Raw genomic sequence first — 144179 nt, 5'->3', positions numbered from 1 at the left:
TGCCTTTAGGGTGATTAAAATGCAAATGTGAACGCTGAGCGGACCAGGACTAAATTTAGGTTTTTTTGGTCCAGACCAAATGAACCAAGCAAACCGAACTACAAGTGTGAACGCAGCCTTATAAACCGTATGTAGCTCCGCCCCTTTTCAGCGCTGGGCTCGTTGTGTTCTGTCTTCCGGTTTGTATTAACACAGCATGAAGGTAAAATCTATCTGATTTATGAATGAAAGGCTTGTTCTTCCCGCTCTACTGACATTTGTTACAACATCTGCTTCAACCAATCCGCTTTTAACTCTCTAATAAGTAAATCCACTTCACCAGCTAATTACTCTTCGTCAGCGATGCCATAGAAATATACAAGTTCAAACACAATATTTGGACCCACTTTATATTAGGTGGCCTTAACTACTATGTACTAACATTTTAATTAATCATTTGATACAATGCACTTATTGTGTACATACATGTTTTTACATTGTACTTACATTTTAAAAAATACCTGCATGTAATTACGTCTGTAATTAATTTCTGTAGTTACATTTGTAATTACACAGTTGACCCTTCCCTTACACCTAACCCTACCCTTAAACTTACCCATATCACCACACCTGTCCCTAACCCTACCCGTATCCCACCTCAATATCAGCAAAAGTGTTTTGCAATACAATTTGAACACAGTAAGTACATTGTACTTATTTTTTGATGTAAGTGCATAGTACTTAAGGCCACCTAATATAAAGTGGGGCCCAATATTAAAAAAATGGCAGTGCTTGTTTCTTTGGCGCATAAGGTCTATTCAGTGATGCAACTAATCTGTGGGGGTTTTTTCACTCAACGGTGCAATTTTTTTGACCCAGTTCGACTAATATATTCATTCATATATTCATATCGCACTATTTTCTTCAGTAGTTATTGTTGTTTTTACGCTTGTTAGTGTTCCATTGTTAGCTTTTCAATAACATTGAAGTCTACTGTCAGATGCCTAAACAATATGCATGGCCAAAAATATGAACCGCATAGTACAAGAGTCTGTACAGTCGGCTAATGATATTGTCTATGGATGACAATGCAGGCGGATGTTATGACAGAGCAAGCGACATGTCGTTAAACTCTCGCTGTAGTTCTCATTGGTCTCTGATGATCTCCACCAACCACCCAGCCAAAACAATAATGCCATTCATCATCATTATAAAGGTGAGAAGGCACATTGAAGTGGCAATTATACCATATTTGGCCTGACGACACGTCATCCGCAGAACTTCCTAACCCCTTGAGTGTTGCATTCCTCTGGATTTATATCCACACACGCAGGATCCTTAATCCTTGCCCTAAATATGGCTTTCTCTGCATCGCACCTGTGATACCACAAGCCGTGTGGCAATTTGTCACCAGCACACCAGGCAGATTGGGCCTATTGTATAAGCATCTATTGTTGTGTGATGCCCTCAGTCCCCGCGGTTAAAGCATCCGACACGGTCCCAGCAGGGGACAATGAATAGATCATCCTAGACCTTTATACACATACAGCACGATGGCCTCATAGCCTCGTTGAGCACGCGGGTCAAAGGCTTGTTCATATTAAACTGGTTTATATATCCATCCAAACAAAGTCCTCGAGCTCCTCTGATGCTGGTTACTTGTTCAAAAGTCTGTTTTGGAGGTTAAAGGATCTGATTGTTTATCTGACAGCAAATCAATGTTTAATCTGTTCTCCTAATCCCTTAAAAATCACCGGTTTTAGGTTCTACTCAACAGGCAGGGCTTACACTTGAACATGTTTGTTTGTTTTATGGTTCTTTTTGGAATCTGAAGTCATTATGGATAATGATTAGAAAGTGTGTGAAGAATTGCAATGGTTTATATCTTTGATTTATAACTCAAAACGTCTTTCTTTTTCTCTCACAGGATGATGAAGGACAGACAGCACTTCACTATGGTAAGAACGCAACTATGCTAATGCAAGCAAAACCTTTATTGTTAAAATTCAAATGTAAGTCATCTATGGTAAAGGAAAGTTTTGGGTTTAATGCATCTTTCACAGAAATGTGCATTTAAAGGATACCAGAGACTGAAAATATTACATGAAAATCCATCCACAGGAATTTCAACAATAACGAATGAATAAATAGACCAGTTTATACCGCAAATAACTCATTTTTATACCGAAGAATTAATATAGTTTTATAGCTACTTTTAACAAAACCAAATATTAAATTATTATTGTTTACTGATTTTAAACCCTCTATAATGTCTTGTCCCATAGACTTCCATGATTATTGTGAACACACTTTTTGCTTGTTTTTCCAAAGTGAGGGAAGAATTCTATGAGTGATTTTTTTTTTTTTTTTTACTATGGTTCAAATGGTCGGTGCCAATAGCCCAGTGATTAGCGTGCCGACAAATAGTGCAACTGCACCTCCAGCGACCCGAATTCGATTCCCAGCTCAAGGTCCTTTGCCGATCCCATTCCCGCCTCTCTCCCCCCATGCTTTCCTGTCAAAATCCCAACTATCCCATCCAATAAAAGGCACAAAAAAGGCCAAAAACATAACTTAAAAAAAAAAAACTATGGTTCAAATGTTTGGGGTCGGTAAGATTTTTAAAGTCTCTTAAGCTCATAAAGGCTGCATTTATTTGATCAAAAATTCAATAAAACATTGCAAGTAATAACGTGACATATTTTTACAATTTAAAATAATTGTTTTCTATGTTAATATAGTTTTAAATTATTCCTGTGATGCAAAGCTGAATTTTCAGCATCATTACTCGAGTCTTTAGTGTCACATGATCCTTCAGAAATCATTCTAATATGCTGATTTGCTGCTCAAGAAACATTTATTATTATTATCAATGTTGAAAACAGTTGTGCTGCTCTTAATATTTTTTTTCTGAATTTTTTGATAAATAGAAATCTTTAACATTATAAATGTCTTATAACTATCTACTATCTAATAACTGTCACTATTCAGAAATATTTACTCTTTTTGATTGAAATCTCTGATTTCGGAATTATCCACCTCAGCTCACGTTACAGGAGAAATGTGTATTTGTGTGTGAGTGTGGGTGCATTTGTCCCCACAGCCACACGTGTGGTAAACAGGACCTGTAATAATCACCAGTTGTCCCAGAGGAAATCAACAGTGTTCCTCTGTCATGTGACACTACACATGGGCGGCCTCCAGGCCCTTGTTCTCTATGTGTGTGTGTTTGCCATCTGTCCTCAAGTTGGGCGCGTGGCAGGGTAGATGCCTGAAGACGAGCACCCCTTAGGGAGGGGGAGCAGAAAAATGATGGGGGGATGGGATATAAAAAAGTGACTAATAAACATAAGCGATGAACTCAGAGAGACGAATAGCACAGAATGAAAATTCATTTCCACCTCTCCCTGTGTGGGGCCATGCGGCTGACACATGATTAATTGAGGGGTTTACAGCACGCTGTAAATTGTTCTTCTTCTCTACGGCTCCCCAGAGGCGCGAGGGGCTTTACGGCCCAAGGACCCGCACGCGCGCCGAAAATAAAATACAGTAACAAAAAAAAAATGAACAAGAGGAAAAAATCTGATTTTTTTTTTTTTTTGCTTCCTACTTAAAGTGACAGTTCACCCAAAAATAAAAAACTGTCATCATTTACTCACCCTCAGGTTGTTTTAGACCTGTATGACTTTCTTTCTTGCATGCAATTCAAAAGAGATATTTCATACTGTGGAAGTAAATGGGGATCAAATGGGGATCTTGGACATTCTGTAACTACTTTTGTGTTACACCCAAGAAAAAAAGGGTTTTGGAACCAAATGGAGGTGAGTAAATGATGACTTGCACTTACATTTACATTTAATCATTTAGCTAACACTTTTAAGTGCAGCCTTGGATGAGCATAAGAGACTTCTTTTTAAAACATTTAAAAATCCTACCGACCCCAAACATTTGAACGATAGTGTACATTGAAGGGGGAACTTGAGCCATTTATAGAGATCAGATATCCTTGATCCTTTTGAGGTGCAAGGCTCTCTTGACTTGGGCCAGTAAACATCCGCTTAGCAATGGCCTAGCAACATGCACACTCTTGAAGAACATTCTATTCATTGTACATGCCTTCTCTTTCTCCCTCTCCTTCTTTCTCTTCCCTCATTCTCTCCTGGTCGGGGGTCTGAGGTTAAAAGCCACTCTTGTCACTCAGGTTTTTCCTGCTGAAATCAGCCACTCACCTAAGAGTAAGAATAAGGAGAGCATTTCCCTCCTTTTAAAAAGAAGGCAGTAGTTGACACAGACGTGAAAAAGCACTCAAGCTTAGAGGATTGTCCCTGCATCAGCGTGGCAGGCAACACTAACAGGGTTACAGAAGTGCTGCCCCTGCCTCCTAATGGGCCGCAAACTGCCAATGGGGCACAAATGCAAGCGTGCTGCTCAACTACAGGTGCAGTCTTCATATGTACTGTAACAATTACTTTAAGTGTACGGGTGAGAAGACTGGACTGGATTAAGTTCTTTTGAAAGTGTCATGGGGGTGTTACCTAAGAACTGGTAGCATTTTAGTAGTTTGATACTATTATAGATTTTATTCATATTTTGAATTAGTTTTTCATTTGAAGTTTTAGTCATTTTGTCATTTGCATAATTTTTTTAATAGTTTTTTTATTTCAGTTTTGGTTTTAGTTATATTAAACTAAATGAAAGTTATTATCATAGTTTCAGTTATATAATAATGGTAGTTTTTTAGCGATGTGGTGCAAGTGAATTTAGATATATGTAAGTGTGTATATATATATATAATGACAGATGAAGTGAATAACACTGATTATCTCTTCATCACTGCACCTGTTGGGTGGGATATGTTAGGCAGTAAGTGAACATTTTGTCCTCATAGTTGATGTGTTAGAAGCAGGAAAAATGGGCAGGCATAAGGATTTGAGCGAGTTTGACAAGGGCCAAATTGTGATAGCTAGACGACTGGGTCAGAGCATCTCCAAAACTGCGGCTCTTGTGGGGTGTTCCCAGTCTGCAGTGGTCAGTCTCTATCAAAAGTGCTCCAAGGCAGGAACAGTGGTGAACCGGCGACAGAGTCATGGGCGGTCATGTTTTCTTTTACATCATGTGGCTAGCCGGGTGCGTGTACGTTGCTTACAGAGACAGTGTGTTGCTTTGGGCAATGTTCTGCTGGGAAACCTTGAGTCTTGCCATCCATGTGGATGTTACTTTGACACGTACCACCTACCTAAGCATTATTGCAGACCATGTGCACCCTTTCATAGAAACGGTATTCCCTGGTGGCTGTGGCTCTTTAAGCAGGATAATGCGCTCTGCCACAAAGCAAAAATGGTTCAGGAATGGTTTGAGGAGCACAACAACGAATTTGAGGTGTTGTCTTGGCCCCCTAATTCCCCAGATCTCAATCCAATCGAGCAACTGTGGGATGTGCTGAACAAACAAGTCCGATCCATGGAGGTCCCACCTCACAACTTACAGGACTTAAAAGATCTTCTGCTAACATCTTGGTGCCAGATACCACTGCACACCTTCAGGGGTCTAGTGGAGCCCATGCCTTGACGGGTCAGGGTTGTTTTGGCAGCAAAATGGGGACAAACACAATATTAGGTCATAATGTTATGCCTGATCGGTGTGTGTGTTATATATACACAAACTTTTATATTAGATGCGATTAATCACGATTAATCGATTTGACAATAGAAAAAAATGTATTTAAAAAGATTACATTTGTCCTATTCATAATTTGATTAATTTTTTTTTTCCATTTAAATAGTCATGCATGTTGCTTGTTATTACAATGATAATTTTATCATATCTGCTAAGCATCATTTCAACAGTGCACTGTTCAAAAAAATACATTTTGTAGTTAGAGAAAAAAAATTTATTTTATGAGAATTAAAATAATGTTAAACTCTCTCAATTTTATTTGAATAAAAGGCATATAATTTGATATGAAAATAAGGTAAAAACATTTGCCTCTAATGCATGCTACAAATGTGCAATTTCGGCACTCCTATAAGATCATTACAAATCACACTACAACATAGATCTAATAAACTTGGGTATGACGTGTATGTAGAGTAGACTGTACGATGATGACACCTATTGAATCGTAGGCTATGATGCAAGTTAGTATAGAAGAATAAAACGTCATCAGCATGTGCTAGTGGTAAACAAACAGAGCAAGTAGTGGATTTTATATGTGCTCAAAAGATGAGTATATGGACATGGTCATAGCTAGGGAAAAGAAGCCAACTTGGCATGCCGATTTTGTAAGTGGGCCTTGGAGGCAAGAAGTTTTACGTTTTAGCGCCATGTCGCATTGATAATAAGCTATTTTGTTGCATTTTTATTGGCTAGTCAGTTGACGTAGGTCGTAGCAGCAAACGAACTGAGATGAGATGATCATGCTACATTTTTGACACTGTCAGAACATTATCGCACGCTATGTTTGGTAGCAAGACCGTTACAACGGCCGTCATAGTGACGACCACAGAAATCGCCATGATTGGTCATAATCATAATCATGATAAAGTGCTGCTCTAGCAGTATGTGTGAGACTGACTCCCTTGCACAAAATACAAATATATAACAGTATGTGAATGCTTCTTTCTTGTGTTCCTTCTGTCTCTAGCCTCAGCTTGTGAGTTTGCAGAAATCGTCGAGTTACTCCTGAAGGCCGGAGCTGACCCGTCAATCAAAGATCAAGAAGGCTCCCTTCCAGAGGAGGTGACAGAATCTACTGCCATCTCCTCTCTCCTGCGCCAGTACACTGCTCCTAAAGGCTAAATCTCACTCTCTGAAACCCAAAAATCAAACCCAACCCACATGATCACCATCCTGTTTTAAGTTTATACAAACTGTGCTCCTTATCTAGATGGAACATGCTGTCAAACCAACAATAGTTCCCGAAATGAACTCGATCGGCTCAGCATTCTAGAATTATTCTAGTTCATTCTCTTTGGCTGTGAAGCACAGATGTTATACTTTCAAACAGTTAAATTCAGACAACCTGTCCTCCCTGTCCTAGAATGGTACATTCCAATGAATGTGTTACTGTTGTTGCTATTAAAAACATGGAATCTTAACATGGCGTCTCCTTCTCACTTGTTTTCTAGAGTTTTTCTGACATATGCACTGTTCTTTAATTATAGCATTTCCAGAATCCGCAAATATTTCTTTAGGAAGTAATTTCAAATGGTTTTATTTTTGCATGAAGGTCAATGTTTTCCAACTGCAATATACAGCAAGTTTGACAATAAAATGTACAGTAGTGCTTCAGGATCATGGTAGATGTCAAGCAATGTGCCGTTTATTATATACAAGCGGGGACTCATTGAGACATAGAGCACAAGAATTGATAAGCTACCTGATTTGATGGATGGTAGAACCTCTTTTTGATTCTCAGTGAATCCAATATTAAATGTAGCTCTATTATATAGCTACTGTATTAGTTAGTCTCTGAAGAGTTAACAGCATGAAGTACACTATATTGCCAAAAGTCATGTTGGAACAGGAAGGGGCCATCCACAAACTGTTCCCACAAAGTTGGGAGCCTGAAATTGCAGTTCCTTTCACTGGAACTAAGGGGCAAAGCCAAACCCCTGAAAAACAACCCCCACACCATAATCCCCCCTCCACCAAACTTTACACTTGGCACAATGCAGTCAGGCAAGTACCGTTCTCCTGGCAACTGCTAAACCCAGACTCATCAACAGAGAAGCATGATTGGTCACTCCAGAGAACATGTCACTAATCTAGAGTCCAGTGGCGGCGTGCTTTATACCACTGCATCCGACTCTTTGCATTGCACTTGGTGATGTAAGGCTTGGATGCCGCTGCTCGGCCATGGAAACCCATTCCATGAAGCTCTCTACACACTGTTCTTGAGCTAATCTGAAGGCCATACAAAGTTTGGAGGTCTGTAGCTATTTTACGTGGCCAACCACTTCGTGGCTGAGTTGCTGTTGTTCCCAAATGCTTCCATTTTGTTATAACACCACTAACAGTTGACCGTGGAATATTTAGTAGTGAGGAAATTTCACGAATGAACTTATTGCACAGATGGCAACCTATCGCAGTACCACGCTTGAATTCACTAAGCTCCTGAGAGCATTCTTTCACAAATGTTTGTAGAAGCGTCTGCATGCCTAGGTGCTTGATTTTACACACCTGTGACCATGGAAGTGATTGGAACACCTGAATTCAATGATTTGATACCTCTGATCAATGTCTTCAAGTTGTTGTTATCATTGAATTTTTGGCTATTTGAATCTTCATGCTTCAAGAACACAAATATACTGGGTGACTTAGTGTTTTTGAACATTTTACAAACAACCAATACATAGGGATCCTTAAACTTTGTTTTAACCAAAGCTCTACAGTTGATACACATTTGTTCAAAAAACAATGAGAATCCCCCTTTCTCCAAATGTGCGGTCATATTTAGCATTGTTCTGTGAAATTTTGTGGGCGAAATCCAGTCATTTCAGGAGATTCACATAAGGTAGAAAAAATTCTCCATGCAGATTTCCCTTGTTGTTCAGTTTGGTCACAGAGTTTGGTCATGGAGTTCTCCACGCTGACCAACAGAAAAATGCTTGTTTTGAAAGTGACTTCTGTGTGAGCAGTGCTCCATACTGTACATTGCTGTTTTTAACAAAAAAAAAAAAAAAATTGTGCTAATGTGACTGCACCTTAAATCGTCCTATGACTTATTGAATAAAAAGGGGGCTCAAGTGGAGGAGTGAGAAACAATAGCCCTGGTTTGGGCCTGCACAGCAGCATCCCTCCTCGAGAGCAAGATCCTCTGCCCGTCTCTTTAGTTATTCTACAGACAGGCAGGAATTACGGTATTGGTTTGTTTGTAAAGGCTGTTTGTCCCTTATTCCGGTAATTTCCATAAATCCGCTGGAGTTGGGGGAGGGTCAATGCCGCTGACGGCATCCTCTGTGGGCTTGTCTGCACGACAGTGACACTAAGCCCATTATGTTTCCATTATGTCTCTCAATTTCCCCCTGAGCTCTTCACTTTTGACACGGACTCCTCTAAAATCATGTCCCATATTGCTCAGCTTTCTTTACTTAACGTTTATGCATTTTTACAAGTCGCCTCTCTGGATGCTTTCCTAACACCATTAGTGCCAGATGGTGGAGGTTTGTTACTCTCACTCTTTCTCTCTCTCGCTGTCTGTCCCTTTCACTTTCTCTCTTTTTGTCTATCTCTTTCTCCGGCTATTCAGCTGCTTGTCCAGCTTAAATGGAATGACATGTACTAGAATACTCTTAATGCAATGCTTTACTCCAGCCTTGCTTAGAATTTGCCAGCCAGCAAAATATGTTGAAAAATATCCCACTAATATCTCCAAAAACGTCAGACAAACACTGCAACAATGTAATTTTAAAGTAATTTTAAGTCATTTTAAAACTGAAAATGGGGCCAGTTCCTGGTTTCTTCAACAAAAAAAACAATAAGATTTTTCCATTGTTTTTGGATTATTGCAGAAAATAAGCTATGTGACCAGCAAATGTTTATGATTTGTGAATGTTTTGTTCATGATAATCTTCACAACACAACTTTTAAAAACTAAAAACAATTGCTAAATGTATAAACAAACTACACTAGGATCTCACGACTTCAATGTTGCCATCACTAAGTCTAACCGATCTAACTCGTCTAGGTCTAACTCGACTCGTCTAACTCGACTCGCTCTGAGCAGGATTCGAACCGGGGACTCCGGTAATTCTAATTGAAGGCAACATGACTGTTTTTTCATGTTCAAGTCTCTACTTTTCTAACACAGAACAACCTCCTGGATAACAACCAGTCAGATTTCAAAAGTGCCCACTAAACTGAGACTGCCCTGCTCTCGGTTACTGAAGCTCTGAGACTGGCAAGAGCAGCCTCCAAATCATCAGTACTCAACGTATGGATATCATCTTGTCTGCTCCTTAACCACCAGTTAACCACCAGATCATCCTGTCAACCCTCATGACAAAGGGCATCTCAGAAACCTCACTCCAGTGGCTCAAGTCTTACCTCTCCTTCAGGGTGTTGTGGAGGATTGAGGTGTCTAAGTCGCAACATCTAGCTACTGGTGTGCCCCAGGGCTCAGTCCTTGGACCACTTCTCTTCTCCATCTGCATGTCATCACTAAGATCTGTCATTCAGAAACATGCTTTTTGTTTCATTGCTATGCTGATGACACAACTCTACCTCTCATTCCAGCCAGATGTTCCGACGGTAACTGCTTGCATCTCAGCTTGCCTGACAAACATTTCTTGCTGGATGAAGGACTTCAAGAGAGTCCGCACACTCAAACTAATGCCAAGCTTACAATGATTGTACAAAGAGAGATTGTAAGCTTGGCATTTACAAATGTCACATGTGACTGAAACGTTTGCCTCTCAGTAAAGCATTGTTTTTATTTCACAACTGATGACTTCTTCTTTGGTAGAGTGTGCCGTGCAGACTCTCTTGAAGTGTTTCACTGTTTGGAATTTTCTGTCTACGCACCTCATACGGACTAATTTGAAGGCGCAGTGAGTTCCTGACTACTCTTCAGTTGCTGGATGAAGGTCCACCACCTTCAACTCAACGTTGCAAAGACAGAACTGCTTGTGGTCTCAGCTAAATTCTCCATTCAGCTAGGTTCCTCAACCATAACTCCATCCAGGACAGCCAGGAACCTTGGAGTTGGGATTAATGATCAGTTAAACTTCACAGACCACATTGCTAGAACTGCCCGATCCTGCAGATTTGCCTTATACAACATTAGTAAGAGCAGGCCCTGCATGTTACACAATTCCAAGCTCTTGTTCTATCCAGACTGGACAATTGAAATGCTCTCTTGGCAGGCCTTCCAGCATGCACTATCAAACCTCAGCAACTGGTCCAGAATGCTGCAGCAAGAGTGGTCTTTAACGAGCCACAGAGAGTGCACGTCACACTTTATTCATCAATTTGCACTGGTTGCCAATTGCTGGTCGCATCAAATCCAAGGCACTGATGTTTGCCTACAGAGCAACCACTGGCTTTGCACCCCTACCTAAACTCACTACTTTAGATTATGTGTCTAGAAGCATACTGCAAGTGAACAGCGCCATATGGTGCCACCACAAAGAGGCACAAAATCACTTTCACTGACCTTTACCATGACTGGTCCATGCTTGTGGAATGACCTGCAATAATACAGGGAATAGTCACAGCACTTACATACTGTTGCCCTATTGTTGGTTTGATTGCTTCTATTGTTCTCCTCATTTGTAAGTCACTTTGGATAAAAGCGTCTGCTAAATGATTAAATGTAAACTTGACTTTACTTGACTGGACTGTCGAATTGCAGAGTTCATGCAAACATCCATAGCTATTACCAGATGATTTCTTGAAGGATTAGTTCATTTTAAAATGAAAATTACACCCTGATTTACTCACCCTCGAGCCATTCTAGGTGTTACATGACTTTCTTCTTTCTAATGAACACAATCAGAGTTATATTAATAAATATCCTGACGCTTCAAAGCTTTATAATGGCAGTGAACAGGAGTTTGAAGCTCAAAAAAGTGCATCCATCTTTACAAACGTATTCCACAAGGGGGTTAATAAAGGCCTTCTGAAGTGAATCAATGGGTTGTTGGAAAGATATCGATGTTTAAAACTTTGTAAAGTAAAATATCAAGCTTCAGCTTACCGCCTTCCGTATTCAACTTACGAAAAAAGCAAAACTGACGTATAACTAGGGCGTAGCGTAAGCATTTTGAACGGCGAGAGGCATTACACTTTCTTTGTGACATTTTAAATATGGATATTTTTCTTACAAAAACCCATCAATTTGTTTCAGATGGCCTTTATTAACCCCCCGGAGCCGTGTGGAGTACGTTTATGATGATGGATGGACTTTTTTTTTTAGCTTCAAACTCATGACCCCCGTTCACTGCCATTATAAAGCTTGGAAGCATCAATATATGTATTATTATTATTACTCTGATTGTGTCCATTAGAAAGAAGAAAGTCATATACACCTAGGATGGCTTGAGGGTGAGTGAATCATGGGGTAATTTTCATTTTAAAGTGAACTAATCCTTTAACTGCTGTCTTCTCACTGTTTTTTATTTTTGTTGTGTGTTCATTTTGTTATTGAGAGGAAAGAGAGCAGCACATATTTACATATTCATCTAAACGTCGCTCTCAGCAGAGTAGGCGTCGTCTGGATGTCCGCTAAAGCAGTATAGGTAAAGGTACCTTTGCACTTGCTACAAAGGTATTTCAAACTTCTTTTTACTCCGAAGCGAAGAACGAAAAAGAACTTGAGAGTAAATCGGGACCTTGAGTGTTCAGATTTCAGACTGCTAAATGGTGATTCAAGTGGGCTAGCTATTCCAGAGAGAGCCGAGTAATAAACACGAGTTCCAGTCCATCAAAGGCAGAGGCCATTCTAGTGCTTATAGAGAGCTGGCTTCTTTATTACATCAAATGCAAATGAAAACGCTGCCCATTACACCTCTACAGTTATACTATGTGACCATTCGTCCTTGCAAAATGACCCTTTCTTTATTTGTATGGCTGTTGAATTAAAATGCCAAACAAGATGTCAGTGGATAAATACCCCGTATATGCAGCCCAGATTAAATTTAGGCTGAATAACTATTTGCATGTTAATTTATTCCTTCTCACCCGGGAGGCTGGTGAATCGTTGGCTTCAGGAAGTTCGTAATAAAAGCTCGCAGATCGATGATAATGGCATTTGCGCTTGTGTTTGTCATCTTTGCTAAAGCAACAGTGCAGGAATTTGCTCAGATTTATATGTATACTAGTGCTGTAAGTGGCGTGTAAATTATCCCAACTGTCTTTGTCGCTGTTTATCTTTGTAAGACTGAACTATTAAAGGCTGTACATTAATGGCCGCGGCAGCCCCAATCAATGGCTGAGTGAAATCAGCTTGTTTGTGGCGTGTTTCTCTGCAAAGAGTGACTGTTTTGCTATTAAAGCCCTTCTTTTTCGGTTTATTCCATAAATATTGCTTTCATGCAAGGAAATCGATAGTGTTTCCAGCTAAACGAAAGCTGAAAACACAATCTTAAGATATTAATTATGTCTTTCTATTTAGCCTTCGTACGTTTTTACAAATTCGGATGTATCGGTAGTTAAGGACGTGGTTTTGAGATGCTATAGTGCTATAGTGTTTGTGTCCATGTGATTATTTTACTCACAGTTGACTGTTTTCTGGCCGTTGAGAACATCAGGCAGCCTACTTGTCCTCATTTCACGGAGCAGTTTACAATTAGGTAACATTTTAGGGGATTAGGGAAGGTTTGACTAAACGGCAATCTGCTACAGTCTGTGGAAGCAGAAGGATGAGCGCGTGGAGCCGGCGAACAGATGTGCGTCTGAAAGTTCCACATGTTTGTGTGTGTTTCTCTGTGCGTGGCGGGATTTGCAGAAAAAAAATATTGTTCCATTGTTCTTTATGTAACCACAATGTATGGACACTTATATATGTTTTTGTAGTTCAAAACATTAATACCGAAAATTAAGTAAATGCTGACGTGCACAATGCCACTAATTAAAAAATGGAAGAAAAAAAAATCTGTTCGTATAAAATGTGAAGAATTCAAATACGCATATGGTATTTATTAAGCTAATTAAGCTAGAGCCCCTCATAAACACTTTAAAACCCAGCTTGGTCAGTTCTTTTATATTTTACAAGCAAATTTAATTTAGATGACATCAATAAACATGGTGACATGAGTTTAATGACACAAAGTTAAGGTGGTGAGGTTATACATTTTGTTTAGGCCTATATATATATACATATAAATCTTAGGGCATTATCTATAGAGCATTTTTTGCATTATGTGCAATGTATTTGTTTATTTAAATGAGAATCAAATAAGTGATTTACTATTAAAAACAACTGTTATAGCTGGTGAAGCTGTTATAATCATGGTTAATAAAAGGGTATGAAGTAAAAAAAAAAAAAAAAACATTTAATAAAAAAAAGCATCGCAATAACCCAAAGACAATTCAGCTTTATTTCTCCATATAGATTTGACTGTACACAACTCATACCATTGGACAGAAGGCATATAGGACTAAATTCAGTGCTCTTTTTTTTCAAAGATCCATAGCAATAAATAGTGCTCATGAAACAAGACTGTCGACACTTTTTGAGACTTTACAAAATTTACAGCCGTTAAGACTCAACAAAAACATTTCTGAATGGTTCTTTTTCTTTTTTCATGTTGCTCTTTGTTAGCTTATGTTCACTCTTTCAGCATAGCGCCATCTTTACTGTCACCATTATGTGGGTCCAAATTTTGCAATAACAAAATGAAAATTATTTCCCTCTTGTTTACAATTGTGTCACCAGTTTTATAGTTTTACATCAACATGTACTCTTTCCCATAATCCAACTCTTCATAAATACTGACATTGGTATAGGAATAAATAACACAAAATCCTCATAGTTGTTGCTAAATGTGTTAAATAAGAAATGTAAGTTTTCCCTTTCACAAGTTTTGCTTGATGATAATAATTGGCCAATCACATATTCCGAAAAGAAAAAAAAAATCCACAGTTGTCATCTGCTCTGAAATAAATGACATTCTAATGCATGTAGGATATCTATTTTTGCTCATGGAGCAATGAGAAACAAAAGTATTTTCATGGTAATACCAACCTTATAAATATCAAATATATTAAATAGTGCCGGAAATAAATATGAACCTTTATTTTAAACTTGTTTTGTTTCATTGCTTATCCAGGATGCCTGGGTTTAACGGAAAAAAGTGTTGAACGGACAGGGACCATTTTGAAAACTCAGAGCAGTGCATGCGGACTCATCCTTATTAAAAAATAATCTTTATCTATTCTTCAGACCTAACGTGAAGGGCCACCTCTAGAAGAGCCGTTTAGAAAGTTTCAACCATTAAAATCCCAAACCCTTGTAAGTAGGAAAGATACACTTGTGCCACTTGTTTAAATATCTCTCCTTGCTCGGTGCACTCCTCTCTTCCCCGTATTCAGCCTGCCGTGTGCAGTCGAGGAGGAACATAAAGTGCGTCGTGGACGGTTCTCTTCCTCATTCGGAAACATGCACGGACCCTCTTGTTCTCAGAAACGTGGTGGATCGTGATTGTTTTTCCAGGGGGTGGTGAACGCCATTTTCAACTGCACGCCATTTCATGCTGGAAATCGTCCAATCCAGTTTTGAGAACAATGAAAAAATATGAGTTACAAAATGATGATACAGCGCAGACATTCCACGACGGGTTGCTCGTATCAGCACCCCATTCAGCAAGGTTGAAGTGGGTGCCATTTTAGGCGTACCAAATACCCTCGCCACACAAACACTTCGCCACGGTTCTGGGAAAGATGTCTATAAAATCTTCAAACGTCCATAGTACCGCACTTATGACCTTTGACCTCAGAACTGGGAGTGGTCCATTTCATCGAGCCAGGAGGCAGGGCTGGTGGGGAAGTCTGGGTAGCCCGTGCTACTTCCTGTCGACAGGTCAGAGGTGGGTCCTCCTGCCATTGCTCTCAGAGCTTGACCTACATTGGGCTGACCGCCCTGACCCATGATGCCGTCCATGCTGAAGCCTAAGTTGTTAAGCAGCGGGGTGTGGCCTGGGAGGGAAGTGATGGATGAGGGGGACTGTGGCAGGCCGTAGGGACTTCCTGCCCGCAGGTCATGGTAAGGCTGCCCGCCCCCCTCCAGGGAGAAGCTCCCGTTGAGCATGTTGCCGTTCGAGACGTCTCCCACGCTTCCGTACAAGCCGTTAGCATGACCCAGGTCTGACAGGATCTGGTCTTCTGTTAGAGAGAGCACACAACATCACTTTCGAGATTGTTCTTTCAAAATACACATACACTATTGTTCAAAAGTTTGGTGTCAGTAGAAATGAATATTCAGCAAGGATGCATTCAATTGATCAAAAGTGTTACAAAACATTTCTATTTCAAATAAATGCTGTTCTTTTGAACGTTCTATTCTTCAAAGAATCCTGGAAAACAAAAGGTATTACAAAATTAGCCACCCTAGGTGTATATGACATTCTTCTTTCAGACAAATGCTGCGTCCCAATTCGCCTACTTAAAAGTATGTGCTCTTTTTGTGAAGAAAAAGTACATACTTGTGAGTGTGTAGCAGAAGAGTATGCAAGCTTTGGGACATACTACTTCGTCATCTTTAACGGACTCTGTCGCTTGGTTACGTGCATCCCGTCACCGTTTAAACTGCCCTGTCAATCATCGATACAGTTCAAATCCTCCACATTCAATTTCATTTCCTACCGTATCGGAGAGAAGCGTAGTCGCACATTGATCTGCCATTCGCGGGTCTTTAATGCAGAGACTCCTCTCATGTGTTTGCAGTTTAAATATAATGATGCATTTAAAGGTCCTGTTCTTCGTGATCCCATTTTCAAACTTTAGTTAGTGTGTAATGTTGCTGTTAGAGCATATATAATACCTGTAAAATTATAAAGCTCAAAGTTCAATGCCAAGCGAGATATTTTATTTAACAGAAGTTCCCTTTCAAAGCCTACAGCGAACGGCCGGTTTGGACTACATCCCTGTACTTCCTGCTTTAATTACGTCAGTAGAACAGTTTGTTGACAAACCTCCGCCCACAAGAATACGCAAAAAAAGGGGGCGTGGTCTTGTTGCTCTCCCATGTGGAGAAGAGGAAGTGTTGCGTTTGTATAGTTTGTTTGTCGCCATGTCGTCGAGACGCTGTTATTTTCATCCCGGAGTCAAATCACCTTTGTTTGGCTTTCCCAGGGACGCTGTACTTAGAGATCATTGAGCGCATTATGGTAAGAGGCGGGACCTTTCCGGGCATCGTGCGCTAAGCTGCTGTCGAATCACAACACGGGAACCGCTGGCACAATCAGAACTCGTCACGTATTTCTGAAGGAGGGACTTCATTGAACAGGGAAATTCTCAGGCCGTTTTGAGGACAGTGAAAACAGCGGTAAACAGATTAGTAAATTGTGTGAAAAATACTGTGTTTTTTTTACACGTGAAACATGAACACGTGTTATATTGCACACTGTAAACACAATCAAAGCTTCAAAAAAACACGAAAAACGGGACCTTTAAAAGTTAATGGCCAAAGGTATCATTACAAAAGCTCTCAATGCTGCTGCAGGGGAAATATAATGTGGATAATATTGAATAAATATCTTTTCGTCAGGTTAAATACTGATAATTGCTCACTCAAACCCCTTTATCTAACCCTCTCTACTTAACCGTCGGACTCGCATAACCGTCATGTTTGTAGTTTTTTAACACTTTTTATCTGTGTTTGTAGTTCTAATCATATCCTCATCCATCTCACAATGGGTTGTGGGCAATATCAGCCGTTAGTGCGCATCGATCAGCACTTGAAAATTGTAGACCATCCGGGAATCTTTGGAATACTCTTTTCAACATACTACGATTTGGGACATGCTAATTCTTTTTTCGAATACTATTTAGTATGGATAGTATGCGAATTGGGACGCAGCGAACGAGTTTTATTAAAAAATGTCCTGGCTAATCCCAGCTTTATAATGGTAGCGAATGGGAGCCCAAATATGAAGCCCAAAAAAGTGCATCCATCCATTATAAAAGTAATCTACATGGCTCCAGGGGGTTAATAAAGGCCTTCCCAAGCAAAGCGATGGGTTTGTGTAAGAAAAATATCCATGTTATATTTATAACGTTATAACACTATAAAGCTTGGATTAGCCAGAACATTTTAACTCTGATTATATTCGTCTGAAAGAAGAATGTCATATACACCGGATAGCTCGAGGGTGAGTACATTTTCATTTTTGGGTGAACTATCCCTTGAAGCTGAAAATTCAACTTTGTCATCACAGGAATAATATTACTGTATTTTTCATCATATTTGATGAAAGCAATGACATCTTACTGAACCCAAGCTTTTGAATGGTACAAATGCTGGGTTGTTTTAACCAAAATGTGGGCAAATATGGCCAAACCCAATCGTTGGGGTAAAAATCCAATACAAAAATGTAACCCAATGACTGGGTTTGACCATATTTGACCCAAATTTGGGTCGAAACAACCCAACATTTTTAGAGTGTAGTGTATAGAAACTCTTACACATAGAAGAAGAGGAATTGCAGCTATGAGAAAGACAATAAATATCCCATTAAAAAGGAGATTACATGCTTCTGGAAGTATCTGAGACGCGGTGAGCATTTGTGATGTACTCTCTGAACGCACAGGAGCGCAAACCCGGCTCTGTTCTTTCAACAACAACAAAGGCCCTGTGTGCTTCCTCTCTAATTGACTAAAAGCTTCACCAATTTTATAGAGTTTGTGCATCGCTGCTCTCATTTCTCGTAAACACAGCCTCCTTTTGAAACACTTTTATGAGTTCTCAAAACTGGCTGGCAAAAATGAAATAATCATAAAAAAAAGCACGTAGCAGAACCAAAAACCTCATTTGAATATTCCAAACAATCCATCAAGTGGCATATTTAAAAAATAAAAGGAAATGAATGCAGGAATGGATGTTGTTTGAAAAGAATACGGAGAGAAAGAGGCGTCGTGGGAGATGGAAATAGACTCACCTCTGAAACTGAGCTCACTATCGCTGAGTCCTGCGTCATCGGCTGAGCTCTCCTTCTCCGTCTTATTGGACCCTCGGTTGCGTTTGACACTTTTGTAGAACTGACCCCAGCGGTGCCGACCAGCGTCTTTCTTCAGCCGTTTCTCTTTTGCCCGTCTGTTTTGAAACCACACCTGTGGACAAAACAAGCCTCAGTCAGGACTCTTGAAGCCACACTTTGAAGCCTAATTTGACTTCCAGTCTCACCTGCACCACTCTCATGTCCAGGCCCGTTTCTGAGGAGAGCTGCTCGCGCACATGCCGTGCTGGCTTAGGCGAGTTCTTGTAGGCGCTTTTGAGTGTCTCCAGCTGTTTGGCTGTGATGGTGGTCCGTGGACGTTTTGCTCCCGTCTCTGAATCATCTGTAACACACACATTTTAAAAATAGGTTAAAAGTGTGTCACTTCTGTGCCACTAAACAGAACTGTACTTCCATTGTCTGGTTGAACAGATTCGAGCCTCTTATACTTATCTTTGCATATCAGGATGAGGTAGAAAGTCTTTTAACATGGACAAAGTTGCACATAAAATATACACATATATACAGCACTGTTCAAAAGTTTGAGGTCGGTAAGATTGATGTTTCTTATGCTCACCAAGGCTGCACTTATTTGATCAAAAGTACTGTAACTAATATTGTGAATTATTACAATTTAAAATGACTATTTTCGTTATATTTTAATATATGATGTAATGTAATTTATTCCTGTTGTCAGCATCATTACTCCAGTCTTCAGAGTCACATGATCCTTCAGAAATCATTCTAATATGCTGATGCTCAGGAAACATTTATGAGGATTATCAATGTTGAAAACAGCTGTGCTGCTTAATATTTTTAGTGTAAATGTTGTCTATTTTGATTAATAGAAAGGTCAAAAGAATAGCATTTATTTCAAATATAAGTATTTAGTAAAAAATTATACATGTCTTTAAACAATAAAACTGTAAAGTGTGTTCTAAGAATTTTTGATATTTTTACTAAATGACATAATAACCCATGTTTAAGTGAACTGAAATAATTGCCGTAATGAAAACATGTAAAGGTTATTTTGAAATCGACATGAGCAGGTCTGAACTCAAAAAAGTGAATCGAATAATATTTCAATTCAACTGAACTGGTTCCCAGTTCTCAAACTTCTCAAGCATCTACAAAAACCATCATGCAAAATGTCAGTAGCTCATCTACTGTGGGATACAAGTACAGAAGAGTTTGTGGGATGCTTTGAGTGGAAGTGCTCACACATGGCCAGTCGATACTCCCCTGAAACTGTCACACTGTGGCGGAAAAGGGAATAAATCTCTCCGGAGAATGGCATGCCAGTGCGAGTTATTGGGGCCCTACCGTAAAAGTGCATTGCATCACTTAATATAATCAATCAACAGCCCACAGAAATCTCCATAAATACAGCGTGAGGGGCTTTCAGAGGCAGATCCATGAGAGGTCAGATCACCGAGAGACTTAATATGCCAGACACTGGACCCTACTAGACTGTAGTTAATGGTGATTTTGTCTCCTTAGTACCATCCTGTTGCCTCCTCTGATCTCTCAGTGTCTCTCTATGATTGTAAAAGAAGAAGTTAATTACGCCATCTCCACTCCTGAACTTTGCTGTCAGAATGATTTCCAATTGAGACAGAAAATCCAGTGAGGCGGGCCGAGCCTGAGGCAATGCATTTACAGTAGAAAGCGCAGCAGGCGGTTTAAAAGCATATCATGTGCCAGTTCAGCAACACTAAAAAATGCTGGGTTGTTTCAACCCGTGTTTCAGTCAAAAATGGACAAACCCAACTGTGGGCTTACAAATTTAATTACAAAATGTAAACCAGTGGTTGGGTTTGTCCATATTTGACCCAAACACGGGTTGAAACAACCCAGCATTTTTTTTAGAGAGAACTACCTACAATTTTGATGGGTCTGTAGTAATAGGCATAACTCATAAATATATATAATCATATTAAAAATAATAAATGTTATTATAACACATGTTATTTTATATTATTTATTTTAAATAAATGCATATGAAGTAATCTCATGCATACATTTTGAGATTTTAATGTTTTAAATATTCATGTTTATTTTATATATATATATATATATAGCATATTTATGAGCATATTTATACGTAAATATAGTCATATGTAATACCCCATGAATGTTTTAATTGTTTTAATTTTCACTTTCCATGCTGTTTATTTATATTTGATATAATGTATTATATATAATATATCTCTACATTTTCACAAATATACACACTAAAAAATGCTGGGTTAAAAATAACCCAAGTTGGGTTGAAAATGGACTAACCCAGTGATTGGTTTGTTTTAACCCAGCAGTTGGGTTAAATGTTTGCTTAAAACAACCCAATTGCTGAGTTAAAACAACCTAATTGCTGGGTTAGTCCATTTTCAACCCAATTTGGGTTATTTTTAACCCAGCATTTGTTAGAGTGTACATATACATGTACATATATATATATATATATATATATATATATATATATATATATATATATATATATATATATATATATATATATATATATATATATATATATATATATATATATAAATACACACACACACATCACAGAACTGTGACATTATTTCACTTCCTTGAGGATGATGTCATTGACATGATCATCACATGTGACTACAAAACAAAACAAAAAATTAATTATATATATATCCTCCAGGAAGTGACATAATGTCACAGTTCTGTGATGTTTTGTATAGTGTTAGTTGATTTGCCCTGCTTTATAGCATTCAATCATGTGTTATACAATTACATAAATTAATATTATTTAAAAAAAAATGGTTTTAAAATATTCAAAATATGGTTTAAAATAAAACAAAATCCTCAAAACCCTCATGCAAGCTAACACTCAGTCCCTTAGTGAACAATGGTTAAGATTAGAACTTTATTTCTATCCCTATCTTGTCATTGTGTAACAAAAAATAAAATAAAAAATCAAGTATATTTAATACATTTTCTGAGCATGTTTCTGAAATTCTAATAGTCATCTGATTCTTCAATACAAGCATATTCTTTTTTTTTTTTTTTTTATTTAAACAGTTTAAAATGTACAGCATAACAGGAGCAACCAATTGATGGTTCAAGAAGGCATGATTTGCACTGATCTGAAGACAACAGCTCACCATTTTGTTTGGCTGTTTCGTAGTCCTCCTTGCACACGAGCCTCCCGTCCTCCATGAGGTAGAACTCATCCCCAGTGGCCAGCTGCCTGCTGCACATTACACAGGCGAAGCAGTGAAGGTGGTACACAAAGTCCTGAGCTTTCCGGACCACCTGTGTCGGGGGAATCCCCTGCTGGCACGATGCACATTTTGTCCCGAAACGCCTGCAGGTATACAAACAGATACAAATTCAGTCAGGTGACACTTTACAATAAGGTCCAGTTAACATAAACTAACAATGAGCAATATGTTCTGCAGCATTTATTATTCGTCGTTAATGTTATAAAAATATAACTGTCCATTGTTCACAGTTAACCCTCAATTCTCAGTTTTTAATCATTTTAACCATTCAGGGTGTGATTTGACATCCAAACCATCATAGGCGATTACTTTTGGCCCTTTCCCATAATCCTACTGTATATGTCTGTCCTGTTTATATTTTATTGTGCATTTTCCCAGCAGTGTTTGGTTATATTAGTACCTTTAGTTTTTGGTTATAAAAAATAATACCTAAAAAGAATGTTCCACAAATGTTACGATTTGGTTCTAAAAGAAAAAACCAAAGGGAAAGCAAAAATAAAAAGATAGCATTGGGAATTATGTATTATTGTTTTGAATTAAAAAGATCAGTTTTACATGCATCATTTTAGTAATGTTAACAGATTTGAAAAAATGCCTATATTTGAAGAATTTAAAACTGACATTAAAATGTATTTAGAAACAATATCTAAAAGTAAGAAATTAAAACTGCAATTGTTTCAGAGGTACAATCCTGTTATACTGTATCGTGTTTGTACAATATGCTTAGTTCTAAACAATTTAAAAAGGTTAACTTTTGATTTAATTTTTTTTAATTAAATGCTGAAATGCTGGCATTATAATTCTGACAAATGAAACACTTATTTTAAACACTCTAAAAAATGCTAGGTTAAAAACAGCCCAAGTTGGGTTGATAATGGACAAACCCAGCAATAGGGTTGTTTTAACCCAGCGGTTGGGTTAAATGTTTGCTTAAAACAACCCAATCGGTGGGTTAAAACAACCCAATTGCAGGGTTTGTTCAGGGTTTGTTTGTTTCAACCCAACTTGGGTTGTTTTTAACCCAGCATTTTTTAGAGTGAAGTGTTACCAAAATGAATTGTATCATTTAGGCATCATTACATCTTGTATTCTTATTTGTTTTTAAACTGTGGCTATTTTTATGAGCAATCTTTTCATAACTGCAAAGTTACAAACGCTCAGAATACTATAGCATCTTTGTTTGTGCTTGTCATGTCCCTGGAGTTGACAAATGGTCTTGATCAATGTAGCAGAGGCAGAGAGAGAGAGAGAGAGAGAGAGAGAGAGAGAGAGAGAGAGAGAGAGAGAGAGAGAGAGAGAGAGAGAGAGAGAGAGAGAGAGAGAGAGGCCACTCTAAACTCTTGCACAGACCAGCTCATAAAGCACTGAGTCAGAATAGGCTGTAAATCACAGTGTGAATACTGCTAAATAAACCCTCCTTTTACTTAACCAAGGTGAAGTTTTTGCAACATTAACGGGAAGGCGAGCCCCCCGCCCCCCTCGCCTGTGAACCGCCAGCATTTCCTCCTCCATCCCCCTCTCTCCGTCCTCCTCCTCAGCAGCACCACGGCGGTCTTAACATTAAAATCCCTTCTTTTGTCCCCACGGGCCTGCTAATAAAGTTAGCCTCCACTCTGAGTCTTGCTAGCGTTTTAGGTCTCATTGAAGCCTGTGACATTAAAACCTCTCAAACATGATTTGGTAAAAGCCACTACTGATCCTGTTTTGGATAAAAGTCAAACTTAATTTCCTTCCTTAAAGCCAAGGGGAAAATCCAATCGCGAAACAGAAGAAAAGAAGAAAGAAAAGGAAGGGAACACGGAGGGATGTAGAGTAAAAAATGCAAACTTGCTTTCTTAAGTTCTAATATAGCATTAGGAATTGAATTTGGGAACACGCAGTCTTTGCAGCTGAGTTCCAGCACACTGTGCTTCCTTAACCTGACACAAGAAAAATGAAACACAGCACTTTATTAACAATGACAGAGAATCTATGTGCCAGCCTTTACTTGAACATAGACCCACACCCACACACACACACACACACACACACGCCAGTGCCAAACTGCACTAAAGAGCATAAAGCATCTGACGTGAAGCGATATGACAACACTGTTACAGTCTGGAACTGTCATGATAATTCATGCAGCCAATATAGTGACTGAAACAACAGAAATTAAATAACATTTCTCTTCATATATAATCTCATAATATATAATGATGTACAGCTAGACGCTTAAATATGCTACAGTAACCACTTAAATTATGCATTTATTTCATTGGATAAATAAAGGTTCACTGTTTTCGATGGATGGATGGATGGATGGATGGATGGATGGATGGATGGATGGATGGATGGATGGATGGATGGATGGATGGATGGATGGATGGATGGATGGATGGATGGATGGATGGATGGATGGATGGATGGATGGATGGATGGATGGATGGATGGATGGATGGATGGATGGATGGATAGATAGATAGATAGATAGATAGATAGATAGATAGATAGATAGATAGATAGATAGATAGATAGATAGATAGATAGATAGATAGATAGATAGATAGATAGATAGATAGATAGATAGATAGATAGATAGATAGATAGATAGATGTACTCACTTAAAGAAATCCTCTTTGCAGTAGACATTCCCAGCGCGAGAGAAACACTTGTCTGCCAGGAGCGCGTGACAGTCGGCGCACTTGAGACATTTGGAGTGCCAATGCCGATCCAGCACCTTCAGAATAAACTTATCCAGGATGTGTTGACTGCAGCCTGCGCACTGGGGGATCTCTGGAGGGACGCACAAGGGATTTGGGTGAAATATGCATACAGGAATGTTGGTTTTAACACTAATTCTAAATTTAAAAAAGGGGTAACATATCATGATGATTTTTAAAAGTTTCAATGTTAATGTTGGACATAACGAAAAATGACGTGAATTTATGGTTAATACTTTTTTAGTATATTCATATAATTGAAAACGCTACTGATCTGTAATGATCTGGCGTATAGAATAATGATCAAAATAATGGGCGTTTTTAAAGTGACATAAAAAAGATTTAGAATTGGTAGATCTTTTATGTGAAATCTAGTTTTGACACAAGGGTCCAATATGCTAATGATCTCAGCCTGTGCATGTTCGATTGCATTATTTAGAAAATTATAACCTTCTGTTGTGGAAAATAATATAAAACATTAATGACGGTGGATTTTTTAAATGTCATTAATATTTACTATTTTTTGAAAATGCAAGGAAAAATCAATAAAAACGCGACAAAAATGACAACAACACTGACAATTACAACAATATATCCTAATAAATTCAAACAATAATAGCCTATAAATATCGTTCAAATGGAATTACTAGCCTATAATAAATAAGACTTGTAAATAAATTGATTGAACTGATATTAATAAAATGTGAATTATTAGCCCTTAAGTGATTAACGTACGTGACAGCAAATTTAGAAAACCTTCCACGAGACAACCTATGGGACCGGTAAATGGTGGACAGGTGAGGAAAGATGTCCATTTGTTTGGTAAATAATCAATATCTCAGAAGAAAACAGGCGAGGACATGAGGACATGAGGACATTGAGATTGAAATCATATAACTGCTTCATTGATTCTTTAACAGAGTCTGTCACTTCAATTACCGATGCTCGAGAACAAGTGATCGAACAAAACAAACACAAAACACTGACATTTCAAACCGAACATGAAGTAAAAGTAATGCAGCTGATCTTATTTGGCTAGAGATAAAACATAATTTCTTCAAATCATAATATCATGACATTTAATATTTGACCTTTGATCCTGTTTTCGTTCTGTCTGCAAGTTCTCACACGTGCTAAAACGGATTCAACAAGGCAGGATATTCTGAAATGATGACGCATGAGGGTATAGTAGTTTTATTAACATAAATGAAAGAATTTTGATTGCGTAATCGTGTGAATAGTGCTTTATGCGTCATTCAAACGCACAGCAAAAGTCTCAAAGTTCATCAAAATTGACCTCCAGAGCAAGCGTAGCCAATAATATCACACACACATCACACACAAAACACCCTCAGTAACGCGTGACAATAAAATAATGCCGCGAACGTTAAATAATAACAGATATAGTAAATAGTCACAAAAAAATGTTTTAATACAAACAAATGTCATTATTTGCTGAAATTCTGTGAATGTCGCTTTCCATAAATTAACAGTCGTTAGATGCTACCTTTATGTCTTTTCTTTACTTTTTTTTATTTATTGTTAAATATTTAACAATATTTTTCCGACACAGTGTAGGCTATTGTCTTGTTAAATAAACTGTATATATATTTTCCACTGTAAATTATAGGCTAAGGTCATTTATACTTTTAACTTCCATACAGTAGAATTACAAATAGGCCAATTGTATTATAAAACAAAATAATTAGTCGTTTCTGGTAAGGTCGTTTACCGTTTTTACTGTACATTTTGCGTTGAAATGTTTGACAGTGGTGTGTGTGTGGTCGTGGTGCTGAAGGAACAGCGCCCGCCCGGCGCAGCTTCACTCACTCGCCCGCCCGCCCGCTTCAGCTTTTAACGCTCGTTTAGTCGAAGGATGTATTTGATTAGCCATTCAATTAAAAGATGGCTGCCATGGCAGGCCTTCCTTTAACATCAAAGTGTGCATCTGAAATATCCCAATTAACTCACTCGTTTCGTCTGATATCACTGTTTTAAAACCTTTTTTTTTTCATTCAATGCATCCTCTTTTAGATCTCGTTTTCTGTTTTAATTACCCATATGCTGTTTTAAAAGCACCTTATCCATTATTAGAATAATATTTAGATCCATACCGCGAGAACAGATTATTCTTAAAATAATCCTCACTTAATCCATCCTTTATTCGCTAAGGGGGGCTGAGTAGCAGTATCTTTTAATCTACTATCATTTAATGAAATTAAGCATTCGCCACTGACAGACCTATATATTGCCTACTTAACCTTTTGGCCATTCTTTTAAAAAAGCTAAGTGGTTCGTTTTCCAGCGTTTTTTTTCACGCACGGATCTGTGGTTTTCTCTTCTTTACAACAGTCTGGTCCAAAAAGATGAGGTCCATCTGTACATTTCTGAAGCTCGCCTGTGAATAATTAGGTCAGCAATTTATCCAATTCAAACTCCATCTTGGTTGTGAGATCAGATTATATAGGCCTAACGCAGATTAATTCGCGACTGATAAGGACCAGATGCGAAGATAATATGAAATGCCATCTTTAATATAGAATTTTCGAATCTAGATGGTCTTATGATCTCTGTTTTATTGAGACAAATAACACGAAATGCACTCTGCTCCCTCTAACAACTGCATTATAGAGATATCGGATTAAATGATTTCTCTACCCGACTCATTGTTTCGTTCCTTGCACCTTTTAAACCGCTGTCCCCAACCACAACCCACAACAACTTAATAAGAGGTGCAATATGTGTCTAATATTCTAGCCAACTGTGCGAGCTAACATTTGCCTGACAGACATGCAATCTGGCTGGGATTATTTTTTTCTTTTATATTGTGAGATTATAAAGCGTTGCATTTACACCACACACGTTGTGTGATGCTATAGCAAATTGTTGCAGAGCTCATGACCAGATTCAACAGCTATCATCATAAAATAATATTTGGGATCTAATGCACGAGATTAAATCAGAATGCATTATTACAGCTAAAGCTATTTACACTAAGAAAAAAAACGCTCTATTCGTCTGATTTAATTTGACCACCCATATAGTCCCGGTGGCTCAGGCTCATATGATTCCCCAGTGGAGTTTAATTAAAAGCTACATGTTATCCCACAGAGGTGGCCTGCAGACGCCCGGAGGAGGCCTGCCAATTCTCTGATTAACTAATCAATATAAGCAGAAGAAAAATCCCTTACGTTGCAGTGGCACTCCGAGGATGTCCGGCAGACCCTTCACCGCGCTCTCGCCGGGCAACACAGCCGCACTTTGCATCATTTTCATCCAGTCTGACAAAACGCGCACATGCACACGCTCGCGGAGGTCTGAGAATCTCAGATGTGCATCAAATAACTGTTTTTTTTCTCTCCCCGGATAGTGTCCTTTTACAGTCCTCGCGCCTGTGGTTATCCTCGTGAAACAGTCGGGCGCTCGCGCGTGAGTTCGGGCTCGTGCGTTCTTTCGCTGTGTGTCACACAAACCGCTTGATTCATTCACACTGCAGGGGCGGCCCTGACGTCACTCCCCCGGGGGGCCAATGGGAGGCGTGGACGAGCGCAAGAGAGGCGGGACCTTGTGCGGCCTGCGCGAGCTCAGGTAAGTAGAAAAAGCGATAAGGAAGTGGCCGAGACGTCAGAATCTGAAGTGTTTTTAAACCCTTTTGGGACCTGTCAGGGGTGAGTCAAGCACGTAACGTAAATATTAGACCTACGTGAATATTTCAAACGTACTTTATTTCACGGTTGCTCTTTAGGCCCATGCAAACGCCTCGAGTAGGTGTATGGGGATCTTCTGTAATGCGTTTTTAGACGTAGCTAGACTTTAAATAATATTCATAATAAAATGCCATAGTAAACCCTGATTAATGACAATTTTGACACCCTTTTTATCTGTGTAGTCTAGGCTATATGAAATGGTAACGTTTAAGTAGGCTACCCTTAAAAGGACATATTTGTACATTTTTACTTTAAAAGGTGCATATTAGTAGAGTAATACGTCCTTAAGGTACTACTATGAACTTTTTTGTGATAACAAAGGTACAAAGATGTCCTTTTATGAGTAGCCTACTGCCCCAGCGGCAAACTGTTTTACCCCTAAAGGTACAATTTTGACACCCGTTTTCTCTGTGTGTAGCATAGGCTATATATATTTAATTAAAGTTTTAAATTATTTTAAAAGATAATTTTTTTTTACTGATATAGCCTATTGTAAAAAGAAAAGAAAAGAAAAGAAAAAAGTATGAATTACCTTATAAATTAGGGGTTTCTCTCTACGTTCTGAGAAAATGCCAACAAAGCAATATGTAGGCTAACATATATATATATATATATATATATATATATATATATATATATATATATATATATATATATATATATATATATATATATATATATATATATATATATATATATATATATATATATATATTACTTAAAATAAAAATATAGCATATTTCATACGCGGACTATTAGCCTACATTAGTTTACATTTTATTTAAAAGTTGTTTTCTTCTTAATCTGTCCTTTATGACCTTCAAAATGGCTCAAATTAGCTCGCATTATTTTGTCCTGTTGACCTGAACAGTTCACAGGACAAAAACACTCGACAGTGCCTGGAAAACGTTTAGCTAAAAAATACAAACTCGAGAGAGCTTTTGCGTTGTTTATCAGCTGCCTCGACACAGTCGATCCTGACAGGACTCATTTCATTCGAGCTTTTCTTCCTCCGGAGAGAGCGGAGTTCAAGCGAGATGAACTCAATCTTCACTTCCAATTCTCTTCATGGACACTATAATGCGCCGCGTGCGCGCTCGCGAGCTCTGACCATGAAAACGAGCTTCAGAATGGAGCAGTCAGTCTCATCATCGTCAGTCTTTTTTTCACGTACTGCCTGTATCACGTAGCTTATGTCTTTGTGTGTCTCTTCCAACGCTGTCTCTTCTCTTATACCTTGCCCTCATCCTTACAAATACGTAAAAAGCATTTTTTTTTGTATATCCAGCTGCAATATATGTGCTGGAAGCTCTGTGAGATGCGTAGAACACACACGGCTGAACAAACTCTGTGAATACAATGCGAACTGTAGCGAAATACACAACAGTTTAATTACAGGCATAATGTTATTTATAAATATTAAATCTGAACATAATTATTGAAAAGAAAGGTGAAGAATCATTTAGCTAATTTCACTGTTCTATTCTATTGCAATGCATTATGTAATTCCACTTACCTCCCCACATCACACAACGCTTAAATGACTGATAAATCTCTCAGTTTACTGGACAGTCTCGTTGAAACCAGTTAATGTCCAATTTCAGAACACTAATAATAAAATCAATATCAATCTAAATTGCTCAACTTCAGACTGGAGACATCCTACACGGATCAAATCCTCTCGTTTGGATACACACACAGCGTAGGCTATGCAATCCCTAATTGTCTTGCCTGGTGTAAAAATACAGCAAAATGATATAACTCATGGGCAGCTAGATATGTAAATAGGACGTGGATGTCATCAAAGTCAGATTATTTCAGGTTTGAAACAACGCAACCCCGTCCACAGTCTTGCTTAATGGCTCCAGTGTAATTTAGTTAAATGAAAGTGATCATCAAGCTGATTAAATGGTGGCAAACAGTGCAGGAGCCTCAAGCTTCACCAGATTCCCTCTTCGTGGGCCAATGGTGGACATGGGAATTATCCCCGGGCCGCGCTTTTGATTTTCATTTTGATTATGCGTGGAGTTATTATGCAGATTATTCAATTAGGCTGATGGTCAAGTGAAATGGGAATTTAGCCTTATTTAAACAGAACAGGGGAGCAAATGCTCTTAAAGCGCCAGTGTTTTACCACACGATTAAATCCGCGTGGAGTGCACGCGCGCGGTTATTTTGCACCTCAAAGTCCGTTTAAGTCACTCTAAAAACGCAGTAAAGGGCACCTGTCCGAACAACGCGAGACCTGTGCACTATAATTCAGCGAAAGGGTGCGACTCCCGCTGACCCCGAGCACCTCTAATTACTGCCAGTATTTCACAGCATCCGCATTCTGACACCAGGAGCTGCTGCTCCATCATATTAGTGAAATGCAGGTCTCCGCACGCGAACTGTAATAGATCAGATTTCAGCCTCTCAGTCTTCTCCACATGGACAAATTAAGGTTACACTTTATTTTACAGTGTCCTTGTTTGTTACATGTTGTTACTGTAGTAATAACAGTCAATTATGTAAAATTACATGAACTAACCCTAAACAAAATCCTAATCCTACCATAACCCTATAGCAATTACATGTAGCCTAGTTAATTATTATTACTCAGTACTTAAATATATAACTACACTATAACAATGACACTTTAAAATAAAGTGTTACACAAATTAAAATGGTGTTTATCACAGAAATTCAGATGTAAATAATTAACGATTTACATCATTATAATCAAATAAAGCGTTTAGATGCGACTAGTGCTATATATAGGCTATATATATATGAAAGTATATACGCATATAGCCTATATACAGAGAGAGAGAGAAAGAAAGAGAAAATAAAATAAAATATTTTATTACGTTTATAATGTGATTTGTGAATCAGCAGGTTCATTTGATATATAACAACACATATATTGAGCAGACGATATATAGATAAATATTGCATAAAATGTGAGTGTACAAATAAAATCTGTTTTAGCTTTTGAATCAAAATATTTAGAATGAAATGACTTAATGAATGACATAATTATTTTGAACAAGTAAATCAAATAACACAATGAATTCATGCACAACACGACATTTAAAATGTCTAGTGTTACAACCCGACAACAGCACTGTTTGTATTTGACTGTAATTCACAACGTTTTGGGAGAATTTGTCAATCTCATATCATGTCAAAGTATATAATATATCAGAGAGTAGGCTATATAGCGTGAAAAACAAACAAATACTTCTCCGTCTCCCTGCTGACTAATAGCCGCCTGACAAATGCTGTATTTGTTGTCAGTCTTCCTCCATTTGTTAATTTAAAAACACTTTCAAAAACCGTCATAGACATACATGTGTTAAACAAATACGAAGATGTTTGCGCGCTAAAAGAAGCACATCACGTCGCAGAGAGCGTCATGCAAACCTACCGACAGTCGCGTGCCATGTCAATTTCAGCACTTCAGCTGGACAGCGCTCGAGCACACAGGAAGTCGCTGGAGAGTTCTCGCGAATACAAACAAATACTGCAAAGACAGAAACGTTTTACCTGTCTACATCAGTCTGGTGGTTTCTATTCCGCGTAAAGAGTAAATAAAGGCTGGAACATCAATGTCAGAAGCCGTTCCCCCCATTTTCCCTGCAAAGGAAAGACAGAAAGAGACGAAGAGACCTCAAGAGAGGGCAACAGAGAAAATTAAATTGCACTTGGGGGCAAATTCTATTAGGGAATAGTTATTGTCTCTTGACAGGTCCTGTCCATTTACGTAATTAGTTGAAGTACGAGGTTCGGCATTGTTTAATCAGAATCTGAATTCAGGTTGAGCAAGTTACACTTAGGAGACATTTACCTGGGTGGGCTACTATGCCAAATACAAAATATATACATCCAGTATTCAATATACAATACCATATAATATACAATAAAATAAAAATGCATGTTTAACGGTCTAATTGCGAAACTTTCTCTTAAAAAGTGAACCATACGACACAGTGATGGCTGACCACTGCAGACCAGGTCAGGAATAAATTGTCTAATACATTCTAATTGGCTAAGGGGGTAGATCCTGCTTAGGTTAGAAATTCAATTAAAGGCGACGGTGTTTCACCTTAAGCTTACCATTAAACAATGAAGAATCCCCTGTAATGTTTTTACTCGCTTCAGCAATCGATACCTTTATTTATGTGTATTTAAGCGGGCTCCCATGAAGCATAATGATTCTGATCTTATGCATGATTTTTATTGTGTTATTCAATACTTGAAATTAAAGTGCACATCTAATAGTGTAATTAGATCAGCGCTGAATAATACTAATGCACTTCTGTGCGGGCCTAATTGTTTGTTTGTTTTTTGATAGCATGAATACACCTTGTAATTGTTATTGTAATCACTTACATGGAGCCTAATATGTGTTACATGACACTGTAATGTTAAGTACATGCAACACATTTGGAGTTTATACTAACAAAAATTATTTATAAAATCTTGAGTGGACATGTCTAGTCTAAGACAGATCGGGGTAAAAGAGAGGGGCATTTAGCTTGTAATATGCGATTGCTTAAAACGACACTGATGAACATCTTTGAGGCATCTTCATGGAAATTACATTTCCGGTGTTTGCTGACAAGGCCGTTCATTCTGCTTCATTAACGCATGTTGATGGACATTCTTGGGAAGGCGTCCAAACTCATCTTATTGACATCATCTGGCCTGTCCTATGAGAAGAATGGGCTTTCAGGAGAGAGCTTGGCCTTATGCTGATCTCAGACGACCTTCACCACCCTATTCTGCAGTCGGTATATGAAGGGCGGGTCAGCAGAGATCCACAGACCTAGTCTGCAGTTTACAGCTGCATGCCAAGAAGCTGTGCATAGAAAAAATATCTCACTTTCAACTGCCTTCTTTCCAGCAAGTTTCCTAACATGTGTAAATATTTGTATGAACATAAAAAGATTCAACAACTGAGACATAAACTGACATTTCATTGATAGTGGCTCAGTGGTTCACGTAGGTTGTCTACAAACGGGAAGGTTGGTGGTTCAATCCCCGGTTCCACGAGCTGGATGGTTCCTTGCATGGCTGACCCCACCGTCGGTGTATGAATGGGTGAATGTGAGGCAATATGTAAAGCGCTTTGGATGGCCATGGGTCTGTTGAAAGCGCTATATAAATGCAGTCCATTTACCATGATATTTACAAACAGAAATGGAATAATGAGTATCTAAAAAAGAGGTGGTGGTAGTCAGTATGTGGTGTGTCTATCAGCTGCTTGTCAATCATTGTATCCCTTAAAATTCATCTTTAATAAGGTCATTCTTAAACATTTCTTCCTGCCTTAAAATAGCTTGAATGTAACTCTTGCTTCATTTAGTATACGCAGAGCCATGAATATGCAAATTATCCCCGCCTCCACTCACTCACACCAGCTCAGAGATCCACTCACTCAACTTTACTGTAGTAAACACTGCACAATGGTATCGCTCTTTACAATGTTGGACACAGCCTTTTGCTTGACTATGTTGTCAAACAGCTAATAATAATAATGTGTTGCTAATGTCACACAAACCTAGCCTGGATGCCATCCGAACTTAGCCCCGCCCACAACATTTGAGCTCAGGCAGTTCAGTCTGGACTTGATCCGTAGAGTAATTATGCCCGAACAGAAACTGTTCGGACCGAAGAACGGGCTTTAGATGATGATGGACAGATGATCAACAGTAACGTAATCATTCATCATCAAAGGTGCTTGGGTTGAATTTGTTCTAATCCTAAACGGAGAACTTGTTTGTATATGCATTCACCTTTACTATTTCTCTCAAAAATGATATTGTGTTGGTAAGTCCTCTGTGTATCCTTAAATTCTTTTTTACAACACCGGCAAAGATCGTTTACGCTCATCTTTTTTTTCTAACGTTACTTATTCCAGCGTGCGTGCAGACAGGGTTGCCAAGTTTTTACAACAAAAACTGCCAAATTGCTACTCAAAACTAGCCAAAAACAAGCCCAATAGCTTTCCGGGGGGGTTCTCCGGAAAAAAATGGCATTTGGGGGGTAAAATGTGTGTTATTTTGGCAGGGATGCCTGCTCAAATTCCATTCCTGGGTCTGTATATCACATAATTGGGGCCGCTTCAACCTGCGGACTTGGCAACACAGTGCAGTTGAGTTCTGTTGACATTTGACAACTAACGTTATGCGTCGCTCCGTTGCTCTGATTGGTTGTAGGTCTATCCAATTGAGGTCTTTCCTGGTTCGGTTGAAACGCCCCATAATCACAGCCCAACGGAGCAGTATCAGACTCATACTCTGACTAGAATTGAGTATGACGACGTCAGGCTAACACAAACCATGTTCCCGTTCGCTATCTCAGTCTGCATTCTAAAAATCAGTAAACGCTTTGAACACCATAGAACATCAGGCATATAGTTCATCATATACATAATTCACCTGCTATGTTGCTAAATGTACCCGATTTTTCATATCAACAGAAAATATACCATCAGGATAACCTGGCTTCTCTTGAGACTCCCCTGCTTCAGTAGCCTGGTCCTTCCAGATTCGTACATTTCATTTGTACAGAGAGTCTGGCCACTCTCCATTGACCATAAACTTCCTTGAAGGTGGGTACTCTGTTGAAGTTTAAAACTATTGGATCTGCCCAGAGCCACTCTGGATCTGCCATAACCAATCGCTAACGTTTTGTCATCTCAAACTAGCGCACAACATCATCGTTCTCAGCCACTCCCTCCGTTCTCTGATTGGACCGGTTAAAATTTGACCGGAGAAAACCAGAGAATTTACCGCAATTCCAGACGGAGTACTGAAGGAAATGAAAATTGAGCGGAAGTTAAAGTTCTGCATAATTAAGGGCGTGGCCAATTGAGTGACAGGTGGATTGCCGCTTCTGCCATTTGTCTTCTGTCTGTTAGTCCATCCACGTTCCATCTCTTTGCCCATTTTCGGTTATCCGGGAATGACGCACGTTGACGCGCTGCCAAAATGGCGACGGCCAGCTCTGCCACTTTTGGCCTTCAAAAATGCTCTTCAGAAACCAAAGTGTGACGTCACGGACACTACGTCCATATTTTTTTTACAGTCTATGGTTCTTGCTGTGAGATGTTACTCTTCCACCAAGGCACTTGCAAGTTCTCAAACATGTCTGTGGACATATGGCACTGTCTTAGGCGTCTTACATTACGGACATTGTCGTTTATTGCTCTGTTCGCATCTGCAGTCCTCATGTCTCCATGCAGCAGGACTATGGCATGTTCACACAGGTGATCAGGGACCCTGGCTATCTGTGTTTTTCAGGGTCAGTAGAAAAATCTTTTTAGTGTCCAAGTTATAGGAACTGTGACTTTAATTGTCTCTTAATGACTGTTCCATAGGTGTATGTGCAAAAATTGTTTATGGTTCACTGAACAGGTATGAAAAACCCTTTCCAATAAAGTTCTGTAACCCTGATTTTACAAAATCATCCTGAAAAAGGGACATTTCTTTTTTTTTGCTGAGTTTATATACATGCTTTCATATGGCATCGGATCAAAGGACAATAATATAGTATATCTAAATGGAGCGTACCCAGCACGGTGTCCCTGTTCGGAAAGCAAGGTTCATAAAGAAATGATTTACTGAGCGAAACTTGACTGACCTTCACAAAGACCAGAGCTGAAACCCTTGGGGATGAATTGAAACGATGAATGTGAGCCAGACCCCATCACCTAACATCACTGCCTGACCTGACTGATGTTACAATGTCTGAATGAGACCACAGGCCTGCATCCATGATCCAAAGCCATCATAAGAGAGCAGAAGCAGACCACATTACTGTGTGCTTTTGAAATCAAATGTCCACATATCTTTGTTTGTGTCGTATGTAGGGAACTTGCTCTTGTTCGGTTCAAAATAAACACTACCAAAACAAAAGGAGATAGGAGATATTAAGAACCTTTAAAAAATAATTTAACCTTAAAAGCCTAGACAATACAATGTAATCTCTTTTACCTTTCAACCAGATTTGGGGGGCTTATATCAAAAATCTCATCACATGGATTCAGTATAAAGAGTTCAGATTCATGTCCTTTATAACTCATAGTTAATGGGAAAAAAGTAAACACACACGCACACGCATATACACATATACATACACACACATATACATACACGCACACACACACACACACACACACACACACACACACACACACACACACACACACACACACACACACACACACACACACACACACACACACACACACACACACACACACACACACACACACACACACACACACACACACACACACACACACACACACATACATACTGTTTTCATATATACTGGTTTAGCATGTCTTGCCACCTCTCGCCTGTCAGCAGTCCATCCGTCCGTTCTGACTGACCGCATTAAAGCTACGAATGAGGGCTGCATCTCGAAATATGCATTATGGGCAAGGGGAGGAATGACGGTAGTAAAATGAGATTAATCTGACCTGTTTGGCTCCAGCTTTAGGGCTAAATGTAACATTCAGGGGTCAGAGTATAAATGAGCTACAATAACAAAACCATATATTAACCCTTTTCCTCTCGTCTCAGAATTAATTCACTCTCAGTGTGCATCCACACTCACACACCCATGTGTACGCCTATGGCAGAAGCTTTATTGTATTATTAAAATCAGAGTGGTATGACAGCAGAGATATCAAACCTGTCCAGCATTTTAATACCAGTATGCGATAGACCATAAACACGCAAAGTACATGTTGGAGGGCCTCAGCAATAAAACCCAGCATTGTCTAATTTATGGAACACAACACCAGCAACACAAGGTGATGTTTTACCCTTGCTTTCTGCCGCTTTTGGTTGGGGGCTGGGGAGATATCTTTTGTCCCATTGTTCGCATAGCATACAAACAGGTTCCTTAAGTCTGACAGGGAACAGGAAGCACATCATAACGTGTCTTCACGGTTATACAGTCTGATCAGAGCATAGAGACGCAAGCAAGATTGGATAGAAAATCCATGAGTGTTTACTATTTACCAACATGCTGACAAGTTGCTGGGATGTGTATAGATCAGCCAGTTCTGCCAATTAAAAACAGTTAGCCATTGTATATATATATATATACATCAAATTAATAATTAAAAAAAACATTTAAATGGTCTGATTAAGTACAAATTACATTCATTTTAAATGTAATAAATGTCATGGTGACTAAAAACCAATCCATCATAACCTGTGCAAAACTCGCTTCCACAATGCCAGGATGTTTCTATGTGGTTTCTAATGTGTATACGTGTTTTTTAGAGTGTTGCTTACTGACCCAAGTCAAAAGAGTCCATCCCCAAGTCTGATCTTTATATGTCAGGGGTCTGTCCTTCAATGTCCATCTGGGTGTTTGAATCTCCTAGGCAAAAATTAGAACTCCAATCACCTAGAAAAAGTAATAGCACACCTCTCGTAAAGAAGTCTTAAAGGGATAGTTCACCCAAAAATGAAAATTCTGTCAAAATTACTCACCCTCAAGTTGTTCCAAACCTGAATGAGTTTCTTTGTTCAGCTGAACACAAAAGAATATATTTTGAAGAATGTTTGTAATAAAGCAGATAGAGCAACCATTGACTACCATAGTAGGGGAAGAAATACTATGGTAGTCAATGGTTGCGCTATCTGCTTGGTTACAAAGGGACAGTTGACACAAATTACATTTCTATGTTCAAAGAAGATATTTAGATATGTTTTTTAGTCCATATAATGGAAGTCAATGGACTCCAATGTTGTTTGGAATATTTTATGTTCCACAGAAGAAAGCCATACAGGTTTGGAATGAAATTAAGGCAAGTTAAAGGGATAGTTAACACAAAACTGTATATGACTTTCTTTCAAGTGGCAGCCATTCAGTGGGATTTATTGGACTCACAAAGACGGATTATTTTCCTAAAAACCTATCTAAAGAAAAAATGTCATGAGTAAATGATGAGAGAATTAAACATTTTTGGGTGAACTGAACCTTTACAGGTGGGTCTTATGCTACTTCATGGATTCTGACTTATTTACACAGTTGGATTCTCATGCTAAACATGGCCACATTTTCAATTTTTTTTTTGAATTGTTGAGTTGAATGTATAACAGAGTATTTCTGTGCCAAATACACTCCTTCAGGATTCGAACAAGTCTCGGAAAGTTTTTTTTGAGTATGGCCCTGTATGACATCATAAAGGGCAGAATTCCTTATATGGGCAATTCTCCCGGATGAGTGTGTGCACATCAACCAGAGCGAGAGCACGTCCATCAACGAGCTTCGTTCGGGTTACGGAAGCCGTTGGCAGCGCTGTCATTTTGTTTTTAGACCACGAAATCAACAATGTCACTAAAGTGTGTTTTTGGTTGTGAGGGAAAGATAACCTTGTTCAGCTTCCCAAATAACCCAGCGTTAAGGAAACAGTGTATGCAGTTTGTTGTGGAGCAGCAACAGAGTTCTGCAAGTGTGTTTGTTTGTTCCCTGTCACGAGTCGAAACTGTGAGTGAGTGAAACTGCATCAATTGTCTGTGTTTTGTTGGCAGTCTGTGCGTAAGTTCATATAATACAACACAAACGTATAGTGAATGGAAAGTTATCCAGGGATAATGCCATGATGTATTGTGTGTGTGTGTGTGTGTGTGTGTGTGTGCACATGACTCTTTAGAGCTTGGCTGTTTTCAGAAAAAATCTGTACAGTGTCTTTTATAAATATGATAAAACTAGACTCTTCGGAGATATGAAGGATCCAATACTGCTTTATAGGTATTCAAGATTAACATGAGACTGGCAGAAACTGTGTGTTATGTATCCTTTAATGATGATTTTTGTGGGAACTATCACTTTAAATGTAGCAAATAAGTTCAAAAAGATCAAGTGATCTTTACTCATCCTCTTTGTCCTTTCCAAGGAGCTTTGAACTTCAAAGCTTTTCTTTTTAAAGTAGTCCTCATATTTTCAAACGCTCAACACCGTCAACCCAAAGACTCGTATAGTACATCTATCTAGTAAAGAAAAAAACAGGACAAGCAAACAGAGATGTGGGACAAAGGGCGGCGCTCAGATTTCCACGAAAACCCTAAAGCTCAAGATCAAGCGACGGTGCCCTTCAGATAATCTGGAACACTTCAAACCCTTGTCTTTCAGTGTTCCTCCTCAGATCCTCTCTCCCTGGGGGTCACCACCCCCTCCCGGGCACAGCCAACTTCCAAGTGTGTGAGGGAAGAGGCCTTGAAAGCCGATTGCGTTTTAATAAAGTTTATTATCGGGTGGGGGCTAATCCCCGTGGTAATCTCCCGCAGACCCAAAGGAAAGCAGGATTACTCACTTGCTATAATCCCAATGAAATTGTTAGGATTTAGCTAGCAAAACAGAGCAGATGGCAACAGGCTAGTTCTTCCACCCGTGGGTCTGCTCACCCCTTCCCCGACCACTCCTCGCCCAAGACACACTTAAATGCAACACATGATCTATTCATTGAGACAAACGCACACGGGACTGAGGTCACTGATAGGGTGAATGATGCTTAGGCTTTGGAAAGGCTATGATGACAAAAGATGGTGTATCATGAGCTAGTTTAATGACAGAAAAAACGGATGCGTGCCAAACACATGGTCCAAAAGGGTTGTACCTAGTCTCTTAATGAGTCATGGGTGTGTTTTGGGCGTAATGTGCAACAAACCAATCAGAGTCTCATCTCCCATTCCCTTTAAAAGCCAGTTGTGATTACACCATGGCAGATTCGCTATTTACATGGCGGAATTTGCGAGCAGAAAGACTGACCGCTTCTCCAGAGAGGAATCCTTTTATTTTTAATATTTTAAATGGTTGTGTGCTGCTGCGCATCCCTGTGTGTGTAATAAGCAGAGTATGCACATTGTGCACCCCCCTATAGGCGCATTTTACTAACGCGCCCTTTAAATAGCACAACAAATACTGCGCTATTGACTCTAGACCAGATTTTTGTTGGTCAATGGCGCTTTCAGTTTCCTCAAAATAGCAACGCGCCAACAATGCGCCTGAACACACCTGGTTTTCAGACCAGCACGCCCATGGGCAAACAGATGTGCGCTAGTGCATTTGCTATTTAAACAACGTGGCGCTGGATGTAAAAATGATAACTGTGTCAGGCTAAAACTGGCAAAAAACACTTGCGTCACAACGGTCGCTCCTGGCGTCGAATTGCGCCGGGTGTATGATAGGGTATTTAAATTCGGATCATTTTTCAAAACACTAGTCGTCATACACTGGCAGACTTTATAAATGGTTACAGAGAAAAACTGGGGATATGATATGATAGAACAAATGAAAATAATGTGTTCTAAAATCAGAGTTTGTTGCCGTCATACAGTAAGTGGTTTGTGTGTACTGTATTACAGCTGTTACTTTTTCAACTGACTGACTACAGTCAGATTAGTTTGTGATGCACATTAACTAAGAAACTATTGGAAATGTAAAGTAAACATGGCTTTAAAAAAAAAAGCAGAAGTACAACAGAAAAAAATACAACTAGAGTTTTAAAAACGATACGAAGACGCGTTTAGAAAAAATAGTTTTAATCAGATTTTAAAGATCAAAGCACTCACATTCTTTAGTTCTTGCTCACCTAACAGACACAAACCATAATGTCTGTAATTCTGATAGTTTCAGCTAGAGTTGCTTTGCAATACACATTCATATCTTAAAATATTTGATCAGGATGAAGATCACGACAAAATTTAAATGGTTTAAACACACATACAGATGTAGCTCTACCACTGAGGGGTGTATTTTTATCATGACCACAATCATAGATTGGGCATGTTAAAAATGCTGTGTTTTTGTGATAAAATATGTCTTAAATCCAAATGTTATTTTTCAAGAATATTATACAATGTGTGCTGCAGATTTCTTTGAGTGGTCATATAAAAACAAATGTTTAAACAAATAAAGACATTAATTACAATTAAAAAAATGCCATCATAAGATGCTTCTAAGATTGCAGAATGCAAAAAATTCAGACCACAAGCCCTTCATGGACAAGCGTAGGGTCTGTAAAATGAGACTTTGGCATTTTTTAGCATTACTCTCTTAATTACCTCGTACTTTGTCATCTCTGTACATTGTTACTTTGGCATTGAAGCTGTCAGGTTCTCTAGTAGCCACAGCTTGTGAGATTTGGTCATTCCTGCTAAAAGTAAAAGTTTACGCTGGAGCGATGCTCTAGGCCAGAGACAATTTAGCACGTCGCAGCTTTATCCTCAGTTTAAAATACAGGTACATGGCGACCAGACACATGGTGGAGAGGAGGTAAAGCAGGACGCACAGGCTCACATCCAGCCTGGAGAATCCCACGCTGAGCAGGGACATCCAGCGCTTGCTTTGGGGTCTTGGGTATGGCTCTATCCCGACCCCAGCACCGAAGATCTCTTCCTGGCTTCCCAGGTCTCGCTTCACCCTCCAGCCTCCCTCGAACTGGAGGTCTTCCGCATCCTCCTTCTTTTGCAGACTCCTCCGTCGCACTACTCCAGACATGGCTGCAGCTCGGAGGGCTTTGGCTTTATAATGTTGGCTTACAAAGGAATCCAGGTCTACTATGTCCTCCTGGCGCTCCCGTAGTTTCAGTCCCACGATTCTTGGCTTGTGTTGGGACTGCGGACGCTGTGGCTTCTCCCACGGTGTTTGGTTATCGGTTGGGTCTGCTCCAGCCACCCCCATTCCCTCCAATCCCGCAGGGTACGGCTCGCCAGCCTGCTCCTCCAGCGCTGGTTCTTCCTCTTCCTCCTCCTCCTCCTCCTGCTCCTCTTCTTGAGGCTCTTCGGCAGGGTGGTTGTCGAGAACCTCTCGAGCTCTCCGTTCCATCCCACGCCCGGCTTCTTTTTCCATCCGAGCGGCCGTCAGGCGGTTCCTCTGTTGGATGAGAGCCTGGGTCTCGTCCTGCAGGTAGTCTGTCAGAAAGCGATCTGAAGAAAAGTAGTTTCGGAGGAAGGTCAGCACCGCCTCCTGGTTCCAGTGGTGATCACCGGTCCTCTTTACACCATGACAGCTAGGACACAACTCCGGAGACGGCCACTGAATCTTAGGGAAATGGGGGTCCTCACTGAGCTCTCCTGTGGAAGATAAGAAAAACAGCCATCAGCTATCATAAACGGAGTTTCATAATTTCATAAACAGTTTTATAAACCAAATCAAGCATAAATCAAAGGAGGAGTTCAGACAATTAACTATTAAATCACTATTACACTTTTACACCTGAAATTGTTAAAGGGTCAGTTCACCCAAAAATGAAAATTCTGTCATTAATTACTCACCCTCATGTCGTTGGACACCCGTAAGACCTGGTTATACGATTTTTGGTGAAAGCTGATGGCTGAGAAAGGCTTCAGATAGGCCTCCATTGGCATTCAGTACATTTACACTCCCAAGACCCATAAAAGGCACTTAAAACGTCGTTACAAAGTCCATCTCACCACAGTGACTCTACAATAATTTTACGATGCGACGACAATAGTTTTTGTGCGCAAAAAAAAAATCTAAATAACGACTTTATTCAACCTCTTCTTGTCTTCCGTGTGTGCCTCCACGACGCATGCGCGAGAATATGACGTAGCGCCGGCGTTCGGGAATCCATGAAATGCACACTTTAGCCCCATTTTGAGAACTACGCCGAGACCTAAAGCACGATCAATGTAGAATTCAACAGCTTAGACACGCGCGTCTTCCTCTGCTTGTAAACAAATCGCTTCTGGGTCATGTGTCCGAACGCCGGATCTGCGTAATATTCTCGCGCATGCGTCGTGGAGGCATACACGGAAGACAAGAACAAGTTGGATAAAGGTGTTATTTTGATTTTTTTTGCGCACAAAAACTATTGTCGTCGCATCGTAAAATTATTGTAGAGTCACTGTGGTGAGATGGACTTTGTAACAACGTTTTAAGTGCCTTTTATGGGTCTTGGGAGTGTAAATGTACTGAATGCCAATGGAGGCCTATCTGAAGCCTTTCTCAGCCATCAGCTTTCAACAAAAATATCTTCATTTGTGTTCCGAAGATGAACAGAGGTCTCACGGGTGTCGAACGACATGAGGGTGAGTAATTAATGACAGAATTTTCATTTTTGGGTGAACTAACCCTCTAATCCAAAGTAATTTTTGCCTGTCCACTGTTGTTAGTTATCAAATGTTATCAAAGTATACAATATTGTCTTTTTTTTAAAGAACATGGCCAGGTCGTATTTCACCTAATAATCAAAAGAATTAGAAATTATATTTCGCAAGAAAATGAAGCCTATTTGAACAATAAACCTCACCCTCATTACTCTATTGTTGTTGTTTTTAATAATGTCATTTACATTGTAATTGTAAACAATTTATACATCATGGTAGTATTTATTGAACAACCTTTAATTTATCCTGGTTAAAAAAGACTATTTTGTCTCTAATAAAGTAAAAAAACTATTAAAATAATAAGAATCAAATGAGAACTATTACTGAGAACAATGGGAATTTAAAAAAAGAAATCTCAAATTGTCTGCATGTATTAAAACAATGTGAATTTGAGGGCAAAACATGCTTAATTTGTTATGAAAATAATGTAATATAATTTCACACTGCAAAAGTCTAAAAGGCTTCATATTAAATCTATTATATATTTATATTTAAATGTGACCTGGACATGTTTTCATGAGAATCTCCTGCTAATCTCTATTTACAGGTGTCAAACATTGCTTAACCCAAGGTTACAACTGGCTTTAACCCAGTTTAAAAGATCAATTATTTAACTTGGGGTTAAGTTAAGTGGGAAAAGCCCAAATGCGATCAATTATGTTAGTTGACAGCTTAAAATATATGTGGAGTAGAACACTTCATTTCCCAGAATGTTCTATTTTACCTAATATATTACATGATCATTCATTTAAAACGTTGATTTCAATATTTAGTTTTATAAAAGTATCTGAAAACAATATTTTGTTGCTTAAAATCTGAACAAAATTCATTCTGTGAATAGAAAATAAAGGGGCATAATTAGTCAAAATGGAGCAAAATCAGGTGAAAAAAAGGTTTGAGAAACTGTTGAAATTCTGTTGCAATTTCTCTTCCTGTCATACAAAATTCTGAATTTTGCCCAACCTTGAGGGGCTGTGAGAACCGTGTGTGTGTGTGTGTGTGTGACAGGTCTAAAGACATGATCAATAGACCTGTGGGCTCTCCCAGAGGGAGGATTGTGAAGATAATAGATGAGGTTGGGGTGAACAACACACCCCTCCCCATCCACATGCACACGCACCAGACTCTTCTCTTCACACCCCCTATGAACACGCCACCATCTCCAAATTGAATATGAAAGCCATCACCTCTGTGCTGGAGCTCTCCCTCTAATGAATTACTATTTTTTTCCCTTCAGATGTTTTCCTTTCCTCCCCCCCAAAAGCCACCCCGGACGGAGGCATCCGCTAATAAATTGCTTGTGGCGGATGTCAGGGGGTGGCCGGGACACTACAAGAGGTGGCAGCAGCGGGTAGTTTACATCCCTCCCCCATCTCTTACGTAGATTAATCTGATGTATATATGCATGTGTGGACGTACTCTGCATACCGCACTTTACATAAGAGATACATCAATTTTACTACGCGTCTACAGGAACCCAGGGGTCTTTATGCCTTGCTCTGTGACAGCACTCATATCTGGCTGTGATGTGATGCAATGCCTATGAAGATCTTACTTATAATCATAGAGCCCTTCAGCACAGAGGTGACTTCAGCTGTAGCACTGTTAACATTGATACAAAAGCTTGCTGGGGCGGTGCATTAATATTCATGCGTGTGAATAGAGAAGGAGCCGTCACGTAGGACAGTTCCGGTAAGCGTGAGTGAATGTGAGTGCCGATGGGTGGGCAGGGCTCCTGTGTTCAGATGAAGGGTGGATTGGAGGATTGACAAAACAAATGCAAAACAAACATAGGCTAAACCTCTTCTTGGGATTTTCAAAAGAACCGTAGAAACTGGGGAATTGGAGAGGCAGAGGAAGAGAGAGGACACCAGAGGTATGCTTGGAATGGCATACTCCCATACTATTCCTACTAATTTTGTAGTATGCAAAAAAATACAGAGAAATAATATAAGCCACAGTGCAATATACCTGACTTGATCTCTGGCACCATGATTTATTATATTACCATTACACATACTCAGTGTAATCATAAGTATTAACCCTAAATATTAAACCAAAATAGACAATTGTGGGTAGGCTCTTTTCACTTGAGCCAGTAAGCAACCAGCTAAGGCCCGGTTTACACCTGGTTTTAAGATTCGTTTTGGTCGATCGGATCACAAGTGGACGACACTAAATACAGGTGTAAACGGGGTCTAAAACGTTTTGAGCATGTCCACTTTCAGAGGTAGTCGAAAAAACAAACTAGACTGGATTGCTTTCGTGGTGTAGACGCTCATGTGGTCAAATGCGTTCGAACAGCCACAAAAGACTTCTCTCCGCCTACTGATCTAATGCGTAAACATTATGGGAAGAGTGCTAGCCAGATGGGATTTAAACTTTGTTGGCTGAAGACCCAATATTGGTTGGAAGATGGAAAGTGTTCCACACACACACACACAGCGTTTGGCACGGTTTCGCTGCTATCAGAGCAGAAACAAAAGCTGATGCTCTCTGTATGTTTTTCTGTCGTCTCCGGTCGTGTTCATATGTAAATTGCACTAACTTATTTTGTCCATTTGATCGAAAGATCTGAAAAAACCCATAAATTTACCAGCCCATAGACCCTCCCCTTGAAGAAATCAGGACAGAAGTGGTTGAAAGTGGACAAAAGAGATGGATTTAAACACCAGGTGTACACAGGAATGTGTCTCCATCGTCTACTAGTGATCTGATCGACCAAAACGCATCTTAATGCCAGGTGTAAACAGGGCCTAAGAACAACCACAGCAACACATAAAAAACCCTCAGAACACATTAACAACACCATAGCAATGCCCTAGCAACTACCCAGAACACCCTAGAAAGTAGCAACTATATAGCAACTCATTTAAAAACCTCTCAGAACACCTTAACCACTTAGCAACACACTAGCAACCAAAACATAGTAGTGTTTTACATCTCTTCCTCGATTTTGGCAGACAGGTCAAATAATGATTTTACACAAAACAATAATAAAAAAAAGCAAAATAAACATTGGTTTCTGAGTTAACAAATGGACACTTGCGGAGTTAAGAAATGCAGTGAGATCATATGTTGCATGCTGCATACCATTTCTCATAATATTTAAAAACAGTATACAGTTAGCAAGCATAGAAGAGGGAGAGCAAATAAAGATGCTCCCAATCAGTTTCACAAAGCTAAACTTATTTGTCTTCCTTCTGTAGGCGTCTCACCCTCGACAAGTGGCCCACTGCAGTGCTGGGCTGAGGCTTGTTGCTTTATGCCAGTTAAATTAATTGTGCAGCAGTGATACTAATAGGCCACTATTCATGCCTGGTTAGCTGTGTGTGTTTGTGTGCGAGATGGGAGGGAACTACTAAAGAGGCTCACGATCAGGAGAAGGAGGGTCCCTCTTGGGGACCGAGAGGAATAAAGGGTGTCGGAGGGTGGGAGGCGGAGGAGGAGGAGGGGAGAGTGCCACCCACCTCACACACACTCCATGTTAGCTACTTGGGCCAGAGATTACAAAGCAGAGGAAGGCTTGATGCCGGCGGCGTGGCGTGTGCCACCTGCTGTCCCGGGTGTCTGGGGAATAGAGGGCCGCGTGCCCCAGGCAGGAGACACTGTTGCTGTATCAATTGTCAAGCGGCGGAAACGACTCTCCCGGGACACAAGAGACAGTGAGACCTAATCAGCAGAAGTGACAGGGGACCCAGGGACACAGAAGAGCCATAGGGGGACACGGATGGGGGACTTTTGTCCAATTATTCATGACTTCATGGCTGGTAAAAACGGAACAGACGCTAAAGAGGCAGGAGACATCAAAAGAGGACAAACAAATGAATTAAGCAAGTGTGAAGAGAGGCAACTAACTCCCTTTATAGCCCTTATGGACAACAGCCATGCAGGTTGACAAGTTGTCAGAGAGAGAACTAAGATTTTTATTTATTAAATGTCAATGTAGCCAGTTCTTTGCAGTCACTTTTACTAGTGAATTCTTATTAAACTGTAAGGTAACAACGTTCTGAACAGAACCATAAATGAGTAATAAAAAAAAATTATAAAACTAAATCAATAAAACATTTAGATTTAAATTCATTCATTTAGCAGACCCTTTTTATCCAAAGTGACTTACAAAACAAAACAGAAAATAAATAACTAAATAAATGAATAAAAATTTAATAATAAAATGAAAGCCACCACTGTAGTTGTAAAACAGGAAATTATAAGGGGAGGAACAGAAGGTGTGAGAAATAGAAAAAGGGATGGATGTAAGTGGAGGGAGAGAGAAAAAGAGAGATAGACAGATAGAAGAGAAGAGGACAGCTGGTGTCTGCCCAGAGGATCGTCGAATTAAAGGGATTTAAAGGGAAGAAGCTGCACTCGTGCTCTGGAGAGGGAAAATCCACCCAAAAACTCCTGGTGTGCTCTCTTCTTTTCTCCTGCTCTATTCTATGGTCAGGGGTGACAGGACTGAATTATATCCTTGGTTAAAGATTATTTGTACAAAATTAAAAGCCATAACAAGTGCCACTTATTGTACAGAAATATAGTACAAATAAACATGACAAAAACAGGTTTATTAGGTTTTAAGTTATGAAATGATAGCCAATAATTATACTGTTCAAAATTAAGACAAAAGGTATTGTGACACTTTTTGGTCACATGAACATAGTTAATTTTTGATGAATGACACCTATGGTTACTCTGCTAGGACGCCTGTGTGAACTTGAGGGGAACTGACTTGAAACCAGTTGGTTAAATTACTCAGAAAAGTGTTTTTAATGCAGTGAGTTAAATATAAATGTGTATTTCCAATTTTAAGTGGAAATAAATTCCAAAACACTGTTCAAATACTTTTTGCGGCCACTGTATGCATGTTAAGTGTTAGTCGTTTATATTTAACACTTAACATTTGTTTACACTGAAAATACTGACCTGCCAGGCGGTTGTTGACCCGGTTGTGGCGAGACCACAGCCAGAGGACAGCGGCAGACAGCGAGGTCACATGATCCATGCTCTCCTGGGCCATACTCTCAAAGTGAGTTGCACAGGGCCTGCATCCGAAAAAACTGCTGACATAACCTCTCATCGCCTGCAATACTTCCTGAGGATCTGAGAAAAAGAGACAGAAAGATAAGAAAGAAAAGAGGAAATGGACAAAAAGAGGAAGTTTAAAAAAAAGAATGAAAGTGAGATTGCAAAAGAAGCACTGCCAAATTTGGGTACATGAAGGATATAAAATATATATTATAATATCCTATATATTCATTTATAACAAAAACAACAATAATAATAAAATGTTATTATATTGCTAACAAAGCATAATTTCTCAGTATAAATATACTACATAATTAAAAAAAAATGAAAATAACAATTCTATATAATATAACATATGACCCTCTCCAGTAAAATAGTTAGATATTGGTTACTAATGCGTGAGAACTTCAGTAATCCATCCAAAAATGTAGAAACCTGTTAATTCAGACACACAACAGGCCACAAACTAACCAATCTCCGGACCCCAGATTACCCAGATCTATTCTCTCAAACACAACACATTCTGAGGACAAGTCGCTGCAGGTACCAGGAGTGAGACAGGTCAGTTCTAACCCAGAATGCTCTCCAAGTTAGTTTAGTGTTGTGTTTAGTGCACTTCTTTCTTTCTGTGTTTAGCTGGTGGACATAATCCAGAGCATTGCCAGTGGACAGATGGACACCCCGTCCCTGGCCTTCCATCTGCAGGTTACATGACCCCCCTCCAAACGCTCGCACAAACACAAACACGCATCCACGCACAGATGCCCCCTCCGCTCTTCTTCCGCCCACTGTAAGCTGCTGGATTAAGTGTGAGTGGAGAAGCTGTGTTCACTGGGTCTTATATTAACCCTTCAGATTCCAGTAATCTAAACAAATCCCCCTCTTCTACCTACACACAATTACTTTTCCAGCAGCAAAACAAGCCCCAAGAATAACACTGGCACCCTGGTTTCCTGGAATGTGACACTCTGGTGTGTATTTGTATGGAATCAAGATGGATTTAGCAACAAAACGCACCATAAGCATGCTTGAGGAAAGCACAGACGGCCACACACAGCCTAATACAGATGCATGTCAGCCTTCCTTACACAATAGACAGGGCTCATCTGTCTCCAAAGGGCCTTGAAGGTTGTGACACAGGGCAGCTGATGGCAGCTCTCGAGGTCACCAACAGGCCAAGATGGGCCACATAATTCAGTCCCAGCTTCATTAGACCACTTACAGTGTTTCATTTACATAAGCCTGAAAGGTGTAAGGTCTGTAGCAGAAACCGCACAAAAAGATTACAGATCAACAAAGCAGACACACCTCCTGGCTGATGCTTCATTGATTTGTTCTTTTTAGCATAATGCATTTCTGAAAGATAACGTTGCTTTTTACAAGCCTGAAATCATGAAAAAGTTGACATGACATCAAAATGGACCCTTTTTTTAATAGATTTACATTTGTGCATTTGGCAGCGACTTACAGTGGGCTACACAAATATTGGCACCCTTGGTAAATATGAACGAAAAACTGAGCGTGAACATTTGTTTTTGCCATTTCTCCTCTTAGTCTTTCATTCAAATATTCACAAAAATGTAACCTTTAATTGAAGTTAATTTACACAAAATATAAATATGGGATAAATGGTTGTCTCCAAAATATGTCTGCCAAAATGATTGGTAAAAATCTAACTTAAGTATATTCCCATGGTATGTTTTGAAGTTTGTCTTAGTGATCAGGAGCACTTAAGTGATAAGCCATGACTTCCTGTTTCACTGGGCTCTAAATATGAAGTGACACAGAGGTAAAATTCCTATAGTCGTCCATCACTATGGGAAAGACCTGAAATACAGTAATGATGTGTGACAAAAGGTTGTTGAGCTGCACAAATCATAAACTGGCTATACTACACTCACCTAAAGGATTATTAGGAACACCTGTTCAATTTCTCATTAATGCAATTATCTAATCAACCAATCACATGGCAGTTGCTTCAATGCATTTAGGGGTGTGGTCCTGGTCAAGACAATCTCCTGAACTCCAAACTGAATGTCAGAATGGGAAAGAAAGGTGATTTAAGCAATTTTGAGCGTGGCATGGTTGTTGGTGCCAGACGGGCCGGTCTGAGTATTTCACAATCTGCTCAGTTACTGGGATTTTCACTCACAACCATTTCTAGGGTTTACAAAGAATGGTGTGAAAAGGGAAAAACATCCAGTATGCAGCAGTCCTGTGGGCGAAAATGCCTTGTTGATGCTAGAGGTCAGAAGAGAATGGGCCGACTGATTCAAGCTGATAGAAGAGCAACTTTGACTGAAATAACCACTCGTTACAACCGAGGTATGCAGCAAAGCATTTGTGAAGCCACAACACGCACAACCTTGAGGCGGATGGGCTACAACAGCAGAAGACCCCACCGGGTACCACTCATCTCCACTACAAATAGGAAAAAGAGGCTACAATTTGCACAAGCTCACCAAAATTGGACAGTTGAAGACTGAAACATTTTTGCCTGGTCTGATGAGTCTCGATTTCTGTTGAGACATTCAGATGGTGGTGTCAGAATTTGGCGTAAACAGAATGAGAACATGGATCCGTCATGCCTTGTTACCACTGTTGTACCACTGTGCAGGCAATTGGGCATCGTTTAAATGCCACGGCCTACCTGAGCATTGTTTCTGACCATGTCCATCCCTTTATGACCACCATGTATCCATCCTCTGATGGCTACTTCCAGCAGGATAATGCACCATGTCACAAAGCTTGAATCATTTCAAATTGGTTTCTTGAACATGACAATGAGTTCACTGTACTAAAATGGCCCCCACAGTCACCAGATCTCAACCCAATAGAGCATCTTTGGGATGTGGTGGAACGGGAGCTTCGTGCCCTGGATGTGCATCCCACAAATCTCCATCAACTGCAAGATGCTATCCTATCAATATGGGCCAACATTTCTAAAGAATGCTTTCAGCACCTTGTTGAATCAATGCCACACAGAATTAAAGCAGTTCTGAAGGCGAAAGGGGGTCAAACACAGTATTAGTATGGTGTTCCTAATAATCCTTTAAGTGAGTGTAAAATGGTTTAATTGTTGGAATTTCCACTATCTGGGCAATAATAATTACGTAGTTTAAATACACTGGAGATGGTAACAATCTACCTGGAAGAGGAAGTGTCTATATTGGCCCCACACGCACTGAATAGGATGGTTTGAGTTGCCAAACAAACTGTAAGGATCAAAGTATTTCAGATGCTAGTTGGGTCTTGGGGTCAGAAAGTCTCCAAAACTATGATAAGACCTAACCTATGACCACATCTTGTTTGGGAAGGTTGCAATAAATAAATAAAAGTATTTGGTTGCATCAAACAGCAATCTCATGCACCTACAGTCAGGCATTAGTGGAACTTAGAGTGGGACTGGGTTTTATGGTCAGATGAGACCAAAATAAAACTTGATCTTTCATTTTCTTCTAATTTTCTTCCAAAGACCCTGGACAGAATACACAGTACTCCATGGAGTTTATGATACCGTGTATCCTGTCCAGGGTCCCAGCAGATATTAAATCAACACCCGACTGACCCTGTCAGGAGGCTTAAACTGGGCCGTAGTTGGCCAGCAGGACAATGATTTAAAGTACATCTCAAAATAAACAGCAGAATAGTTCACTGACCACAGAATGAAGGTTTTTGACATGGAAATAGCAGTCCCCTGACCCAATCCCCATACAAAACCTGTGAGATGATCTGAAGAAAAGGGTCCACAAGTATAGACCTCTGAATCTGAAGGATCTGAAGAGATTCTGTATGAAGGAATGGTCTCAGAAGGAGAAGATCAAGAGCTGCTATCTTGGCAAAAGGAGGTTGCACAAAGTATTAAATGAAGGGGTGCCAATAATTGTGGAATACATATACAGTTTTTCTGAAATGTTTTCACCTATTTGACTTTAATTGAAGGTAAGATTGTGAATATTTTGAATGAAAGACTAAGAAGAGAAATCACAAAAACATATTTTCACAGTCAGTTTGCCAATATTTGTGGAACCCACTGTATATTGCATTTATGGTATACATTTGATCATGGATTTCATAGGAATCGAATCCATGACCTTACCTTGCTACGGGTTTAGCTACAGGAAAACTGTTTTTGATTTGATTGTAAATATCAGTGCACATTATTGCACAGAAAAATCTTTCATGAAAATGTAATAAGCAACTCCCCTTTTCGAATGATGCCACCAAGGCCACTTAGACTTCAACCAATTCTGGTGTTTTTGCTCAATATTTTAGCTCACTTAATATTCTGTTTTGCTTTGAAATATGTCATATTACAGAAGAAATATGGGTGGTATGCCATTTCATGTAGTCTGGTCTAGTTACCATTAAGTTGTAGGTTCGAGCCCCACAAGAGACGGTCCATCACCATTGTGCCTTTGCTTTGAGCCATACATTTGGAAAACTACTACTTACAATGATTAAAAAAAGAAGGGAGCATTCACTCGATAACTTATAGTGTGGTCTAGTTGAGGCGCTGTGTCTATTAATAGTACCTGAGCTGCCAATTTCTTTAGCCTGCACCGTGAGCACATGAAAGAGTTTCCAAACAGCACAGGGGTATCCACGGTATTGGGCTTGAGATCCCTGGCAGCCCACCCACTGAACACCCTCAGGCAACACTGCATCGCTCGTCTTGGAAAAAAAAACACACACACATACAAAAATGGAGTCTCAATTGACTTGTTTCACTTAAACGACAAGAATCAATTGAAGTCAATCAATTTTCCTTTCAGTCACTCCTCAAATGAAGTAAGGTGGATACTGCAATTAAAGCAGGTATGGCTGTTATAGGAAATGAAATCTCCTCAGGGGATTATTTTCAATCAGATTTCACATAATGCATAAATAAAAGCAAATATCAAACAACATTTAAGCTCTTTGGTCTGTTTTGGAATGAATCCAGATCTCCCACTGGTCAGTCTGTTGTGCAGAGTCACTCAGCAGTTAATTGGTGGGCGTGTCTATAAGAGGCAATGATCTTGATGACACCAGCTCTTTTCCTTATAGGACGCCTTCCTACTTCCTTATTGATTCATTGACTGGGTGGCTAAAAGGTAATGATGTCAACTGCTCCAGAGTATATTTGTGTATGTAGGCATGTGAGCCTCATGACAGTATTATATAATCTTGTTCAACCAAAAATAAAAATTCTGTCATCATTTACATTTGAAAAAGTGTTTTTTGTCCATTGAACATCATTAGAGTCCAATGTTGTTTTGGACCCCATTGACTTTCATTGAACATTCTTCAAAATATCTTCTTTTGTGATCTCCAGAGAGAATGCCATACCAGTTTGGAACGACATGAGAGTCAGTAAATAATGACTGATCATTTAAAGTAAACACAGCACTTTTTACTACATTTGAACTTCTAACCATAGTGTATGATCACTATACCTTAGCCTTACGAAATTGTTTTTATGCAACCTGCATGTGATGTTTAATGGCATGGCTTGAAATTATGCTTGCAACAGCTTAAATAGATGTTTAAATAAATTTAAATGAGTGACAGTATCCCAATACACTGACCTCATGACCCAAGTCTAAGTGGAGAAATGCTTACGTCAAAGTATTGACAAATTTAGGTACCTTTTCAAATAAATACAGTACTTTGCTATATCAAATGTCTGGTTGTCAAAATTCATATTTATAATTTCTAATACAGTCATAAATGGACAGAAAACTAAAAAATCTGAGCACTTTCTGAGATATTCTGCTCAGGTAAGCATAACTAACCTGCACAGCATTGTCCAGCACATCTCTCAAATCGCTGTACTTGATCTCTTCCCCATTCTGTAGTTGTAACCAGTTGTCCACGGTCTTCAGTGCACTCTTTACAGACAGACGACCTGGGAAATACTACACAAACAAAACAAGCACACACACAAATCACACACAGGCTAGGCTAAAGCATCTCATCATTTACATAAGTCCTTTTAAACCTAATAAATGTGACAGCTATTTCTGCAATGCCAGTAGCTGTTGTCAAATGGTGAGATCACTAGATTTGCTAATGTGCTACTAGAAGACACTAAGTAACAGTGAAACTACGCATTGCAACGCTCTGAAGTGTTACAGTCATGAGAATATGTATATTGATCACAGTTTCAGGACATGTTAACCTTTATTAAATGTTGTAATAATTAAAAAAATATAATAGTGTTAATAATAAGAATACTAATAACAATACTAACAACAATTTTGTTGTTGTTATAAAATATATAAATTATTATTTATTGTTAAAATATATAAAGTGTTCTTTATTTCTGGTTAAAAAACAACTGTCAATGATATATATTTAATAATACTAATATACTACTACTACTACTACTACTACTGCCTACTACCAGTGTTTCGGATAATGCATTACAAGTAACGCAAGTTATGTAATCAGATTACTTTCTTTCAAGTAACTAGTAAAGTAACGCATTACTTCTAAGTCTACAACACAATATCGGAGTTACTTTTTCAAATTTTTACTTTGGTTTTTTTTACTTTCCCATTTATTGACTAACACCGCTCCGGTCCCCATGTTGAGAAAAATCAGGAATAAAGGTGCAGAGGCGTTGTGTAAAAAACAGATGAAATGCAAACTAATATTACGCAAAGCTGTAATATACTTTATGTATTTAATCTCACTTTATTAACCAATGTTTTTGCTGCTGCCCTTCGATGATCCAAATCAACCATACTAATAAGCAAAAATGGCTTTAGATAAACCTCATATTTGTGCTTTATATTTTGTTTGTTTTGTTTTTATTGTTGAAGTACAGTAAGAGTGTTGAACTTTCTTCTCCTGTGTCCTTTTCTTCAGCAAAGTAAAAGTAATCTCTATAACATTACTACTACTACTACTACTACTACTACTACTACTACTACTACTACTACTACTACTACTACTACTACTACTACTACTACTACTACTACTACTACTACTACTACTACTACTACTACTACTACTACTACTACTACTACTACTACCAACAACTAATTATTATTATTAATGACACATTAACAATTATCAAAGGTAATAATAATAATTATAATTATTATTAATTATTATTAACAATGATACATTATCCATTACAAAATATAATAATAATAATAATTAGTGATGGGCAGATTAACATGTTAAAGCGGCCGATTAATTTGTTCAGTTTAACGCATTAAAAATATTTAACGCAATTAACGCAGCGTTCATTTTTATATCCATTTTTGCCCAGCGTTACATTATATGATCGCTCTTATTCTTATTGTAAAAACTTTTAAACAATCCAGCGCGACAAGACACAAGAGAACGCGCTGTATATCAATGTCCTGTCTGTGTGGGTGCGTCTCAATCCACTCCCTAGTTCAGTAGTCAGGGCACTGATCAGAGAGTCGGCCACATTCATGTACACAATATACTGATTCACCACCTAGGAAGCTAGGGAGCTAATCGAGGGACACCCTGACCCACACACACACACACACACACACACACACACGCCAGTCTCGTGCACACATCAAGTTTTCTTTCGCTCTGGAACAAAAAATAACAACACAGAGAATTTTGCCAAAATGCCAGTTTTGTCGAGTATTCTCATAATAGGAGTCTTAAATGAGTTAAATAACGTCTTAAATGAACTTGTGAGAAAATTATATTCTCGTGACAGCGCGTCAGATCCGCGTCATGTTCGTCAGCGGCCGTTCTTAAAGTGACAGGAGCACTGATGATGTCTGTCATTAATGTTCATCAAAGAACAACGGGAACAGAAAAAATGGTAGGTTTAATTTTGATTTATCTATATTTCATTTATCATTTATGCAGTTAAGAAAGATGTTGATATCTTTATTCAATTTCTGTGTAGACCATGTCTAACAGGGAAGGCCACGGGTAAATATAACATTTATTATAATGGGTTTATCTAAAGATTGTTTTAAGTTCAATTAAATTAAAAGTTTTCTTTTTAAAGCCTAATAAATGTTGAAATTGGAAGCTTTCAGTTATACTGTAATGTAATGTCATTATGTTTCATAGAGATATTAGTATCAGTGATACTGGCCTTCATTCATAAAAAGATGCCATTACAACACATATTTAAAATATGCTATCTTTAAAATGTTTCTACATTAATTTGGAGAGTAACTGGAATTATTACAATATCAAAATATTAAAAACTTTTTTAAAAATGCGATTAATCATGATTAACTACAGAATTTTTTTTATTAATTAGTAAAAAAATTTAAAATTAGTTTTTAAACCAATGAAACAAAGAACATTTTTAACATTATTATTTAATAATAGCATTTAAATGTGGTTAAAAATAGCAAGTCATCTTTGTTTTAAAAAGCTATTGGTAGATGTACTTCTTTCATTTCTTTCTTACACCAGTGCACATTTTATAGTGTTAAAGAATGTGTGCGTCTGGAAGACTCTGGAAGCTCAGTGAAGTAATGACCAGCCTGAGCCATGTGGCACGAGGGAATGGACAGATTCAATGGCCCTGGACGGACGCCAGTGCTGACCTTACAATTCTGTGTCTGAGCTGGGGCCACAAAGCCAACGCTAACACTCCGTCATGGCCCCATAAACACAGCCACATTAGTGCAGGCCAATGCCCGTGTGTGTGTGTGTTTGTGGGGAGGCCCCACAGGATCCCAGAGGTGCACCTTTCTTTGATTTGTGTTCTTGCGTCTTTTCAATTTTCCTGTGGCCATCTGTTCAGCATGGTGCGGCCTTCTATTCATCACCCTCTAACAGGATCTCTATTAAAACGCAGCTCACTTAAAAAGGCCTTGCAGAGATTTACTTAACCCCAACGCCCCACTCCATTCTGATTTGTTTCCTTAATCTGGGAGATTCGGCCATTGAGAACGCAGCCAAGGCGGAAAGCTAATCAAAGCTGCACAGGTGGAAAAAGTAGAAAGTCCGTCCCTGTGTGTGTGTGTCATTGAATAGATCTGTGCACTGGTCTGGCCTCTATCTAGTGTGAAAAGCTCATTAACAGACCTGGATGCTGAAGAGGGTAATCTGGGATTGCTCACACAAAAGGCATTGTTCAAAACTAGGTGAAAACTCTGTTCTGAATCTCTGCAATCAAAACAACACGGCCTATGTGAATAACTCTCCGGGGTGCTGGCAGCTAGTGAATGAGAGGCCGTGGAATCATTCTGTTGTGCTGCAAAGTCTCTTCAAGAATTGCATGGAAAAAAGCACACAGATACAAATCCTAATGGACTCAATATTGACCTGATTAATAGTTTAAAGGCGAAGTAAAAGTGTGGGTTGAGAAAAAGAAACAATGCAGTCAACTGGCTCACACACTTTGATATACACTGGCCCCAAAAGTATCTGGACACTTTGGCAATAAAAATACCATTCAAAAGATTTTTTTTTAAAGAATTTAAATATTTTTTTTTACATTTCTATCCTGAAATGCTGTTCTATTGAACGTTCTACACATTAAAGAAAAAGAAAATCATGGTTTCTACAAAGATATTAAGCATATTAAACCGTTTTAAACATTGCTAATAATAATAAATGTTTCTTGAGCACCAAATCAGCATATTAGAAGAACGATTTCTGAGGGATCATGTGACACTAAAGACTGAAGTAATGATGCTGAATAATCAGTTTTACCTTTTTACATTTAAAATTACATTTTAAAGTATATTAAAATAGAAAAACCACAATATTGCAGTTTTTACTGTATTTTGATCAAATAAATGCAACCGGCTTCTTAAAAATCTTACTGACTCAAAACTTTTGAACGGTAGTGTAAAATGTATGCATGTCATTACATTATATACCAAAATATTAACCACGTCGCATTTACTTTAGAGAAATGTAGCACAAAAGTTTGCTTAGAATTACAACACGGTAACATGTCATAATGAGGTTTAACTAGTAGAAATACTTGAAATAAAACGAGCAATACTATTTCAGCATTTTTTCATTATAGGCTAAATGTTAATTTCTACATATATCAATACTTGTAAAACAATTTGTCAATGTATTATGATATTGAACATGAAATAACTAAGAACTGTATATTTATCAATTAACATTAACCTAGATTATAACAAGTTATACATACTGACTGTTGTACTTTGTTAGTTTATAAAACCTAAAACATTAACTAATATAAAAAAATGTAACCTCATTGTAGAGCGTTACTGATAAAACAATACACATGCTGTTCAGCAGCTGTTTTGATACTGTATTTGCTTGTCCAATGTTACATGAAACTGACTTTACGCATCTACTAAAATTGTACCAGCTTGTTAAAAGTAAAAAATCATTTGTTTGCAGACGCCATGATATCTAATGCAATAACATTCAGAGAGTGACTTGAGTGTCTAAATACTTTTAGGGACATCTGTAGTGTCTTTTCAAGGAAAGACAATGTTTTCCAAGATACCCTGATATTCTGCATACAGTTTCTCAAACTGTATTTTTATATAGCCTCTGCATATTCCATTTACCAAAGCAAGGATATAGATCACTAACCACAAACAGGCCTTTCCAATCACTGTCCTTACTGATTCAGCCCCCCGCTCTCCCTTCTTCCTCCCCTTCGGACCATGACAATCCACTTCACCCTAGCAATATGTCATCTCCAATCCGATTAGTATCAGCATTCAAGAAACCACAGTCTCTCTCTCTGCAGTGGTTCAAAAGAGAAGGCATCTGTTGGCCCAGCCCTGAAGAAGACCCCCGTTTAATCTCACCCTCTGGGACTCATATACAAGTGGGCCATGTAAAAGCCATCTAAACTGTTTCCCTGTTATCACGGCACTAACCAACAGCAGTTGTTGTTAGTTGGCCACCAACATCAGGGATCTCTGATTCTAATTGAAAAACAGGAAACGCAGAGCCAGACATTTAGGGCACCATGCCCTGAGATAAAAGATGGAGGGACGGCTGGATCTGGACCTCAAATTGCCTTCTAATTCCTTGTTTTATTCTCTCCCTCTTGCGTGGCAGGAAGCCTCTTTCAAGAAAGCAGGATAAAGATGGGTAATCCTAAAGCCTCTTTGTAATGCTCTCATGTCTCCAAGATCCACTCTTTTAATCCTGAAATACATGTTCTGATTCATACAAATCCGGATTGTGCTGCAAACCTAGATACGTTGAACAACAGCGTGACCGAGGAAAACACTTCTGTGTCAACTCTGGCAGTAAACTGCTGTGCTAACAACTATTTACTATATATATTTTATATTAGTGCTGTCAAATCGATTAATCACGATTAATCGCATCCAAAATAAACGTTTGTTTACATTATATATATATATATAAATAAATAATGTAAACAAACTTTTATTTTGGATGCGATTAATCGTGATATGTGTGTGTGTGTGTTTGTGTGTGTATATATGTATACACACACACACACACACACACACACACACACACATATATTAATGCTGTCAAATCGATGAATCATGATTAAATCACATCCAAAATAAAAGTTTGTTTACATAATTATATATATATATATATATATATATATATATATATATATATATATATATATATATATATATATATATATATATATATATATATATATATATATGTGTGTATATACACACACACACACACACACACACACACACACGCATCTTATATATATAGTGTTGTCAAATCGATTAATCACGATTAATCACGATTAATCACATCCAAAATAAACGTTTGTTTACATTTTATATATATATATATATATATATATATATATATATATATATATATATATATATATATATATATATATATATATATATATATATATATATATATATATATATATATATATATATATATATATAGAGAGAGAGAGAGAGAGAGAGAGAGATAGATAGATGTGTGTGTGTATATATATATGTATACACACACATTAGTGCTGTCAAATCGATTAATCACGATTAATCGCATCCAAAATAAAAGTTTGTTTACATAATAAATGTGTGTGTACTGTGTATAATTATGTATATATAAATACACACTCATTCATGTATATATGGAATATGTGCATGTATATACTGTATACATATTTACAATATATAAATAAATATTTTATATATATATAAATAACACATTTTTGTTAAATATATATACACATGCATGTTACTGTATATATACATAATTATACACAGTACATGTAAACACAAACTTTTATTTTGGATGCAATTAATCACGATTAATCAACAGCACACACACACACACACACACCTATTTTAAATTGTAATACTTCTTCACATATATTTTATACATTTATATTTGTTTGTAATTTTGTTTTCCCTGTGGGGACAGAAGACCCCAGGGTCACCTGGTGCAGGGGAAGTTTCAGGACGAGAGGGCAGGTTCACAGGATTACCCCATTACATCGGTCTGTCTGCATTCTAAGCATCTTAATCTAAAGCACCCAACCTGTAAGCAACCTAACTGTGTTTAGCATTCCAGCCACTGTACAGATCTTCAGCTCAGAACACTAAGTGTGTGTGAATGTGCTTGTTCCTCCGTGCCACCATTAATCTCTCCATGCTTTGCTTTAGTGGGGTTAAACACTTCCTCTTCACAGAGTGTCAATTAATGCAGCCAGCGTGTCTGTTTAACAAGGCGGCTCAAAAGAGCAGGCCAAAAACAGCAAGGACACTCTGAAGAGGCCCAACACTAGAATACCAGAGGGAGCCGGGAATATTGACAAAACTAACCACAGTTAATGGGAGGCCTGCCCAGGGCCCCTGCCACTCCTCCAGGCATCTGTGTAGACCTTCCCTAGAGAGCCCTAAATAATCAGAGAGATTGGCAGTGCTACGCTGGACGGACGCAAAGCCAGCGAAAGGTCATTGTCTCAGACCTCATCAAAGAGATCCGTGGCACGTGTCTGATCCAGTAGAGAACGGAAAGAGAAAGAAAAAAGAGAACGTATAGAGGATATTCAAGTGAATCTAAAGAAATGAATGTTAAGAAAGGTTCAATTCATATTTCTCCCTCATAATTAAAAAAAAATATGACATTGTATTTATTATCATTAAAAGAAGGTCACATACTGTAACACCATAACCCTTAATGGCCATTTATGCAAAATAATTTCATATTTCTTTATTTGATTTTGGAGGTGAAATGCTACCTGAGCATTTCTCGTTCAAATATAAATATATGAGGAAGCAATAGAACAGTGCACCAATTCAGTAAAATATCCAGAATTAAGGAAATATTATGAACAGTAAAATAATAGCATGGCATTGCATGTTTTTTTAAGAGCAAATCACAGCCCAAATCATTTTCTTTTTATAAAAAAATGGTCTCATTTAAGCACAAATGCTTTAAAAAAAAAAGCTCTTTGATCAGCTTTTTAAAAGAAAATTAAAAAGGAATGGGGATTCATTGTTAAATGTCAGAAAATAACATCTGCAACAACATCAGCAGTTTCACATCAAGTAACATGCTGCTGTGAAAACATACCATCATCAGGCTTTTATAACCTCTGTACCATAAGTGCTAATATATTTCCCCCCCTGAAATATATCCATATGACCATATGTTTTACTTTCCAAAACCTGACTGATCTCCAAGATCATTTAAGGCCACAAGCACTGAAAATCTTTGTGCTAAGGGTTGAAAACACCTATTGGATTGAAATGTTCAGTGCATCTCCCTCTAGTGGTTTGTCATGTGAACTGACTTGGCTAATACAGTTGCCATGACATAAAAGAATAAATATATTTTAAAAAAGTAAATATTTAAAGTGTGTGTGTGTGTGTTTACTGATGTGACTCACCTTAGCCAGTACATGTATGTACTTTTTGAGTGCGGTCAGATCGTCTCCACTGATGCTGATGTGACCAGACAGCTCTACACGCAGAGAATAATGCAGCGCTGATTCCAAATCAGACATATACACACGTGTCCTATATACACACACATAGAAAGCTCTATGTAGGATTATCACTGACATTATGTGTAACATTTAAATCATGAGAGGCAACTATGAAAGAGTCCACATGATTCAGTAAACATTTAATTTGTCAAGACTTTAAGAGGATGGTTCATCCAAAAAGAAAATCATTTAGTCACCCTCATGCCATCCCCTATGTATATGAATTGCTTTCTTCATAAAAACACAAAGATTTTTAGGAAAATAATCCATCTCTATGAGTCCATATAATGTAAGTTAATAGGTGCCGCTCGGTTGATGCTTTAAAAACCACACACAGCAATCGTGATGGTAATCCATACGACCCCGGTGAATGAATCAATGACTTCTGCAGTGAAACGATAGGTATGTGTAAGAAAAATAATAATATTTTGTAACTTTTTAACTAGGGATGCACCGACACCGATACCAATATCGGGCCTGATACCAATCTCATGTACTTGTACTCGTAAAAATACCAAAGACCGATACCTCACATGATGTAACTGACAGAATTTTCCATGCACAGAGACACCGGCGGAAGCAGCAGACACAATGTCAGCCTCAGGGGTCTGGAAGTACTTAATTAATGACATCAACCCACACATTGTGAACGGCATGCTTTTTTAAAATTATGACAATGGTAATTATGCCCTTTGAAGGTTATTGGACACTGAAATTTGTGCATTAAGTTTGTGATAAACACATAAAAATAACACTTCTTTCATTCGAGTAATAATAAAGATGCTGTCCTACATTCATTATTATCACTGTGTAGTGCTTGAAAAACTGCCACATCACCAAAAAAAAAGAAAGAAAAATAAATTAATAGGTATCGGTAAGTACCAGAAAAAAATATCGGTACTCGTACTCGGTTCTTAAAAAAATGGTATCGGTGCATCCCTATTTTTAACCTTAAAATCATTGCATCAGCTCTCTAAATAAGTGTTCTTGAGAGGGTTCGTTGTGATGCGTGATGTAAGCGTATTGTGAATGTGAAGCTTGCACAAGAAGTGTGCTTCCGCATTACCCTCATGATGGCTGTGTGTGGTTTTTAGAGCGTCAGCTGTGCGACACCCATTCACTTTCGTGATCTTTTATATGAACTATAAATATACATTTTATTTATATTAAAAAAAAATATTCCCTAGAAATCTTTGTGTTAACTGAAAAACAAAAGTCATATACATCGGGATGGCATTAAGGTGAGTAAAAGAAAATCTTAAATTTTAGGTGAACTATCCTTTTAACTATGATACATCATTATTGTAGAAAACATTATTACATTAAATAACACTTAAAGGGATAGTTCACCTTTACTTACCTTGTTATAAAAGGTGTTGTAAAATGAATCCATATGAACGGAGCGGTTTAATCCAAGTATTATGAAGAGATACAATCAGTTCTTACGAACATGAGAACCAATGAGTTTAAGCATGTTACCATAGGTGATAGTTTACCATATGCTCTATGCATATATGCTTATATCTGAATGAAAGCCTAGAATAAATCTGTTCATCATATAAAGCGATCATATCTCTTAGTCTTATTGGTTTGGAAAGATATGAGGGTCAGTAAATGATTGAAATTTTACATTTTGGATGAACTATCCCTTAAACAAATGAAACTTTGATTTATGAATGTTCAAGTATACATGGTTGGGTAACACTTTATTTTACAGTGTCCTTGTTACATATACTTACCATAGTAATAACAGTAAATTATGCAAAATTACATGCAACCAATCTTCAACCAAACCCTAATCCTACCCTAACCCTATAGTATAAGTACGTACATTTAGTTACTTAATATTACTCAGTACTTAAATATAGAATTATACTGTAACAATGACACCTAAAAAAAAATAACCCATGTAACCCATATTTGAATATTCATTAACTACTGATTTGTTAAGTGTAATAAGACTTGATACAATTATCATGCTGCAACATTTCAGTGCATTTATCAGGTCACCATGTAAATATGTAAATTATGCCTAAACGTGGGAAGACATGAAACAATTTTGAGGCTTATGGCCCAATGGTTTAGTATGTCAGCTTGTGCGCACTAACTTGTTAAACGGCCTCCATTCCTCTAGAGATGAGTTCTTGATGAGATCAGTGACGGGAATCTGGGGTTTGCCTGTCCGCACTACCCCCGGCAACCTCTGGAGGGCATATGAGTAGAAGGTACGAGCTTCACTGAGTCTAAGAAAGGAGGAGAAAAGGGAATGACCACTAAACATGACCTCAAGTATGTGACAACATTTTTCAAAAGCATGTGGAGTCATGTCTGTCAGACTCCAGAAGAGCTCAAAATCCATGTTTATAGAGCTGCTGCTTGTTGAATCAGTTCAATTTAGGGCAGAAGAGTTAAGGTTAAGGTTACGGTCTGGATTAAAGCCAGCGATAGGGTAGAGACAGTCACTTTACTTCCAAATATAACTACTTCCCTAATATACAGTATGCAAAAAGCAGCATGTCAAATGAGGAGTATGTCAGAATGCATATTATTCATAAAACAGTAGGGAAAAAATGACCGCATCTGACGGGGCAGATGAAGTATGTTTGGATTGCATTCAAACTAAATGCATACTTACAGAACATAACAGGTCGAGAAATATGTTCAACTGACGTTTGCACATTGAGATTACATTTTGTTTTTGTTTTTTTACATTTTTGTTGAAATTTTTTGGTGCAAAGCTTAAGAAACCAATATGTACACAAACTATCAATACACACAAACAAATTATCCTCTCGCCTTCAAAAGAGAGAGAGAGAGAGAGAGAGAGGGGAAAAAAAGGGGGAAATACATTTTTGCCAATAACAATTACAAAGTATAAAATTAGACATTTCCTTAGTCCAAGCAAGGTCCAATAGGCCCGCTCTAAGTCTATCGGATTTGGGGGTCCCCAAATAGTCAAAGAAAGGGTTCCATATACAGTAGAAAAGAAAAGTTTTGTCCTTCATAGCTGAGAAGGCCTCAAGAGGAATAATATCCAATACTGTAAGCAACCATTGATTTAATGTGGGAGGGTCCTCTTCATTTCACCTGCTCAGAATGCATTTCGCAGCTGAATATAGAAAAATGTTGAGATCTCTATTGTGAGAACCTAAAGGTATCTCGTCGCTGAGGCCAAGTATACACGTCCTTGCTCCTAACCATAACGACCGTTTGAAAATTGAGTGTATCTGTGTATCTATACAGTCCCAAAAGCGCTGTATATGTGAGCAAGATGTATTTTTAAATTTGACTTTCATAGAAATTCCCATATCAAGGAGAGCTAAAAGAAAGAGGGTGTGCTTGGCTGATTAACAGAAGTGTTACTTTCCCTTTGTGCCATTTAAAAAAAATATACCGGCAGCCTTATGGATGAAAAAAAACCCAGTTATCATAATAGATTTTGAATTTCAGATTACTTTTGGAATTTAAAGTACAATGTTTAAAACATTTTTTTTTTTTTTTTTTAAACCTGTGTGAACTAACCATTTAAAAGCTGCCTAATATTTTGTAGATTTCAGGATTCTTTTATGAATAGAAAGTTAAAAAGAATGCATCCTTGCGAAATAAAATGTTTCATTTATTAAAAAAAAAAGAGAATTGTCATTATATCTGCCATCAGGACATGACATTAACTTTTTGCTCACCAGCCACTGTGGCTAGTGGTTTTCTAAAGTTACTAACCACGATTTTGACATCGATACCATGGGGGAAAAACTACCATATAGATATTTTTAATGTTATCTCATAATTTGGCAGCAGGTATATTAGGCTGCTGTCACTTTAAGACATGACACAGAGATCCATTATACTGTTACATATGCGTTTTTTTCTCAACCGTTTACATTCACTTAAAGGTTCAGTGTGTAATATTTATGAGGATCTATTGACAGAAATGCAATATAATATACATCACTATGTTTTCAGTGGTGTAAAAAGACCCTACATAATGAACTGGTATGTTTTTATTACCTTAGAATGAGCCATTTCTATCTACATACACCACAGGTCTCCTTACAGTGAAGTCACCATTTTGCGCTGTCATGTTTCTACGGTAGCCCTAAACGGACAAACTGCTCTACAGAGTGCTAGCTATACTCTCTGCTGTCTCAGACGATGACATTTTTGTCCTGTGTCAGCTTCTCAATGTGCTCTAAAAGGTAGGGGTGAGCGGTGGACGGTTACAATTCGCAACTTCACCAAAAAATGTACACAGTGCACCTTAAAACATAACTGACTGTGTTTATGTGAATACTCATCAAGGCTGGCATTTTGACATTTTGTGTGTATTTGACTGTTTAAGCTCAATAAGCAGCAACAAATAACTCAATTTACAGTGTTGGGGAAAGTTACTTTGAAAAGTAATGCATTACAATATTGCGTTACTCCCTTAAAAAGTAACTAATTGAGTTACTTAGTTACTTTTTAAGAAAAGTAATGCGTTACGTTACTTTTGCGTTACTTTTTCTCACCTGGGCAGGGCTTGTTTTTTTGTTTTGTTTTTCAATAGCAAAAAAAGTTATATTTTTGTGAAAATGTAAAGACCTTCATACCAAAATTGAAATAATAAGCCTCAGGCTGAGGTAAAGATGTGCTGCCATTCTGGATAATGGAAGAGTAGAACGCAGGAGCGAAAAAGTTTTACCAATAAAAACAAAAAATCTAGTAATATTTGCTCATGGTTTAACTGAATCATCGAAGGTAAGTTGCAAGACATTGGTCAATAAAGGTAGATTAAATGTATAAAAATATTTGTTATATTTAACATTTATATATTTGAGGTTTGCATAGTATTCTGATTTAGCATTTGACTGATTTTATTCATTTTAAGGAGTACTGAATCTTTATTGTGCAAGTGAGATGAATAAATGCTCACATTTAGTCTAGAACTACAATAACACATTTACACACAACGCTTCTACACTTACTCTCAATTTTTCTCAACATGGGGGCAGGAGAGCTGTCAGTCAAATAAATGTGAAAATGTAACTTGAGTTACATTATATTTAATTTGAGTTATATTATATTACGTTATATTTTGTTGTAAATTTGAAAAGTAATGCATTACTTTACTAGTTACTTGAAAAAGTAATATTATTACGTAACTCAAGTTACTTGTAATGCGTTTCCCCCAACACTGTCAATTTAGTACAATTAGTGTGCGCACTTCGGGTGAGAGCACAAAATCTGAGAGAATGAGTAAAACGGCGAAATCATTCCATCCCGAAATTCAAGCTCCACAACACCAACAATATTCTTCCGGAGCAAATTAAACGAGTGACTGAGGGCAGGCGGGTTTGTGTGTTAACTCTGTCTGAGAGATGAGAGAGAGCGAGAAAGCGTAGCTGGTATCGTGTCGCCTATCTATTCTGCAGAAAATGAGTATTGGAAGCATTTCAGATATTTCCGTATATCTTTTTTAATTCAGATGCCCTTTTAAAAGACTACAATTGAAAAATATTATCTAAAAAAAATTCAACCCGCCAGAGTGGCTAGGTTGGCAGGTGTTAATGTCAAGCCCTGTCTGCCACTGTACCACTGGCTACCAGTCTCTAGATATAAAACTGAATCTTGACACTCCATTTCAAAACTTTCTTAAGAATTCTGGAAATGAATAATGTTAAAAAGCTACTTTTTTCCAAAAAACGATTAAATGTGTCTAGGAATGCATTGAGCTTATACTCCCATGTCTCTCTTCTCCTGTTTTCATCCATTTACCTTTCTTCCTCGGATGAACAGATGGTGGGTGTGGCGTGCTGATGAGATGTCATTACTGATCATTACCCTCTTCACTAACCCTGGCAATCAAACAATAAACACCACTGTGCATTCCTGAGTCGCTCGTACAGGAGGACACACACTCCCTCATCTAACCAGGCTTCAATCAACCCTCGCCGGGGAGACGGGGCAAAGCCTGAGGTCCCCAGGGTCTCACGGCACGCTTCTGAGACCACGAGGACCTGTTCGCATGGGGGAGATCGTGGAGATAGCGTGCGTGTGTTTGTGTTTTTGTGCATGCTACACGAGATCAATCACGCATTCAGACCTGACGGCACGCCATCTGTTGCTCTGCAGAGCAGGGACTGTTTGGCAGGTGAAACGCAAAAAAGGAGCACTATTGTTTCGACCTAGAAGATTAAAACCCCCCTCCACACACATGCACACACCCTCTGCACATCATCAAGGAGAACTGAAACAACATAAGCCAACCATAAATCATTTCTCTTTTGCATTTGTCATCTAAAGAGCCCCACACCCATGCCAAGTTATTTTTCTCAAACAAGCATAACAAAGCAAGCAAACCTCTGATTTATGCTCCCGGTTAGAAATGATTATGAAAGCTCTGTGATCTTGAATAATTGCATGTATTAAAACTCTGTTGTCTCATTAACATGGCCAGATATTGTGGGATTCTTCCTGCAATGGCTAATGATCATACAACTGAGAAGATGGGATCAGGCAAATGCTAAATGCTTAATTGTAAGAATCTAAGAGTTAAATGCCTCGGCTCTAGCTCATGCTAATGCACCAAGAAAGAGAGATTAAAGGTGAAGTGTGCAATTTCGATCTTTCCAGTGCAAGTCAATGTGATTTTTTACAACGGTTTTATCAAAAACGGATCAAAATCTAGAAGTCTGGTTGCTAATAGCACACCTCGCCTCAAAAAGAAACATAATTTAAGTATTAAAGTGTAATACTTCAGTATGATAATCTTAAGTATGAGCAACATTAATAATTAGCATTAAACAGGTCTCCCAAATACTTCCCTCATCTGTCATATGACCACATTCTTTAGGAAATTATCAACACATTAGGCATAAAGGCAGGGTAGGCGATTTGTTCCAAAAACATTTTTTGTTATTCTGGTTGAAAGTCTCTTCACATCCTGATAGCAATCACTGTGTTAAGTGGTCTAAGTGGATTTGTATGTACATATGTGACCCTGGACCACAAAACCAGTCATAAGGGTCAAATTCAAAGCTGAATAAATACGCTTCCATTGATGTATGGTTTGTTAGAATAGGACAATATTTGGCCGAGATACAACTATTTAAAAATCTGGAATCTGAGGGTGCAAAAAAAATAGAATTATTGAGAAAATCACCTTTTAAAGTAGTCCAAATGAAGTCCTTAGCAATGCATATTACTACTAAAATGTATGATATATTTACGGTAGGAAATTTACAAAATATCTTAATGGAACATGATCTGCACTCAATATCCTAATGATTTTTGGCATAATGATAATTTTGACCCATACAATGTTTTGTTGGTTATTGCTACAAATATACCCTAGCGCAGTGTTACTCATTGCGCGGCTCGCGAGCCTTGCACCAGCTAAATTTGCGGCTCACATGGCAGTACATAATACGGTGGAATGATCATGCAGTCAATACATATATTTCATAAAAACAAGCAGGGCTATAACATAAACCATTAAAAACTCAAGGTGTCTGCTCTATTACAAATAATTTATATTAAAAAATACCCCAAAACAGTAGCATTAAAAGATGGAAATACAGACTAGAAAGGATATTTAAACGTGCTCTGCCCTTACATCCATGACTCACTGCAGAGTTGTCAGTTTTAGCTGTTTTCCAACTTTTTATGTGCTCTTATAGATCAACACGTTCTCATGAAATGCGTATAACACGATTTGTTTTCATCATGCAATTTATACGTAAAAATGACTTTTTACATGCATATTATATGTATTGTCCACTAGGTTGAGTGGTGTGGGTTATGTGCCAGCATCATGAGCACACACAGCACGCCAGAATCCAGTTCTCTTTCGCTCTTGAACAAACTATAACACACAGAATTATGCCTAAATGTCAGTTTTGTCGAGTATCCTCAGAAGAACAGTTTTAAATGAGATAAATAACGTCTTAAATTAATTTAAAGAGTTGTGAGGAAATGGGACGCGTGTGACAGCGCGCCAGATCCGCGTCATGTTCATTTATGGGTCACACTCAGGACCTTCAGGTCACAAATGACCCGGAGGGTGGGATTAAGATCAAAAAGATTTGAGTAAAATCAATGAAATATATTTTTGTTCAATAATATTTTGAGATAATTTTATGATTTATAATTAATATTTATGCAATATTATTTAGAGATTCACCCCTTCACTGTTGAGTCCTTTTTTCTGCATCCTGGCTGATTTGTAGATTGTATGCACAAAAAAAACTCTGTATTTTCACATTTTTGCCAATTTCCCATTCATTTCCTATGGGGGTCATTTTTGACCCGAGTGTGACTATTTTTTTTACGACCACTTAGACGTTTCAAATCCTGTCCCCAATTTTTTGGGGTGTTCATATACCAAGTACCTTATACTTATACTACGATTATTTACTTTTTTTTTTATAAAACGCTTCGGGTCATTTTTGACCCGAAGAACACCAGAGGGTTAATACAGCACTAAAAGAAAGTTTACATTAAAATATATATTATGCCTACCCACTATCTATCTACCTTTTGTATTTATTGCATAGCATACTGTATGTTCAGGGATAACAGACATGCTATTTATGGCTGGATGTAACTTTTGAAACTTTGCGGTAAAAATGGCTCTCCTATTGATTTTGTCCTATCAGTGTGGCTCTCCTAAAAAAAAAATAGGGAAGACCACTGCTTAGCGCCTTATGACTGGTTTTGTGGTCCAGGGTCACATATATCTTCTGCAGAAGGCGTAGGACCATTAAATTTGGTCCGAATGTAAAGATATTTTGTCCTACCTGCCTGTCAACGTACGTATTTTCGTACCATGCACTCTGCTCGGCAGACATCACGTCATCAGTGTGTTTCATGCTATGAAGAGTTAGACATCAGTCACTGAGCACCACAACCAAAACTGCAGCTGCCTTCTACAGTTCCTCCTGAACCAAAACAACCAGTTTATGCTGTGTAACTACTGTAATTGGGAAGAGATGGAAACGTTATACTTGGAGCGGTTTGTGACTCAAATGAATGCATTTCAATGGCAACAGTATCAACGGCGAAATTAAACTGCAGCAGTCAGGTGGTACAGGTCAGTGCTCTTTAAGTAGTTTATGTTGATTATTATTGTAATATGTGCTTTGAGACATGAGGTAGTTTAACGCCGTCTCTCTTCTCGTGAAGCTTTGCAAACTCTCGTGTGTTTTGAAAGGAGGCGTGGCTTTGGAGAGAGTGCTTTGAAGGGAGGGTGGGATTTCATACTTGCAAAGCTAGCGCGCTATTGCCAAGCGCTCAAAAATTGCAGACCCTACCTTTAATTTACATGATTTATTGTAAAATTTACTCCTGAAAGATTCCTTGAAATCAGTCTAAAGAGGAGCACTTACACTTTCAGTCTAGAGATGTTTCCGGAAGAGTTGTACAGGTAGCAGGAAGGAAAGTCAGTCACCCCAAACCTGGACACCAAACTTGTCTCTGTGTCCAAAACCCTGCGCACAGTTATGCTCTCATACTGCAACAAATCTAATGTCACCTAAAGGGAAAAAAAGACAGCAAATAAAATCTAAAACTCTATCCTAATCTAACCTATTAGTACATTAGTATATTAATATCAATCCTATTCAACAAAAGGTATTCTGTATTATAATTGTTTTCAATAAAGTCTTAATAGGAAAGAAAAAATGCATCCTTTTTGAAAAATTATGAACAAATTAGTCAAAATCTTTTGTTTTGTGTTCCATGGAAGAAACACGGACTTCGAATGACATGAATTATTCCTTTAAAGGGAGAGTTCACCCAAAAATGAAAATGACCCCGTGATTTACTCACCCTCAAATTCTAGGTGTATATGACATTCTTCTTTCAGACAAATAAAATAGAGTTATATTAAAAAAGTCCTGTCTGTTCCAAGCATTATAATAGCAGTAATAGTTGCTCTGTTTTAAAAATGCATCTGTCCGTCAAATAACGTGCTCTACACGTCTCTGGGGTGTTAATAAAGGCCTTCTGAAGCGAATCGATGCGTTTGTGTAAGAAAAATAACCATATTTAAAACTTTATAAAGTAAAGTATCGGCCAACCGCCTTCCGTATTCAATTTATGGAAAAAGGGTTGAAAGTGCTTCCATTACCAGGTACGCTCATCAATTCGCATCTTGAATTGCGAGAAGGCACTTTCAACACTTTTCCACGGAAGGCGATCGGCTGGAACTTTCCTTGATAAAGTTTTAAATATGGATATTTTTCTTACACAAACGCATCGATTCGCTTCAGAAGGCCTTTATTAACACCCCGGAGCCGCGTGGAGCACATTATTTGACGGACAGGTGCATCTTTTATGCACTTCAAAAACAGAGCAACAACTACTGCTATTATAAAGCTTGGATTAGCCAGAACGTTTTTAATATAACTCAGATTGTGTTCATCTGGAAGAAGATTGTCATATACACCTAGGATGACTTGAGGGTGAGTAAATCATGGGCTAATTTTCATTTTTGGGTGAACTATCCCTTTAAAACATCTTTGTGTAAACTGATCTCACCTCTCTCCCCACATAGGAGTTTTTTCTCTCAAACACAAGAGCGAGGTGTTTCACATTGTTGGTCTGAAAAAAGTTGTCTATTTCTGCCTCACTGTGGAGAGAAAATAGATTCGATTCAAATAAGTTAAGAAAATGTAAGGCAAACATGGTCTGACTTAATAGTTTGCTCATATCCTACCTAATTTAACCATGATGCTAACTTTTTTTTAACACACACATATACACATACATATATATATATATATACATATTATATATATATATACACACACACACACACACACACACACACACATCATAATTATACACAGGACACACATATATTGTGTAAACACAAACTTTGATTTTGGATGCGATTAATCACGATACATTTTTTCCCCAGCACTAATTATATATATATATATATATATATAATTATGATGTAAATATACACTGAACAAAATTATAAACGCAACACTTTGTTTTTGCCCCCATTTTTCATGAGTTGAACTCAAAGATCTAAGACTTTTTCTGTTTTTTTATGTACACAAAAGGCCTATTTCTCTCAAATATTGTTCACAAATCTGTCTAAATCGGTGTTAGTGAGCACTTCTCCTTTGCCGAGATAATCCATCCACCTCACAGGTGTGGCATATCAAGATGCTGGTTAGACAGAATGATTATTGCACAGGTTCCACTCTATTCCACTCTTGTTGGTCCACTCTTCTTCAATGGCTGTGCGAAGTTGCTGGATATTGGCAGGAACTGGAACACGCTGTCGTATGTGCTGATCCAGAGCATCCCAAACATGCTCAATGGGTGACATGTCCGCTGAGTTTGCTGGCCATGCAAGAACTGGGATGTTTTCACCCTCCAGGAATTGTGTACAGATCCTTGCAACATGGGGGAGTGCATTATCATCGACTGCAGTTCGTCATCGTAACCGGCTTGAGTGGGCAAATGCTCACATTCAATGGCGTCTGGCACTTTGGAGAGGTGTTCTCTTCACGGATGAATCCCGATTTTCACTGTACAGGGCAGATGGCAGAAAGCGTATATGGGTTGTGTGAGTGAGCGGTTTGCTGATGTCAACGTTGTGGAGCGAGTGGCCCATGGTGCAGGTGCATTTTATTGATGGCATTTTGAATGCACAGAGATACCGTGACGAGATCCTGAGGCCCATTGTTGTGCCATTCATCCACGACCATCACCTCATGTTGGAAAACACCCTTAAATTCCTATTTCTGACATTTATGTGCTCTCTTTTTTGGCTCTTCTATGACAAGAAGCTTTTTTATGTAAGCATTTCCTGCAATGATTTGACAGATGACACGAAAATGGAGAAATAAGTATGATGCAAATGGAGTGTTTGGTCTGTCTTTTTCCTTCCCTATGAGTGACCTTTTGCACAGCAATGTCAGCTAAAAGCTCACAAAACCACCACACCCTGATGCTTTGCACATTACAGAAATGTTACATCCGCAAAGAGAGGATAAAAGATGAGATCCAAGTCCAAATTTTTAAGAATATGCAAATAAAAATGACGATATGCTTTATAAATTGGAGTAGAAAAGTAATTAATTGTGTTCCAACCTAGCGGTCTCTAAAGGTGGACAAGCTGGCGGCCAAGGCTCGTTGTGCATCTCCAAATTATCAATGATGTAGTGACGAAGGCCTCTCACATCCCTCAAGGATCCTACATGGACATTAAAAACATGTACATACATAGATAAAGGTAAAGTCATCATGCACATGCATATCAAAGATCTTGATAGTTGATAGAACTGGATAGTTCACCCAAGAATGAGAGTAAGGACAGAGGGAAAGATTTTTCTAAACAAAATGTATACAATTGTTCTGAAAGTGATTCCAACGATAGTGTTTGTCTGTGTTGTTATCGCTATAGTTGTGGTGTGGACTCTGCTATTATTTAATATTGAGAATAATTTTTACAACTATATCTTTATCGTTACCGTCCTTGGTGTGAACGGGCCTTTAGAATATAGCACAGGAGTCATCTGGATTACTATTGTGATACTTTTTGGGGACTTGACAGCAGAGGTTGAGCTACAAATAAGCAATATGCTTCACTTTGATAGACTGGGTTGTAAATGTTCGGTCATGCTTTCTTTTCGGCTAGCACTTAAAATTTGACCACAAGAGTCTGTGGATATTCAGCTTGCCTTGACTACATGTGGAATTTCTAGTTCCTCTTCCCAAATCCTCCCAAATTCCTCCCAGTCTATTGTGGCTGGATCAGTTTAAAACTTAATTTTCTCCCCTGTTCTTCTTCTCTAATCCCTATTAACATCCTGAAATGTGGAATTCTTTCTTACAGAAGGAAGAATGTCAGAAAGGGTTTGGAACAACACGTGCATCAGTAACTGGGAGAAATGCTTTAATTTCGAAGATAACTAAATAAAGAATAAATAAAATAAATACATTTTTACCTCTGAGCTCCTGCCCCCTGGACTCAGTGCTTGAATAAGCAGGGAAGAACTGAGGAAAAACAGAGGAAGATCAGTAACTTTGCTACTTGAGACGTTCACATCGGCTGCCTGCAGAGCCTCACTGACAGCTTTAGTCAACAGCTCTTCCTTCCACCCCCCCTTAAAATTCATCAAAGCTGTGGAAGAATTTCACTCCGTCCCTTCATAAGAATGACCACTTTATTTGACAAGACAAGAACCCAAAACCGTCCTATCAAAATCCAGATGCAGAAATACCCAAACAGTAGAGGAACATCTAGTGATGAGTTTCAGGATGTTTTTCTAAAGGAAACTGATGACAGATGATAATTCAAGGAATGGCAACAGCTGAATGTTTACATGGAGAACGGACAAAGAACTGACAGATTCTGTTACATCAGTCCATCCCTCTGGCTTCAGAATACCCCAAACCCGTAGTGCATGACTGAACAGTTATTCATGAATAAAATGGATTCATCTGTGTGGAAAAAAACTCACTAGTCAAACTATTGCAATCTGCAATGGGCCTCTTTCATGAAGCAGGCAGAATGAATTTCTGTGTAAATCATTTGTTGTGGCAGCAACAATTTACGTTAAGAATGGTTTTATGAACAATTTACATCGTTTTTGTTTTTATGAATAAGGCCCAGTAAATGTAGGGCAGGCTACCATTTTTAAAGATGATTTCATAATATCTTAATTTCCATTAATTGTCAATTTGAGTTTACACACATTTTAGTTAAGTTAACTGTCTGATATTTTATAAAATATGCATAAAGTTACACAGAAGAGAAAATTGTATTGCTCAGATGTTGCTTGCATTTTCAAATTTTGGAATATATTTCAATATCTATAAATTTGTCTCAAATTTGTAATAATAATGTTCATATGAAATCAGCATTGCATAAAATCATGAAATATCACAATCTTTCAAAAGTTTTAGGTTGGTAAGATTTTTTAAAAGTCTAAAATTGTTTTCTATTGTAATATATTTAAAAATGTAATTTATTCCTATGATGGCAAAGCTGAATTTTAATAAGCAATTACTCCCAATTTCAGTGTCAAATGATCCTCATTCTTTATTATCATCTTTCCTTTTTGTCAGTTGTTTTGGACACTGTTTTGACTCCCGAATTGTTACCTCTTGATTTTATGTCACTGAAAAATCAATAAACAAATGTTTAAAAAAAAAAAGAAAAGAAAAAATAAATAATTTTAATATATAATAATTAAAAATGTTGAAGAATGTTGTGCTGCTGACATAATTGTGGAAAACATTACACTTTTTTCGCAGATTCTTCAATGAATAGAAAGTTCAAAAGAACAGCATTTATTTGAAATCTAAATTATTTGTAATATTATAAATGAATTTACTGTCACTTTAGCATCCCATATACCAGTATGCTTACCAGCATACCAGTCAAAAGTTTGGAATCATTAAGATTTTTTTTATGTTTTTAAAAAAAGTCTCTTCTGCTCACCAAGGCTGCATTTATTTGATCCAAAATACAGCTAAAACAACATTATTGTGAAATATTATTACAATTTAAAATAACTTTTTTCTATTTGAATATATTTTAAAATGCAATAGATTTCTGTGATTCAAAGCTGAATTTTCAGCATCATTAATCCAGTCTTCAGTCACATGATCCTTCGGAAATCATTCTAATATGCCGATTTGCTGCTCAAGAAACAATTCTTAATATTATCAATGTTGAAGACAGTTATGTACATTTTTTTCAGGATTATTTAATGAATAGAAAGTTCAAAAGAACAGCATTTATCTGAAATATAAAGCTTTTGCAACATTATAAATGTCTATACTGTCACTTGATCCATTTAATGCATCCTTGCTGAATAAATGTATTAATTTCTTTAAGTTCTTTCCCAAAACAAAACAAAAATCTTACAGACACAAAACGGTAGTACAATGTTACAAAAGCTTTCCATTTCAGATAAATACTACTCTTTTGAACTTTCTATTCATCAAAGAATCCTAAAATTTTTTTTACACAACTGCTTTCAACATTGATAATAATCATAAATGTTTCTTGAGCAGCAAATCATCAAATTAGAATGATTTCTGAAGGATCATGTGACACTGAAGACTGGAGTAGTGATGCTCAAAATTCAGCTTTATCATCACAGGAATAAATTACACTTTAAAATATATTCAAATAGAAAACAGTTCTTTTACATTTTAATAATATTTCACAATATTACTGCTTTTTTAATTTTTAATAACATAAATACAGCCTTGGTAATATATATATATACACACACACTACCGTTCAAAAGTTTTGGGTATGTATTTTTTTTTATATTATATATACTGTATATATACGTGTTATTTTAAAGAAAACAACATTCATTAAAAACATTTCTGGGTTTACTTTCCTACAGGAAAACAAACATTGAACTGTAATTATAAGCAACCACAAAAGCACCAGTAATTCTACTCTAACTGCACACTACCTTCAGTGAGGGATATCCTGTGATGCCGAATCTGGTGCACACTTTTCTGTTGCTTTCATCAGCACAATCAATCGCAGCCAGATCCACAGCAGGCTTCCATTCTGCAAAAGCAACACAAAACAGAATGCTGAGTTTATGAAACTGAACGTTTTTGCAAATCGATTTCAGTTGCATGTTGTAAGGTTGCAAAAAATAAAGTCTGGCAAGGAAAGTTTAAAGGCTGTGTTATCACATAGCCTATGCTCCAATAACCTTTCACAAAGGGGACTTCCAGGGGGCAAAAGAGTCTGCCGACAAGTGTTTTTGAACTAAGATAGTCAGCTTTGATTAGCATCTCCGAAACCTCAAAAATAGAGCAAAAGAGGAAAAATATATATATATGTGCATTTCAATGTGATGCTGTCTGAAAACATAAATGAACTGCCTACATCTTGTATGGACCAAAATTAATTGACTAGTCTAAATGCACCAATTACGTCCATAAATGCTGGCCAGGTAGATAGCTCACTTGGTAGACATCTGACTGGGTCACATGATACACACTACTTAAACTTACAATGTTGGTAGCTCACTTGGCATGTCACTCACTAGTTTAGGTAGACAGCTCAAGTTGAGACATTGCTTGTGCATGTGTATAGGTCAATGCCTTTGCACAAAGTAGGACACTGGGTCATTATATCACATAGTTGTCTTGTATCAAACTGAGAAAGCTAGACTAATGTAGTGGAAAATGAGTCATCATTGAGGTTATTATTACAAGTTGCAGTTTAAAGGTTGTTAAACACAGTTGCCACAGATTTCAATGTTTTGCATCAGTGAGATAGCAGGCTAAAATGACTAAAAGTGGTTGTGTAACCAAGGTAAAACGAGAATTAATGTATTTAAAATATCCTTTAAACCCTGTAGAATATGAATGCTATTGTATTTATTTATTTTTGACAACAGTGGTGGCTAATACTATAAATAGTGCCATTTGTATTGTAGTAACAAAAACAGTACTAACAATGGTATTTCGGAGGAAACAGGTTACCATGGTAAATATTGTAGCTAAAGGAAGTCCACTGTATTTTTCAGTGAGGCTACAGGGCTCGAATAGCTGTTCTACTGTGCTACAGTATCTTCATGATGTGGAAATATAAAATTAGTGCTATGATACTAACCTTTAATATCTCTGGCGAGGCTTTTCCAGGTGGGTGAGAAGGCGACACAGTGTCCGCACCAGGTCGCGTAAAACTCCACGAGAAGAGCCGCGGTGGAGTTAAAAATCACGGAGTCCACATTCTCCGGTGATAAAATAATAACTTGATCCGACGCGCCGTACAGCCCAGCGTCGGCGCTTAAAGGACACAGGCTTATACAAGAAATAAAAACACATAAAAAAGAGTTCAAAGGATTTAATTTGTATTTTGTCGTGTGACAAGACGTGGCACCGCAGCTCCACCGCGCCATCTTCCCTTATTCAGCTCAAACTAAACTAACTCTATTAGAAAGTGATAGAAAGTTTACTCCGACTGGTCACACGTTCAACTCCCTCCCACTTAACTCTCTCTCTCTCTCTCTCTCTCTCTCTCTCTCTCTCTCTCTCTCTCTCTCTCTCTCTCTCTCTCTCTCTCTCTCATAGCAAAATAAACCAACATTAGTGTATTATATCACTTAAATGTCACAGTTGATTTTTATTAAAACTAATACATTTATTTCCCCCCTTTTTGTTATGTCACATGCCATTGTTCTTTTTTAACGTTTATTTTTTTATGATGTTCTCATCTCAAAACTAAATATAAATCCCGTTTAAAACGATGGTCTCAACAAAGAGTGACAAATATAATTATTAAAAAAGAGAGGTTTCCATTATGTGTACACCATTTTAAATCGTCCCTCAGTTATTGAGAACCAGAACCAAAGGCTTCTAAAAAAAATCAAGTTCCAATTGTATTTATTTACAGACTGAACACGGAGGAAGGCATATTGTGTTTCCTTATTTTCTCATTGATCAGGACTATGGATGATTTAGGCATGCCCTGATGTCACATATACATAATCAATTTCCATTTTTAAATAATCACATTTGTCATAAGCCTCTGAAACTGCTCTAAATTCCAGGTCCAGGAACAAGGAAGAATCAAAACTCAAAAAGCCAGAGTAGGTTTGGTGATTCCTGTAGGTCTGTATTAACACCTTGATCCATTTGTTTAAAAATACCCTTTGCTCAAATATTGACATATTGCATATACGCCTCTAGTCCAAAGTTTCTGATGGCACATTCCACCCAGGCAAACTTTGATCCAGTGTTGATACTGAAAGAGACATTGGTTCACTTTTGGAGGATGACACTGACACTTTAAGGCAAATATCACGAATACTGTACAATACACTTTGCTGTCCCATTAGCATTAGAGGCACAAATCTTGTTTTTTTTGTTGAGAGAACTATTGAATTTGTTGAACTAGTGTCTAACACAAAAAATAGTGCCTTAAATAGTGCCTTAAATTGGTGATAAATTGGGTGATTGTCCCACCTCAGAGGTATAGATTTTCTGAACTGTATTCTTCAAATATAATCATACAATATCAAAATTTGAGATATTATGTGAAACTGATATTCAATGCAATTTATATAAAAATCTTTTTAATGAACCAAGTTTAAATGCCAAAAACCTATAGTGTCATAAATTTTTAATTTCTTGACAAAAACAAGACAAAGATGGACGTGCTGTGCTCTTGAGCAATTTCTCTTAAAGGTACACAATGAATAAAACCCCTCTAAAAGTATTGTTTACTTTTAAAGGCGTTTTATTCATTGTGTACCTTTCAAATGTGTCCTTGTGCCAGCGATAGTGGAACATCACTCTTAATTGTTCCTTAAAAAAACAAATATGTACATTAAAACGGTTCTCACAGCATTATGACTGAGAAATGAGATCATCTTTATTTACAATTTCCAAAGGATCAGTTCAGTTAACAAATATATCTATAATATGTACATGGAAGCAAAAGGAACCATGTCCATTTTCACAGCAATCTTCCATGAGTCCACTCACAGGAGATAGGCATAGACTCTATTTACATGGGTAAAACAATTTACAAGTCTTCAAGTGCACCTCTGTCACTCACAGTACATTATAAATACACATACACTTACGGGATGAAAAAAACATTTCTATGACCTACCAATTTAAAAGTAGAAACTGATTATCAAACCATTTGTGCCACACGAATCCTAATTGCCCCCGAGGCAGAGAATCACTCGCCCATAGTTAAAAGTTTAAACCTATTAGCCAAAAAGACTATTCTCGGAACGAGGTAGAGATCTCTGTTAGCTATAATTAGACGTGCTATTGGATGAGCGACTGATGCTGGGTATCAGAGACTCTGTTGCTGCATAGATGAAGTTTAACCCACTGACACGGCACAATACTCTAGATCTAACCTCACAATAATGCTGCAGGTTAATATAGGACAGACTGGCTCAGAAAGTACAGCTTTAAGAGAGGCGAGAAAGGGCTGGTTACAGCTAATTTAACATCTTAGACACTATGATCATAGTATGTTTCTGATGAAACCAGGATTGTAATGGAGACGGATTTTACAAACAAATATATACACACATCACAGTATTTGTAGATAACAGAGTTTGGTTATAAAAAACAAGATGGACGTGTTGAGCCCTTGAGCAATTCCTCTGAAAGGTACACAATGAGTAAAAAGCCTATTTTATAAGTAAACAAATGTGTCTTTGTGCCGGCGATAGTGTCTCATTAGCATTCATCATTCCTTAAAAAGACAAAATGTACTTTAAAAAGGTTCTGATGATGGATATACACACAAAGTAAGGCAGAAATGTACATCTTGTACTATTAGAGGTTTGTCCAGCTATGATGAAATAAGTTAAAACAAGATTAAAGCCAAAGGGACCGTTAGGACGAGTCAAAGGAAGTCTGGGAAAAGTAGCAACATAAAGGAGGCACTTAAAACGAATGGGATAAAAGGCAAATGTTAAGGCTAGAACCCAGCATGTCAGTGTTTAGCACAGTTCATGTGTCAAATTCAATCTTTTGGCATCCAGTAACCATAGCATGTGTTGCCAATACAACATTGCTTGCAGGAGCAAAACAAAACCATTACAAGAACAGTTTTCCCATTACATATTTTTTGCATTCAACATTATCTTACATCAAATCCCTTTACATTGTATTGCCATTTAAACATTCAAATTGTACTTATTGTGCTTAGTTCTGCAATTAAATCATGTCAATGGTAAAATAATCTCTTTTCTTTACATACCTTCAAATGTTACTTTCAAATTCAAAATGTTACTCTTTTTAAAAAATAATAACAATAATAAATTAATAGGATTAAAAGAAAAAGTATTTGTTATTATACAATCGAACTGGAAATGGAAACAAGTCTGGAAGTCTTCAGGCCTGTATTGATTTGATCTGACCCATTTGTATTTTATAAGACTTGAGAAAGGCATAGCCAGTTTTAGCAGCAATGATGAACAGACACAGTATGGGGAATCTGGACCCAAACAGCTGCTACAATTAACACCGGAACACCAAGAGATGAGTTCATCAGACTTCCCGAATGAGAATGTGATTATCTCCACGACAAGGTGTTATGGCCTTGAATCCTGAATCCACTATAGGTCTTGTCGTGGACTGCACAAGCAGACTGAAAGGGAATTCCTCCCTAAATGTCCTTTTATGCCAAAGCCTGGACTTAATGTTTAACAGAAGGTACCTAAAACATTCCTCTGTACAGACTGGAGCATCATCAAAGAGTTCTTTTGGACGACTTCTCTTGGATTTGGGTCAGAACGTCAGCCGTGTCTTTTAGCAAGGCATCAAAAATCCCATCAGCTAGCTGCATCTTTACAAAAAGTTCGTCCTCGTCATAGTTCACCCATTGGGATTCCTCCTCATGCAACTCCTGGACCTAGAAGTGGAAGAGATATTATGGAGTTATGCATTTAGTAAGTCTAAACGTTAGGCTTTTTAAGTGGCAACATTAAAATAGATTTACTCCATGGTCAGCAAGTGTTTAGCAATTTGAGACACTAGCATTCTGAATGTGAAGTTAAAAACACTTACTAGAATGTGGTCTACTCGGTCTCGCTTTTTCCGTCCAAATTTGATCATTTTCTGCCAGTCTGTTTTCTGGTTCTGCTCTTTCTTGAGACCACACAACTTTAATACCTCAGAGGTGACAAACTCCTGAAATAAATAAAAAAATACTTCAACATACTACTTAATATTATATTTTATAAGTAAAATATTAAGTATAACATAATATTAATATTACTCAGTACTTAAAGCTGCACTATGTAACTTTTCCATCCACTAGAGGTCGCCTATTCAAAACAAAGGCGTAGTTTGATGACGCCAAGTTTGAGCGAAGAATCTTGGGATATGTGGTCTTCACCTCAAAGCCGGTGGAAAAGAATCGGGATAGGACTCAGGAAGAAATCATGTTCATGGATGTGATTATTAACGTTACTGTAGTATGAAGTAGAAGCAGGAGCGATTGTTAATACGAAGAGCGCAACACAAGCCTTGCGAGCAGCGGGACCTTTATTATGGCATAGTCGCCGGCGGGACTTTTATTATGCCACAGTGATCGGCACCAATTCTGCTTTTCCGGCCATGAGTATGAGGTAACCCAGCTCTGATTATCATATTAGATACATCTGAGTGTGTTGATAATGATGTTATGATGCTACTCTGTGCGTTCGCTCGGCGGTTGCTATGACACTTGTTAACACTGCAGTAAGAGTAAAGCGTTTCCGCAAAATAAAACCAGAAACAGAGAGTAACGCAGATATGACGCAATTGACAGGCGACTCCCTCACACGTCCCGCTTCCTTGGTTAAAATAGCAATTTTCTCACAATTTACAAATAGTTGAAAAACATTTGGGATATTGTAAGTACTCAACTGAACAAAATATATAACACTGGCCTAGTGGTTTTTGGATATTTACTGAAAAAATGTTACATAGTGCACCTTTAAATGTTTAATTAAAATATTTTATCATTTTATATGAACTGCATATTAACAGTCTCTTGCATACCTGGACTGTTGTGATGTCATTGGGGCATTTCACTCGATGGAAGTAGGTGGAATTAAGGCGACGTGGCTTCATCCATTGTGGCAGATCAACTTTCGGATCTTCTGCATAGATGTCTTGAATGACCTCCCATGATAAATCAAAGACAGCCTGAAAACAAATACAACAAACATTTGTACTCATTTTCCTGGAAATGTCCACAAAAACATTCCCAAGATTAAACATCTCAACGTCAAAGGTCTCAAAGGTCAAATAGCATCTCAATCCCTACCAGTCTGTAGCTTCGTTGACATTGAGCCTCCAGGTCACTGGCTTTGGCGTCTCCTTCCAGGAAACTATTAGAGGGTTGAGGTTTGGATACTGCAGTCAGACTTGGTCGGCCATTACCCAGTTTGCAGCTTTTCCAGATCTCCTGAGTAGCAGCGATGACCAGATTCTCCACCTCCTGGACAGTGTGAGGAACAACCATGGCAGGCTCCTCTAGTTGCTTCATCTGAACAGGAAGTTCAGGCCTGGGTGGCGTTTTGACCTGTTCCCCCCCACCCACACTCGGGGAGCTAGAAATCCCATCTTGCTGCTGTTGACGTTTTTGCTTCTGCTGCTGTTTCCGTGAACTGAGACCAAAGTCCTCATCGAACCAGTCCTGCTCGTCACCAAGGACATCGAAGAGCTCACGGCTCAGCTCAAGCTCTGCCAGACGTTTAGTTAACTCTTCCTGTCCACTTGTACCCAGGACAGGGCTCTCCTGTTGAAGAGGCATAGTTAACATTCATCAAGATCATCTCTTTACAACTTTCATCAAGAGAAGATCTGATTTAACTTTACATGCTCCATTTAAACTTTGCAACACACTGCAGGCCTAAAAAATATAAGGTTCCAAGGTAACATCATCAGTCCCTGAATGTCTGTCAATTCAGCTGGAAATGTCAACTGAAACCTTACACATCAGCAATGTTATCAGTTTGTTGGGTAAATCATTCACTTGTTTTCAATAACTTTAAAGACTGTTTTAACTGGTTTCTCATTTCATCAAGTTCAAAAGGATCTTAAGATTACTCAAAAAAGTCACTTACGGGTCTGTTGCAGTGCTCTGGAGATGAAAGTTCTTCCTGATCATCATCAAAGAAGGTGCGAAAACTGTCCGTCTTTGTTTTAGATGCAGACCTGCTCTGAGACTTGAAGTTGTTGCTTCTAAGTCCATCATCTTCATTGATGAAGTCTCTTTTAAACTGATTAGCAGCTGATAACTTCCCCTCTTTGTCTTTCTTGATCTTCTGAAATTGCTTCACCGCATCACTTAAGAAGTTTTCCACAAGTTTATCTGCGAGGGTAGTCAAAGCTCTTTTGTTATTCAAGTCTTCTCTATTGTCTAGACTGGCCTCCTCTATTGAGATGTCAGTGGATTTCTGAAGACCATCAACTCTGGATTTCTCACCCTCAACCAAAAGGTCCAAAATAACTGCTGTTGGTTCCTCTTCCTGCTTTTGGTTTTTGGATGTCCCTTTATCCAAATTCTTGAGCAATGGAACGACTTCAACAGATGTGTCCTCGAATTTGAGAATGATGTCCCTGTCTCTACCGTTAGTCACAGTGTGCGGACCCATGTCACCGTCCTTAATGATATTGCAGTCAATATCGTTAAAATCCAGGTTATGCTGAGATTTAATAAAGGTGCTTTGCCCAATGGAAAGCTGTTTGATGTTGAGTTCCAATGGCTTTTCATGCTCATCCAAGGGCTCTCTGGCCTCAGGATGCAAATCTAGGTCAGATTTTTCTCCTTTCATTTTGTTTAGCAGATTTCTGTGCTCCAACTGCTTCTCTGAGCTTTTGTTTTTTCTGTTTGGCTGGTCATCAAATGAAGAATCTTCATCTTCTGTGTCTGCGCTGGCCTCAAACTTCTCTGGAAGAGGAGAGATCTTGTCCGGTGGGGCAAATAAACCATGTTTTTCCCTACATTCGAAGTACACCACCCCATCATACGTTCCATTGTTACTTCCCTCAGGGTTGTCCAGTTCAACCCCCGCCCAGAATCCATTGGCAAAGTTAGTTTGTCCCTTGAATCGCAGTGTCCCTGGTTGTATATTACTCACCAGGACCCGGTCTCCAATGCAGAAGCTTGGCAATTCGTCCTTTATTGGCAAGATTGGCATTTGGGGCTGTGGTGAAGTTGGACATTTTGAAGGGCTGATGATGTCTTTGGAGCCTTTACCAAGGCTATTCAGATCGGCCTGACTTTCAGTTTGGAAGCTGCCATTAGTACTTCCTGATCGGACACTTAATTCTTCTTCAATTTCCTCTTCACTACTGTACATTGGAGACTTCAAAGAATTTTCTTTAGGCTCTGGGGCAGAAGGTGATGTGGGCTTTGATTCATGGTTATCCTCCTTGAATGACGACCCAAAGGAAGACTCAAAGTCATCGTTGTAGCCATCCTGTGAATCTTTCATCTTTGGTGAATCCTCCCTCTTGGACAACAAGAATTCAGGGGTATAAGAACGATCTATGACAGAAGGAGTCTTTTCAGCTGAAGGGTAGTCTATATCTTTTGATTTCGCCACAGGAGATATGTTTGAGTCGGCAAATATCATACTCTCTCCAGCATCTGCAGTATCTTGAAATGCTGGCTTGTCATCAGCATCCTTCTCAGACAATCTTTCCTCTTCAAAATTGAAGTTCACATCCTTTAGAGCTGGCATCTGAAGCCCAAGATCCAGATTAAACAGAGGGTGAGAGTGCTGGTCAGATTGGTCATTCTCAGACCCCTCTGTCTTTGCATATTCCAGTTCCTCCATAACACCAGACTTGTGGCTATAGACCACGCTCTCATCTTCCGAAAGGAGGTCATTGGCCTCTGGCCTGGAAGAATATTCTTTGATTGCTGAGACATCTTCTGACAGGTGGCTTGGATACTCTGGGCTATGCAATCTCCTCAAAACATCCATATGTTCTGGACTTCCCATAATTGGGGTTGGAGTGACTGTAGGAGGATCTTCATCTGAGGAAATGTCATCATGTTCTGATGAATACTTAAGTCCTGATGGTGTAACATCATCTGCAAACAAAACCAGACACAATGCACAATTATATCATGCATCCTTTTATTTTGTTTCGAAGCAATATTCTCAATTTCAGCATTTATGTGCTTTAGTCTAAAAGGCACCGCACCTTTTTCTGCTGATGCCTCCGTGGGCACAGTTTCTGATTTCTCAGATTCTGTGACAATCTTCCAGTTCTTGCTAGTCTCTGGCCTGTGAAAATAAACATGCATCAACCATTAAGTGCACAAAAGACAACAAAACAATGAAGAGTGAATTAAAAAGAGCTGGTAAATGTCAAGGCTGACCTCTGAAGAGGAGGGGGTTTTATCCGAGGCTTTTCCGTGGCTGACGTGGGAGTTTTAATCTGAGGTTTGGTAGTTGGAGTGCTGTCAGGCTCTTTACTCAACTCAGCCTTGGTCTTCTGAATAAAGTCATTATATGACTGGAGTAATAGGAAAAAACAGTCACAAACATTAACACACAGCATAATAAGACAATTATAGTATAAAAAAAATTATTTATTTAAAAGAAACAGCATAATGTTCCACAGAAATAAGTGAATATGGAAGGTGCTGGTTGCTGACCTCCAACTGTTTCAGCAGACTCGCCTCCTGAGCTTTCAGTCGCTCTTTTTGCCTCTTCTTTTGCTCTTTCTTTAGCTGGTACACCACTGATTTGCGCTTGCGGAGCTCGTCTTTGAGGGCACGAATGCGACTCTCAATATCACTCTGATCAGATGTGGTCTCTAAGGTAGGAGTACAAAAAAAAATTAGCTAAGAAATATAAAGCATAGCCTCGTGGCAATAAATATTTTATAGTCTCTATAACGATTAGAAGTGGCTAAATACAACATTTAAATATTATAGATGGACAATGTTTGAACTATAAGAGCACAGTCTCTTTCACACAGATAATCAGTATAAGGCAGGTAGACTCATCTGTGCTTCTATAACATGACTAAGCGGTTTGAGCCACAGAAGTGCACACATAGAGCTAAACATCAAGCATCATATTTTGCTGGCACAGGTGTTCCTCTTCCTGTCTTCACGTCTCCAATGAAGTAAAGATGTAACGGATAAACTGGAGATAGTTCAATTAAACCTAAAACTTACTGGGCTTTACTGACTAATGAGACCTATGATTTGAAATGTATATAAAACAAGGAAAACGAAATAGGCTGCCAAGTATTACTAGTAAATAAGTAGTCAGTTTAAAAGATTAAGAGTAAAATGCTACATCAAACTGTATTATAAAAGTTGCAATCTACAAGGAAAACAGGCCTAGACTTGATAAAGCGAATCCTGATTATTTCTGAAGTCTGCTGGTGGAAGCAAGGATCTTACCGGATGGAGTGGCCGAATGAGGGTCAGCGGTGTGGGACTCACTGGTCTTGGAGCGCACCTGCATCTTGCTGCTTCCGCTGGTGCCAGTGACAGTGCCAGGCTGGCTACTGTCTGAATGATGAAGAGAGCTGAGGCTGGCTTTCCCTGGAGGAGACTGCAACACACATACACACACACACACGGGAAGAGGGATCCAAGGTCAGGACATGTAAATCACACTCACCAAAAGAGAGCTATAATCAACCCTGTGTAATGTCACAACACATTAAAAACAACTTGGGCTTGTAAGATGCAAACAACTTTGCAAATCCCAAAGCTCAATATCCAATAACTGCTCTAATAAATCTCACATATTAACATAAGATGCAGCATATTCCATGTTTGACTTCCTGTCCAAATGTTCCAATACACTTGACAGCCACACTACTGAACTGCTCTAAAGCATGTACACAGATGTTTGCATGGTAAAAATGGACAATAGATTCCTTAACAGAGATGTGCAAGGCTCAATCAAATGATAGAAAGCATTTATTGTCCTTAAGGGTGCAAATAATTACATATTAGGTTTAAGGGGGCATTTACTTTCTCACAGGACTGATCTAACCAAAGGAACAAAATAAATATTAAATTATAGTATTTTGTATTCACTCAGGTAACAGTTGAGCACTCTAAATTTTCAATGTCACAAACTAGGGAGCAAATATTTTAAACAAAACTGCATTTGCTGTGCAGGTTCCATTTTTCACCTGTTTGCTGTCTGTGGCGTTAAACTCATGTGAATAGAGGGTATCAGGGGCAGGGCTGCTTCCCGGCTGAGGAGAGTGGAGCTCAGAGACAGGACGGTCTGAGGAAGGGCTTGCCAGCTGCTCTGGAACAGACAAATCAGTGTGCACACTGGATACAGACAGCGCCGGGGAGTCGTCATCTTCACTGACTGCTTCTGTGAAAACATGGATAAAGATAAACAAGATGTAACAGGTCAATTCATAATCTTTGCTTTGACACTCTTACACACCAATCTTCAAAACAAGTGAACACAATAAACATAACATTTCAAGGGTCTAAAGGAGCACATCAATAAATCAATAGTCCACAAGAGGCTGTGCTGTACAGTGATTTTACCCCCAATAACAGGATGTCGTTAAGCACTAGGTGAAGCAGAGTTATATAGATATTAAGGGCGTTTTTACAACTACCTTGTTTGGTCCGGATTATCGGACTTTTCAGTTTGGTCCGAAATAAAATTACAGGTGTGAAACCTCCCCCGTACCACGGTCCGGACCAAACAGACGAAATTTGGTCTGACGAAAAGAGATAATCTCGGTCCGGATCAAACTGAACAAAGGTTCGGTTCGTTTCTAGTGTGAAAGCATTTTCTGTATGGTTTCTGTGGACTTTCAGACCATTTACAGGAAGTTCCTGTTTATGTTTAAATATTATAATGTTATTTTTAAATTAAATCTAGGCTACATTGATTATGAAAAGTGAAAAGATGCGTAATATGTCAGAAGACAGAAGGTCAGAAATGATTTTGAATTAAATTTTGTATGATTTTGCTTAGAAAGCCTTTCTTTAATGTGAATTTCGTTTTGTATAAATTGTATCTTAATTTTAATCAAAGTTTAATCAGATAATTGCCTGGATTTAATAAATAAGAAGCAAATAGTCTATAGCAGACAATAATCTAGGGAGCGATCACATGCTTTACACATGAACTGGAGCGCGTCTCAAATAAACCGAAACTCAGTAGCTACTTGTCTCACAAACATGAGGAATATGTGTATATAAAGCTTGAAATGTCCACTTTTAAACGTAACGAATAAAAAATAGTCAAGCAATGCGCACCGATCAATAGTGGCAATGATATGCATCCGTTCATTCATTCTTGTCAAAGACGCTGACGTCAGATGCACGTCTGTTTACAAACCAATCAATGTCCAGATGCCGCCCACGTGGACGCAAGTGCGTCATGTAAAGTTCTTTAGTGCGCTCACATAATTGCAATGTGAAACCAAACAAAAACTAACCGAATGTATAAAATGTATCAAAACATGAACTTCGGTTCGGACCTTGGTGCGGACTTTCAGGTGTGAAAACGCTCTAAAACTGTAACAAAACTTCTTGTGACTTTTCATAAAACAGAAAAAAGTTTTTTTTTGTTTAACATAGTATAAATTGTAGAAAATAATACTTAACCAGTTGGCAAGCAAATTTCCACACTTTACACTACCACTCAAAAGTTTGGAGTAGGTGAGATTCTCATGTTTAAAGAAAAAGGCTCACTAAGGCTGCATTTATTTGATCAAAAATATACTAAAACAGTGCTTTTATGTAATATTACTTTAAAATAACTGCTTTAAATTTTTTACATGTAATTTATTCTCAATTTTTAACATTCATTACTCTTGTCTTCAGTCACATGATTTTTCAGAAATCATAATATGCTGAGTTGGTGCTCAAGAAACATTTCTTATTATTATTAATATTGAAAACAGTTGTGCTGCTTAATGTTTTTGAACGGTAGTGCATACGAAGTACAAATTAAGTATGGTCACTGATATGAATATATTTTCCAACATCACTCCCTTTCCTTCACTATGTCTTTTCACACTCTTCACCTTGCTCTGTAGCGCTCTCTTGTCCGCCACTGGTTTTACTGTGCTCACTTTCCCGGCTGCGCTGCTGCGGTGGTGTTCTATTGCGTGGCTGTTGCTGTTTTTCCCAAGCCGCCAGAGCTTGTTTCTCCATGCGGCGGATTTCGGCCTCCTCTGCATCCAACCGCTGCCTCCACTCGAGAAGTTCCTCTGCATGTCTGCGCCTCTGCATCAACTGCTGCTCCCTTTTAGTGAGAAACCTACAAGACAGAGAGTAAGAGACACAAAAGAGACAGAAAAGGTAGAAGGGAGAATAAGACTGTGTGAAGCAAAGTGACACAATTTGGAGACAGACCACCACAAAAGCAGGCAAAGCAAACATCCAGATAATACCACGACTCACCTACCTTCTTCAAACACCAGATTAGTCTTTTTTCCAAAGGATTTGCAAACAATCAAACCCCGTTACACACACATTCACACTCCAAAACATGCTTCCCAAAACAGGCACGCCTCCGATTGGAGACCTGCATTCATTTTAATGGGGAAAAAATGGCCCTGCTGTGCCTTTAATATCCTTATCAGAGTAAAACTCATGCACCTGGTACAGCTCATATGTGAAACACACAGAGACGACCACCACACAAATTGAAACACACAGGTTCCACCCAAGGTTTGACAAAATGTTTTGTTTTTGTCTCTGTCAGAGCAATCCTGCAAAGGAATTATTTGAGTTCTGAGAACTGAATTCCCGCTATTCTTCTCATAGCAAATCTTCAAATACGGTGTCAAAAATTATTTGACATGCTAACAAAGCACATTAAACTGAATAATTAGCATTTCACATGCTATGCTGAATATTAAAGTATATTTATCATTTTTAGCAAGCTGCAGCAAGTACAAATTGTGCTTTACTGAAGGCAGGTCAAAAAAAGAAAAGAAAAAAAAAGAAAAAAAAAAAAGTCCTCCATGCATCATGACTTTGGACTGGGAGATCAAACCCGCCTGCCTTTTTCATTGAGGTTTAAGATAATTAAAAACATGTTAGAGAAAAACAGATGGCTTTATCTAAAAGCAATCGTCTTGCCTCGTGAATACAACGGCCATCTTCATCTAACCATAAATTCTATTACGTTGCCTCAGTCATATATACTCATTAGCTCATCGCGGGCTACACTTATTTAATCAGGGGCTGGAGTTAAGATTTACTGTGGCCATTGGGTAGATGAAGAAGTCCTAAACTAGCATTATTCAGAAGCATACAATATATCAGTCTGCCCGGCCTGTCTGAAAAGAGATATTCCTTCTGGTCTCCACTCACCACGATACCAACTTCAAGAACTGATTTAACAGAGACGCATTTTCTGTGCAGTGCATGGATGAAGCTCACAAAAGTCATCTAGGCTGTATTTCACCTCAGAATCAGAAAAAAAAAACAAAAGCAAAATGACAATGAAGCCTATTTTTAGGATAATCAACATTATTTGCATTGTGATTTTCATGACAATTAAGCTAATAATTCACACCCCCCTAATTATTTCTTTAACGGAACATACATACATTAAATGTCAAAAAAACATAAAAACATCTTGATGCATTACGGCAATATGTTCTTAACGGTCATGAAAATGTTGCAAAAAATGTTAGCGGGCATAAAACAGGCTTCATGTATGCCAAATATATTTGACTGTTTTCCATTTGAATTTGAGGTGAAATTGACATTTTTGTGAGATTCTCCATATATAAATTACATTTATACATTAGTACAAGACAGACTAGCAACAAGGCAAAGACTGGATTTGACAGGATCACACCACAGAGACAAAAACAAAGGACCCAGAAATCACTCATTCAACCCACCATGATTTAAACAAGTCTGATCTTTGGCTTTGGGATAGACGGTAACCAATTTCAAGAGATTTGCCTGTATCTGATCAACAAATAAAGACTCAAAAACCAATCATGAAGGATTTAGGTAAAACATTGAATCATTATTAAGTCAGATAAATAACTATGATTTATATTAAACTTGCTTTAGCCAAAGAATCAGCTTATTTCACCATGGTGTAGCTGGTTCATTTTCATCCATCACTGCATTCCTTTTTCCGCTTTTATCCCCACCAAACATTCCCCCACCCGCCCAGCTGTGGCACTGGATGAACAAAAGCATGCTCCATGGGAAACATGTGCTGAGAGAGGGGAGGATGGAGGGACGGGAGGAGAGAGGAGGATTGTGGGTAACTGTACCTGACCAACTGGCTGTAGATAAAGAGCTGGAATTTGGGGTGAAGTTTTGGGAGACAGACAGACAGAGAAGCCCAGTGATGAGCCGTAAAGACAGAGAAGAAATAATGGACAGGAGAACAGTGTCTAAAAGCAAAGGAAGAAAGAGAGGAGAGGACAGTCAAATATCAAGCAGCGCAGAGTTGAGAGAATGAAACAATAAAAGAGAAGAGAGACAGACATAAGAGAAACACAGATATGGAGACAGAGAGAGAGGGAGAGAGAGAGAGAGAGAGATTGAGTGTAAACATATGTAATGTATCCTTATTTTCCTCTTACTAATGTGCAACAAACAAACCAATCTGTTAGTGACTGTTAGCATTCAACTACCAATCCTTAAACTACTACTGTGAGTGTCCTACATAAAAACCAAGAAAAATGATCAACGACACTATGCTTTAAAAAAACATGTACGAGTAAGATGAAAGGTCTTGGTAATTACAAGCTTTCCTGGGAAAAAAAAAAAAAGTACTTGCTCCAAACAGCAATCTGGGGTCTCTCATTTCAATCTTCGTGAAAATTTAAATTAAGATTTTTTTAGATTGACACAATTAAAGGTGACAATTCAAATCCTCAATTCTCAATACTGTGACTGGAAAAAAAACAAACTTACTAAATGTAAAAACTAGTATACGTTTGTGTGTGTGTTCAATGAAAAATATTTACTATTAAAATAAGCATAAATTCAAAGCAGTCCAAATACTAAAATGTATATTTACAAGTATTTACAGTGATATATAGAAAGTGTGGAAGGATATATAGTATTTAAAATACAATAAAGCTTATAAGTACAATTGTGAGGTATACTTGTAAATATACATAACGCTAGTATGATTTCCTTTATGCTGACCATATTAAGTGTTTATATGGATGAGCACTGAATAATTACAGCTGGAAGTTATACAAAAGAGATCATCATGCTATTAGAGCGAGAAAGAATTAGAGCTATAATCGCAACACAGCAAGTGATTAGTTGAATCAGACAAGCGTAAAATCCCCTTCTCTCTGTGTACCTATTTTATTCGCAGGACGAAAATATTAACTATGTAAACAATGGGACGGCCCTCACCAGTTGCCAAGATATAATGGTAAACAAGAACCTGTTGTCAAAGCTTGAGTGGCTGAATATGGGAGAATGAGATCACGTACAATGGACAAAGAATTTAGAGAACATGTGGAGCTTTTGAAATGCATTAGTGAAACCTCATAACCACCTGACAGTTTCAGAAATCTGGCTGTCAGTATGTACTTCCTGTTTACTAGTGGCATAAGGAAGCTGTTCTCTATTTTAGACGTGAAAGATTCTTCCATTCATTAAGGGAGAGGGGTGTTTTCCTACACAGAGCACGCTTCTGTTCAAACCAAACACTGTACACACAGAAATAACAGAAACAAACACTTTAAAAATGTCACACAGTCAGCAAGCTGTAGACGAACCTCAAGGAAATGAATACATGTTATTAGTAGTATTAGCCAGTCAGAAATGACAATAAAATGCCCCTGAGCACACCAAACATACATTGTTTGTTTGGCCTTCTTGGAAGACGTTTGCACTGCAAAACTTTATATTAATCAAACTTTAATGAAACTTTAATCAAATGGATAAAAAGTTTCTTCTTCACAAATCAATGCATCACTTGAGAGGACAGAAGAAGGATAAGATGGAAGGACAGAAAGAAACATGCGTGAGGTTTTATTTACTTCTCGTCCATGTGAGAGCGCATCTTTTTCAATTTCTGCATGATGCTGCTGGTTTCACTGCCCGACACAGACATGGGGGAGGGACTACGGGTCTCTGCGTCTGTCACTATCACACTGGGCGGAGCCGACTCCTCTGCTACACCTGATACAGGTGACTCCTGCAGATGTTTAATAATAAATAAATAAAAAGTCAGAGAAATGTACATTGTGTCTTTATTCAGAAGAATTAAAAAAAATTATCTTTCAGAAGACTGACCAGCTTTGTGTCCTCAGCACTCTTGAGTCGCTCTTTGAGTTTGAGGGTTGAGTGTCTCATTCTCTCAATCTCCTCCTGCTGTTTGAGGAGAAGCTGTCTTTCTCTCCTCGCTGCTTTATTTGCCTCCTGTAGCCGTTTAATCTCTGCCTGTGGGACGAAAAACACAGCAAAGTTTTAGCTTTTATTTCTGTGCCGTACACGAGGACTAGTATTTGAGTACTTCAACAATTGATGAATATTTATCTTGATATAAATTAATTTGCAAGATAGTTCCACATGTTACCTGTTCCTGCTGTAGCTTTAATATCAGGCCTCTCTGTTTCTTACGAAGAGGTGGCATCTTATCATCCTCGCCTTTATCTCTGAGACGCCTGGTGGAAAGGAAAGATGATGAATAGCATGTCACTATAGTTCACACTTATACTGTCTTTGAATGTATGGGTTTCTATTTCAATGAGATTTAGCCCCCCCAAAAAACAAAATGCAACTTGTAAAGAAATCCTGTTTAATTAATCCTAAATATATATTAATAAAATTAGGCCACGAAAATATTAGCCAATATTATTTTCACCCCACCTGTGCAGCCTTGGTTAAATGAAAAGTCATTTTCAGAGGCAGAAAAGGTTTTGATGAAAGCTTATGTAAACAAACCTTTTTTAATAATGTGCATGAATTGTGACATCTCACCCAGTGAGACCAGAGCAATTATCAGGAAAGCAAATTCTTAACATCTGATTGTTTTAACATCCTGATAAGGGCATGTGAGCAGTAGCATTTCCTCCGGAGCAGAGAATGCCTTTCAGAAGATTCCGCTCCACTTGCTCTGCTCAGGGCTGCTCGCTCATCCCAGAATGCTCTTTGTGATATGCTGGTACGAGAATATGTGAAATAGGTCTATTGTTATGGATTTCAAATATTATTTTAATGAAGTTGCAAACCTTATACATAGCCTAAATGCACAGTAAGAATGATGAAGGGGAAGAAATTGAAAGGGTGTGTGGAGAAACAGAGTTAGCAAGATATACTTAAAGCAAAGTGAATTTCGGTTTTTGCTTATGGATAAAAAAAAAAAAGCATGAAATGCCTTTGCAGCTCTATGTTAACGAACATCCCGACATAGAAGCGTTTAGATGTATATGTAAATGTGTGTCGTGCACTTTCCTCTCAATAACAAAAACAACAAAAATAGCAGCGGTGAGAAAACGATAGTTAAGAAATCATCTGATCATAGTGATATGGATATGTTTGTACGAGCTCTGCAATTCGCCACTATCCAGTCAAGTCACGTCATGTTTATTTATAGCCTTATAAAATATTGCTTTAAAGCCACAAATATATCATAACTGGTATCTATAGGCCTACTGTAATTGAGACATTTATTCAAGAAATTCATTACAAACAGAAAGACGTATAGTACAGAGAACTTTAATGGGGAGCAGGATTTGAGTAAACATCGTTTTCCCAGTGAGCAGGAGTGGTACATCAGTAAAGCGTTCGATTGGGCCGTGAGCGATTGAGCAGAGCACACTGGCATAGAGCGGAATATTGAGCGTCACACCACTCCTCTCACATTTTGTGGTCCTGATAGTGAAAGTCAACTCATAAAATGAAAGTTTGTCCTGCCTCTTTTGGTGTTCCAGCCAGGCCAGTTCAGTCTTGGTTTTGTCTCGGAGGGCCTTCTGACGCAGACGCAGCAGAGAACTCTGATGCTGAGCGCGAACTTCCTCCTCCTTCATGTACTGACGCACCAAGTCCATGGTGAACTTGGAGAAGTTGTCCTGGCCGCTTGAGAAGGGCATGCTGTCATCCTGCTGTGTATGGTGTGATATGGAAACAGAGTAGGGGAAAAACACAAGGGCTGAGTCACTTATCCATCACATACAGAGATTCTTATCAACGCACCAGGAAAACAAAAACACACTCTAACTATGACAACCAAACAGAAAGAAACACAACAGGCCCGTTCATACTGAACAAAACTAGAGTCAGAGACCTGCGACATGAGGAGAGCTGATATGAAATTACCTTAGAGCTCACTCTAGGGCTGGATCTGTCATGGCTGTGATCATCATCAGACTCGGGGCGAGGACTGGGCTTCCTGTCCAGCGATTCGCGACGGTGGGCCTCGGATGGTAAAAGAGAGCGGAAAGATCTTTCCTCAATGTCATCCTCTGTCATCGAGTCATCAAACTTCACAGAGTACTCTGTGGCGATGGAGGCACTGTCCGCTAATTGGAAGAATAGACAGGAAGTGGTCAAAACAACTCACATTTCCTCAGGACAGACTATTCACAATGCTTGTCCTCAAAATTGTGAGCTTTACCTTTCTCTTCAAGTGGGCTGCGCAAACTATCAGAGCAAAGGGAGTCATCGGCAGCAGTGTGAGCCTGGTCCTCCACTGAACTACTGCTCCTGTCTTTCCCTGCTGTCCTCCTCTCCTTTTGATCAGAACGAGGTGGACTCAACTGGGTGCTACTGCTGCCACCACCACTTAAATAGAGACAGAAAGGAGCATTTAAGGACTCTGTGTTCTTATAAAACCATTAATTTGTGCTGTAAAAGAAAAATCATCTCAAATGAAAAGTACACAGGGTTACCTGATGGTGGGTCTCCTGGAAGGGATGGACTCGGAGAGGCTGTCTGATGGCGTCTCGACCTCTGACGGATTCTGATGTCTCTCAGGAGACAGCTCACTCTTCCAGCTACTGGAGAAGACCCAAAACAGCATCAGTACTGAAGTATAGATCGCAATCACTAATAAGACAAATGTGAAAAAATCTTCCACTTTAGAAAATGCGAAGTGAAAGCACGGTTAAAATGATAAAACGAAAATGCTGTCATGATTTACTCATCTCCATATTGTTCCAAATACCCCGCCGTGGCTCCCATACCTCATCTGCACTTTTGCAAATTTAAACTTTCACATAAGATCCCATTTTTGGAACGATGAGACAAATTTAGAAATGGATTGTTTCTATTAACGAAGAACCCCATCTGGCTCCAAAGCTGAAGCATGCATGGTATAGGAAGATAAATGTCAAGAGATTTACCTGTCCGTGTGGGGGTGTGGCTGGTGCTGTTTCAAACTGTGGTTGTGCGGTCTCTGTTTGTCATAAGGGGTAGTATTAGAGGGTCCAGGAACACTTAGTGCTCCCGCAATCTGTGAACGAGCCAGCTCAGTCATCTACAGGGGGAGAGAGGGAGAGAGAGAGAGAGAGAGAGATGGTTAACTACAATTTTGACTCTTCAAGCAGCCTTTAAAGAGAGAGTCACGGTGCCTTAAGGGAGTATAGTTTACACTAAGATGATAAGCATGTAATCTTGTTTCAAAACAGTTGTGCATATGTAGGGTTTTATTTCTAGCATAGAAACACCCACACGTGTGTATTAGTAGTACATTCAATTTAAGTTAGTAAAGAATTTCTATACATTTTTATTTTAGTATTGTTTATATATATATATATATATATATATATATATATATATATATATATATATATATATATATATATATATATATATATATATATATATATATTAGGCTTAATTGATTTTTTATTTCATTTTAAAGTTATTTCCAGTTATTAATTTACCAATTCAAATTTTCCTTTAAATTCTAATAACCCTGCTTTTATCTGAACTGTTTTTGTCCTGTTTATTCTTCTTAACAATCATTATTATTAGTAAATAAATGTAAATATTAAATTAGAATTTCAGTGAGTCACTCCAGAATCATTTGAGAAAGAATCACAATGCATCTGCGAATTGTTTTCCCAAAATGTATCCCACCTCTTTAATGTGTCGTGCCGTTTCAGCTGTGTGGCGTGCAGCCTCAGCTTGTTGGGTGATCATCTTGTTTGTGGTCTCATGCAAACCGCCTAACACCTGCTGTTGAGACTGGAGCAAATTCTCCTGCAGCTCTGCATGGGCCTGGAGTCAAACACAAGCATGTCACAAAATATGTCTGTGCATTGCAAATCATTTACCTAAAAGCTGACATTTTTAACCTTTTTTAACATGTAAAGTCCTCATCTAATGAAGTTATTATACAAACAGCTTTTTATACTAAAACCAAATTCTGACCTGAAATGCCTTCAACAAAGGTCTTAAACTATTATCATAATGTGGTGTAAATACCCGTGCAGCTTTCTGTCGGCTTTCTTCCAGCTGCCGTTGTGTTTCGAGGGCTTCCTGCTCTGCCTTCATCCTCAGTAGGTACAGGTCACGTTCATGCCTCTGCTGCTGGGACTGCAAGAGTCAAAGGTTAAAGGTCATCCTCAAATACATGGTCACATGACCACAAAAGGTCAGATGTAGAACTTCACCTTAAGAATCTGAGCAAGCGAGACGGTTTCTTGCTGAGCGAGAGACACGCCTCTCACTCTCTCCACATCACTGAGCTGTCGCACTGACTCTTCCACCGCGTCCAGGTAACTGAGCTCGGCAGACAGGCGTTGCTGCAGGACCCCAGGAGCAAACTGGAGCTCCGCTGAACCTGGGGACACATAGCAGATTATGTGAACCAATTCCATCCCTGAACTGAAATTCTTCATTATCAGAGGAGACCTCTTCAGCATTGCAGTTGCTTACAAAAATCTAGACAAAGTCGGTTTACCTGTAGTCCTGTGCTCGGTTTTCCCTGGGCTTTGAGTGTGGGGGGAGGGGTTGGATTTAGCCCTGGCAGCTGAAGAGGATGAGGACGACGAACTGGGAAGAGCTGTGTGAGGGGAGCCCGACCCTTGGGCAGATTCTCTGATTGGGATACGGTCACCTGGAGACAACCGGGAAGAACGAGAGCTGGCTGGAGAACCAGCGGCAGGAGTCATACCAGGGCTTCGGGGAGATTTCTTTCCTTCAGAGCCAAAATGACTAATGGGAAAAAAAAAACAAGGAGAGGAAAATAAATATAAAATTCATATACTTAATTATTATTTATTGAGAATAATAAAAAGTATTCTTAACACATCAATACATTTTATTAAATGTTTCTTATATTTTAAAAAAATTCAACAAACAGAACAATTTAGCTTAGATTAGAACAAGATATTTGAATTAAAAGATAATCTAAAGGAAGGGAAGGGACACACCAAACAGACGCCAAAGAACTAGCGCTAATGGGCAAAAAGCTGAGCTTGAACACACCAAAAGGACTACAGGCGACTGTCAGCTAGCACTCATTTAATTCTTAAAATATTCCTCCAGGAATACTCCGGTAAGATTAAAATAAGTGTTCTTTGCTCGCTGTTTTGCTATTATTTTCGTGCACTGACTAATTCACTAAACTGAACAGCCAATCAGAATTCTCTCTCTCTCCGACGGCCCGATGCTGAATCTACATGCTAAATTAGCCAAAAAAAACCTGACGCTGTAAAAAAACAAGTCGGCCGATGCTCAAAAATCGATCGCTGGCTTGGTGTGTCCCTGGCTTTAAAAGGTAAACATCTTGAGCTGAATTGTGCACAGCACTAAACAATGACCACCAAAACCTCCTATAGTCCAACAACACTGAACAATAAGGATTTTTGTGCTACTGTGGATGGAAATTATGTCAGAAGTGTGCTGATGATGGGAGAAGTAACTTAAATTAATCCAGCTGCTGGATAAACCCATCCAGAGACCACATCTCTGGAGGATATGGCCTGAATGCTGAAAAGACAGGAAGACATGAGGGGAATCTGACTCACAGGCTTTAACAAATGCCACAGGGAGGTTCGAATGTCACACCACAGGGAAAAATCTGCTTGGCAATGAGCCTGACCTGCAGCGCAGATAACCGGCTGAACAAAAGAGCCAGTGTGTGCCTGCACATTGCCTCCCGCCTCGTTTTCAGAAGGGCTACAGCAGGCCGAACACTTCTACCCTACACCTGACATTTAGCAGCACTAATATTGACACTGGCTCCACTGGGCTCTAATAATTATGATAAACAGAAACAGCAAGGATATTGCATTTAAAGATATTTCCGGTCTGTGCTCAAAATGTCAGAGTTCATGTCCGGTAACTTGCAGAATAGCAGAATGGCAATGAAAGATGACTGGACTAGCAAATGAATACAACAGACTTCAACTTTGCCAACTTTTACTCAAACTATGGTATCCTCAAGGTATACATTTTATCAATGCCAGCTGAGCAACAGGAAATCCCTAAAGGTCCTGATATATGATTGGTGTGATTCGTTTCAAACAAAATCTGGCCAAAACGAAGTTCATTTGGAGTTTGTTTTGGGAGTGTGTAACAGCTCAACAAAGCAAACTTTTCAGAAAGCTGTGTGTGGCTAGTAAACACCTTCGAACTGCCACTGGTCCATGACAATTACATAATAGGTGTGTGTGCTCTGGGGCTCCACCTTTGACATAAGAAATTAACCAGAGAAGATTTCCACGAGTCGGGTGAGGTGAGACAAGTCATGAACACAGCAGAGAACTACTTTATAGTGGAAGTTGTAATTAAAATTTTGTAGTTATATTATAACTCTGTGACAATGACACCTTTTTTGTTCTGTGCAATAAAGAGCTATATAAACAAATGTAACTTGAATGGAGTGACGAATTGCAAAGTTGGTGCAAACATGTCCACATTCCTAAGCTTTTTTTTAAAGCTACACTGTGTGATATTTCCCCCCATCTAGTGGTGAACATGTATATGACCATCCAGTGAATTTTAGTTTCTGTTCCTCTCAATTCCGATTTCGTTTTAACTCCCACGGTGGCCGATTTAGTCCAAGATTAACATGGCTTCCAGTTCAACCTCGTCCACATTCGACACGGTGCCATCGAGTGTTAAAACGCGAAAGGCGAAGCTTGAATTTACGCTAATGTACTTTCAAGATGGGAGGAGCAACATGGCGACCTGCATTCGAACCCCTCACCCGTATGTATTTTCAATGGCATATTACATTTACATTTACATTTATGCATTTGGCAGACGCTTTTATCCAAAGCGACTTACATTGCATTCAAGGTACACATTTTTTACATTTTGTCAGTTCTTGCTTTCCCTGGGAATCGAACCCATGACCTTGGCATCGCTAGCGCCATGCTCTACTGTTTGAGCTACAGGAAAGCTTAATTTATATTATAAACTTACGAGAATACTTTATTACTTGAAAGAAGTAAATATACATTAATGAGAACATATATTTTTGAAAGAACTAAGTGTTTTTAGCTAAGAATAAACTAAAAAAGTTACACAGTGTGGCTTTAACTGCTCTTTTCTGTCATTTATTTTAGTTTATTTTGTTATTGAGGGAGCCGCACAGATTTGAATATTCATCTAAACATAAGCATGGGCGGCAACAGAATGCTCGCAAACAGTATAATACTTCTTTTGACCACAGAGCGAAGAATGAAAGAACTTTGCGGTCAGAATATCAGGGAATATGTGTTTAAAGTCACCATTAAAATAAAAATGGACAAATCTTATTTTTTATGGAATATTGCAGCATTTATTATAAATGATGTATCGGTGCACATAATTTTTTTAATTCATGTGCCCACATATTCTTTACTTAAAATAACTTCCCCTTGCAATGACATTACTGGTGTGAGGGTGGGACAACCTGTCAGTCACATGAGATCATGGCAATAGCAAACCACACCGATCCAATCCATTCCCAACAGAAAAAAATCAAGTCCTGCCATATACATTTTCACTTGGATTTTTGTCACAATCTGGAAGAAAAGACCATCGCAACTTCCATTTCACGCTGACTTTAACAGGCCCTACCTATGGTTGGAGTGGACCGAGATGCCCCCCAGTGTGCTGTCTGTGTCCACGCTCCTGTGAGAGCTGCGACTGGATGCTTTCTCTGAGCCACTCTTCTTAAAACCTTCAGCAGGGAGATCAGAAACCGCAGAGGATGTGTTTCTCTGTCCCTCCAGCAGGCTTCTTTCTGAGGCTGCATGGATGTACACAGAAATAAAATTAGGACTTTAATCATGATTCGTGATACAAAAATGTCTGTTCAAAACCAACATCAGTGAAAATGAGTCAGTACTCCTGATATTGTAAAAACACTAGTTCCTAAGTAGTACTTCTGAAATCCCTATAGGAATGTACACAGAGAACAGAAACAGATTTCAAACTGTATCACACTCAAGATCACATGATGTGGCCCTCTATAATATATCTGACCTCTCTTGCTGCTTGAGCTGGCTGAGTGCGGAGAGGAGAGTGGTGTGAGAGCTGGTGAACGCTGAGATCTCTCTCCAGCTCGAATATTGTATGCAGATCTCCCACTTAGCAACTCGTCTAAAGGACTAAACTGACCATGGCCATTACTGTGGAGAGAAGGCATCAGATAGTATATTAAACTTATATACACACAGATATGGACAGTATACCATATTATGATTCTACATGGAGCTTGTGAGGAAGGGATGGTATGATAGAGCAACACTGCCCTCTGCAGGCTGATTACTAAAAATGGTTAATTTCACACTCTTCATCCATTTATGTATCAATTTGAATATACAAGGTAGTGGTCTAGTGAGCATTAAAATAATTTTGTTTTACCTGAGCCCATTGGGACTTCTCTTTGATGCTGATTGGCAACTGTCACGCGAGGAAACAAAGTCATCCTCATAGACCATTCCATCCAATGAGCTGGCACCGGACAGAACAGAGCGGAGAGCCGGAGAACTCTTACCTCCCCTCTCTTCAAATGCTACACAAAAAAAAAAAAAATTGCAATGAAACTATACACTACCATTCAAAAGCTTGGGAGTCTAAGATTTTACAGAATTTTTTAAAGAAATCAATACTGTTATTCAGCAAGGATGCATTCAGTTGATCAAAAGTGACATTAAATATTAAGCAGCACAACTGCTTTCAACATCAATAATAGGAAATGTTTCTTGAGCACCAAATCAGTATATCAATGATTTCTGAAGGCTCATGTGACTGAATACTGGAGTAAAATTCAGCTTTGCCATCACAGGAATAAATTACATTTCAATGTATATTGAAATAGAATGCAGTCATTTTAAACTGTAATAATATTTCACATTATTTCCATTTTTACAGTATTTTACGGCAACATTGGTGAGAAAAGACTTATCAAAAACTTAATAACCTTACCGATCCCAAACTTTTGAAAGGTCATATAAATGCATTATATATATATACATAATGTGACAATCGTGTACATATCAGATCGAATGAGTTCAATGTTAACACAGGTCAAATGTTTTTAAAGTTCTCACCTTTGCCATAACTCATGTTCTTTGTAAATATATTAATAACACTGTTTGGACTTCCCTTGGCCAGTTCTTCCCAAGGTCCATTGCTTCCTCCTTGTACCAGACTTGCTGAACTAAAGGGCAAGTGCTTCTCTGCCTCTTTCTGAAAGCGTGAAATTGGGTTCAAACTGTCTCCATTCAAATGGGCTGCACTGTATCCTGTGTTTCTCAGTCTGGATTTGGGCAGCTCTTGCAGGTCTTCGTCAGACATACTGCCCTCACTGAGGGGACCCTCGCTGATAGAACCTCCACTGGAGTCCAGTTCAGCTTCCTGAGTAACAGGCTTCGGAGGAGAAGGGGTTTTGCGTACGTTTCTAGATGGGAGGCCGGAGGCCGTAGGTGTTTGTTTGTTCCCAGTCTCCATCCTCTCCCTAAAGCTGTGCAGGTTGCCCACACCTGGTAGGGCCTCATCATAGGTGCTCTGACCGGCAGCAAGCAGTCTTTGAATCCTCTCGACCAAGTCATCAGAATCTGTGGGATTCTCTCTGACTGGCGGACTGACAGGTTTAGCCCAGCGGTCATCGGTAGGGATTAAAAGACCTGTGCCTGTATCCCTGCTGCAACCGTAGTTTATTCCAGAACCAGCTAGCTTACGTGCCTCGCTTTCAATACGGCTGGAGAGAGAGGCAGCGGTGGCCTTAAGAGCCTCAATACGGCTCATTTTGCGGCCTGTGGCTGAGGGCAATGACGCATGTGCAGTTCGGGACTCTCTGTTAGGTAGTGAAGGTTCTGGATCAAGTTCTAACAGCTGAGAGAAGATATGACCAGAAGGGGGCGGTAAAGAGCTGCTGACCCTCAGAGCAGGACTACGCTGGTCGGATTGAAGCCAGGGTGACCCTGCAAATCCCAAATCATTCCTACAGAAACAACACAAAACAACAGATTATTGAAGTATAATGACTGTATGACCTAAAAAAAAAAGACTGCCACTAATGAAAACACAGAAAATATATGAAAAAAAAAAAACATGAAAATGGATAAATATTTAAAAATGTAAATCCTGCATAAAGAATATCATCATGTAATCTCACCAAAATAATTAATTTAGTTTAGGAAGTCCATTTTTAGGAATGTCCCAGTGTCCAGAAACTTAATATGCAGCAGACGCCACCAACTACATGCACTTAAAGGTGGCCATAGAAACCGGAACAGGCTAGCAACAAACACTTCTCACTAAGCACTGAGCTGACGGATTAATCTGTTCTTACAGAACTACTTGAAATAAGAGCATGTCGTCATTGTAAGGGAATACAAATGACTTCCCATTTAGGGAAAGCGGATATTTTATTAATCTGTTCAGCGCTTAGAACAGATAAACACCAAAAAAAGGAAGTTCTTTGGAGGAAACAACAGCTAATAATTTTAGGGGTTTCTAGCTGGAACAACAAAAATTACATTAAGACACAGATGATGTAATGGGATGGGATTCTGTGTGTGTGTTTTACCTAGAGAAAGGAGGCTGCCGTTGCTCCGTAAGGGACAGATCACTGCTGGAGGTGGCACTTTGCGGTCGATCATGTCTTTTGTTTTCTTTATCAGACTCTCCAGACGGCTGGTACACTGGTCTCGACTGCAATGTTACAACAAAAACACTTACAATAGTGGCCAATCAATATGGATTTTGCCAATGTCTAGACACCAGGGTGTCCAATGGTTAATAGAAACATGATATTTAGTTGAATAGCCTAATACAAAGACAGCAAAAGAGACTTTTAACTGACTGAACTTTTTAACTAAAATGACTGAAATTAAATGTTCAGGGGCAGAAAGTATTATGCTCACAAAGGCTGCATTTACTTGATAAAAAATGTATACTATAATATATAATATTCAAGAAGCCAAATTCAACACTGTTTAACTGAAAAAAGGTTTACCTGCTGGCTTATATTTGTTATGTCTGCACCATTGATCTCTCCTCTGAGCTGAGTCTGTTCCAGCAACAGTTTGGTGTAGGTTTCCTGGAGCCGCTTCTTTATTGGAGCTTCAGGTGCGACTGGGCCTTTGGCGGCCCCTGAACGTTGTCTCCTGTAGAGCTCCTGTAGGCGTTTAGTCTTGTTTTCTTCCTCCTCTCTCTGAGCCCTCCTCTCCTCCGCTTGTCGTTTTTTCCGTTCTTCCTGCTTTTGAACAATATACAGTCGCACAGCTTCTGCGTCATAGTGCCGTTTCTTTAGCACATGCTGCTCAAGAGGCTCTGCTTTCTTGGTAGTCTTGGCAGGGCTGGCACTGCGGGAAGCTCGGGTCGAGGCACGAACTCTGGAGCTGGACTCTGCCACCCTTCTGCTGATGCCCTCCTCCAATTGCAGGTCATCTAGGATGCCACGGATGTCAGCTGAGAGGAGGTCTGTGCTGGGAGACTTTCTTCTATTATCCCCTGCAGATCTGGAGGGTCCAGCTGGCTCATCCCGAAGAACATGATTGCGAGGTCTTTCCACACTGCTGGGCCTTGAACGCCGGCTATGCTCAAGACGAGGATCAGAGCTGGAACGGGGGACAGGGCCTGTAGACAAAAGAGATGACGTGAGGTTACTACACACACACAAATATAAACAGCCATCAAATATTTGGAATTGTGCTTTTGAAAAAAAAAAGTCTTATGCTCACCAGGTCTGCATTTATTAAATCAAATTTAAAAGAACCGTTTTACTATACTTTTAAATATATTAAATATCATTCTAGTTTAACATATTTTAAAATGTAACTTATTTATATGACAGCAAAGCTGAATTTTCAGTCTTCAGTGTCACATGATCATTAAGAAATCATTCTAATATACTGATTTGGTGCTCAAGAAATGTTTCTTATTATCATCAATGTTGGAACTGTTTAAACTCCTCGTGAAGTCAAAATTGACCATATTTACTTTGTTAGCGCAAATTGCTAGTTTTGTGGTGAACAATCCATCCGTGCAAGTAGGGATGAAACGGTATGGAAATTTAACATCACGATTATAGAGACCCAAATTATCACGGTTATCAATATTATCACGGTTTTGTTCAAACGAAATGAAAGTGTTCAAAAAGAACAGATGCACACACTTAAAACATTTCAACAAGTTTTATATTTGAAATTCAACAAACAACAAATAACTAAAGCAGCTCTAAGCACTTTTTTAAAGCTACACTGTGTGATATTTTCCCCCATCTAGCGGTTAAAAGGTATATGACCATCCAGTGAATTTTAGTTTCTGTTCTTCTCAATTCCGATTTCGTTTCAACTCCTACGGTGGCCGAATTAGTCCAAGATTAATATGGCTTCCAGTTCGACCTTGTCCACATTCGACACGGTGCCTGTGGGATATTCTGTGCGCAGTGGGATGGTTGGAACTCAACTGGCCTAATTATTCGGCTAGAAAGAACTGCAGCTAATCCAGAGTGAACTTTGATGATAGTAATGTTTATTCAGTCATCCAATTGCAAGGCATAAACAGGTTTGCGTGGATATGTACATAAATGTGGTTTCTGTGAGAGAACAAATAAGGATGGTAAATATACATACACAGTTAAGAACTGTATAAGTATACTTATAAGTTACATTTGTATAATGTAACCGTAAACCAGAGCTTATTGTACCATATATAGGCGCTAAATGCAGCTGCATTAAAAGGAGCGGAGCTGCCGCTGCCGCTGCTAACAAGCGGTGTCCGGTTACAAAAGTGTGTGCGCAGCTTTAACGTTAGCACTGCAGTGCGCTCTGTATAACAATTGTTAAAATGCCGATCAGACCTGATACATATTTCCGTCAACATACATTACAAGCAAATATTTTCTAAAAACGAATAAACATTGTTGATAACAAAATAACTGAATGATTATTCAAATAGGTGAGCATTACGCTATTGTATGTTGACACAAAAATACTTCTGAGGTGACATCAACTGAATTACGCGATGACACACTCTGAAACACATCTAACGTTACAATGACAATAACTATTATTACTTACGGAGTTATTAACGCACAGAAATACCACACAAGGAAAAACAGACTTTTGAGGAATAAACAAGCCAGGAAAACTCCGTATAACTCTGTTACTGGACGCAGCTGAGATGAAAACTCTCTGCACATGCACCAGACAAGTCTGAACAAGTTGACGCGCACATGCGCGAGGCAGAGAATTTTGTACAGTGCCATCGAGTGAAACGCAAAAGGCGAAGCTTGAATTTACGGGTATGTCCCTCTTTGGCTAATGTACTTTCAAGATGGAGGGGCAACATGGCGACCACCGTTAGATCCCATTACCTTATGTATTTTCAATGGCATATTATAAACTTACGAGAATACTTTATTACTTGAAAGAAGTAAATATACATTAATGAGCACATATAATTTTCAAAGAACTAAGTGTTTTTAGCTAAGAATAGACTAAAAAAGTTACACAGTGTAGCTTTAAGCTAGATTCTGTGGGATTTCCTTCCTTAATGGCCGTCATCAATAGCAACGCATAACACATAAATAATAATAATTTGTCGTAAATATATTCTCTAATATTATCACTGTAAATATATTCCCAAGCAATATTCTCATCAGTGTTCTATCAGACACATTTAAATCTAGCATATTTTGAGTTAGAGCCCAAACAGTATCCTAGTGAAATAATGCATATCCATATTTCCATATGATTTGACAGTTTATTTTATTAAATATCAAAATGTGTGCATCATACCTGACACCTAGATGAGCACTTTACAGTCTTTTTATGACTGTCATTCTCTTCAAATGCTATTGAAGTTTGAAACGTGTATAACGTTACCAATGTTGTATGTAACTTTAGAGACGGTCCCTAAATTCGCCTGCGTTATGCCAGTCATATCAGATGGTTCTGCTGTGTTTTTTTTAAACCATTTTCGCTGCTGAAATAGAACAAAAACAGTCATCCACTGTATGATGAATGAATCTCCTGCGTAAAGCTCACGTTTATCTCTGCTTTGAGTGCAGATTTCAGCGTGAGAGAGCGGCGCGCGCTCTGAACAAAACTCCGCTAATCTGAACGCCTCTGATTATGAGATATTGCATTCATAAACTCAATATAAACACGTGTAAGTGCTTATAATGCGCAACGCGATTATAACAGATGGCTTTTGAGAAGACTATTATAAGTTCAACAGCCAGAGTGGCTAGTGTGCAGCCGAAATAACGTTACACTCGCAAATGGCGGTTGTTAATGTCAAGCCCTGATTATTATCCCTTAAATGTCACCCTAGTCTTGTCTGAATTTGTTCGTTCGCTTCACGTTATTATTTCCCAGACGTAGGTTTGGTATTGAGGTCAAAGTCCACTTGCCTTGCGTTCGTAGTTTTGAAGTGTTTTCCCTATTACAGCGACTTTCTTCTGGCATGTTTGCAGACAGGGTGACCATCTTAGATTAAGTTTCCCTCAGGACTTTTGTAAAAGCCAAAATATGACCACGCCTCAGATTTGGTCCTTTTAGAGTCTGAACAATCCCCCGAGTGCTGTCACTGCCTTCTGCCACTTCTTCTCATTCAGAAAACAGCGCTGCGTCTGCGCCAGACTGACGCTGACTGGACAAGATTTACCGCGAGTTTTCACAACCGTGATAATCACACGCGGTTTTAATCATAATAAAATTTTATACGATATTACTAACCGTCACTAAATTTTATCGTGGTTTATCGTGAAACCGGTAATCGTTTCATCCCTACGTGCAAGTCAATCCGCATCCAAAAATTCTGAAAATGCTCCTCCCCTCTACATTGGTAGGCCTTTTTTGATGACGTCTGTTTGACGGCTTGGGCTTCGACACCGACATGCCATCATTAAACACGCCCATCCAACTGACAGTCTGCTGCCCGCGAGCTAATAAACAAAGATGGCGAGGAGGTGCGTTTTCTGAATGAAACGCCTACGTTTCTATATCCAATCAGGTCACAGGGAGGAAAAAACAAACCACGCCCTCTGTTCTGCTCATTTAGTATTCCGTTTCTCTCGGAAATACGTCAAATCACTGAAATAAAGTCGGTTGCAACTTCCAGTTCACTGGGACTTTAATACGTTTTGTGGAAACCATTTATTTATTCCAAAGAATATTTAATTGAAACAGATTTTTTGTGTAACATTACAAACGTCTTTACTGTTACTTTTGTAAATTCAGCTTCTTTGACTTTCTGCCAAATCTGCAGACAAGGTAGATATTTTTTTAGACTTGCCAAATGTCAGAAATGCACAGTGCTTAAATACAATAACAATTCAAATACGTCTCCTGTTTTAATCAATATTTTTTTTTTTTTAAAGCCACCCAAACAGAATTTGCGCCACATGCACTGTATTTATGTCTGAACTGGAAAAACATCCTCTTCAGCGGATGCTAGCATATAATGTTTAAATCAATATAGCATTGAGCATTTCCGTCTCTGCAGTCCAATAAATCAGTACTGGAGTGGCTGTATAAAGTCTGGGTCCAGCCCTGCGTGTGTGGAGGGCAACAGCACAGTGGAAGGAATCAGTTTCGGCTTGTGCAGTGAGTCAGAAACACCCAGTCGAACCTTATTAATTATGGTCACTGGGCAGCAAAGTTTACCAATGCAGGGAGGCTGTCTGAATCTTTATTTATTAATAGACCTGACACTTGGAGCACTAACACTTTGCAACAATGTGGTATTTAATAACTGTTGGCATTTAAAACACCACATGCATTTGGTTGGGGATCCAAAATATGAGAAGCCAGAAACCAGGTAGCTTGTGACATTTAAGGATAAATGAATACAGATATTTTAAATGATTTGGTTGAGCTCTAAACTGTCGGCATGGTGATGGGAGCGGAGCCTGGCAGATATCTCATCCACTCACCTGTTCTCATCCGTGTCTCTGAGGACTGCGCCCCGGGCTCTCTGTGTAACCGTGGAGCCGGCCCCAGCATCATCTTCACCAGCTTTTGCCCATCTCGCCATGATGACGTGCTGATCGCTATGGAGACAGGTTACGCAGATGCCTTGAGACTACAGTTGTTCCCATAATTAATTTGTACTTTTTTTTTAAACAGGTGTGATTAAGGCAGAGAGGAAAGTATGACAAAAGTAACTAATAATAAAGAGATAGAATGGCTGCTCTGAATCACATTCACAGATATTTAATTAAAACAAACCTCCTGGTAAAAATTATCTTTCTCCAGAGAAAAAAAACCCACTCTCAATTTAATGTAACACAGATAGCAATTTGACAGTATTTACTTTAAAAAATGAGACTGGTCTTACTGTGCATGATATTATAAATACAAATGGTATCAAGATAAAAGATATAATATATTTCTCAGCCTCTAAAACAGGACTTCTATGTTGACGTAATCAACGGCACATGAAAAGGGAACAATATTAACCAATATCAATGCCCATATTTCACAATCCAATCAAATCCAGGAGAATAAAATCAAAACACCACCCTATATTATTTCCCAGAGAATATAATATCATTTTGAATCCTGCCACCTCAGAATTGTACCAAATACAGTTTAGAAAAGGCCAAATATAACTGCTGACGAAAAAAGACTGCATGCTTTAAATTCCCTAAATTATAGTTATCATATCATAGCTTTCATAAGTCATGCATAGAGCATGCATAATTTATAGCCATTACCATTACATAATTTGATGCCCCATCAACCTGTGAATGACTCAAGAGGACTCCAACTCCTGCAAGGACTTCAGATGACGCAAACTCTGAATCAACACGCACCAATGCTACATTTTTCTACATATCCTAATCATTTGTTAACATGTATTCATCAATTCAATGAGCTCATCGTTTCTGCCTTAAATTAATACATCGTTAGCTAACTTAGCTAATGCGCTTTAGATTTTGTACATTTCTGAAATACATTACTTGGACACTTTCATCTCTGATAACAGATCACTCTAAATTGTAATTTAACTGTTCTCATCAAACCTTTTTTTGACAGTAGGAGCCCTAAAAGTGAAAACTGACAGTTGACACTAATGTCTGCATGCAGTCCCCCTTGCTGCAATGTTGAAAATTCAATGTGTTCTTGAATTGTGTTTGGCATTGCACTCCAAAACATTTCAGAATGCAACACATAAAATCTAGTTTGTATAACTAGAAGAACGCCTTCTGGGTTGTGTTAAACTAAAGTTGGGGCGCACACAGTACATCTTTTGCCATTGTACGAGCTTGCATGCTCGTATGGTTGCGGCTCGCATTGTGAAATGAATTACGAGCCGAGCACGTTACGAGTACCTCCCGATAATTTTCAAACATTCAAAAATTCAGGGAGTCGGCTCAATTTTGACCAGTGTACAGGATGTCCCCTATTGCCAAATTATTAAAAACCAGGTCACAAAGGCTAGATCTATGAATATTATAATAGCGCAGTGGCTGCAACCCTAGAAACTGAAGGTCGCCTCGAATCGATCGCCCCCAGGTGGTTGGTCCCAGTATAGCTCATAGCCCCCGCCCCTCCTTGTATTCTAATGGACACGAGACAAACTTAACATTTTAGGCAGCTTTTATCACGCTGATTTAATTTCAAGTGTTCGCTTTTTAAATAAGTTTAGTTAGTGCTATTTGATGCTATAAAAACGGGGGGTGTGACGCCATGATTGGCAGCTGAGATTTACTTTTTTCGGGAGGAGATTGGAGCTTTAGCTTTAATATCTACATCTCCATAACTGTTTATTTCTCACCGACATAATGATTTGTTCTGCATCTGCGAGAGTGTGGGCGAGCTTTTGATATTGCGCTAAATTTCCTGCTCTCTTCTGCGCAGAATCGGCCCCAAATCTGCGCAAGATATCAGCGCCATTTTCGGATCTCCGGGGGCTTCACTTTTCTTCAGCGGAAGCAAATGAAGGCGCGTCGTCCATATTTTTTTTCCGGTCTATGATTTACATCTCACAATTGCGAGTTATACACTCAGAATTGCGTGATATAAATATTTCGCAATTCTGACTTTTTTTTCTAGCAATTGCAAGTTTATAACTCGCAATTCTGACTTTTCTCAGAAATGTGATATATAAACTCGCAATTGCGAGTTATAAAGTCCAATTCTGAGGGGGGGGGGTACTTTTTTCTCAGAATTGCGAGTTTCTCTTACAAATCTGACTTTCTTGCAATGCTCATGTGATTGCCGCCAGCTCACCGCGCAGTACAGTTGTGCCATGTCGCGATTACCCGGTTAACTTCCTGGTAACGTGCAATTGCGCACAACCTCCTGAGTGTCCAAACTCGCTCAGTGCACGTCTACCTTAAGAGAGACACCGTCAGAAGAACTAGAAGACTTCAGAAAGCTATTTCTGAAGTTAGGGGTGCACAGGGTAAACTAGTGGAGGGCAGAAGGAGGAGTCAGATTTCACTTTTCTATCCTGTCAGACAAGAGTGACACCTCTCCAGCTGTCAACGAGGCCACAACGGCTTGAGCTGGGACGCCAAGCATTTCTGCGTCACAGCACAGCAATCCTGTTAATCTGCATGCTACACATTCTAGAAATTTCTGTGGGGATAAGAGACTTAGCTTGTGCTTGCAGACAGACATTAACACAAGCCTGTTCCCAAGAAAGCCCCGCAGAGAACAGGGTACAGTGACACTGGCAGGTCAAGAGAGGCTCACACAAGGCTGCCAGCACAGTGTGTGGGCATGTATGCATGTTGAGTGGAACATTTGCACATTTTCAGTGCAGATTGTGATCTTCATATGCAAAACTACAATTAAGCACTATTATAAGTGCATTCAGATGTTGAATTTCAATATCATTTGCTTAAATAAGCTACAGTTGTTTGCTTGAGAGACACACAAGAGTGCGCAAAAGACAGTAAGAAAGTAAAAGAGAATTCAGACCTGGTTTAACATTTGAGTCTGGTGCAGAGGAAGATCTGTGTACTTTCCTAACAGGCTTAGATGGTTTCTTCTCTTTTACCCTCTCTCGCTCTCCAGGCCTCTGCTTTGGCTTTGTGCTCTCTGCTGTGAAAGACAGAGTTCATCACTGTTTATCAGGGTTATTATTGTTACCTAAAACTATAGAAAACATGCTAACGGAAATGAAGCCGAAATTAAATAAAACAAATATTAGAAGAAAAACTTTAGAAAATTAAAGAAGAATAAAATTAAAAAAAATGGTGCCTTGGCAGCTTTAGTTGAAGCACTAAAATCACTAACTGAAAAAATAAATTAAACCTAAAGTAATAAAAAAAAAAAAAAAAAAAAAACTAAGATAAATGAAAAAAGCACATAACAAAATTACAAAAAATTAAACTAAAATTAAAAAAGACAACTGAGAGCATAAAATTGAAGCCAACTCAAAATATTAATAAAACTACAATGGTTTAAATAATACTAAAATAACACTGCTGTTCATACGCTATACTCACAACCATGCACATACTACCCACTGATCTATAATAGAGAATATACAACGTTCAGGCATAACATTATGACCTAATATTGTGTTTGTCCCCCTTTTGCTGCCAAAACAGCCCTGACCCATTGAGGCATGGACTCCACTAGACCCATGAAAGGGGAGCTGTGGTATCTGGCACCATGATATTAGCAGCAGATCCTTTAAGTCCTGTAAGTTGCGAGGTGGGGAATGGTTTGTTCAGCACATCCCACAGATGCTTGATTCGATTGAGATCTGGGGAATTTGGAGGCCACGTCAACACCTCAAACCTCATTCCTGAACCATTTTTGCTTTGTGGCAGAGCACATTATGCTGCTGAAAGAGGCCGCAGCCACTAAGAATACCGTTTCCATGAATGGGTGTACATGGTCTGCAACAATGCTTAGGTAGGTGGTACGTGTCAAAGTAACATCCACATGGATGGCAGGACCATCACAATTTGGCCCTTGTCAAACTCGCTCAAATCCTTACGTTTGCCCATTTTTCTTGCTTCTAACACATTAACTTTGAGGACAAAATGTTCACTTGCTGCCTAATATATCCCACCCACTAATAGGTGCCGTAATGAAGAGATAATCAGTGTTATTTACTTCCCCTGTCATAATGTTATGCCTGAGAAGTGATATCACAACTGCCCACATTTACACAACTATTCAGTATTCAGCCATTTGTCCCCTAAAGTAGCAAACAAAATTATTTAAAAACAATAATGATTTAGAGTATTTTTACAATATAAAATTAATTAAATTAATATCAAACTGATATAATGGACTTTCAACTGGCCATCAAGTGTCCTGAAAACTGTCATTACGTTCATTTCACATCTCGCAGGTATAAGAACATTAAGACAGATGTTTGATTCATTCCCATGAATAAGTTTAAACTGCATGTTTAAAGTCAATACAAAACAAGAGGGTGGAAAATTGACCTAAAACCTAAAAAAAAATAATACCTAATTCCATTTTTTGTGATATAAGAATTTTTATATAAATGATTAAATAACTAAAATGGACTGTCAGGGGGAAAATGCTACAAATTTGTACCATATGGCATCTTTAAAGACAGCAACTCAAATCTATTGCATGCCAACGGGGAATACGCTGCATTGTTATGCATACTATAATGAGCTTGCTCCATAATGCTATTTTAAGGAATTGTGGAGCAAACTGATGCAATCCTTCCAAATAACCTTGAAGAAAACTCCTAAGAACAGTCAGAGCTGACATGAAAACTTGTAACTATGGCTATGGCAGTACGCCTGGAAACTCTGAGCCAATTAGGAGCATGCGAGTCAGCATCGAAGAGCGGTTTGGATTAAACATGCTTTTTTGACCATACTGCAATCCAGTAGAAACACGTGAATTTTGTGAGTTGTTTCAGCTGCATTCAGTAGCAGTTAAAATGATGCTGTCCTAATTCCTGTTCATTACTCTAGCTTCCTGACTCAGAGGGCTTGCAATGAGCAGTAAAACACATTTGAGCTCAGTCACATCAAATGGATGAACATTTTAATTCCAAATAAATAAATAAATGCCCCTTTCACCACACTGCTATTAGGCTGAAATAAAGCATAATATATATAAATATATCACGAGTGATTAAGATGACAACCAGTGATGGGTTTATCATCAAGATACTGTAACATTTTTATGGGTGCCTCAATTATACCGCTTTGCTCTAGAAGTATTGCCAAGATTTTACAGTAATTTTCCATTTGTTAAACATTAGTTATACGAAATATAATAAAACACCTATGTATACCTGTGAGCTGTTGCGTCAGGTCTTTGTATATTTCCCTGCTTAAGTTCTGGAAGTCATCCTCTGCCCACACTTTTCCATCAGACGTGCGAATCTTAGTCTCAACGGTGTTGAAGCCTAGAAATTGAGAAAACACAGAAGTGAGCCTCTTCTCACTCAACAACCTCATAAAACATTTAGCTGATGCTTTTACCTTAAGTATCTTAGAAAACACCTATTACTGGGACTGTACTCCTAAAGCAACCTGAGGTTAAGTGCCTCACTCAAGGGGACAGTCCTTATGGGGTCTCTGAACTTAGTAACACTCACTACCTCTAGTCCAACACAAGGGAGTCATCTTTTCTCTCTGTAGTCCGCTTACCTTTATAAATAGGTGCAGGAGGGGCTGGGGCCACTTTCCGAACTTTAGCAGTAGGTACTGTGGTACTGTGTGCTGCTGCCTCAAAACCCACAGGTTGCTCCAGGTATCCCAGCAGCTTGTTTCTGTCCTCCGTCTCTTCCAGATGTTCCCTCTGTCGGCGGATTCTCTCTTTCAGCTTCTCCAGCTTTTCATCAGGTTGCCGTCGTCGCAGGTTCTCCAACCGTTGTGAGGATGCAATTGAACCTGGGCTGGACCTCAGGGACATCTGGGATGTCTCAGCCTGTAAGTGTGTTCTGGGCTTGACTTCTGACCCTAGTGTTGCTTGGTCGGGCTGGAAAATGGCATTGAGAGCAGACATATCGTTGAGGTAGCGTACAGATGTGCTGTCTACAGCAGAGGAGCATTGGCTGTCCAGGTCTGCAGTCTGCATGTCTCGGGTGTCACGATGATAGACCAGCTGGCTTAAAGCAAAGTCAGGCTGAGTGATGTCCACTTCTGTCGGTAAGGAATGCGGTTCTGGTTCAGAGTGGGTCTGGGACATTGGCAGCGGAGATGCTTCCCTTTAAAAGAAAGACATGATTCAGTTTAAACTGAGATCATGAGAAGATTTTCTAGAAGTCATGTATAGAACAAACTCAACTGGCAACAGAAAAAGCAGGCCTGTAAATGGAAGTATCAACTACATGTGTGCTGAAGTTATTGAAGCAGAAATGGTGGTTCCTTGTTCAAATGTCTTATTTGAGGATTAAATAGCAAACTTAACCTACAGGCACACAACCTGCACTCGTTGACCTCTGCATACACCATAGCCTGCTCTGAACTTTATTCCATAAACATTCGAACATAATCACTCAGAAATTCTGTAAGCAAATAATGAAACAATTACAGAAAAAATTTCCTTTAACATTTTTTTCAAAATTAATGTTGAAGTGTGTAATTTCCCCCCATTCTAAACTACTTCTATGGACACTTTTCATACTTTCACAGGGTTCTCAGAAGCCGAAGTCGTCATAGTTGTGTAAACTTCTACAGTGGTGAACGGGAGATGACAAATATAATTTCTGCATTCCCATTTGCTCCAATAGCAAAAGAAAAAATCCACGATAGTGTCGAAAGACTGATTAGATTGGTCAGAAGAGAAAGAGATGTCAAATTTGCTGTCACTCCCTCAGCTGTTGCATTAGAAACACCATCGCAGTAGCATTGATTTGTGCTATTTTACTTTGGAATTAAAGTATAGCATTATAAATGTATATTAAATAAAAAAAAAGAAAAATGACTAGACTTGCAATGTTGATAACTGTGGAAATGCATCATGACAGTCTGTGAAAAGGGTCCATTCCAGCTGCAGCCAATGTGCAACATCAAAAATCATTTTTATCAGTTCTGTTTGGGATTACAAACTTCAGCTTTAACACATTAATTACTTCGCAGCTTTTACCTGAATGAAGCGAGTGGTTCTCTGAACTCCACGCCGCTGGGTTTCCTGGCATTACTGTCCAGAGTGCTGTTCCTCAAGGGACTGCGGGAACTTTTGTCTGGACTGCGTCGACTCAGTCTTCTGGATTTGGACCCACTTTCCTCCGAATGATGACCATCTGTAGTAAATACATAGAAGGCTAAATAATATGTATATATAAATGTGTATATATTATATAGATTTGTATTTGTGCTAATATTTTATATTATATATATATAAATCAAATATTTTATTAACAAAAAGCTAAAATAATAATGCCACGTCAGTTTTTGCAGTTGTAACGTCATCGGTTATGCTCAAAATACAAACACCACGACTACTGTAGTCTGATTCACACATGACTCACGAGAGTCAATTCTTTTGATGAATCACTCAAAACTCAGAGCTGTTACTAAATTAATATATAAATCACTGAATTTCAAGCCTTTACTTTTAGTCATATATGACTCAAAATAAATCAAAAACAGTGCAGAAAAAGCAAAGCTAATTTTAGTAAAAAAATGGCTTTCAAAATTAACAAAATTATGACCACATATTAATTAAAAACAAACAAACAAAAATATACCATTCCACAAAACATACATACTCATACAAGTACAATAATATGTATAAGATGACATTAAAAACACCTAAATAAGGGATGTATAATATTCTGTATGTGTTACTGTATGTGTCTGTCTCACCTCTGCGGCTTATTTTCCGACCGCCACTCACAGATGCTTTCTTTGTGTCTAGCACTGAGTCCAGAAGCACTCCAGTGCCTGGTGCTGCCTCCAGACGATTCTCAATGTGTCGCAACTGAGACAAGACCACAATTAGCCATTGAGTCAACAGATCTCTGCACTCATGAGGATAATGCTACAGATAGTAAATAACCGAATCTTACTTTTTGATTTCTTTATGAACAGAACAGCTAATTATAATTGCACTTACTGAATCACAAATGACAATGTCTATGTAACAACAGGTATCTGTTTTGGCATCATAAGTAGGCCAGAACCTAAAACAGGGGTTAAGAAATACTCACGGCAGCTTTGGTCTGATTTAGACTATTCCAGGCTTGAGATATCTCTGTTGAGAGATAAACATTCACATAATTAATCAAACAAGCATGCTCATGATAATGTTCAAAATATAGAGTTGGACAAACCTCTCCTGTTGTCTTGCCCAGCAAGGGCAGGCTGGGAAGGGACAGAGGCTGGCGGCCCCGCCTCACTTCGCAAGCGACTCCACATCGCTATGCCAACCTAAGAGGAAAGGGGAAACACAGGCAAACAATGTGAGAGAAGCAATTATCTTGTCAACATCCGCTGTCAAACAATGTTTTCTTTGGCAATGGCTTATTGCTTAAAACACATGACTTCATTCCCAGTACTCTTTGTGATAAAGGAGGCTTTCAATTTGGCCAAACCACAAGTAACTGATTGTTACTATGACAGATTGATCAAAGCATATCACTTTTAGTTTCCATGTCTCACCCAGACGCCTCAGTTGTTTCATCAAGGGTTAAAGCAGTGGTGTACAATTTGTAAGATTGCCTAAAGCCAGGACATATGACGGTCTCAGAGATTTTCAAGTCAGCTGAATCACCCGGTTTTCCTCCAAGCGCTACCCTTATAACATGGTGTCCCTATCCCCAGAGCAAACAGATTCAATGGTCTATTCTAGAGTTAAAAAAACTGTTTTGAGCAGACTATCTAAAGCACCGTGACAAACGCACAGAGTATTCCAAAGGGACACTGAAATCACTCCCTCTGCTCAGAACCTTGAATTATACAGTATTAAATAAAGCATACATAAGACATCTCAGAAGCCTACATGCATATTTCATTGAGTGAATTTCAGACACATGCTGGAAAACAGAGGTGAAGAGTCATTTAAACACGCTCGACCACTTCTCCAACAGCAGTGAATGAGGTAACGGAGATACCAAATGTGTCTGGAATGAGGAAAACGACTAAACTTTAGTCCGCACAAAACTCTAAATTCATATTGTGACCTTATTGTGAACAATTCTTCTGTGCATACATTTCATTTGAATTTTTTTTTAAACTCATATTGTTTAACTAAAATATCATAACTGGACCTTTCAGTGAGCACCACTTCACATCATCATCTTAAATTCTACATATCTCATGTCGTTAACTTCGTTTGCATGTTTGTTAAAGTCGCAATAACACATAAGTAGCAATAAGCCTTTTCTTTTGCATAGTTTTTGCACATCCCAGTGAAACAGACTATTGAAAAATGTAAGGGACTTCGCTCTATCCATCAGGTGTTGAATGAATGGAGGCAGATTGACTGAATGTGTGCAGTTGATTATAAGAAATGGGCAGGGATTAATCAGACTAGATTGAAGAAGTCCGAAATACGTCACCATGTTGTTTCAATGGAGATTGTGTTAAAAATTCAGATTACAAATGAATAGCTCAAGTATTCATTTGAGAGGGAAAAAAACAACAAATATATGCACAGATTAATCCTTTACAATATCAATAACAAGACCAATGCTCTACATTTGGAAAATAAATAAAGAGGTCAATTTCATTTCATGCTGACTTTAAATATTTTTGGCTAATCTCATGCTTTTGGCTACCAATAAGAAATACTTTCAGATTTGTTGAAAGCAGCAGTTCACCCAAAAATTGTGCCATTATTTACTCACCCTCGTGTTGTTCCAAATCTGACTTTTTTTGTTACATAGATTGAAAATTCATAAAGACATGAGGGAGATGTTAGACAGAAAGTTATAGGTTGACAGCCTCTGCCACCATTTTACTTGCATTTTATCTTTCTTTCTTAAAATGAAAATGACAGTTAACTGAGAATGCCTCAAATCTCCTTTTGTGTTCAAGGGAAAAATGCCAGCCACAACACTGAGGAAATACAACGTTTTCTATTTTTGGGTGACTGCATTTGGCACAATAATACAATTCTACAGAATTCATCATGAAGAAAAAATGTTTGCAGATTCTGTGTGGGTCTGCCCATAACAAACACACAACCAAGTGATTAATTTAGGCCTGTGTAATGACACTCTACTGTCAACTGGCAAAGCTAGATGCACAATTAAACCATTTCCAATTATAAAGACAATTCTGTGTGTGTGAGGTTGCCAGGGACTGAGATGAAAAATGAGGCAACTTGAAACACTCACCTGTTAATAAAAGAGATTTAGATTTTAAGTACAAATAGAACAAGTACTTGAACAACATGCTTTGGACTGGAAATACTGAAAGAAACAACACGATCTGATTCCTTTTGAACTAATCAACACGTTAAAATGAACAAAATAAGCACTGCAAAAGAATCAAAGCTTTACTCGCCTCAAAGTCCAACTGCCAAGAAAAGCACAAAAAAAAAATTTGATTTACCCATAAAAGACCCTACCTTTTCTCATCCATTTGCTTTCTATTCAGCTACTCATAAAAATAAAACACTTCTCATTTTTTTCTGAAAATGTGTAATAAAAACACAATTACCAGACAAAGAATATTCTCTTCCTGATTCAATTTCATATCACAATTTGGGAATTGAAACCTTATCTAACCTTGTGTACACAGCACTCGGCAGTTATGAGATTATGGTTTCATTTAATAACTGCTCACATTTAAACAAATGATGAAAAATACTAATTAAGAAGACTTAAGAGAAGGATGGACATGTATGACATGTATAACATATAATGGACCAGGACTCACTTTCCAGCAGCTTTATTCAGAGAGACATAAGTCCACCTTGTCTTCTGGACAGCTGGACACATCGGAGAGCTGGCGATTCTGTCACCTCTACCTGCACCCAAACCCAGTGGGGAAAAAAAGGGAATTTGACAGCAAAAACTCAACGTCTTGAGGTATTAAACTACAGTCCATAAATCATTATACAAATCTAACTGACAGCACTCATCTTATGTTCACAGCTCTAGTTAGATGCTGGAATCAACACAACTAATTACTGAAATTAATGGCCCTCCCAATAACTACTCATAAGCATTACTCTGAGGCTGAATTAAAAAGAAAGGGAAACAACATGACAGATCAGCAGCATCAGCTGGGAGATCAGCTGACATCGCATACAAAATCAGGATAAAATCTCAAGCGGAAGGTTCTGAAGAACTCCCAAAGTATCCGATCGCATTAATACATATATTCAACATTGCTTGGGCTAAGCTAAAAAAAAACACAAACATAACTTAAGTAGACAAAAATGATAAGAAAATAAAGAGCATAAATTACAGCTGAAGAGCAACATAAGCATTACATAGACGTTTATATTAATACGGAATCAGAACTGCATTACTCTAGCAAACAAAACAAATATATATATAACGTTATATGTGAGTCAATACATTTATATGATATAACGGGTATATAAACAAATACAGTTTACGTATAAGTTAAGTGTCAATCACACAAATACAACTTCATGTGAAATACCTTACCGAGACGAAATCCAACAGCGAACTAAATCAACCAACTTAGACGTCTGCTTGAAACAATAATGATGTATCTCAGAGAGTTTCGCAATATTAAAACGAAAATTATCGCCTATGTTTTTAAATTCTCTGACGAAAGTTATTGCTAACAGCTGCTGCTAACCGGCTAAACCATTAAAGCTCGCTAACAAACTTTTTTGCGTTTCTGGGATCAGGTTGTCTTTCGTTACGCGTTCAGGTCAGAATGTGATTGGTTAATACTTACCTAAAAGTTTATTGTACCTGCTACCCGCCTTTCGGTGTATGTTTCCCGGCTTTAATGATAAGTTAGGACGGCCGTTGGCTAGATTTGACGGTCCGCCATTATCCAAACAACTGTTCCAGGAAGTTCACGTCTGAGTGAAACTCGCGATACTTCCGTAAAGAACGTGCGTTCATTTCTTGGTCGTGTTTGACATCTAGTGTTCAGCTAATGGAATTACAACAAAATATAATTTTACTTTGATCCTTGTGACATGGCATGAGTTCAGCAAGGTCAACACTGGCCCTGACATGTCAACTGTCACATAAATGTAAAATAAATTGTTTATAACAATAAATAGTAATAATCTCTACTCTGTTGCTGGCCCTTATATATGTTTGGAGTCTGAATAGTGATGTGTAAAGGTAATTTTGAGAGTGTAAAGCACTTAGGTTGTTGTTTTTAAATGTTTTAAATAGAAATAAATGTTGATTGAATAAATATTTTTTATTGTTGATGTCATTAGGCCTAAGAGTTGTTGAGGTAAACAGTAAATTCAATGATTGAATGGGATTGCAAACTTATGTATATAAAAAATATTAAAATACAAAAAATGTCATTATTGTTGTTATTTTGCCTATTAATATTGACTGTATATTATGAAATGTATAGCCTACACTACACCAGTTACAGCAGGAACTGCTTACTGTCAGTGTTTGTGGAGGGTGAGGAGCACAGTTGGTCTTGCCTTTTAGCCTTTAGCAAAGAGCAGGTTTTTCGCAAGACTGAGCGTTTGTGTGTTTTCTTTAGCTTCACGTTTGCCCAGAGCAGGAGGTGGATCCTTGAAATCAAAGGATAGACGCCTAACCAATACAATTGGTTTATCATTTCTTTCTCCAATAAAACCCGTTAAAAAACACATAACCACACTGTAAAAAATTATGCAGGAGGGAGTTAAATACAAACCCTAGCTAGCCCCATTCAGAATGCACTGTTAGAAATAGAGAGTTGATGGTAGCCATTGACTTCCAAGTATTTTTTTCCCCCTTATACTATGAGTCAATGTCAAGTCAAGTCAAGTCAACTTTATTTATATAGCGCTTTTAGCCAATGCAGATTGTTCAAAGCAGCTTTACAGTGTTAAACAGGAAAATAATGCAACAAAATTGTATTCAGCCGTATAGCCATTCTGTAGAAAACGGTTATGTCATCAGTTCATTTCAATTATCATACAGTGACAGTGTGGGCTTTAGATCAGTAATTTAGTTTATATGGTTAATTTAGTTTAATAATTAGATTTATTTGGATATTTAGTTAAAAAATGTAGTGTCCCCAACTGAGCAAGCCATGCCAGAGGCAACAGTGGCAAGGAAACCAAAACCCCATCAGGTGACCTAATGGAGAAAAATAAACCTTGGGAGAAACCAGGCTCAGTCGGGGTGCCAGTTCTCCTCTGGCCAATTAACAAGCAGCGTATGATTATTATTCTGGCAACTTTACAGGTCAGAGGTCATAATAGATCGGAATATTCAAAGGATCGGAGGCAACACGCCGGAGACAGGTTTATTGAGGATGCCGTGAGGATGCGGTAGTCAATGGCTATACCGTCAACTGTTTGATTGCCTCTATTCTTTAAAATATCTTCTTTTGCGTTCAACAGAACAAAGAAACTCCAGGTTTTGAACAAAATAAGGGTGAGTAAATGAGTAACATTTGGGGGAATTATCTAATTAATAAATTACTGTGTCCTGTGTCTGGCAATTTTTAGGTCAATTTAACCATCTCTGAATAGGCCTAATGTTCAATTATTCCTATTGACATATTATAATAATAATAATTCAGTTTTCTGCTAATTATAGAGTTATTATTACTCAATTTTTATAAGCAAGATGTGTAATGTATTGAGAAATATTTGGTGTATTTGCCTAGTTTCGTTTATCATAGCTGTTAAATTTAGGTAGGCCACTCTTTACTCAAAAATATAGGATGAGATCTACCCAAACAAATTGAGTGCAAATTGTTACCTCACTTTTATTGATTAGATTCTATGGGTTTGTTTTTACAGTGAATAACGAGGACCAGACAGAAACATTTCATATGTTCAGCTTCTGCCTCAAACAATGCAAGGAAGATTTAAAAACTACGGAAAAAGCAAAACTACCAATTTTCAGCATATTTCACCCAAGGTGGATCACAGGCATAATTATAATGAATCACTTAAATGGCATAAAGGAGAGGTAAATCAAATATCAAGCAAAATTGTTGAGCAACAGAAAACATTAGATAAAAACTATTTAAATTACAGATAGCATATCTTTTGCACTCTGAGTCATTGAATTTACATAAAATAACAGATATTTTGACAAAATCAAGAAAAAACGAGGACAAAATTGTTCAATATAGCCTACATGAAAAAAGCTCATTCTGATCAACTGCATTTCCATATTGACATAAAAAAAACAAAAAAACTGAGCAATAACTCAACCATAGACAGATTGATGGTCTACTACAATTGGTTAGAAATTTCTTTCTCTAATAAAACCATTAAACAAGCCATGCATTTGTAGCCTAATAATGCATGCATGGAATTTCACGCGCCACTTACCCAAAACTAATATTTCCAGATTAGGAAGTCCTCTTATATCCCTAAATAAACCGAGCTTCTGACCATCATTATGTTAAAACCATAATGTGAAATATTTAATAATTTATGTTTCCTAATTACCGAGACAGTTACTCTCGGCCCCCCTCTGGTGATCTAACCTGTCGTACTCAGTTTGAAACTGGGTATTTGTGTTCAGCACCCGCAATCTCTCCCGTACATTAACCATTTTAGTGCTGTAGCCTATCAGAGAACGCGCGCGAGAGAGAAAGAGAGATGTACTTACTCGCTTAACAGAAACATGTTTTTAGAATAGGCGCTCGGCAGAAATGGACAAACGCCATTCAGTCGCAAGTGAATGTGAGGAACAGTAAAGGAAACTCTGCGTTGCGCTATTGCGGTGATGGAGCTCAGACTCAGAGCACTTGTAGCTGCGCTCCGTTTATCTGATGCTGGTAAGCTTATGTTTTTATTCACGGTCATTATCGTATAGAGGTATTATATTGATGTGTGTAACATTGCCAGTCACTCAAAATGTACAATTGCAGTTCTTACAGAGGTTCTACTGGACGTGTAATTTGCATTAGAATGTCGTTAACTTATTTTAGTGTTTTGATAAAATTATTTTGGATACATTTTTAGTTGTTTGTTTGCCATTTTTGTTCATTTTAGTGACTCGACGTGATTTGCTTTGTTGAATCATTCATCAAATCAAGATAGTCAAGAAAATCATTAATCTTATTGGCAGGGATGTCAGTCGTAGCATATATTTAATGCACCTCCATACGAGTCCATTCCTCTTTGCTTCATTAACGATTCTTTTAGCTGGTCACTTTCTATAATAGCCTATATTTAAAAAAAGAAGGGACATTCTTCTTGCATAGCTCTTGAAGCCTGTGATGAGATTAACTGATAGGCTAAGTAATACTGTTTTAAACAGAAAATATAACACATTAGGTAGCCTCTATAGACCTAGCTATTTAATAAATACAGAAGGTTTGACTTTTTAAATAACCTTTCACAGACTTTTGACCATATGACTAGGCTATATTGAATTACAACACTAAACAAACAAAAATGTAGGCTGATGTTTCTGAAAATACATGCAATGCATTTAAACAATATTTTTTGGACAAGGTTTTGGCTGTTAGGCAAACCATTACACAAGTTTCTACTGTTGCCATGCCTTCTAGTGCGGCGCAATGTGTGCTAGAGAACTTTGATGCAGTTACTCTTGTGGACCTTAAAAAAGCTGTCCACGAGTTGAAGTCTACCACCTGCCCTCTAGACACTGTTCCCGCGAAGATTATGAAGGAGGCTGTTGACATCATAGGTCCCTGCCTTGTCCCCTTCATAAACAGCTGTCTTAGTTTGGGTACTGTTCCTGCTGCTCTTAAACACGCCATTGTTAGACCGCTGCTCAAGAAATCCAACCTTGATCCTTCCATACTGTCCAACTTCCGCCCTATTTCTCACCTGTCATTTCTGTCTAAGTTGATGGAGAAGCTTGTTTTCGCCCAGCTCCAGGCTCACCTTCAACTGCACGTCATTGGTGATACATTTCAGTCCGGTTTCAGGTCTAGACATAGCACCGAATCAGCCTTACTGAGGGTCCATAATGACATTCTTGGAGCCCTTGATTGTAAAAGCTCCGTGGTTCTGGTGTTACTGGACCTTACCGCTGCATTTGACACCGTGGATCATGCCATCCTCATCTCTCGTCTTCAACAAGTTGCTGGTCTGCAGGGTGCGGTGCTAAATTGGTTCTCCTCATACCTCACTAACAGAACTTTCTCAGTAATGCTTAATGACTTGTCCTCCTCGGTTGCCCCTATGTCATCTGGTGTGCCTCAAGGTTCCATTCTCGGTCCTGTTTTGTTCTCACTTTATATGCTGCCACTTGGTCAACTCATCTCTAATCACAGCGTTCAATTTCATTTCTATGCCGACGACCTCCAGATCTATCTCCCTGTGATTCTGAGTAACCGTTCTGCACTGGACCCTCTCCATAATTGTCTTCAGGACGTCAAACAGTGGCTTTCCCAGAATTTCCTTCATTTGAATGAAGAAAAGACTGAGTACATCCTGTTCAGCCCGGACTCATCCAGCAGTTCTTTTAATTTTAATTTTGGTCCTCTAACACCTCAGTTTGCTCCCACTATACGTAACCTGGGTGTTATTTTTGACCAAAGCTTGCAGTACGATAAACAGATTGGTGCAGTTGTGAGGGCGAGCTTTTACCAGCTAAGGCTACTCAGTAAGGTCAAATCATTCTTGTCCCAAGCTGACCTTGAAAAAGCAATTCATGCCTTCATCAGCTCGAGGATAGATTACTGCAATGCCCTCTACGCTGGACTAAATCTTTCACTCCTCAGTCGGCTTCAACTGGTACAAAACGCGGCAGCACGTCTTCTCTCCAACACCTCCAAACGTTCACACATCACCCCTGTCCTCCGCTCGCTTCACTGGCTACCGGTGCGGCTTAGGGTGGAGTATAAGGTCCTGCTGTTCGTGTTCAAGGCCATTTATGGTCTGGCCCCGGCCTACATCGCCGAATTAGTAACGGTCTACCAGCAAGCCAGAACTCTCCGCTCCTCTAAATATACCTCTCTGGTTATTCCAAAGTTCAAGTACAAAAAGTTTGGAGGCCGGTCATTTGCCGTCCTGGGACCTAAGCTGTGGAACGCACTTCCAGCACACTTACGAAGCATCACTGTGCTGAGTGGTTTTAAATCACAGTTGAAAACACATTTATTCATACAAGCTTTTAACACGTAGCCTCTGACTGGACTGCTATTTTATGTATATTAATGTTGTTACATTATGTTGTCTAATGATGTTTTTCTGGAAAGCGCCTTGTGCTCCTTTTGGTTGTTGTAAGGCGCTATATAAATAAAACTTGATTGATTGATTGATAGGCTACATAGTTCATTCATATTTCTTTTTAATATAAAACTAGGCCTACAAAAAATCACCTCATATGTTTTCAGCAACCAGTCAGTAACACCACATTTAAATGTCAATTTAAATGCCTAGCTACAACATATCCCTGTTCGATTCGAATCGTGCTACATTACGAAAGCAATTAGCCTACTTATGGCTCAGTAAGAAAATAATTCATTTGTGAAGAATCGGCTAAATTAAAAGTCAAATCATCAAGGTAATTCATTCTTCCTTGAATGGGATTCGCGCAATTCGAGTCACTAAAAAGAACCGCTCACAAAAGTAATTTTGTTCGAGAGTTGGACTGTCAGCGTTGTATATTTTTGATTCACTAAAAAGAACCGACTCAGACGAGTCATTCGTTCTGAAATCAGTAGAGTAGCTGTAGTGCTGGAAACGCTGACTGCATCCGAAAGTTGAAAATGCAGTTTACAAAGGTAGGAAGAATGGAATATTTACGAAACATCCTCTCTCTACTGACCATTTTAAAGACACTAATGCATTTATCGTTGCCGATATCCGGTATGCGGATAAATAAAAATGGCGTCTGATATAAGAAGTAAATAAATTCGTAGGCCTATATGTCCATAAAATATTAACTCATTGTTCTTTATCGTTCCATTTCGCCTTTCGCTTTACTGTTGGTTTCGATAGTAGCTTCTGGTATGCTAGGCATGTGAAGGTATCAAATCTTCATTGCAATTGCTAAAGCTTTTGTCACGGTATTATGACAATATTGAAATAAGTTGCAAAAAAAGAGTTGTCATAATATAACAGGTTTAATAACTTTTTCTTATTACAAAAATAACATTGAACATATAAATACAATTATGAAATACATCAGAAAAATTATAAAGAAAACAAATGTCAGCGCTAAATAATTATAAAGATCAATAGATATCACTTTACAATAAGGTCTCATCATATAATGTTAGTTAAAGTTCACCTAACAATTTAAATTCTGTCATCATTTACATAATTTATCTTTCTTGCTGAACACAAAGGAAGATATTTGGAAGAATGTTTGTAACCAAGCAGATCTCGGCAGCCATTGACTACCATAGTATTATTTCCCACCATGGTGTCAATGGCTGCCGAGATCTGCTTGGTTACAACATTCTTCCAAATACCTTCATTTGTGTTCAGCACAAGAAAGAAATTCATACAGGTTTGGAACAACTTGAGGTTGAGTAAATGATGACAGAATTTTAATTTTTGGGTAAACTTTCCCTTTAATGCATTAACTAACATTAACAATGAGCAATAGCTTTATGCTTGTTACAGAAGTTATCATTCTTTGTTAACATTAGTTAAAATGCAACTGGTCATTGTTAGTTCATGTCAGCTCAAGTCCATTAAATAATACAGTTACAACTTTGGATTTGAATAATGTATTATTAAATGTTGAAATTAGCATTAACTAAGATTAATTATGCTTTAGAAGTATTTTCATTGTCTGTTTATGTTAATGAAGTCTACCGTAAAGTGTTACCGAACATTAATAAAGAATCATAACATTATCAGTCAATGTCTAGGGCATGTTGTAGTCCAGATGTAAATATAAAAAGTTTTAAGTTTGAAAATAAATAGCTTATTAAGTTTTTAAGTATTTGACGCTGTGATGAACACCATTGCTAATACAAAAATCTGAATGGCTGTTTGAAACATTTAGCACAGTTGCTTTGACTGCATTTCTAGGACATTTCAGCACGTCGCTTTCACTCGTTCCGAAAAAAACCAATAGTTTGTAATAAATAATTATTAATGTAAAGTGTGACCGAACAATAAAGAATCAAAACATTTTCAAACAATAACTTATAGGCCTAGTCCAGATTCAAATGTAAAAATGTTTAACTTTGAAAAAAAGTCTTTAAGCATTATTGGTGCTGCGATGAACGTCATTGCGAATAAAAAAATCTGAATTGCTGTTTAAAACACTGTTTAAAACACCGTTCAGAAATAGAAAGTAGTGCAGCTTTTTTGTTTATGAGGTTACCGGGGTAATGGCTGCATGTCTGCGGTTCCATCAGCGCCATCTGCTGTCAGAGAGTGAATGTGCATTTTCTTTCAGCGCATCTCCTTCACTTGTTCCGCCATGCGCTTCTCATCCGCGTTGGGCTATGCCTCTTCAGCGGTATTGTGCATTTTAACCAGTTGATGGGAAAAGTATTCTTAAAATGCATTCAAAAATCAGAATAATTCGTAATAAATAATTATTCACTGTATTTTAAAGTATGTGTAATAATAACAATATCGTGCATGTTCATTAACATGATATATCTAGTTACCGTATACCTGCACATGTCTAATGCACTTTAAAAGAATAAGAGCCACACCTGTCACTGACCACAGTTCAGTCAATGTTCATTTCCAGATAACATGAGCAAGGGCCTCTCAATGCACATTGATTCTTGGTCGGGGAACGAGGTGTTAGTCAATACAGGTTCTCTGTTGCAAAGTAGATAACAGACATCCCCATTTATAGAGTCAGCAGCACCCCAGGCGGTGCTGTCGATGTCTAGGTGCATTATGTAGTGCTGCTCGGAAAACTACAGAATTGCCACATCACTCATTAATTGTACTGACAAATGGCTTCCCCCATTCAGTTATCACTGCATTATTTATTACTTAAACCGTTACTGGAAAAAATTATGTAATATATTGCAATGCATCTGAATAGCAATTCAATTCTCTTTTTAATTTGAACAATGATTATGGCAGTAGACCAGTGGTTTTTAGCCTTTACAGACCAGAAAAAAAAGTTTCATTGGTAACACAATATAGTGATTTTCACTAGCACTGGGTATTGACACACATTTCATGATGTAATTCGATTCGATTTCAATTCATAAGCTTTCAATACAATTCCAAATAGAATTTAGTTTGCCAATTTTTCTCAAGGGGAAAATAATCTTTTTCACCCAATGCTGTAAACTATAGGAACCCTGTCCGTTGGTACATTACTATAATATTACAAATTAAAATGAACAACTGATTTGCATGCAAACATTTAAATTGCACAAAAGGCAGTTTTTAAAAAATAATAATAACTTTTTCTAATGACGTCACAATTATGTTTCTACTCCAATTCATTTTTTTAATATAGCCTAAACATTTTCAATGGGGGATATCATAGAAACGTGAGTTTTTTATGATTATTATTTATTTTAGATTTTAGTTTTACTAAGAAAAGTTAAACATTTAATAGGCCTGTCACGATCATGAATTTTGTGCAGCAGACTAATTGTCATACAAATAATTGCAAGTAACAATTTAGTTTTTTTTTTGTATCACTTACAGTTTGGAATTGTATATAATATTATAATAAAATAGGCCAAATGCTTCACTTGAATGCTCTGAAAAAAAAAAAATATATATATATATATATATATATATATATATAATATAATATAATATTTTGCCTGTATAAAATGCAGTCTGATTAAAACCTTTATTTTGTATGAGAGAAAGACCTTTGGTTATCTTTTTGTACTTCACAACTGTTTTTTTTTATGTTCTTTGACAAAGTGCGATTTAAATGTGTGGTTATCTCAAATAATTAGTAATAATAACCACCACCAGATAATCGCGTCAGGCCAAACACTAAATAAAACTGTTATCTACAAAGACGGCTCAGGGTGCCAGCAGTTTCAGCATCGTTGTCTGGGTTTGTCTCTTTTCTGCTTTGATTTTCATGAAAGCTGCCTGTGAAGTCACCGGATCTCCGTATGCCTGGAACTTGTCGGTCTAAAGTGCTGAGTTAAAGAGGCGTGCACCAGACATGCAAAAGGCTCATGCCATTTATCCTATTTGCTGTGTTTGCACGTGTATACACCACAGTACACTAGTGCTTTGATCCAGATTGCCTAGTGCACAGAGTATGAAGCAATGTGAATTGCTCTCTTATTCGTGTATGTAGCGGATTCTTTGTTTGTTGTCATGGAGACGAGGGTTGAAATTCAAGTTCATTGTTGTGTTTCACTTAAGTTTTAATTAAGGATTTTTGCATTTGATCCCTCAGAATTTGACTTTTGTCTGTTCTTCATGTGACTGTGAAGGCATGACCTTGTTGACAACAACTTTTGCGTGACCTCAGAGATGTTGTTAAGGCACGTTGCTAGACTTAATTAATATCCCACAGGAGCATCTGTTATTTATTATGAAAAAAATCAAGCAAAAAACCCAATTAAAATGAGGTGGTCTTCCAAAGGTATTTTGCTGTTGGTGCTCTAAAGAAGATATTTAATGTGACAAAAAATGAGAGAGAACAATATATTTGATTTAGAGGACAAAATTAGGCTGAACACTGTACAGTACCCGTCACTTAGACATAAGGGACATATTTTAACGATCTGAAGCGCATGGCGCAGGTGCACTTAGGGCATGTCCGAATCCACTTTTGCTAGTTTAACGACGGAATAAATGGTCGGTGCACCAGGCGGCAGGCCAAAAGGGTTGTACGTCGTCTCTCAATGAGTCATGGGTGTGTTTTGGGCGTAACGTGCAATAAACCAATCAGAGTCTCATCTCCCATTCCCTTTAAAAGCCAGTTGCGCTTGCACCATGGTGGATTCACTATTTACATGGCGGAATTTGCAGGCGGAAAGCCTGAACGCTTCTCCAGAGAGGAATCCTTTTATTTTTAATATTTAAATGTTTGTATGCTGCTGCGCGTCCCTGTGTGTGTATTAAGAAGAATGTTGTGTACACGCCTATAGGTGCATATTACTAATGCGCCCTTTAAATAACACAAAAAAATACTGCGTTTTTGTTGGTCAATGGCGCAGTCGTTTTCAGTTGCCTCAAAATAGCAACGCACCAACAATACGCATGAACCAAGCCTGCAGCACTCCTGTAAATAATTGAAGCCTAACCGCCTCGATCGCCCCCAGGTGGTTGGTCCCAGTATAGCTCATAACCACCGCCCCTCCGTGGATTCTAATAGACGCGATACAAACTAAACAATCAAATTACACTTCATATAATTTTCCCCCAAAGTTGGTTTCTGTCATTTTAGGCAGTTTTTATCACAATGATTTAATTTCAAGTGTTCGTTTTTTAAATAAGTTTAGTTTTAGTTAGTTATTTGATGCTACAAAAACGGGGGTGTGACATCATGATTGACAGCTGAGATTGAGCGCTTCTCTGAGTGAAGTTGTCACTGAGGCACTAACTGACTTTTTTAGCGATTTTCGGGAGGAGAGTGGAGCCATAACATTTCCATAACTGTTTATTTCACACCGACATAATGAATTGCTCTGCATCTGCGAGAGTGTGGGCGGGCTTTTGATATCGCGCCTCTACTTCCTGGAATCTACTGCGCAGATTCCGGTCCCGAGATCACTACTGCGCAGACTCTGCGCCAAATTCGGACCTCCGGAGGCTTCACTTACTTCAGTGGAAGCCAATGAAGTCGCGTCGTCCATATTTTTTTTATGGTCTATGGCCTGAACACACCTCGTTTTCAGACCAGATGGGCATGAGTGCATTTGCTATTTAAACAACTGCGTCGGGCTGAAACTAGCAAAAAACACTTGCGCCTGGCATCGCATTGCGCTCAATGTATGAAAGGCCCAAAGAATATTTTCTGCGAGTTCAGTAGCAGCTCTCTTTTCACATTAACAAGGCTTTTATTGTAAGGTGGTGGCTGCACTAGAAACTTCTGAGTACCTGAGTGGTAAAAGGGGGTTTTTTCTTAAAAAAAAAAAAAATCTCAGCTAGTTCTTAGCTGAGAGTATTAAAGGTGCACCAATGCATGAGAGAGGCTGTAATTCAGAGTCTGACAAGTCATCGATGAAAGCATCTTTTCAGCATAATTAGCACATGATTAGTTTTGAGCTCATTCTCTCCGTCTGTTCTGATGTGAAAGTCTCAGCTCTGTCCACTGAGGAAATTAAATACATCTTGTGCTGTTTAATTCGAATGCACCTCAGGTCTTCAGCACCAGCAAGCATACAAGAACTCAGCGCGACTTATGGTCTCATTTGCAGAATGGGCGAAGCCGTCATGGCGAAACAGGCCATTTAGCGTGCCATTAGGTGACTTGTCAGGGCTCTCTAGAATTCAAACATGCGTTGTGACCGAGTACTGTTTTTCCATGTTTCTAAATGAGATAGCCAGACTATCCTATACTTGCTGTTATTGAATTACACCCCAGTAATATAGTCCCTTATCAATTCACTGAATTTGATACCTCTTGCCACCTTGAGTGTGGCGATCCTATGATAACGACTCTCAGAGAAAATAAGATAAATAAATATAACAAGATAAGATAATTATAACATAAATATACTTATTTTTCTTGCACAATAGACCTATTTTTGAGTTAGACAATAGTATTTGCAGTGTGTGTATTTATCTTATCTCGGGGGCCGTTCACAAGATGTGTTCTTATGTCTCTGCTAGAGTCTTGAGGCACATTTTTACAAGTTGTTCAGTTTTTAACTTAAAAACCTTGGCAAAAGATGTGGAGAAAACAACAAGATGCATTGCAACGATTAAAGTTATCCATCTAGTGCAGGAATCGGCAACCTATGGGATAATCACGGCACGTGACAATAGCAAAAGAGGTGTATGTATTTCATTTAAATGAAGTCCTTTGAACTTGCATATGGATATACATTTTGAGGTAATTATCATTCCTCATAGTCACACAGCATGTTAGAAGCTATAAATACTAGTCAACAGAAGCGCACATCTCTGAAAAACCATTCACATGACAGGTTGCCAACCCCTGATCTAGTGGATGTTTATTAAAGGGGTCATGAATTGAGAAATCAACTTTTTTCTTGAGCTTTTGATTTATAAAAGATCATTGTAATATAAGAATATCCTGTAAGTTTCAGAGCTGAAAACTTCCTTGTTAGTCCAATAAAAGCTTTTATTGACAGCTGGCTCATCAAACGAGAGATCTGCGAATTTGCCTCCCTGTGACGTCAGAGAGCAGCGAAACGCCGCCTTGACAGAAGAAGAAGGACGCCTAATTCTAGCCCTGCCCACCGATTCGCGCATGCCATGCAATAGGTAAATAACACAGGCCAATGTGGCGCTTACCGGATCGAGCTACCAAACAATAAACATGTCGTTGAAGATTACAAAATATTGTTCAGTGCCTGGTTGTGGAAGAACACAGTCGCTGCATAAGCTTACTTCGGATCCCAATATTAGGAATGCGGTTGAACTTTATTTTTAATGAAGTTCCAGCTCACGTGGGTAAGACATTGCGTGTTTGTTCGCTTCATTTCACCGCGGATTCGTTTGTAAACAAGAGACTGAATTTGCAGACAGAATGAGATTAAAAAACGATGCTGTGCCTTCTATATTGGATCCGAAGCGAATGGTGCAACACACTTATGTGAGTAAACATTTTTTTTATAAGTGATAGTATTGCATTGTTACAGATCATTTGATATCTACTGATTATGTCTGTCTAACTCAGTGGTTTTCAAACCTGTCCTGGAGGCACCCCAGCCCTGCACATTTTGTGTGTCTCCCTCATTTATCACACCTGATTCAGCTCCTCAACTTGTTAGTAGAGACTGCAAGAACTAAATTGGGTGTGTCTGATAAGGGAGACATACAAAATGTGCAGGGCTTGGGTGCCTCCAGGACAGGTTTGAAAACCACTTGCTCTAAGCATAATTAACGATAACTTGCCACGCTGTCACAGGCTGCTATCCACCGATCGACCTGTGGGTGATTCATTCCGGTTGCCGTTTTTTCCACATTGGAGTCGAAACTCATTATTATGCAAAACTGTTATCCAATCATAGCCGTGGGCTTTTACTTCCAAGTCTTCAGGGCGGCATGCCCATAAAAACTGAGTGTTCCAAGAGCTAGGCTCAAAAACAGGGTAGAAAATAGCCTATTACTTGTTCGTTATAATGTTTTTGAATGTAAAAACCAAAGTTCATGACCCCTTTAAGACCAGGGGGTTCCAAACTTTTTTGACACCTGAACACCTTAGATGTAAAATATTTACTTGAAGCACCCCCTGACATTGTCACGTAATGTGTTGATCAAAACTCACGAAGACGATGAAGAACTGGAAACAGGAACTTTAATAACAAAAACTCGTAATCTTTTTTCACTAAATGTTTTAATTTGATTGTTTCATTTTTAAATTATTCACATATATGTCTGCACAACTTTATTTAGTTTATTAATGAAGATATTAACAGCGATATAACATTTAAACTCATATGAAAACATTGAATATGGCTACTGCTGTTGAAATCAACCAAGACTTTTTTCAGGGTTTTTATTATTAAAATGTGTTTAATTTTAACTGAAATTATAGAAATGAAGACATAAAAATAATATATTTCTGTTGTAAATTACTATTCTGTAAAATAACCACTGGAGTCACATGGATTACTTTTATGGTGTGTTTACTACCTTACTACCTTTCTAGGCCTGGATTAATTGTGCAGCCCCATTTATTTATTTAATTTCCCTTTAATTAGTTTCTCATCAACTAACAATCCCCCTACAGATCTCTTACAAACCCCGAAGGGTTCTTTGGCAAACACTCCATTTGGCAAACACTGGTTTAGACCAACGTTCAAAAATACCAAGTGCACATCCTGTGTGAATCCTCAGAGTGCAATTGAGTGCTATATAAAGTAATCTTATTACTTTAAACTATGATATGCCATTTAAGCCAAATCTGTCCGGATGGTTTGTTCACACACTAAGTGCTGTGGCATGTTTTTTTAAGCTCTTACAAGTGGCATCTTGAATCTGTATGAATATTGGATCTGACGGTCTGCATAACAGTAAATCTCATTGCTTTCAGGCCCTTGTCTTTGAAACCGGGACCATGCTAAGAAACTATTTCGAAGGGCACTTATGCCCTCACTATATTTTCCAACTGCTCTCAACTGTTTTGTTTTGCTTTTTGAAGGGGAGTAAGGGTTCATTATGTGTTTAGTCTTGTTCTCAGCAAAGTTGATGCTTGTTGTTCAAGGCAACCCGGGCTCATTCTATTAACAGTGGTGATAATTAAAAAGCATATAGTGCAAATGAGTGTAATTTTCGTGCTTGATGTAGTAGACTAACATCAAGGGATGGGGCAGCATTCTTTAACACAGGCGCTTTACTTAGATGTATGTTTTTCGCCCCATCTCTGTATAGGATTGTCTTTCTCCAGTTTAAGTATGATCATATGAACAATAGGACTTGTATATGTAGTGTGATTTAAATGTTATGTTATCCCACGGATGTGTCAAGTAGATAACTGTCACCCTGGATGCAGGGCTAGCTGTTATTATGCTGATACAGAGAAACAAAGATGTTGTTGGTCTTTCATAGCTCAGGAAGAAAGGGATAGATTTTGTCTCAGATGATTCTCAAGCTTTTAAGGAAATCAAAATAGACTCAAGTGAGACATGGTTGACATAGTGGGAGTACAGAGCTGTACAATATTTTTTGGTTTTTACTAGTTCAGTTATTCATTATTCAGTTCTAGTTGCTGAACAGCAAAAATATGCCAAACACGTCCTTTATATTTTTTGTGGATATTCTATTCACCTCCTTCTTCAGCACCCCATAAACATCTTCTCCATCTTAGAAGTGATGTATTTAATTTTCTTGGTAACCTCAAAAGCAGTAAAGGGTATAACTGCAGGAGGTCAGGCTGCATCTGGCTAAAAGCTTTTAAGTTCTGTGCTGAGGGGCACTAAAACCTTTGTGACTAACACTGGCTTTGTCTGTCAGGTAGCTTTCCAGGAAAGGATACGGCTTTACCAAGTACATCCAGACAGTTTGAGATTTAAAGTAAACCGTTTTATCGTTTCCGTCTCTGGCTGTGAATTTGCACCTATAATAGTGAGTTTTGATAATTTTTTTTAGAATCAATGTCATATTTGATCAACTATCAAAAATCAGCTCAAATGAAAATGTGATGAAAATCCAACAACCCAATATAACTGTACTTAGAGATGTGACAGCCTACATGTATTCCTGAGGTAAAAAGGGCAAAACTAAAGTCTTCATGAAGAGCCTTACAGTGTGTATTTATTTGGTTGTTTGTTATCAGAAGATTTGAAGCCTAATGCAGAGTTCAGACTACACAATATTTTTGTCTGTTATGATGTTATGACTCCTAAATTCTTGACGTGTCGTGGACAAGAAACATGCTGACCAATCATTGTGTAACGGGTCTTACTCAACCCGTTCCAAGTGGAATTTGAACCGGGGTCTCTGGTGTGGGAGGCAGGCGCTCTAACAAGGACGCTAAAGACCACAGCCTCTAGTGTCAGTCGTTATTGCGGGTGACTATGGTCTATGTCTGTTACGCTGCATTCACACAGGGCGTCTGCGTCAACGCTTGACGGAGGGCGCATCTGAAGCTTGGTGCTGATGCGACCGTCATAGTATACAGCCAATCAATATTATTTTTCCAGTGTTGCATGAACGCAATTGACCTATCGGTAAGCCCCTCCCATCGAACGCCGATGAGCCAATGGCAGTTGAGTATCAGTTGCGCTGGGACCGGAACTCGGACATCTTTAGGTGTCAGCACCATAGAGAAACATTGGAAAATCCGAAGCTGTCATCGGTTTGATGGTGTTTATGCTACAAAAATGGTAAATGTCGTGTCTGAGGTACTGCAACACTGATTCCAGGGATCCTGAGAGGATTTTCTGGTTGTCATACTCTAATCAAGTTACTATTAAAGTTAGTCATTCCCTGCTAACGTACAAACCGACTAACTATAACTAACTGTTCTCATGCAATGGTGTAGGTCAGAAACACGAAGGTCTACATTTCAGTGCATCGCTCCATATTAAACTGATTAAATGTGAATTTATGTTATCTTACCCTGCGGTACATGAACAGTGTTGATCCTGGATGTTAGCTGCGATTGTAAGAGGCTTCCCCCGTTTGCATTGAGATCTGTAAACCATCGCTTCCAAATTAATCTCTCACAATATTTATTTTATTCCCATTTTATTTATGTGAGTTTAGATATGTTTAAAGGTCTGCATTATCTGTCTTATAAGGAGGACTCCTATTTTGACGGGTGTTATAGGCTACGGGTAAGTTAGTGAAAGGGAGAGCTCGCACACAGTTTATCGGAGTTGTTTTGCAAATACAAAGTTCACCAGTTATTAACTGCACCCCCGAAAAGGCATAAGCTCTGTGTATATGTTTGTTTACTGTGAGTTTTTTTGTGTAATTTGCTGTGTATGTTAATGGTAATGCCACGGAGAGAGGGCTAGAGAGAGAGAGTTTGTGAATGAGACGTTAATGCGCACTTATGCTTTATTTGTTCAGCTCTTAGTCTTACGATGATTTTTTTGAGTGAAAAACGATGTAATAAACTTCATAAACCATCAGTAAAGTTTGGCCATCATTCGGACGGGGTATACGCTACATTCTGTGTCCAAAAACATCTTGGGATAAGGTTTTCACACTGACAGCTGTACATTGTAAGATATAGCAACTCTGTTTGTTTGTCCGAGTTAGCAACAGTAACTAAGGGGGGCGGGGCTTACCGATAGGTCAATTGGCTAGTGTCTGCGCTAGAGTATTTGCATAGGCGATCTGATTGGCTGATACCTGCGTTGGTGCTTGAAAAGTTGAATTTTCCACTTCTGCCACGGCAATGGCAAGTGATGCGACGCAATGAAACCCACAATTCACTTTGGCAACACATGGCGTCACCCATTCAAAGTAAATGAGAAGCGTTGATGTCAATGGCCTGTGTGAATGCAGCGTTACACTCACCCCCCTAAACCTCACTCCCATCCTGGTCACCAAATGTAACTGGTCCTACTCGACCCGCTCTGAGCGGGATTCGAACCAGGTCTCTGGTGTGGGAGGTGGGCACGCTAACAAGGACAGTAAAGACTGCAGCCGTCAGTCGTTAGTGCATGTGAGTGAGGTGTATATGCACAGCTCTTACTGGCCTACGTCTGTTAAAATCACGTGCCGTCTTTAAGAACATGGGTGATGCCATCGAGAAGGTGAAACTAGCCACTGACTTCCGGAAACAAGAGCGTAAACAAACAATGGCTACCAAAACACAGTGTTAGCTTATTGCTAATTCCAGTGCTCACAGGGTTGCTGAAGCGCCTCCACTGTCGTTCACTCACCAGCATTTATCTTTTTTCACTCTGTTGTTGTAGTCCCTCGAGGAAACATTATTATTGCCACAAACCTTTCCTCCATTGCATAATTCCATCTGGAAGCACCAGTACCATCATGTTTCAAGCCATGTTTAAAAGCTGTGTATGGAAGAGCTTCTGTGCTCCTATTGGTCAACGTCACAGATGTGATGGAACCCGTATTGGAGGACCGAAATGTAAACATGCTAGTCTTTCTGTCGTTACATTGTAAGGTGTCGCAGATGCAGCATCGGTTGTCGTCCTCTATGAAAAACTATATGAGATAAAAATCTTGCATCCGACACCCATTGTCGTTTACAAATCAACACGACACCGTAAGTCAAACGGATTGTGCCTAAATCGGGCTTAAAGTCAGTGTGATTATTTTCAGATTAATCTCAAGGGTCAGAGGTTTCAGTGGAGTGAAAAAGGATCCCTGTCTCAAGAATGTGTCTGTTCATTATAATGGGTGCTAAATGGACGTCGTATTGAACCTTATAAAGGGATTCTACAATTGTCCAGTCTCACCACTGCTCAGTGAAATGGCAGCTGTAGCACACTGTGAAGGTTTTAGTGGCTATTCTTATCTTCCAAAACAGTGGCCTTCATTCTAGTGGCTCCTCAGTGCCACACAATATCGCTGGGCATTCAGAGTTTCCTTTGTGAGCATACACTCAAAAAATAAAAATGTTCAGTGAACTTGCTTATATGCGATACAAATGTGAAGGACTGAGTGAGATTTGAAAGCAAATTACCGTGCCAGCACTCATTGTAGATGGTCTACCGTGCACTACCGTTACCTTTTTGATGAAGAAGTATGTTTTTACATTAACATATTACTTCTGTACTGAACAATGTCTGAGACTTTGTATTACTGGCACTTGTGTTTATTGCCTCTTTACGATGAGTTGCTTGTTGTATTTCTCAAAAGTTGCTTTGGATAAAAGTTTCTGCTAAATGAATAAATGTAAATCTACTGCATAACACCAATACATTTTTTTCAAACAATGTTTTTTTTTTGTATGCCAGTTTGTTTCAGCATACATAAAGAAATGAATTAATTACCATAGTTTAATTTATTAGAGTACTTAATTAAATAAACATGGGAGGATGATTTTTGGCACTCAAATCAGATTACATTGTGTCTGAATGTGGATCTCAATTTATGTACATCCAGTTATGGCAGATAAAGTCCTAATGCAAATAGGTTAGCATTTAATTTCAAATGAAAAAGATAAATTCGTCCAGAAATGATTTTTTCCCCCATTATTTACTCACCCTCTGACTTTAGTGCATGAGATGTATGGACCAGTTTTAGGATACTTTTATGGTGCTTTTGTGTCCTTTTTGAAACTTAAATGCTTCCGTCCACATTTATTGTAATGGAAAAGAACAAAACAGTCGTTATTTTGTGGCCAAGACAAAAAGGGTTTGGGTGAACTATTCCTTTAAATTGATTGCAGTCAATGAAATGATGTTTGAAATTATGAGAAGATTTTCACATAGTTAGCCCATTTTAATTAAATGAATTTGAACAAGCAGTGAAAATGCATTTTTGTGTGATCCAACTGCTAAACATATCGTCAAATAAACAAGCAAGCGAATTCCTGTAAGTGCCAATTATAACCCACATATGTTTTCTTCCCTGTGGAAGACACCATTTTCTTTTAATCTGTTTTTTCTTAACCCTGAGCTCTGAGCTCTGTGCCTTTCCTTCCTTGTGTTTTATCTCCCTTTCATTATCGTTTCTTGTTTACTTTCCTCTGTGCACAAGTATATTCTTTTTCTGGTAAATAAACCGCCTCCTCTTAGCAGCACGGGATGAGCCGTGTTCTCTTCATCGTCTATTTCAGCTCAGCGAGACACGCACAGACACGCTTAAGTCACCATACTACAGTAATTAGACACATGCTCACTGCTGTCTCTTACCCGCCAGCTCAATTGTTTAGGGACTGACAGGTGCTGTGGCCCAGGTGGACGTAGAGATGAGTTCCTGCAGATGGGTCGTTGCCCTGGCTGACCTGATCACCGGCCAGACTTTAGGTTAGAGTCGTTTCTGCTGGTCTGCATGGCAAACAGACAGCACTTCATACCGTTTCTGCCCGCCAGCAATGAGTCATGTTCATTGTGAATGTAGCAGAGGAGACGAAAAAAAAAAAAATCCTCTCCATACAAGGTTGTTTAGTCCCTGTCTATGGAATATAGTTTAACACAAGAACGTAACTGCAGAAGAGCTTGCATGTGCAGCTGCTCGGTTCACCTCTCATCTTCAAAACCCATTAACCAAAGAATTAAAGGGTGCGTCTCAATCAGCTCCCTAGTTCAGTAGTCAGGACACTGATCAGGGAGTCAGACCAATTTCATTCTTAACCAAAATGATGTTTTGGATCAAATCTCAACATTGTATCAATGTCACAATGCTATCTGGGTAATGAAGTGCTCTATTGCTAGCTAGTACCCAACTCTTAAGAGATTCACTTCAATCAGTCCCATTTTTGAATAGAGTTAGAACAGTTTTTAAATGGAGGATCTGAACTAGGGGTGGGAATCACAGGGTCCCTCAGGATATGATATGGTACACGATACATGGCTCACAATACAGATAAAATCACGATACAGCAATTCTGCAGTAATTGATATATTGCTAGACAATCCTATGATACATCACCAACAGCCATATCACCCTGTAGCCCAAGACTGGTTTCCCACTGAAGCTAAGCAGGGCTGAGCCTGGTCAGTACCTGGATGGGAGACCAACTGGGAAAACTAGGTTGCTGCTGGTATAGGTGTTAGTGAGGCCAGCAGGGGGTTCTCACCCTGTGGTCTGTGGGTTCTAACGCCCCAGTATAGTGATGGGGACACTATACTGTAACAAGCACCGTCCTTCGGATGAGATGTTAAACTGAGGTCCTGACTCTCTGTGGTCATTAAAAATCCCAGGATGTCCTTCGATACAGAGTAGGGGTGTAACCCTGGGCATTCTGGCCAAATTTGCCCATTGGCCCCTGTCCATCATGGCCTCCTATTCATCCCCATATATTAGGAGGCCATGATGGACAGGGGACATATATATATATATACATACGATTGGCTTCATCACTCTGTCTCCTCTCCACCAATAAGCTGGTGTGTGGTGTGTGGTGGGCGTTCTGGCGCAAAATGGCTGGCGTCGCATCATCCAGGTGGTGCTGCACATTGGTGGTGGTTGAGGAGTGTGTAAACTTCCATCCGTTAGCCCCAAAAAAAACGGATTCTAACGGCTTGGTCAAAAGGAATTCTGCGTGTAAGCCTCTTAATTTATTGATATCTAATTTTAAATCCGACTCCATGAAAAATTTGATCTGACTCTAATTTTATGTGACTCCATAAAGTGTGTTACGTTTAGAGTTTATCGGCTGATCTTAAGATTAGTTGCGATTTAATTTAGATCGTTGATTTTTCTTAGTATCACTTATTTTCAAATATTCGTTCCACCATGGGACCCAGAGCCGCACAGAGGCTAGTGTCACTAGCTCACTAGCTCTCACGGACACATATGAGTCAGTTCTGATAT

At 38.5% G+C, this 144179-nt stretch overlaps 4 protein-coding genes across 10 annotated transcripts in view; 1 reads left to right on the top strand and 3 right to left on the bottom strand.

Moving 5' to 3' along the window:
• Nucleotides 1-7081, top strand: part of acbd6 (acyl-CoA binding domain containing 6) — a 43218-nt gene extending 36137 nt beyond the window's left edge. The window contains exons 7-8 of the mRNA XM_079827420.1: nucleotides 1907-1937; nucleotides 6623-7081. Coding sequence (XP_079683546.1) covers nucleotides 1907-1937; nucleotides 6623-6777 — 186 coding nt within the window. The 3' untranslated portion in view covers nucleotides 6778-7081. The remainder of the gene's footprint in view (nucleotides 1-1906; nucleotides 1938-6622) is intronic.
• A 6590-nt stretch (nucleotides 7082-13671) lies between these two features.
• Nucleotides 13672-30123, bottom strand: lhx4 (LIM homeobox 4). 2 transcript variants are annotated; one of them, XM_079826598.1, is made up of 6 exons: nucleotides 27783-28209; nucleotides 24493-24664; nucleotides 21770-21972; nucleotides 18821-18975; nucleotides 18576-18747; nucleotides 13672-15801 (listed from the first exon to the last, which is right to left on the bottom strand). In XM_079826598.1, exons 1-6 carry the CDS (start codon nucleotides 27865-27867, stop codon nucleotides 15413-15415), a joined length of 1176 nt encoding a protein of 391 aa, XP_079682724.1. In that variant the 5' UTR covers nucleotides 27868-28209; the 3' UTR covers nucleotides 13672-15412. The 2 variants fall into 2 exon arrangements, with proteins under 2 accessions (XP_079682724.1, XP_079682725.1); XM_079826599.1 differs by lacking the exon at nucleotides 27783-28209 and adding an exon at nucleotides 29815-30123 and having other exon boundaries at nucleotides 13997-15801.
• A 10715-nt stretch (nucleotides 30124-40838) lies between these two features.
• Nucleotides 40839-79360, bottom strand: qsox1 (quiescin Q6 sulfhydryl oxidase 1). The gene is made up of 12 exons (XM_079827217.1): nucleotides 78976-79360; nucleotides 77816-77916; nucleotides 75323-75371; nucleotides 74466-74568; nucleotides 72894-72984; nucleotides 71741-71886; nucleotides 64484-64618; nucleotides 62277-62406; nucleotides 54244-54366; nucleotides 53002-53140; nucleotides 48365-48541; nucleotides 40839-42385 (listed from the first exon to the last, which is right to left on the bottom strand). Exons 1-12 carry the CDS (start codon nucleotides 79262-79264, stop codon nucleotides 41499-41501), a joined length of 2370 nt encoding a protein of 789 aa, XP_079683343.1. The 5' UTR covers nucleotides 79265-79360; the 3' UTR covers nucleotides 40839-41498.
• Nucleotides 79361-80700: 1340 nt separating this feature from the next.
• cep350 (centrosomal protein 350) lies at nucleotides 80701-123128 on the bottom strand. Of its 6 annotated transcripts, none has more exons than XM_079827660.1 (40): nucleotides 122993-123128; nucleotides 121994-122084; nucleotides 119443-119539; nucleotides 119320-119363; nucleotides 118976-119090; nucleotides 118254-118410; nucleotides 116813-117372; nucleotides 116455-116568; nucleotides 114135-114257; nucleotides 111137-111253; nucleotides 106208-106830; nucleotides 105779-105903; nucleotides 104298-105190; nucleotides 103609-103759; nucleotides 103228-103373; nucleotides 102820-102991; nucleotides 99710-99963; nucleotides 99420-99589; nucleotides 99232-99342; nucleotides 98884-99024; nucleotides 98145-98278; nucleotides 97692-97799; nucleotides 97418-97584; nucleotides 97120-97322; nucleotides 96718-96905; nucleotides 95378-95465; nucleotides 95095-95241; nucleotides 94839-94996; nucleotides 93102-93224; nucleotides 90879-91114; nucleotides 89007-89200; nucleotides 88261-88414; nucleotides 87502-87662; nucleotides 87223-87359; nucleotides 87045-87127; nucleotides 84953-86931; nucleotides 84151-84624; nucleotides 83883-84029; nucleotides 82905-83027; nucleotides 80701-82749 (listed from the first exon to the last, which is right to left on the bottom strand). In XM_079827660.1, exons 3-40 carry the CDS (start codon nucleotides 119525-119527, stop codon nucleotides 82588-82590), a joined length of 9267 nt encoding a protein of 3088 aa, XP_079683786.1. In that variant the 5' UTR covers nucleotides 119528-119539; nucleotides 121994-122084; nucleotides 122993-123128; the 3' UTR covers nucleotides 80701-82587. The 6 variants fall into 6 exon arrangements, with proteins under 6 accessions (XP_079683786.1, XP_079683787.1, XP_079683788.1 ...); XM_079827661.1 differs by having other exon boundaries at nucleotides 96718-96902; XM_079827662.1 differs by having other exon boundaries at nucleotides 97692-97796.
• Between the last annotated feature and the right edge of the window lie 21051 nt (nucleotides 123129-144179).

Source organism: Gobio gobio, assembly GCF_949357685.1.
Source record: "Gobio gobio genome assembly, chromosome: 10".
NCBI lineage: Eukaryota > Metazoa > Chordata > Actinopteri > Cypriniformes > Gobionidae > Gobio > Gobio gobio.
Note: the sequence above shows the minus strand (reverse complement) of the source record. Positions and strands in the feature narration are given on the sequence as shown.

Bases quoted from the DNA above. Each gene is read 5' to 3' on its own strand.
- qsox1 (XM_079827217.1), bottom strand. From the start codon at position 79,264: ATGGCGCGGTGGAGCTGCGGTGCCACGTCTTGTCACACGACAAAATAC. The intron at 77,917-78,975 runs GTTAGTATCATA...TTGCTTTTGCAG, and splicing joins CCTCGCCAGAGATATTAAAG to AATGGAAGCCTGCTGTGGAT. The intron at 72,985-74,465 runs GTTGGAACACAA...TTCTCTCCACAG, and splicing joins CCACCTTTAGAGACCGCTAG to TGAGGCAGAAATAGACAACT.
- cep350 (XM_079827660.1), bottom strand. From the start codon at position 119,527: ATGTGGAGTCGCTTGCGAAGTGAGGCGGGGCCGCCAGCCTCTGTCCCT. The intron at 118,411-118,975 runs GTGAGACAGACA...TATTTACTACAG, and splicing joins TCGGAAAATAAGCCGCAGAG to ATGGTCATCATTCGGAGGAA. The intron at 103,374-103,608 runs GTAAAACAAAAT...TTCTCTCCACAG, and splicing joins AGAAGTCCCAATGGGCTCAG to TAATGGCCATGGTCAGTTTA.
- lhx4 (XM_079826598.1), bottom strand. From the start codon at position 27,867: ATGAAAATGATGCAAAGTGCGGCTGTGTTGCCCGGCGAGAGCGCGGTG. The intron at 21,973-24,492 runs GTGAGTACATCT...GTATACCTGCAG, and splicing joins TGCAAAGAGGATTTCTTTAA to GCGTTTCGGGACAAAATGTG. The intron at 18,976-21,769 runs GTGAGCTGTTGT...TGTGTGTTACAG, and splicing joins CGAAACAGCCAAACAAAATG to ATGATTCAGAGACGGGAGCA.